We start from the raw sequence: 144,179 nt of genomic DNA on the forward strand, positions 1-144,179 counted from the left end.
AGTCACGGAGCTGTGGTCGTTCCTGGGACTCCTCAACTATTTTGGTAACTTCCTACTGGGGTTAAGCACCCTCTTAGAGCCCCTACATGTGTTATTGCGTAAAGGTGAGAACTGGGTATGGGGAAAAAAACAAGTCATTGCTTTGGAGAAAACCAGAACCATTTTATGCTTGTATTGTACAACCCGTGTAAAAGACTTGTGCTAGCATGTGATGCGTCGTCGTACGGAGTCGGGTGTATATTACAACAAGCTAACGTTGCGGGGAAGTTGCAACCTGTTGCCTATGCCTCCAGGAGCTTGTCTAAGGCTGAGAGGGCCTACAGCATGATTGAGAAAGAGGCATTAGCGTGTATGTTCCGGGTAAAGAAAATGCATCAGTACCTGTTTGGCCACAAATTTGAGATGGAAACCGATCACAAACTCCTTATATCCCTGCTCGCTGAAAACAAGGGGATAAATACTAATGCCTCAGCCCGCATACAAAGGTGGGCACTCGCACTATCAATGTATAACTATACCATCTGCCACAGGCCAGGCACGGAGAACTGTGCGGATGCTCTCAGTCAGCTACCATTGCCCACCACGGGGGTGGAAATGGCGCAGCCTGCAAACTTGTTGATAGTGGCACAGCCCGCGGACTTGTTGATGGTCATGGAAGCGTTTGAAAATGATAAATCACCTGTTACGGCCCGCCAGATTAGGACTTGGACCAGCCAAGATCCTCTGCTGTCTCTAGTAAAAAACTGTGTACTGCATGGGAGCTGGGCCAGCATCAACGTTGAAATGCAAGAGCCTAATCAAGCCGTTCCAGCAGCGAAAGGACGAGCTGTCCATTCAGGCAGACTGCCTGTTGTGGGGTAACCACGTAGTGCTACACAAAAAGGGCAGGGAGACGTTCATCTTGGATCTCCATTGCACACACCTGGGTATAGTAATAATGAAAGCGATAGCCAGATCCCACGTGTGGTGGCCCGGTATCGACCCTGACTTAGAGACCTGTGTACGGCAATGCAGCGTGTGTGCTCAGTTGAGCAACGCGCCCAGAGAGGCACCACTAAGTTTGTGGTCCTGGCCTTCCAGACCATGGTCGGGGATCCATGTCGACTATGCGGGCCCGTTTCTCGGTAAAATGTTCCTGGTGGTGGTGGATGCTTTTTCTAAATGGATTGAATGTGAAATAATGTCGGGAAGCACCACCACCGCCACCATTGAAAGCCTGAGGGCCATGTTTGCCACCCACGGCCTGCCTGACATACTGGTCAGTGACAACGGGCCATGTTTCACCAGTGCCGAATTTAAAGAATTCATGACCCGCAATGGGATCAAACATGTCACCTCGGCCTCGTTTAAACCAACCTCCAATGGGCAGGCAGAGCGGGCAGTACTAACAATCAAACAGAGCTTTAAACAAGTCACAGAAGGCTCACTCCAAACCCGCCTGTCCTGAATACTGCTCAGCTACTGCACGAGACCCCACTCGCTCACAGGTGTGCCCCCGGCTGAGCTACTCATGAAAAGTACACTTAAAACTAGACTCTGGCTGGTTCACCCCAACCTGCATGATCAGGTAGAGAGCAGGCGGCAGCAACAAAATGTAAACAATGGTCGCGCCACTGTGTCACAGGAAATTGATCTGAATGACCCTGTGTCTGTGCTAAACTATGGACATGGTTCCAAGTGGATCGCGGACACGGTGATAGCTAAAGAAGGGAGTAGGGTGTTTGTAGTCAAACTGGACAATGGACAAATTTGCAGAAAGCACGTGGACCAAACGGGGCTGTGGTTCACAGACTGCCCTGAACAACCCCCAGCAGACACCACCTTTTTCGAGCCCACAACACACACTCAAAGGATCAGCGACACCACCCCGGACCTGGAAATCGAACCCATCACGCCCAACAGCCTAGCAAGGCCAGGCTCACTCAGCAGCCCTGCAGAGCCAACAACACCCCAGCGCAGCGAGGGCACAGCCAACACACCAGAACAGACATTTGTACCGAGGCTGTCCACCAGGGAAAGAAAGGCTCCCGACCGCCTCACCTTGTAAATAGTTTTCACTTTGACTTTGGGGGGGAGTGATGTTGTGTATCTGTAAAGCATGCACTCCCATGTTCCACCACCAGGGAGCGCATCCCCTGAAGTCCCAAGGGATCCCAGCATCCCTTGGGAGCACTGTATATAAGCCGGCCCCTAAGGCCTGTTCCTCACTCTGGAGTGTCTTAATAAAGACTGAGGTCACTGTTACTTTAACCTCCCTGTGTGCAGTCTCATCTGTGTTAGGAACACAATAGGAATATTGGCCCCAAGTTTCCACACGCGGCAAAACAGGCGCCCCTCCGAGCTGGGCGCCCGTTTTTCGCGCCAAAAACGGCGCCTGAAAAGAAAACGCGCTGTTCTCGAGCGCTTTGCAGCTCGATGTCTTCTTGGCGCGGCGCCCAGGGGGCGGAGCCTACCATCGTGCCGATTTTGTAAGTAGGAGGGGGGTGGGTACAAATTAAATGAGTTTTTGTCGTGCCGGCAACCCTGCGCGTGCGCGTTGGAGCGTTCGCCCACGCGCAGTCTGAAGTAAACATTCGCACTCGGCCATTTTAAAAAGTGCTGCAGAAAAAGTGAAAATTTGTTTATTGAACCCTTGCAAAGGCTTGCATTTTAATTTTCTTGATATTTCTGTGTGTGAGGGTGAGGGAGTGCATTCTGTAATTAAAGATAGACTGTGATAAACGGGACACATGCACTTGTTTGAGACTATTCAAATTCTTTGTAGCTGTTCAATGTTTAACATTTTTTAATAAAACCACATTGCCCTTCCATGATCAGCACTGAGGCTTCTTCCAGCTTTCTCCCCCTGCCGTCTGTCAGGCCTGACGGCAAACGGCTGCCTCAAGTACTGAGGCTTCCTGCAGCTTTCTCCCTCCCTCCCTCCCTCCCCCTGCCATCGGTCGGTCCCGACGGCAAACCGCTGCCTGAGATGCCTGCCTGAAGCACTTTCACACAGGTAGGAACATGGTTTATTTAATCTTTTCTTTGCTTATAAATTTTTATTCAGGTTGGATTTATTTGTATAATATTTGTATATGTATAACTAAGGATTTATTGTAGAATTTAATGACATCCCTTCCCCCCCTCCCCCCTACCTCGTTCCCGACGCCTAATTTGTAACCTGCGCCTGATTTTTTAATGTGTAGAGAAGGTTTTTTCAAGCCTACAAAAATCTTCACTTGCTCCATTCTAAGTTAGTTTGGAGTACGTTTTCACTGTGGAAACTTTGAAATCAGGCGTCAAAGGCCGGACACGCCCCCTTTTGAAAACAAAATTCTGTTTACACTGTACATTAATGATTTAGATGAGGGGATTAAATGTAGTATCTCCAAATTTGCGGATGACACTAAGTTGGGTGGCAGTGTGAGCTGCGAGGAGGATGCTGTGAGGCTGCAGAGCGACTTGGATAGGTTAGGTGAGTGGGCAAATGCATGGCAGATGAAGTATAATGTGGATAAATGTGAGGTTATCCACTTTGGTGGTAAAAACAGAGAGACAGACTATTATCTGAATGGTGACAGATTAGGAAAAGGGGAGGTGCAAAGAGACCTGGGTGTCATGGTACATCAGTCATTGAAGGTTGGCATGCAGGTGCAGCAGGCGGTTAAGAAAGCAAATGGCATGTTGGCCTTCATAGCAAGGGGATTTGAGTACAGGGGCAGGGAGGTGTTGCTACAGTTGTACAGGGCATTGGTGAGGCCACACCTGGAGTATTGTGTACAGTTTTGGTCACCTAACCTGAGGAAGGACATTCTTGCTATTGAGGGAGTGCAGCGAAGGTTCACCAGACTGATTCCCGGGATGGCGGGACTGACCTATCAAGAAAGACTGGATCAACTGGGCTTGTATTCACTGGAGTTCAGAAGAATGAGAGGGGACCTCATAGAAACATTTAAAATTCTGACGGGGTTAGACAGGTTAGATGCAGGAAGAATGTTCCCAATGTTGGGGAAGTCCAGAACCAGAGGTCACAGTCTAAGGATAAGGGGTAAGCCATTTAGGACCGAGATGCGGAGGAACTTCTTCACCCAGAGAGTGGTGAACCTGTGGAATTCTCTACCACAGAAAGTTGTTGAGGCCAATTCACTAAATATATTCAAAAAGGAGTTAGATGAGGTCCTTACTACTAGGGGGATCAAGGGGTATGGCGAGAAAGCAGGAATGGGTTACTGAAGTTGAATGTTCAGCCATGAACTCATTGAATGGCGGTGCAGGCTAGAAGGGCCGAATGGCCTACTCCTGCACATATTTTCTATGTTTCTATGTTTCTATGTTTCAAAAGTGAAACTGTTCTACCTGACTAGAACTGCAGAAAACTTAACTGTGGAGAATTCCGATTTCTAACATACTCCGTTCTCCACCAGTTGCTCCTAAAAATCAGGAGCAAATCATGTGGAAACTTGGGGCCATTATGTCCAATTCTGGGCACCACACTTTAGGAAGGATGTGAAGGCCTTAGAGAGGGTGCAGAAAAGATTTACAACAATGGTTCCTAGATTAGTGACTTCAGTTACGTGGCAAGACTAGAGAAGCTGGGGTTGGTGTCCTGAGAGCAGAGGTAAGTTGAGAGGGGATTTGACAAAGGTGTTCAAAAAATCATGAGGGGTGTAGACAGAGTATTGAGAAACCATTCCCAATCGTGGAAGAACCAAAGGCGACATGAGGAAAAATGTTTTGACGCAGCCAGTGGTTAGGATCTCGAATGCACGGCCTGAAAGGGTGGTGGAGGCAGACTCAATCATCGCTTTCAAAAGGGAATTGGATAAGTACCTGAATGAAAAAAAATTGCAGGGCTATGGGGAAAGGGTGGGAGAGTGAGACTAGCTGAAGTACTCTTGCAGGGAGCCAGCATGGACTCGACAAACTGAATGGCCTCCTTCTGTGATTCTATGAATCAGCAGGAGAGGGCTGTCGGTTTAGCTGTCACAACAGGTTTGCCCTAAATGAAGGTAGTTATTGATTGCATCCATGTAGCAATTAATAAGTCAGTAGCCTGTCGGAACTCGAAAGGCTAAGGTCAGAGAATGTACTGCACCTTCACATTCTGAGGGCAACACTGTGGGAGATTGACTGCATTGGAAAATTCCAATAAGTAACAAGATATTTCTTTAAAGGTATCAGGCAAATCTATTTGCCCTTTCACCAACATGTACACATGGATAAATTCGATTGGGATTTCCCTTTTAGGCCCAGCATTTAATATCCAATGTCTAAATTAGCTGCATACAAACGGTCCTACATAAGTGAGTCTGATTGTTAACAAAGTCAGCACTTTACACAGCAGGATTCCAGCACTTCAGTGAGTAAAGCACAATACAACCTTGACTTGACAGATACAGGAAAGAATGAGTCAAACACAGAAGTGTATTATTAACACTACTTTATTTAACAACCCATATGATAATACAATGCATTGATGATTAGGTATTGAAGATTACAGTAAAAACAAACTTATTCATAATATTAATCCACAAAATCGCAATCTTCATGAATGCAAAATTTAATTGCATTACATCTCAGAAGTAATCACATTTCATTTGTTAACAGTATTATAGGCTTATCATATGGACTTGCTATGATTATACACAGTCTTCATTGATTGATTTCTAGCACTAAGACTGTCCTTTGATGACCGAAGCATCTTTACTGCTCTCTGAGAAACTCTGATTTCAGCTCCAAGGGGGAGAAATTTGGCATGTTAGTGCCCCCATTTAGCGCCTGGCAGGGATGTTATGGGGCATTCAGGGAGTAGCACTGCAGTGGGATACATCCCACGCCACACGGCAAATTCTCTGGTCCTATAGCGCCGATAACAGTCAACGTCTCAGCACCTTTCGTCACACAGATCATGATGTCGCTGAGTGCCTGATCTGCAAATTTCAGATGCAACCCCTGCCTTTCCGCGTCGTGCCGACAGGGTGTGGAGGCGTGATCCAGCCGGCGCCCCCTGCATTTAGCGCTCCCCTGCATTCTTTGAGCGCTGAGATTGAATTTAGCGGGCAGCGAGATTGATTAGCGTCTGGCGCTAAACTTTCAACTTCTCAAAAGTTTACGCCCCAACTGAATTTCTAGCCCTTCAAGAGTCACCAAAATAAACCCAGAATATGATATCACAGATCTGCTTCTTGTTCTTATTTTTTACACTCTTACACAACTCAACATAGAACACCATTGGTGTTAAAGCTGTGGTGATTCAATTACCTTGTATTAAAATTAAAGGGGTCCGGAGAGGATAATTGCAGGAGAAACCTTAACAAGATATGCAACACACGTCTTACTGTAATATCCAAACCTTCTAACTTTCACACAATTGTTGCGTGTTAATTTTATTTAATAATAAGACGGAAAATTGGAATGTTGGACTTCTTTTCTCGTTTGAATAGTTTCAGTGGTTGGATCATCCTGTTTTGAAATGCTTTCATGTTCATTATGCACAGGAGGAAAATGAAAACACCCTAAAAATACAAACCATATCAAGATATTAGGATTGTACAAACGGAAGATAGCAGTTTCTTGTTATTATTAATAAATTATTAAGTAATGCATATTCTCTTCCAATGCAATGACGAATGACTATTTTAATAAATATAAATTCAAATGTTCATATCCATGTAACCTAAGCAAGACAAGTTCAAGCTTGCTACAATTGTGAAGTATAATCAATGACAGAAAGCATTATATTTCTTTTTCCCATTTTGGCGAACCTTCAATGATGAGCCTGGAGCATTACGGAAGCAGATTATCTTCCATTTAAGGTTTTCTTAATGAGAAAAAGGTTAGTATTGGACCGAGAAGATGAATTGGCCCTAAACTTACTCGCTGCTTGTGGCATATCCTTGGCGATGGAATAGCATAACATTTTCAGGCCTTCAAATTGGAGCGGGAACTTTTTCTGTCGGGTTTCTGTCCCAGAATCAATGTACTGCAGGTTATGATGCTTGTTTGGGTCTCCCTGTTATCCACTCACCGAATCCCAGAGAGCAAATTTAAACATATTTAAATGAAGGCCAATGGTGTTAACATGGCAAAATCCCAGACAATATGCTCACATTGCACCAGGGGTAACTTGTTGCCAATAAGACTGGCATAAACGAGGCACTTGGAGCCTGAAGAAACTTTGACAAGTTGTTGCTGGAGTTGGGAAAGAGATTTTACGGAGTGTTTATTTGTTTAGCTTTTAATTTATCTTATTATGAAGATGACTTTTTACAACACAGACCATACTCTACCATAATCTGTTCCTTCCCCTTACCTGTAGAGAATTTAGTATACAAAACAGGGTGCTGAATATACTGTATGCTTCATCAATAAGCATGAAATATCCAATGATCCAGCACATGCCCAACATTACCGTGTTAGTAAAGATTAGAGCAAATTGCCTCTGAAGAATTTTCTTGAAGTCCCTGTAGTAGAAAATAAATATAAATAACTTCCCGTTTATAATTTATAATTAAATATGAAAGACAAACAGAAAGATTTGCATCATTTAAGTTCATGTCGTAATATCATATCTCTCAGAAATGTCTCAAGGGTTTAGAAATTCGTTATAGCCAAAAAATAGGCAGTGTTTAGACTAAAAAAGGTAAAGCTGCGCACCTGAAAGTTACTTTGGATTCACACAAAATTCATGCTCACTCCTCATTAAAATGATTCTATTCTAAAAACTCAAGCTCATTGGCATTACACTGAAACGCTAGACCAATATCTGGGGCAATCTAATTGCAAGTCATGATTTCTATAGGCTTTTTCCACAGATTTAAAGGGGAGGTTTGTTGATGCTGCAGGATCTCATTGTCAGGCTTGTTGGGTCTGCAGCTGCCCCAACAGCAAAGCAAACAACAGTCAGAAGACATCCATAGCAACCAGAACTGAACAGAGACGGAGGGAGAGAGCCCATAGGTTCTCTGTTGAAGCTCTTCAGCCATTGGTGTTCATGGTGGAGAGGAGGCAGCAGTCCTATACCCACTAACTGGCAGGAAGTGCCATGTTTGTAACCACAATGTAACACCACTGTATTACTGTATACACTCAATCTAGATGCACACCTTGACCACAAGGGGTGAACTTGTGGGAGACACTCCTTACCTGATCACACAGGTATAAAAAGGGAGGACTCACACAGGGTCATCACTTCTGGAGTCCTGAAATAAAGAGTCAAGGTCACAGAGTGACCTTGTCCCCAGAATGTGCCTCGTGTGGTTTCATGTTGTAGAGTAAGGACTTTACAGGAAGCATTTGCCACAAGTCTGCCACACTAAGTGGAGGGAGCCATGTCCTGGGCAGCATTGAGGTCCCGCAAGGACCTACACCCAGTGCTGCTGGAAGAAGTTTAACAACCTCGCATGAGTGGTCAGGGGAAGTGAAGGCTTCAGCAAAAGCTACATGCCACCACCTGTACCACAAGCTTCACACACTGCTCAATGCACCACACCCCCAGCGCTCAACCATCAAGAAGCTATACCTATCAACACCCACATCTCACACCTAGCACACAATGACAGTTATTAAACTATAACATGCACATCACCCAAACATGTTACACCATACTCATTGACACAATAGCCTTGCTCTTGTGGCTAAGGTCACTCACAATCATCAGGAGCCAGAGGAGATTCCTTCTCCTCTTCCTCCTCCTCCTTGTCCTCCTGCTGAGGTGGTCCCACAATCCCTGGTGGCAAGGACTGCGCCTTCATGATGGCCAAGTTGTGGAGAAAACAGCAGACCACCATGAAATGGGACACCCGGTCAGTTGCACCAGTAGTAGAGAAAATGCTCGCATCTATTATTAAGGACATGATAACAGGGCATTTGGAAAATAAATAATTGGATTGGGCAGAGTGAACACAGATTTATAAAGGGAAATCATGTTTGACGAATCTTTTAGAGTTTTTTGAGGTTGTAACTAGCAGAATAGATAAGGGGAACGAGTGAATGTGGAATATTGGAATTTTCAGAAGGCATTCAATAGGTGCCACATCAGAGGTTATTAAACAAAATTACGGCTCATGGAATTGAGGGTAATATACCAGCATGTATTGAGGATTGGTTAACGGACAGAAAACAGAGAGTAGGAATAAACGGGTTATTTTCGGGTTGGAAGACTGTAACTAGTGGGGTACCCCAAGGATCAGTGCTTGGGGCCTAGCTATTCACAATATATATCAATGATTTGGATGAGGGGACCAAATGTAATATATCCAAGTTTGCTGATGATACAAAGCTAGGTAGGAATGTACATTGTGAGGAGGATGCAAAGATGCTTGAAGAGGATGTAGACAGGCTAAGTGAGTGGGCAAGAATGTGGCAAATGGAATATAATGTGGAGAAATCTGAAGTTATCCACTTTGGTAAGAAAAATAGAAAAACAGAGTATTTCCTAAATGGTGAGAGATTGGGAAATGTTGGTGTTGAGAGGGACCTGGGTGACCTTGTACACCAATCACTGAAAGTTAACCTGCAGGTACAGCTAGTGATTAAAAAAGCAAATGGTATGTTGGCCTTTATTACAAGAGGATTTGAGTATGAGTAAAGATACTGCAATTATCTAGGGCCCTGGTGAGACTGCATCTGGAATATTGTGTACAGTTTTGGTCTCCTTACCTAAGGAAGGATATACTTGCCATAGAAGGAGTACAACAAAGGTTCACCAGACTAATTCCTGGAATGTGGGGATTGTCCTATGAGGAGAGATTGAGTAGACTAGGCCGATATTCTCTAGAGTTTAGAAGAATGAGAGATAATCTCCTTGAAACATACAACATTCTTACAGGGCTTGACAGGGTAGATACAGGGAGGATGTTTCCCCCTGGCTGGGGAGTCTAGAACCAGGGGTCACAGTCTCTGAATAAGGGGTCAGCCATTTAGGACTGAGATGAGGAGAAATTTCTTCAATCAGAGGGTGGTGAATCTTTGGAATTCTCTACCCCTGAGAGCTGTGGAGGCTCAGTCTTTGAGTATATTCAAGGCAGAGATTGATAGATTTTTGGATATGAAGGGAGTCAAGGGACATGGGGATAGTGCAGGCAAGTGGAGTTGAGGTAGAAGATCAGCCGTGATCTTATTGAATGGCGGAGCAAACTCGAGGTGCCGAAAGGCCTACTCCTGATCCTATTTTTTTATGTTCTTATGTACTGGAGAACTCCTCCCGAGCAGTCAAGGCAATGAAACTATTGCTACAGCAGGCCGATGGTCTGCTTGATGATGTTCCTGGTGACAGCATGGCTCTCACTTTATGAGTGCTGGGCACAAGTATTGGAGTTGCAGAGGGGTATCATGAGCCATGTAGAGAGCATAGAGGAACAATTTTTCCTCTTTCTGGCTTAAGTATCACAGCAAATTCCTATAAAGTATTTCAGCTCTTGTTAAATTCAGATTTTGAAACTTGAATCAGATCAGTTGAAGATATGAATAAAGTTACATTTTATAAGGTTTTCTTAAATATTATTGCTATGTTATGATGCTAAAAAAAAATTATCACAATGTATTTATTAAATAATACATGCAACATATATAATTTCCCTTTATCAGTGTAAAAATCAGTGTTTTTAATAACTGCCCCTTCCTATCACATAGATATGATATAGCTATGGACATTAACTTTGTTCTATAACTCTCTTCTGTCATGTAAGTCTAACAGTTACAATTGATGATATTAAAAGAACACATTTGTACAACATTCCACATTTTGCGATTTTAACTCTTTGATTTTAAATGTCATACCAACTCATTAATGTCCATGCACTAATATCATTACAATGTCAAACCTGTTAGGCTCTTCATCAAATCATTAAACTCAGTCTCCATTGTGTTGGGACGCCTTGTTAAGGAAACTTGCATTGTTGCAAGCATTATTTAGTTAGATTCCACTGAATTTTAAACAACAACACAAACTCAGGATTCCAAGTAACATATATCAAAACCTCACCCTTTGTAAGATTTCAGATTTTTCTTGTTACAAACCATCTTGGACATGATCAGTCCAAAGATCATCATATTCAGAAGCAGCATCAAAGAGACTGGCAGCAAGAATGCCCATAAAAGTACATTTTTCCCACTAAAAAACTTATCATTTGTTGGAACAGCAAGCCAGCAGCTGAAAGAAAAACATTCACACATTACAGTAAACAATATTGTAATCATATGTACAACATCTTGATTTATGGTAACAAACTATTAAAGAAGCTTAAGAAAGAGTTTGGGTTGATTCACCTATTGATTTTCCCTCCATTCCATGCAGAAGCATCCAGCCTTCCCTCACTCGCAGAGATTTTCTCAAAACAGGTTTTTTTTTAAGAGAGAAACCCCAGGAAAGTATCTGTTGTGGGGAAATTATTGGAATCAATAATTAAGGACAGAGTGACTGAGCACTTAGAGAAATTTGAGTTGACTAGAGAGAGCCAACATGGATTTGTAATGGATCGGTCAAATGAACCTAATTGAATTGTTTGAGGAAGTAGATAAAGAGAAACTTTCTCCGCTAGTGGCGTACTCTAGGACCAGGGGACATAACCTTAAAATCAGAGCCAGGCCATTCAGGTAGTAGAAATGTGACACTCTCTCCCATAGAAAGCAGTAGATGCTAGCTCAATTAATAACTTTAAACCTGAGATCGATAGATATTTGCTAGCCAAAGGGTATTAAGCGATAGGGAGCCAATTCAGGTGGATGGAGTTAGGATACAGATCAGCCATAATCTCATTGAATTGTGGAACAGGCTCGAGCAACTAAATGGCCGACTCCTGTTCCTATGTTCCCAATAGCAGTAAATATTGCATTCATCTACTAAGTATTGTTAACTTATCATCTTGCTAAAAAAAATTAGAAAATACTGCACAGCTAAATTCTTTATTATTTAAACAAAGCAAGAAGAAAATAGCGCCAACAAAAATAAATTTGTGTCATAAAATAATTTTGTTTTTCTATACTGAATCTAGATAGTCCCAGTAAAGCTATTTAGATTTTGTATAAAAGTGGTTTGCAGAGATTTTACATTTGCCCTATATTCATAAAGAAGGCCAGCCAAGATAATCAGTTTGAATACTTTATTTGTTGTTGCAATGCCACACCTATGGAGATATGGGGATTGTGCTTTTGGGACAATCAGCCAACTGGCACAGTCTGAGATAATTCATTCCTGCTTTTCCTTGGGTGAACTGCTGTATTTATTGTTCTGCCGATTGCATCTTTAATAGTGAAGTAACTGATGTTCTAGATGGCATTGACAGTTTCACCCTTCACTTATATGTTTCAACTTTCTACAGTTTGCATGCCCTTATAGTGCTGTCACTGAAAACAGTTACGGTAAACAGCCATAAGGGCCCTAGTCCCCACAAAAAATCCTTTCCTGCATCTGTTGGGAAAACAAAACTTACCTGTTTTGGACATCCAGAACTTTGTTCCCAACCCTATCTCAGATCAGTGGATGTGTGTGGTGGGCTGGGTGGACAGTATAAGGCCCACTATCTGAGGGAAATGGTTCATTCAAGCAGAAACCTATGTAAATAAGGTCAGAGTCATGGTGACATCACGACCACCTGAATACCAGGGGAGTGGTATGTTTACAGCTGCTCTAGGCACAGGTGCTCCACCTCAGAGAAAAACCTGAAAATCCCCAAGCAATGCAAACAAAACAATATAAAGAAAGAAAGACTTGGATTTATATGGATTTCACGACCATTGGACCTCTCAAAATGCTTTACAGCCTATGAATTACTTTTGGAGTGTAGTCATTGTTGTAATGTGGCAAATGCAGCAGACAATTTGTGCACAAGCAAGCTCCCACAAACAGCAATGTGATAATGACCAGATAATCTGTTTTTTTGTTATGTCGACTGAGGGATAAATATTGGCCAGGACACCCAGGATAACTCCCCTGCTCTTCTTCAAAATAGTGCCATGGGATCTTTTACCTGAGAGAGCAGACGGAGCCCTGGTTTAACGTCTCATCTGAAAGACGGCACCTCCAACAGTGCAGTGTTCCCTCAGCACTGCACACGAGTGTCAGCCTAGATTTATGTGTTCAAGTCCCTGGAGTGGGACTTGAACCCACAACCTTCTGACTCAGAGGCGAAAGTGCTGCCCACTGAGCCACAGCTGAGGCGAAATATAGGTCTTTGACTCTTTTTCCTCTGCTTTGCACTTGCTCTATCAAAATCCCTCATAATTTTGAATACCTCTTTTAGGTCTCCCTTCTCTGCTGTGTGGAGAACAATCCCACCTTTTCCAATCTCGCCACATAATTCAAGTCCCTCATCACTCATATCATCCTGATAAACCTCCTCTGTACTGTCACAAAAACCTTGATATGCTTCCTAAAGTGTGAAGCCTAGAATTGTACACAATACCCCAGCTGAGTGCGAACCAGTGATTTGGAAAGCTTTAGCATGACCTCCTTGTTTTTGTATTCAATGCCTCTATTTACAAAGCAAAGTATCCCATTCGCTTTCTTAACCCGTGCCAAAGAAATGCAACATGAGAAGGAACACCCACTATGAGGTTTGAATGTGCATGTGGACAAATTGCAGCTACTGGGAAGACACACAGGAGAGGCAGTGGGAGATGGGGAAGCAGAAGGTGAACTAACAAGAACAGGAAAAAGAAACAGCATTGCAGGTTTCAGCAGTAGAATTTGAACGTGTATAGACAAACTGAGACTTAACTGCATTTTCTTTAAGATGTGTGAGTGTCAACTGGCATTTTGCTGAGGAAAATTTAGATGGCCACTTTTTGAAATGGAATTGGTGAGATAAGCTGAAACATCTCTTACTTGTTTTAACCTTTGGTGAGATCGGAAATTCTGCCAAAATAACTGAGAAACAACTTTCCTTTCAGACCCTGGCACTGGAGTAATTTACATTTAGATTTAGTAACCTTAAGTGAAGGACTGGCATTCATCCACAGTTCAAGAGATTGTGACTGGCTTTTCCTTAGCTAACCACCATTATATGGTATAATCAGTCAAAAAGGTACTTTTTATTGCACTCACATCTTTTCTTGTCTGTAAGTATGCGTCGGTTCTGTCGCAGAAATTGTTATAATTGCAGTAAGAGCTGGTGCACCTAAATAATAGAAGTAAAATGTGAGTGGAGCAAGGCTTTTTTATCATTTTGCGCTATTCCTGGAGACCATCAACTCTTTATTTTTCTCCCTAGTTATTTCTTTCAAGAAGGTGGCAAATTATACTAGTTCCTCCAGTATTGTTACCCAAATGGCATTCTTTATCGGTGAATCTGGAGTGTCAACTAGCTAGTCAACATGAGAGCAATCTAACCCTGCCCTCAGCTAATGCACACACACATACAGTTCTAGCAGGAATTGTTGGATAGAGATTTGTACCACACTAGCCTGGAGTTACTAAGATCACAATCCTAGAATCATAGAATGGTTACAGCACTGAAGGAGGCCATTCAGCCCGTCGAGCCTGTGCTGGCTCTCTGCAACAGCGCCTCAGCTAGTCCCACTCCCTCGCCCTTTCCCCGTAGTCCTGCAATTTTTTTCCTTCAGATACTTATCCAATTCCCCATGCCTTCACTTCCCTTTCAGGCCATGAATTCCAGATCCTAACCACTCACTGCATAAAAAAAGTTTTTCCTCATATCGCCTTTGGTTTTTCTGCCAATCACCTTAAATCTGTGTCCTCTGGTTCTCGACCCTTCTGCCAATGAGAACAGTTTCTCCCTATTTACTCTATCCAGACCCCTCATGATTTTGAACACCTCGATCAAATCTCCTCTCAACTTTCTCTGCTCTAAGGAGAACAACCCCAGCTTCTCCAGTCTATCCACATAGCTGAAGTCCCTCATCCCTGGAACCATTCTTGTAAATCTTTTCTGCACCCTCTCTAAGGCCTTCACATCCTTCCTAAAGTACGGTGCCCAGAATTGAACACAATACTCCAGTTGAGGTCGAACCAATGTTTTATACAGGTTCATCATAATTTCCTTGCTTTTCTACTCTATGCCTCTATTTATGAAGCCCAGGATCCCGTAAGCGTTTTTAACTGCTTTCTCAACCTGTCCTGCCACCTTCAATGATTTGTGAACATATACCCCGAGGTCTCTCTGTTCCTGCACCCGCTTTAGAATTGTACCCTTTAGTTTATATTACTTCTCCTTGTTCTTCCTACCAAAATGTATCATTTCGCACTTTTCTGCGTTAAATTTCATCTGCCACATGTTCGCGCATTCCACCAGCCTGTCTATGTCTTCCTGAAGTCTATCACTATCCTCCTCACTGTTCACTATACTTCCAAGTATTGTGTCATCTGCAAGTTTTGAAATTGTGCCCTGTACACCCAAGTCTAAGACCCCGGTATTGGTGGCCTTACTGCCCACTGCCGTCGAGTTTTGCCTCCGGTCTCCGCTCTGTGCCAGTTTCCTCTTGGGAGGGGAGTATCGCACGTAACGGCCTGCTGGCGGCCAAGTAGTGGAAATGCCTTTCGGCAGGCCGAGCTACCAGATTGGTGCGGGCGGGAGTTGGCACCAGCAGGGGGAAAGACCTCCGCGTGGAGCCAGGTCTAATCCCAATTGTAAATATGAAGACCTGCAAAAAAAGTTTAGTGAACATATTTAAAATTCTTTTTTTACAGCGACTTACCTGGATGGGGTCCCCTGAAGGTGTTCTGGTGGGGTTTTATTTGTAATGATTTTTATTTTCAGGTCTTCCACTCTCCCTGGGTCCGACTCCATCCTCAGCGGCACTTGGGCTGCAAGCTCTTTTGCCGCCGAGATTGAGAGTTCTCGCCCAGATTGACGGCGTAAGCCGTTATTTTGCTGCCGGGCGGTACTGCCCTCACTTTTAGAGGAATTTTCCTGGCAAAGTACCGCCCGGTCTCTCAACGGCCATCGGCGGTCCTTTGGACATGCTTGGGCGGGCCTTGGCCTGTATCAATTTCCGGCCCAATATCATTAATATATATTAAATATGATAACTAGTCAGCCTTAATTTCCATCTCTCTGATGCAAACAATCCTTCTACGTGTCTCCTAGTGCACTGGCTCAGCAACACCAATGATGGTATCACTAAAGGTGGCTGTAGAATGAACCATCTTACTTCATTGGCCAAGGAGAACAGTGAATTCAAAGACTAAAGTAAAATGGGGGAAAAAACACTGCATAACACTTACTGAAGATTAAAAGTCTCAATGAAATTACCAAGTAAAGCTTTCAGCTAACAATGGAACACCTGCTGAATAAGAGTTTGAAATCACAGAATCACAAGAAACGGTGGGATGAAGATTCCTTTGGCCCATTTAATCTCTTGTTCCAGAATACCAACCCGTCAGCATCCAGCATTACAGCATCCAGCTGTTTCTTGCTTGAGTTTAGAGTCTTGACCTCAATCCCGTTCCAACAGTCTGTGACAGCACATCCTCACCAATGTAGAGACATCACTTTAACCCTCCCCCCCTTCACCACTTTTCTCTTTTAATATTTAATTATTTTCTGGACTTATTTTACTATATTTTTAGTTTTCTTTCTGCCTCTCCTGACTTCTTGCTGTGTCTCAGTTCCACAGGTACTGGCAGCTTTCCAAAATTCTCCTAAGTGTCCATTCATCATGTGTGAGGCTCGATAGTGAGAGCTGGAAGGCTGTTCAAATCAGCCCAAAAAATGACTTCACTCAATATCCATTTACATTCATGTTTCAGCTGCAATCACGAATAGTGATCATGAGTGATAAAACTCTGGCTGATTGTTGCTCTCCCTGGCACAGCCCAGAGGCACCGAGGCCAGTGTAGTGCAAACTCCCCCCTCCACCTCTGATCCTCCCGCCAATGGTTGCCACGGTTGGGATGAACTGACTGCATACCAGGGACCTTCTAATCTGTTTTAATACTGAAGGTGCCTTTACTATTAGGTCTTTTGGAGGAAGCTCTTATTATTAACCCAATGGTTCATCATCGGAGGCGGAGCGGGGAGATCAAGGAGGCCTACAAGAGGCCCAGCTGGTGCAGCTGCAGCAGGGAGAGAAGGCAAAAAAGTAGAAAGAAATCGAAAGGTGACGTCACAGCCAATGGGGTAAGTGATTGGCTGGTGATTGGTGGGTAGTTTTTCTTTTTCTTTTCTTTATCAATAAGTAACCTTTTAGCCTTGTTGGCAAATTAAGTTAATCTAAGGGTGAAGTCATGGTAGGAGAGCTCGGACACGTGTTATGCTCCTCCTGTACTATGTGGGAAGTCAGGGATGCTTCCAGTGTCCCTGATGACTACATGTGCAGGAAGTGTATCCGCCTCCAGCTCCTGACAAACTGCATTGCGGAACTGGAGCTGCGGGTGGATTCACTCTGGAGCATGCACGATGCTGAGAATGACGTGAGTAGCATGTTTAGCGATTGGTCACACCGCAGGTAAAGGGTACACAGCAAGATAATAAATGGGTGACCAGCAGGAAGAGCAGTGCAAGGAAGGTAGTGCAGGGATCCCCTGCGGTTATCCCCCTGCAAAACAGATACACCGCTTTGGGTATTGTTTGGGGGGATGACTAATCAGGGGAGGGCAGCAGCAGCCAAGTTCATGGCACCGTGGCTGGCTCTGCTGCACAGGAGGGCAGGAAAAAGAGTGGGAGAGCGATAGTGATAGGAGATTCAATTGTAAGGGGAATAGATAGGCGTTTCTGCGGCTGCAATTGAGACTCCAAGATGGTATGTTGCCTCCCTGGTGTAAGGGTCAAGGATGTCTCGGAGCGGGTGCAGGGTATTCTGAAAATGGAGGGTGAACAGCCAGTTGTCATGATGTATATAGATACCAACGATATAGGTAAAAAATGGAATGCGGTCCTACAAGACGAATTTAGGGAGCTAGGAGCTAAATTAAAAAGTTGGACCTCGAAAGTAGTAATTTCAGGATTGCTACCAGTGCCACGTGCTAGTTAGAGTAGGAATCGCAGGATAGCTCAGATGAATATGTGGCTTGAGGAGTGGTGCAGAAGGGAGGAATTCAAATTCCTGGGACATTGGAACCGGTTCTGGGGGAGGTGGGACCAGTACAAACCGGACGGTCTGCACCTGGGCTGGACCGGATCCAATGTCCTAGGGGGAGTGTTTACTAGTGCTGTTGGGGAGGAGTTAAACTAATATGGCAGGGGGATGGGAACCTATGCAGGGAGACAGAGGGAAGTAGAATGGGGGCAGAATCAAAAGATCGAAAGAAGAAAAGTAAAAGTGGAGGGCAGAGAAACCTAAGGCAAAAAGCAAAAAGGGCCACATTAAAGCAAAATTCTAAAGGGGCAAAGTCCGTTCGAAAGACAAGCCTAAAGGCTCTGTGCCTCAATGCGAGGAGTATTCGGAATAAGGTGGACGAATTAACTGCGTAGATAACAGTTAACGGCTATGATGCAATTGGCATCACGGATACATGGCTCCAGGGTGACCAAGGCTGGGAACTCAACATCCAGGGATATTCAACATTTAGGAAGGATAGACAGAAAGGAAAAGGAGGCGGGGTGGCATTGTTGGTTAAAGAGGAAATTAATGCAATAGTAAGAAAGGACATTAGCTTGGATGATGTGGAATCGGTATGGGTGGAGCTACGGAATACCAAGGGGCAGAAAATGCTAGTGGGAGTTGTGTACAGACCACCAAACAGTAGTAGTAAGGTTGGGAACAACATCATACAAGAAATTAAGGATGCATGCAATAAAGGTACAGCAGTTATCATGGGTGACTTTAATCTAGATCATGATTGGGCTAACCAAACTGGTAGCAATGTGGTTGAGGAGGATTTCCTGGAGTGTATTAGGGATGGTTTTACAGACCAATATGTCGAGGAACCAACTCGGGAGCTGGCCATCCTAGACTGGGTGATGTGTAATGAGAAAGGACTAATTAGCAATCTTGTTGTGCGAGGCCCCTTGGGGAAGAGTGACCATAACATGGTAGTATTCTTTATTAAGATGGAGAGTGACACAGTTAATTTAGAAACTAGGGTCCTAAACTTAAGGAAAGGTAACTTCAATGGTTTGAGGCGTGAATTGGCTAGATTAGACTGGCAAATGATATTTAAAGGGTTAACGGTGGACAGGCAATGGCAAACATTTAAAGATCACATGGATGAACTTCAGCAATTGTACATCCCTGTCTGGAGTAAAAATAAAACAGAAAGGTGGCTCAACCGTGGCTAACAAAGGAAATGAAGGATAGTGTTAAATCCAAGGAAGAGGCAGACAAATTGGCCAGAAAAAGCAGCAAACCTGAGGACTGGGAGAAATTTAGAATTCAGCAGAGAGGGGCAAAGGGTTTAATTAAGAGGGGGAAAATAAAGTATGAGAAGAAGTTTGCTGGGAACATAAAAACTGACTGCGAAAGCTTCTATAGATACGTGAAGAGAAAAAGATTAGTGAAGACAAATGTAGGTCCCTTGCAGTCAGATTCAGGTGAATTTATAATGGGGAACAAAGAAATGGCAGACCAATTGAACAAATACTTTGGTTCTGCCTTCACGAAGGAAGACACAAATAACCTTCCGGAAATACTAGGGGACCGAGGGTCTAGTGAGAAGGAGGAACTGAATGATATCCTTATTAGGCGGGAAATTGTGTAAGGGAAATTGATGGGATTAAAGGCCGATAAATCCCTGGGGCCTGATAGTCTGCATCCAAGAGTACTTAAGGAAGGTGCCCTAGAAATAGTGGATGCATTGGTGATCATTTTCCAACAATCTATCGACTCTGGATCAGTTCCTATGGACTGGAGGGTAGCTAATGTACCACTACTTTTTAAAAAGGGAGAGAGAGAGAAAGCGGGTAATTATAGACCGGTTAGCCTGACATCAGAAGTGGGAAAAATGTTGGAATCAATTATTAAGGATAAAATAGCAGCGCACTTGGAAAGCAGAGACAGGATCGGTCCAAGTCAGCATGGATTTATGAAGGGGAAATCATGCTTGACAAATCTTCTGGAATTTTTGAGGATGTAACTAGAAGAGTGGACAAGGGAGAACCAATGGATGTGGTGTATTTAGACTTTCAAAAGGCTTTTGACAAGGTCCCACACAAAATCATAGCACATGGTATTGGGGGTAATGTACTGATGTGGATAGATAACTGGTTGGCAGACAGGAAGCAGAGAGTCGGGATAAATGGTTCCTTTTCAGAATGGCAGGCAGTGACTAGTGGAGTGCCGCAGGGCTCAGTGCTGGGACCTCAGCTCTTTACAATATACATCAATGATTTGGATGAAGGAATTGAGTATAATATCTCCAAGTTTGCAGATGACACTAAACTGGGTGGCAGTGTGAGCTGTGAGGAGGACGCTAAGAGGCTGCAGGGTGACTTGGACACGTTTGGTGAGTGGGCAAATGCATGGCAGATGCAGTATAATGTGGATAAATGTGAGGTTATCCTCTTTGGGGGCAAAAACGCAAAGTCAGAATATTATCTGAATGGCGGCAGATTAGGAAAAGGGGAGGTGCAACGAGACCTGGCTGTCATGGTTCATCAGTCATTGAAAGTTGGCATACAGGTACAGCAGGCGGTGAAGAAGGCAAATGGTATGTTGGCATTCATAGCTAGGGGATTTGAGTATAGGAGCAGGGATGTCTTACTGCAGTTGTACGGGTCCTTGGTGAGGCCTCACCTGGAATATTGTGTTCAGTTTTGGTCTCCTAATCTGAAGAAGGACATTCTTGCTATTGAGAGAGTGCAGGGAAAGTTCACCAGACTGATTCTAGGGATGGCTGGACTGACATATGAGGAGAGACTGGATCAACTGGGCCTTTATACACTGGAGTTTAGAAGGATGAGAGGGGATCTCATAGAAACATACAAGATTCGAACGGGACGGGACAGGTTAGATGCGGGTAGAATGTTCCCGATGTTGGGGAAGTCCAGAACCAGGGGACACAGTCTTAGGATAAGGGGTAGGCCATTTAGGACTGAGATGAGGAGAAATTTCTTCACTCAGAGAGTTGTTAACCTGTAGAATTCCCTGCCGCAGAGAGTTGTTGATGCCAGTTCATTGGATATATTCAAGAGGGAGTTAGATATGGCCCTTATGGTTAATGGGATCAAGGGGTCTGGAGAAAAAGCAGGAAAGGGGTACTGAGGGAATGATCAGCCATGATCTTATTGAATGGTGGTACAGGCTCGAAGGGCCGAATGGCCTACTCCTGCACCTATTTTCTATGTTTTCTAAATAAACGGTTTTCTAAATAAACACATGTTATACACCAACTACTAAATTGTAAGAACCTTTGGCTTAGAGTTGTTGCCTCTGAGTTAGAACGTGCAGGGTTAAAACTGGTGCAATCACAATCACATTGCTGATTATTTACATACTGAGCAATTGTGGAAAGCCATTAATTCTCTCTGAGTAAGCAGCAAAATTACTCAGAGCATGTTATAACAAAAGCAATGTGTGTTAATGCATAATTAATTGTAATTCCCACATTACAGCATTACTTCAAAAGTACTTCATTGGCTGTAAAGCATTTTGAGATCTCTGGTGGTTGTGAAAGGTGCTATATAAATGCAAGTCTTTCTTTCATTAATTGTAAGAGAGAAGGTTAGGGATCAGTTCATTGGTGCAGCATTACTAACTCACCAGATATATAATAATGAATTTTATTATATATATATTAATCACCTGGACTTGGGTATACTGGGCATAATTTCAAAGTTTACAGATGATATGGCAAATGAAATTTAACAGAGAAGTGTGAAGCGATATATTTTCGTAGGAAGAATGAAGAGAGCCAATATTACCAAAATGGTACAATTTTAAAGGAGGTGCTGGAACAGAGAGACCTGGGGGTGTAAGTACACAGATCTTTGAAGGTCGCAGGATAAGTTGAGAAGGCTGTTAAAAAAGTATATGGGATCCTTAGCTTTCTGAATAGTGGCATAATGTACAACAGATGTTATGCTAAACCTTTACAAAATACTGGTTAGGCCCCAGTTGGAGTATTGTGTCCAATTCTGGGCACCACACTTTACGAAGAATGTGAAGGTCTTGGAGCGGATGCAGAGGAGATTTACTAGAATGGGATCAGGGATGGGGGACATCAGTAATGTGGAGTGTTGGAGTTGTTCGCTTCAGAACAGCGAAGGTTAAGAGGAGATTTGATAGAGGTGTTCAAAATCATGAATGGTTTTATTAGAGTAAATGAGAAGAAACTGTTTCCAGTGGCAGAAGGGTCAGTTATCAGAGGACAGAGGTTTAAGGTAAAAGAGTCAGAAGTGACATGAGGAAACATTTCCTTACACAGCGAGTTGTTGTGAGCTGGAATGCACTGCTGGAAAGTGTGGTTGAAGCAGATTTAAAAGAGAATTGGATAAAAACTTGGAGGAAAAACATTTACAGCGCTGTAGCTCTATCAAAGAGCAAGCACAAGCACGATGGATCGGATGCTCTCCTTCTGTGCTGTATCATTCTGTAAATCATTATATCCTGATTCAGAAACAGAGACTTTGCTGAGAATCACTCAGGTCCCAGTTGCCTTGTTTCCCTTGCTACACCTTTATCAGCTCGCACTTTCAGCAACTTTGTGGGCAAAAATATTTTGAGCTGAAGGGTACAGGGCAAGCTCACAGTCCGTGATTTTCGGTCCATTCATTTTGATCATTTATCTTAGTACCTCGATCCAACTGTCAATGATAGAGAAACTTTAGAAGTTAACTCTTTATTCAAATTTAAACCAGATTCCATTGCCAAACATTTTGGATCCTTCAAATCTGAAGTCTAATTACATCTAAATGCTCATTTTTAGCTGTTATATAATTAACATGAAAGTGGTGCATCAGCTACTTACCCCATGCTACACCTGCTGACACTGCAGCGAAATAGCTTCTCTCCATTTGTTGAATAAGACGATTATACGAACTATACAATGCAATTCCCTGCACACACATCCATGCAAAGGAAGCCAGAAGGAAGAAATGTAAAAACCATGTTGATGCCGTACAGAAGGGATTTGTACTTGAGGTGGTCTTCGAATTTGGTGTATTACTCTTTTCAGGTGGAGCATTTGCCCAGCTACTGCTTATTGCACCAGATAAAAAGGTGATGTATACCCCGAGAAGTGCAACTGATAGATTTATTTGAAGTTTTCCATTCACAGAGGTACGATACTCCCTTGATTTAAAATGAAATGAATTAGTTTGTGCTCAAGAAATTGTCTTGTTAGGCATTTTTCTATTTTTCTGATTTCAAAATGTTTGGCAAAAAGGTAGAAAAAGTTTAATGTCATCTTTCTCTGTCATACTGGATCCCTGCACCTTTTATGTTGTCCTGGAATTTCCTGGGAATCCGGGAGGGTGAATAGGGCGAAGCGCACATGTGCCATGCAAGTGAGACAAAAGAGGACATATGAGATTTAGACCATGCTGCCAGTTCCTTTCAGATCAGAGAATCTGAAAGGGGTAGGCAATATGAAGGAGGTACCTTCCTTTACAAATGCCTGTTCTTTACAGGTGCTGGAAATCATGATTGCCCTCAAGGTCTTCTGGCTGCTGTTTTCAGACAGCATGGCAAAGGAACAGCAACCATTACCTGTAAGGATTTCTGCCTCTGCTTCCAGGCACAAAGGGCAGGGGAACATCTGGCTTAGGCTAATGACCTGAACCCGGAAATCCAGGTGTGTTCAGGTAATGTCAGTCAGAGCACATTTTGGGTGTGCTCCACCTGACTAATGTCCAGTCACGAGGGAAGGAAAGTTGGCCCCTTCATCTTCATTTGATTTCAGTTAGCTGGGAAGGCAGAAGGATCCATGAGGGTCCCCTTCCATGAAATAATAGAAGACATACCCACAAAAATTTAAATTAAGGTTATTTTTAACTCTTCGTCATGCCATTTTTATACATTACAAGCTGGCATACCCAAGAACAGCTGAGACTGCTCGTTACAGTGGTACATTTACTAAAGTGATATGTTACACTGAGGTCCAGCTCCACTTGTGTATTGTGGAACCAGTGTTATAATTCCTAATGGGGGCGATTTTCACGTCACTTAGAGCCCTATTCCCACTGACATCCAGCTCACTACCAATTTGGTAGGAGCCTTGAAATGGGCAGGTCAGGCTCCTACCAGAAACAGGCAGAACATCCAAAAGTCCATCCAAATCGGGGTTCTATAATGTTAATAGGATTGCAATTGAATTTTCAAGTACCAATGGGCTGAGTGTCCACCAAACATGCCCCACCCATTCAATGGTCTAACAAGTGGTCCATAAAGACTATTGCAAGCTGCACAGTAAACAGTAAGAAGATGGTTTTTAAATGATTATTGTGGGATCAGGAGGGGCAACAAAAATCCACCCACCCCCAATGAGCAAATCTTGATCACATCCACTTTATTTACCTAGCCTGGCTGGGCTCTGAGGAGGAGTCACCGGATTTCCCGCCATTCTCAATTGGCAAGTGGCACCAAAAATTGAGCAGTTTTCCGATGGAATTCACGAGGCCCAACTATGAAAATGGTTCATGCCTCTCCCCATCACCCATCCCACCCGATGAAGCGGTCACTTCAAAATTGACCACAATAATTCTAGTGAGCTGGTTATGCTGCTCATATATTGTTTATTACAAATTTCTCTATCGACGACAATCCATATTTCACGTGAATAATAAAAATTATTTAAAGTTCCTTACTTCATCCATATTGGTGCAATAATTGTTGCCAGTAATCCCAGAATGGATAATGCACATCCAATATATGAAATTGTGTCTAAATATTGTAAAGTATTAGCCTTAACAGTCTGGAAGGAAAATTAAATAAAATTAAATAAAATTAATTCTTATCCTCAAACTAGCAGTTCATTACTAACTATCATAACAGTCAAAGCAATCGATACGTGAGACCAAATTAAATTTTCTTTTATTCATTCCTGGGATGTGGGCGTCGCTGGCAAGGCCAGCATTTATTGCCCATCCCTAATTGCCCTTGAGAAGATGGTGGTTAGCTGCCTTCTTGAACCGCTGCAGTCCATCTTGTGAAGGTACTCCAAAGTGCTGTTAGGGAGGGAGTTCCAGGATTTTGATCCAGGAATGATGAAGGAACAGCAATATACTTCTAAGTCAGGATGGTGTGTGACTTGGAGGGGCACTTGCAGGTGATGGTGTTCCAATGCGTTTGCTACCCTTGTCCTTCTAGGTGGTAGATGTCACAGGTTTGAGAGGTGCTGTAGAAGCCTTGGAGAGTTGCTGCAGTGCATCTTCTAGCTGATACACACTGCAGCCACGGTGTGCCGGTGGTGGAGGGAGTGAACGTTTAAGATGGTGGATGGGGTTCCAATCAAGCGGGCTAATTTGTCCTGGATGGTGTCAAGCTTCTTGAGTGTTGTTGGAGCTGCACTCATCCAGGTAAGTGGAGAGTATGGCTTCACACTCCTGACTTTATAGATGGTGGAAAGGCTTTGGGAAGTAGGAGGTGAGACACTCGCCGCAGAATACCCAGACTCTGGCCTGCTCTTGTCGCCACAGTATTTATGTGGCTGGTCCAGTTAAGTTTCTGGCCAATGGTGATCCCCAGGATATTGATGGTGGGGGGATTCGGCGATGGTAATGAATGTCAATGGCCGGTGCTTAGATGCTCTCTTGTTGGAGTTGGTCATTGCCTGCCACTTGTGTGTCACAAAGGTTACTTGGCACTTATCAGCCCAAGCCTGAATGTTATCTAGGTCTTGCTGCATGTGGGCACTGACTGCTGCATTATCTGAGGAGTTGCAAATGGAACTGGGCACTGTGCAATCATCAGTGAACATCCCCACTTCTGACCTTATGATGGTGGGAAAGTCATTGATGAAGCAGCTGAAGATTGTTGGGCCTCGATCACTGCCCTGAGGAACACCTGCAGCGATGTTCTGGGGCTGAGATGATTGACCTCCAACAACCACAATCATTTTCCTTTGTGCCAGATATGACTCCAGCCAGTGGAAAGTTCTCCCCTGATTCCCATTAACTTCAACTAGGGCTTCTTGATGTCACACTCGGTTAAATGCTGCCTTAATGTTCAGGGCAGTCACTCTCAACTCACCACTAGAATTCAGCTCTTTTGTCCATGTTTAGACCTAGACTGTAATGAGGTCTGGAGCAAGTGTGCCTGGCAGAACCCAAACTGAGCAGCAGTAAGCAGGTTTTTTGTGAGTAGAGCGTTGGCGCAATGACGCCGGTCTGGACGTGGATTGGGTCTGTGGTGGATCCGTTTGTCAGGATCATGGCTTGAATGTCGTTGTGGAGCAGGCGGAGGATGGTGACAAACTTTTGGGGGCAGCCAAAATGGAGTCCCTTGAGGTTGACTGTGTCAAAGGCCTTTATGAGGTCAAAGAAGGCCATGTACAAGGGTTGGTGCTGTTCCCTGCATTTCTCTTGTAGTTGTCGCGTGGTGAAGATCATGTCCGTTGTACTCCTCAGTAGACGGAATCCAAATTGCGACTCTGGAAGGAGCTCTTCAGCCACAGGGAGAAAACGATTGAGGAGGATTCTAGCGAAGACTTTCCTAAAGCACTGGAGAATTACCACCAATGCTGTCTCCGCAAGATCCTGAAAATCCACTGGGAGGATCGACGCACCAACGTCAGTGTTCTCAATCAGGCCAACATCCCCAACATCAAAGCACTGACCACACTCAACCAGCTCTGCTGGGCGGGCCACAGCATCTGCATGCCTGACACGATACTTCCAAAGCAAGCGCTCTATTCAAAATTCCTACACGGCAAGCAAGCCCCAGGTGGGCAGAGGAAACATTTCAAGGACACCCACAAAGCCTCCTTGATATACAGCATCCTGACTGGCACCTGGGAATCCTTGGCCCAAGACCGCCCTCAGTGAAGGAACAGCATCCGTTAGGGCGCTGAACACCTCGAGTCTCGCCGCTGACAGCATGCAGAAAACAAGCATTGACAACAGAAGGAGTGAGCGGCAAACGAGACTGCCCACCCACCCTTTCTTTCAATGACTGTCTGTCCCACCTGTGACAAAGACTGTAATTCCCGTATTGGACTGTACAGTCACCTGAGAACTCATTTTTAGAGTGGAAGAAAGTCTTCCTCGATTTCGAGGGACTGCCTATGATTGTGAGTAAGTGCTGCTTGACAGCACTGTACACAACATCTTCCATCACTTAGCTGATGGTTGAGAGCAGACTGATTGGGTTGTAATTGGCTGGATTGGATTTGTCCTGCTTTTTGTGGACAGGACATACCTGGGCAGTTTTCCATATTGTTGGCTGGATGCCAGTGTTGTAGCTGTACTGGAACAGCTTGGCTAGAGACGAGGCTAGTTCTGGAGCATAAATCTTCAGCAAAATAGCAGAATTTAGTCGGGCCCCATAGCCTTTGCTGTATCCGGTGTGTTCAGCTGCTTCTTGATATCACATGGAGTGTATCGAATTGGCTAAAGTCTTGTTTTTGTGTTGGGGACCTCAGGAGGAGGCACCTCTGGCTGAAGATTGGCTTTTGCACTCATTATGGGGATGTTCATGGAGCCTCCTCCTCCTGTTAAATGTTTAATTGTCCACTGCCATTCATGACTGGGTGTGGCAGGACTACAGGGAGTTGATCTGATCCCACTGGTTGTGGGATCACCTAACTCTAGTCTATAGCTTGCTGCTTCCGTTGTTTAGCATGCATGTGTTGCAGCTTCCCATAATTGCACCTCATTTTTAGGTACACCTGCTGCAGCTCTTGGCGAGCTCTTCTGTATTTCTCATTGAACCAGGGTTGGTCCCCTGGCATAAAGGTAATGGTAGAGTGAGGGATATGCTGGGCCATGAGGTTACCGATTGTAGCGGAAGACAATTCTTCTGCTGCTGATGGCCCACAGCACCTCATGGATGCCCAGTTTTGAGCTGCTAGATCTGTTCTGAATCTATGCCATTTAGCACAGTGGTAGTGCCACACATGATGGAGGGTGTCCTCAGTGTGAAGATGGGACTTGATCTCCACAATGACTGTGTGGTGGTCACTCCTACCAATACGGTCATGGACAGATGCATCTGTGACAGGTAGATTGGTGAGGACGAGGTCAAATAGGTTTTCCCCCTAGTGGGTTCTCTCACCACCTGCCGCAGACCCAGTCTGGCAGTTATATCCTTCAGGACTCGCCAGCTCGGTCAGTTGTGGTGCTACCGAGCCATTTTTGGTCCCCCACCCTGAGTAAATTCTGTGCCCTTGCTACCCTCAGTGCTTCTTCCAAGTGGTGTTCAGCATGGAGGAGTCCTGATTCATTAGCTGAGGGAGGCCTGATCAGGATGGTAATCATCAGGCAGTTTCCTTGCCCATATTTGACCTGATGCCATGAGACTTTATGGGGTCTAGAGACAATGTTGAGGACTCACAGGGCACTCCCTCCCGACTGTATACCACTGTGCCGCTACCTCTGGTGATGGTGATGTCTGGGATATTGGCTGAAAGATAAGATTCTGTGAGTTTGATTATGGCAGGCTGTTGCTTTACTCGTCTGTGGGACAGCTCTCCCAATTTTGACAAGTCCCTTGATGTTAATGAGGAGAACCTTGAAAGGTCGACTGGGCTGGGTGTGCCGTTGGTATGTCCGAAGCCGGTGCCTAGTTCGATGCTGGGTGGTCTGTCCAGTTTTGTTCTTATTATTGTTTTTCACAGCGGTTTTTGCTAGAGCAGTTAGGAGTCAGCCACATTGCTGTGAACCAAATGGGCTTTTCAACAGTAGTTTCACGATCACCATTACTAATACTAGCTTTCTATTCCAGATTTATTTAATTAACTGAATTTAAATTCCCCAGCTGGCGTGGTGGGATTTAAATCCAAGTACTCTGGACCATTAATCTAGGCCTCTGTATTACAAGACCAGTAACATAACCATGGTGCTACTGGACAATTGAGAATTGCTAGATTGAACAACTGTTTTATACTAATTTCCAACTCCTTCAGAACTGTATGGAGAAATACCCTAACTTGTGATTATTAAGATCTGAAAGACCTTTATATGAGAAAAAAATTATTAATTTATTGACCAAATAGGAATGTTGCTACATCTAATAAAGAGCAGTTTAACGTGGTAAACAATTAACTGTCAACTAAACTGTTGGTGTATAGAGCAGTCGTTCACTCATCTCTCCTTTATGGATGTGAGACCTGGACACCCTACAGGCATCACATCAAAAAGTTGGAAGCTTTCCATATGCGCAGTCTCGGATCTATACACCACATACGCTGGCAAGACCGGGTGTCAAACTTTGAGGTTCTGGAGAGAGTACAATCAACTAGCATCGAGGTGATGATCAGGTGAGCCCAGTTCCGGTGGGCTGGACATGTCATCCGCATGGATGAGTCAAGGATCCCTCGTCAGCTTCTACACGGCGAGCTCTGTGAAGGCCGAAGACACCAGGGGCGCCCCCGCAAGCGCTACAAAGATTGTATCGAGGCTAACCTCCAGTACTGTGGCATCCGACCAAAGGACTTCAAGAATACAGCAGCTAATAAAATCCAGTGGCGAACCGTCACGAGGATTGCCTGCCAGACCTTCGAAGAAAGCCGATGTCAATGCCTGCGGGACACTAGAGATAGACGACATCAGGTGGCAGTACTGTCAGCATCAGGCACATCGAACTTCCCTTGTCTGGTGTGCAAGAGACTATCTGCAACCAGAATTGGCCTATACAGCCACTTGAAGACTCATGCCATTGATGATTAGCACATCAACATCTTTGTTGGATATGACGGACTACCAAGAATTAAGATACCTCATCATCATCATCATCATCATCATCATTATCATAGGCAATCCCTTGGAATCGAGGCAGACTTGCTTCCACTCTAAAAGTGAGTTCTAAGGCGACTGAACAGTCCAATACGGGAATTATAGTCTCTGTCACAGGTGGGACAGACAATCGTTGAATGAAAGGGTGGGTGGGGAGTCTGGTTTGCCACACGCTCCCTCCGCTGCCTGCACTTGCTTTCTACATGCTTTTGGCGACGAGAATCGAGCTGCTCAGCACCCTCCTGGATGCTCTTCCTCCACTTAGGGTGGGCTTTGGCCAGGGACTCGCAGGTGTCGGTGGGGATGTTGCATTTTAGCAAGGAGGTTTTGAGGGTGTCCTTGAAATGTTTCCTCTACCCATCTGGGGCTCGCTTGTGTTTAAGAGTTCCGAGTAGCGTGCTTGCTTTGGGAGTCTTGTGTCAGGCATGCGAACAATGTGGGCTGCCCAACAGAGCTGGTCGAGTGTGGTCAGTGCTTCGATGCTGGGGATGTTGACCTGATCGAGGACACAATCAGCACATAGCCACAATAATGGTTCAGTACCTTAACAAACAGGAAATGGGATACTTGTTACCTAGAAGACCCCAGGCAGGCACCTGAACTAACTGTAATGATCTCATAATCCAGAACTATGCTATAAAATGGCAGACATAGCTTGTTGACCACTAGAAGAAGTTATGCTGAGAGTGAAATATTTGGCACACAGTTCCATGCTCTGATTTTACTCAATGGGGTAGATTTTCATTTTCAGCAGTGATGGTAAACGGTTGTTGTGGATCAGCCATCTGTTATGCCCACATTTCCTTTCCGTGGACTTCAAAGCTTGCAGTTGGTTATTGTAATAGCTGCATATCTGAGAAAGATACATTCTGCTGACTGACACTTTAATCATTCAAATTCTTATTTTAAACAGTGCCATTGTGCTGCTGATTAAAATTGAAAAATATAATGTGGGAAAATGAGAGGATATCCACTTTGTCAGAAAAAATAGAAAAGCAAATTATAATTTAAATGGCAAAGTGCTGCAGTACAGAGGGACCTGAGGGTCCTTGTGCATGAAACACAAAAAGTTAGTATGCAGGTACAGCAAGTAATCAGGAAGGCAAGTGGAATGTTGGCCTTTATTGCAAGGGGGATAGAGTATAAAAGCAGAGAAGTCCTGCTACAACTGTACAGGGTATTGGCGAGGCCACACCTGGAGTACTGCGTACAGTTTTGGTTTCCATATTTAAGGAAGGATATACTTGCATTGGAGGCTGTTCAGAGAAGGTTCACTCGGTTGATTCCTGAGATGGGGGCGTTGACTTATGAAGATAAGTTGAGTTGATTGGGCCTATTGGAGTTCAGAAGAATGAATGATGATCTTATCGAAACATATAAGATAATGAGGGGGCTCGACAAGGTGGATGCAGAGAGGATATTTCCACTCATAAGGGAAACTAAAACTAGGGGCATAGGGCCCAATTTTGGCCATGACTTGCATCAATTTTTTTGGAGTAAGTTGTTTTTTCTGGCCTAAGTTAAAAAATGCCATTTTTCCCAAAAAATTTGCTCCAGAGTAAGTCAGTTAAGTACGATTATTTTTAGTTCAGTTATTTTTTCAAAAGGGGGCATTCCCAGATACTTACGCCAGTTTTGGCAATTTATGCCACTTTGGCTAGCTAAAATTTACTCCAAATCGACTTAGGTCAGCGTATGCGGTCAGCTCTGAAAATCATTACGGGCAGTTAAGAAATCGGCGCAGGTTAGTACATTTAAAGCACCAAGACTTACAAAGCACTAAACAAAGCACAAAAATAAACATTCAATAACAAATAAAAAATAGAAGGAAGCTGAGGACCTGCACCAAGTCTGTAAAGCACTAAACAAACCACAAAAAGTAATAAGCAATCAATCAATAACAAATAAAAAATAAAAGTCCTACCTTTATGACAGAATCAAGTTTTTTTTTAAAGTCCCCCCCCCACCCCCCATCAAAACACTCTTTCTCCCCCCCAAAACTCTCCTCCTCCCCCCGCAATCAAAACGCTCAAGCGCAACCATCAATAAATAAAAAATAAAACTGGATTCCGACCTCAGCCCAGGAAGTCAGCGGGCTGGCCGGCTGGTGCGGGAGGCCACTCGGCCAGGGATAGGGTGCGGCGAAGATTGGGGCATCCCTTCGGCCGGGGATAGGGGCTGTGAACATCGGGTCCTGCTCACAGCCCACAGGACACGCTGGGAGTGCGGAGCATGCGCGCAGACTTCACTGCGCATGCGCGCAGTTGCCGGCAGTACTTTCTGCGCTGGCCTGTTGCTCCGCCCGCCACTTCACTAGCTAACGCCATGCTGGGACACTGGAGACTCGGCAGAGCGGGCAGGATGGTGCCACTTTTTCTGGCGCCGTTTCCAGCGCGCAAAGTCGCCGCATTTATGGTAAGTGTGCCAAAAAAAGGGATTGGAGAAAATTGTGCCCATAGTCTCAGAATAAGGGGGCGCCCATTTAAAACTGAAATGAGGAGGAATTTCTTCTCTCAGGGGATTGTAAATCTGTGGAATTAAATGGTGGAGCAGGCTCGAGGGGCTAAATGGTACACTCCTGCTCCTATTTCTTATGTTCTTATGTTCTTAAGTGATGGTGAGGGGAAACATTAATTGGAACTGCAATGAAAGCATCCCTCACAATCGCCTGTGATTTTACTAATTTCCCCCGTAACTGTCTTGCAATTTGTGGAGCACCAAATGACTAGCCCTAATCATCAAAGTGCCAGTGAGCAGCACCCCCCACACCCCCCCCACCCCTGTTAGGTCGTGTTAAAAGTCCACAGCGGATGTGCTACCTTCCACTAGCAGTACTGCTGCCACAGCGAGAGGACCAAAGGCACTTCCATACTAGAGTGAACTTGAATTATTTTCATGGAATAGCAAGCACACAAAGTACTTACGCATAATATAGCTACAATTGAAATGATGGCAATCACTGTCTGTGGCACTGACCCTCTGATGCATGTATTATTGGCTTCACATAAGGAGCACACATAGCTCAGATAATGAAAATATATGCAGTTGGGACCTAAGAACAAAGGAAACGTATCCCATGCTCAGTTCTTGACATGATGCAAAATGACCATATGTGTCTATGTGTAATCTTTCAGGTAAGTGGATGAGCATGTGTTACTTGCGATCTGCATGGCCCCACCTTAGCACAGTACTATTATTACTACTCGGTTCTTATTAGTTACAAAATAAAGTTGAAGATAATGACTTCTCACCATGAGAACTGCAAAGCTAGTCAGATGTTGACAGGAGCATGAAAAATATGTTTCATTTTTAGATTCGTTCACGGGATCACATCCATCTGTCAGCCATTGTGAAACGGAATAATTCCAGTAGGCACATTTATAACTTTCTAAGAAAAATCCATCATTTAGGGCCTGCAATTAAAGAAAAACTGGTATTCAGATCTAGAGACAGCTTTTCTGCAGTCTTCCTGGAATACAAACTCTCTTTATTTTATTTATATTGTTAATTTCATCCAGGGAATTAATGTCAATATTGAGAAAGGAATTCTTTTACACTCCAAGGGTCAACGTGAAGCATTATCAAGTTTGGATGAGCAAACAGGATGCAGATTTAGAGTCAAATCCTATCTGCATTGCCTCAACAATGAGAGAGTTTCTCTGTGAGCTAGGTAGAGCAAAACACCAAATGTGTTTACAGGGACTGTGGGTTTACAATTTCACCACAACCAGCTCACAGAGAAAAACTTTGCCAAATGTACCTGAAACACAAATGAAAACAGAAACTGCTGGAAATACTCGATAGGTCAAGCAACATCTGTGGAGAGAGAAACACAGTTAAAGTTTCAGGTCGATGATGATCACTGACCTGAAACATTAACTCTGTTTCTCGCTCCACAGATGCTGCCTGACATGCTGACCATTTCCAGCATTTTCTGTTTTTATTTTGATTTCCATCTTGCGCAGTATTTTGTTTTTGTACCTGAAATCCAACATTACAAGGATACTGCCTATGGTGCCATTGTGAATTTTGGTACAACTAGGAGCAGCAGAGAAACAAAGGAATTTTAAAAGAAAAATTGCTACTTCATTTTCATAAACCCAAGTTGAGGGAAAAGTCATCATCATAGGCAGTTCCTCGGAGTCGAGGAAGACTTGCTTCCACTCCTGAAGTGAGTTCTTAGGTGACTGAACTGTCCAATACGAGAACCACAGTCCCTGTCACAGGTGAGAAAGCAGGAATGGGGTACTGAAGTTGCATGTTCAGCCATGAACTCATTGAATGGCGGTGCAGGCTCGAAGGGCCGAATGGCCTACTCCTGCACCTATTTTCTATGTCTATGTTTCTATGTTAGTCGTTGAGGGAAGGGGTGGGTAGAACTGGTTTGCCGCACGCTCTTTCCGCTGCCTGTGTTTGGTTTCTGCATGCTCTCGGCATTGAGACTCGAGGTGCTCAGCGCCCTCCCGGATGCACTGCCTCCACTTAGGGCGATCTTGGGCCAGGGACTCCCAGGTGTCTGGGGATGCCGCACTTTATCAGGGAGGCTTTGAGGGTGTCCTTGTAACATTTCCTCTGCCCACCTTTGGCTCATTTGCCGTGAAGGAGCTCCGAGTAGAGCGCTTGCTTTGGGAGTCTCGTGTCTGGCATGTGGACAATGTGGCCCTGCCCAGCGGAGCTGATCAAGTGTGGTCAGTGCTTCAATGCTGGGGATGTTGGCCTGGACAAGGACGCTGATGTTTGTGCGTCTGAACCACAGAAAGTAGTTGAGGCCAATTCACTAAATATATTCAAAAGGGAGTTAGATGAAGTCCTTACTACTCGGGGGATCAAGGGTTATGGCGAGAAAGCAGGAAGGGGTACTGAAGTTTCATGTTCAGCCATGAACTCATTGAATGGTGGTGCAGGCTAGAAGGGCTGAATGGCTTGCTCCTGCACCTATTTTCTATGTTTCTATGTTTCTATGTTTCTATGTACTCCCAGGAGATTTGTAGGATCTTGCGAAGACATTGTTGGTAATATTTCTCCAGCGACTTGAGGTGTCTACTGTACATGGTCCATGTCTCTGAGCCATACAGGAAGGCGGGTATTACTACAGCCCTGTAGACCATGAGCTTGGTGGCAGTTTTGAGGGCCTGGTCTTTAAACACTCTTTTCCTCAAGCGGCCGAAGGCTGCACTGGCGCGCTGGAGGCGGTGTTGGATCTCGTCGTCGATGCCTGCTCTTGTTGATAGGAGGCTCCCGAGATATGGGAAGTGGTCCACGTTGTCCAGGGCTGGGCCGTGGATCTTGATGACTGGGGGTCAGTGCTGTGCAGCGAGGACAGGCTGGTGGAGGACCTTTGTCTTACTGATGTTTAGCGTAAGGCCCTTGCTTTTGTACGCCTCAGTAAATACGTCGACTATGTCCTGGAGTTCAGCCTCTGTATGTGCACAGACACAGGCATCATCCGCATACTGTAGCTCGACGACAGAGGTTGGGGTGGTCTTGGACCTGATCTGGAGACGGCGCAGGTTGAACAGGTTCCCACTGCTTCTGTAGTTTAGTTCCACTCCAGCGGCGAGCTTGTTGACTGTGAGGTGGAGCATGGCAGCGAGGAAGATTGAGAAGATGGTTGGGGCGATGACGCAGCCCTGTTTGACCCCTGTCCGGATGGGAATTGGGTCTGTGATGGATCCGTTGGTAAGAATCACGGCCTGCATGTCGTTGTGGAGCAGGCGGATGATGGTGACGAACTTTTGGGGACATCCGAAACGGAGGAGGACGCTCCATAGACCCTCGCGGTTGCCAGTGTCAAAGGCCTTTGTAAGGTCGAAGAAGGCCATATATAAGGGCTGGCTCTGTTCCCTGCATTTTTCCTGCAGCTGTCGCGCTGCAAAAATCATGTCTGTTGTGCCCCAGAGGGGACGAAATCCGCACTGTGACTCCGGGAGGAACTCCTCGGCCACAGGGAGAAGACGGTTGAGGAGGACTCTAGAGATGGCTTTCCCAGTGGCTGATAGCAGGGAGATTCCTCTGTAGTTGCCGCAGTTGGACTTGTCCCCTTTTTTAAAGATGGTCACGATCACTGCATCTCTCAGATCTCCCGGCATCCTTTCCTCCCTCCAGATGAGAGCGATGAGGTCATGTATTCACACCAGCAGTGCCTCTCTGCCATACCTCAGTGCCTCAGCAGGTATTCTGTCCGCACCCATAGCGTTGTTGTTTTTAAGCTGTTTTATGACTTTTTCTACCTCGTGCAGTGTTGGGGTTTCACTGAGGTGGTGGCGGGTAGCATGCTGCGGGATGCAGTCGAGAACACTCGAGTCAAAGGCAGAGTCTCAATTGAGGAGATCTTCGAAGTGCTCCTTCCAGCGGGTCCTGACTGCCTCGGTGTCCTTGATGAGTGTTTCACTGTTCTTGGCCAGCAGAAGGAAAAGTTTGCTATGCATCAAAAGCCTCCTTTCAAATGAAATCCTATAATGCATGTTTATCTACACAGCATCAGTGACTGTACTTAAAAGTACTTTGTTGCATGTGAAGTGTTATCCTGAGAGACGTGATAAGGTATTAAGTAAATTCATTGGAACAGGAATTCAGACCCTTATGCCTGCTCCGCCATTTAACGAGATCATGGCTGATCTGTACCTTAGCCCCATTTACCCACCTTAGCTCCATATCCCTACATATATTTACCTCACAACAATCTACCAACCTCAATCCTGATAGCTCCAAATGTCCCAGCAACCACAGACTTTTGTGGGAAAGAATTCCAGGCTGGTTCCAGTAGAGTGGACAAGGGAGAACCAGTTGATGTGGTATATTTGGACTTTCAGAAGGCTTTCGATAAGGTCCCACACAAGAGATTAATGTGTAAAGTTAAAGCACATGGGATTGGGGGTAGTGTGCTGACATGGATTGAGAACTGGTTGTCAGACAGGAAGCAAAGAGTAGGAGTAAATGGGTACTTTTCAGAATGGCAGGCAGTGACTAGTGGGGTACCGCAAGGTTCTGTGCTGGGGCCCCAGCTGTTTACACTGTATATTAATGATTTAGACGAGGGGATTAAATGTAGTATCTCCAAATTTGCGGATGACACTAAGTTGGGTGGCAGTGTGAGCTGCGAGGAGGATGCTATGAGGCTGCAGAGTGACTTGGATAGGTTAGGTGAGTGGGCAAATGCATGGCAGATGAAGTATAATGTGGATAAATGTGAGGTTATCCACTTTGGTGGTAAAAACAGAGAGACAGACTATTATCTGAATGGTGACAGATTAGGAAAAGGGGAGGTGCAACGAGACCTGGGTGTCATGGTACATCAGTCATTGAAGGTTGGCATGCAGGTACAGCAGGCGGTTAAGAAAGCAAATGGCATTTTGGCCTTCATAGCGAGGGGATTTGAGTACAGGGGCAGGGAGGTGTTGCTACAGTTGTACAGGGCCTTGGTGAGGCCACACCTGGAGTATTGTGTACAGTTTTGGTCTCCTAACCTGAGGAAGGACATTCTTGCTATTGAGGGAGTGCAGCGAAGGTTCACCAGACTGATTCCCGGGATGGCGGGACTGACATATCAAGAAAGACTGGATCAACTGGGCTTGTATTCACTGGAGTTCAGAAGAATGAGAGGGGACCTCATAGAAACGTTTAAAATTCTGACGGGGTTAGACAGGTTAGATGCAGGAAGAATGTTCCCAATGTTGGGGAAGTCCAGAACCAGGGGACACAGTCTAAGGATAAGGGGTAAGCCATTTAGGACCGAGATGAGGAGGAATTTCTTCACCCAGAGAGTGGTGAACCTGTGGAATTCTCTACCACAGAACGTTGTTGAGGCCAATTCACTAAATATATTCAAAAAGGAGTTAGATGAAGTCCTTACTACTAGGGGAATCAAGGGGTATGATGAGAAAGCAGGAATGGGGTACTGAAGTTGCATGTTCAGCCATGAACTCATTGAATGGCGGTGCAGGCTAGAAGGGCCGAATGGCCTACTCCTGCACCTATTTTCTATGTTTCTATGTTTCTATGCTTATACTACCCAAAGTGCTTCCTGATTTCCCTCCTAAATGGCTCAGCTCTAACTGTAGGATTCCAACCCCTTGTTCTTGATTCCCCCACCAGAGGAAATAGTTTCTCTGTACCTACCCTATCGAATCCTTTTAACATTTTAAACACCTTGATCAGATCACTCCTCAATCTTCTTACTCAAGGAAATACAAGCCTAGATTTCTAAAATGAAGGCTACATAAAGCTAATAGTCACTGAGAAGAAAAAGAAATTTAATGCAAAGTATTAGTTTATAAATTAAATAACATAACACCCTGGAGATATCTCTGTAAAATACTGTTTTACTTTAGCCAATTTATTAATGTCATTAAAAAAAGGATACACAAGCCAACATTTCCCACGTTCCTTGCTGAACTGGGACTGACAGCAAAAAGTGGGTTCGAGGCACATTCTGCCACAATCTCCAACCACGTTTACTGATTTCCTGCAGGAAGAAATGGCTAGAATACCATATATTCAACCACATATGGGTAGCTGTATTGTTAGACAATAAATGCCAGGGTCAAGCAGTTGATTAAAATTCTAATCAAGTTATTTTGATAAAGTATAAGAAAGAGTTTGCATTTCTCATCATTATCATGGGCAGTCCCTCGGAATCGAGGAAGACTTGTTTCCACTCCTGAAGTGAGTTCTTTGGTGGCTGAACAGTCCAATACAAGAGCCACAGACTATGTCACAGTTGGGACAGATAGTCATTAAGGGAAGGGGTGGGTGGGACTGGTTTGCCGCACGCTCTTTCCGCTGTCTGCGCTTAATTTCTGCATGCTCTCGGCGATGAGACTCAAGTTGCTCAGCATCCTCTCGGATGCACTTATTCCACTTAGGGCAGTCTTGGGCCAGGGACTCCCAGGTGTCTGGAGGTGTCCTTGTAGTGTTTCCGCTGCCCACCTTTGGCTCATTTTCCGTGAAGGAGATCCAAGTAGGGCACTTGCTTTGGGAATCTCGTGTCTGGCATGCGAACTATGTGCCCTGCCCAGCGGAGCTGATCAAGTGTGGTCAGTGCTTCAATGCTGGAGATGTTAGCCTGGACAAGGATGCTGATGTTGGTGTGTCTGTCCTCCCAGGGTATTTGTCGGATCTTGCGGAGGCATCGTTGGTGATATTTCTCCAGCAACTTGAGATGTCTGCTGTACATGGTCCCTGTCTCTGAGCCATACAGGAGGGCGGGAATTACTACAGCCCTGTAGACCATGAGCTTGATGGCAGTTTTAAGGGCATGGTTTTCAAACACTCTTTTCCTCAGGCGGCCGAAGGCTGCACTGGCGCACTGGAGGCGGTGTTGGATTTCGTCGTCGATGCCTGCTCTTGTTGATAGGAGGCTCCCAAGATATGGGAAGTGGTCCACGTTGTCCAGGGCCACGCCATGGATCTTGATGACTGGGGGGCAGTGCTGTGCAGTGAGGACAGGATGGTGGAAGACCTTTGTCTTGTGGATTTTTAGAGTAAGACCCATGCTTTCGTACGCCTCAGTAAATACCTTGACTATGTCCTGGAGTTCAGCCTCTGTATGGGCGCAGACGCAGGCGTCGTCCGCGTACTGTAGCTCGACGACAGAGGTTGGGGTGGTCTTGGACCTGGCCTGGAGATGGCGCAGGTTGAACAGGTTCCCACTGGTTCTATAGTTTCGTTCCACTCCAGCGGGGAGCTTGTTGACTGTGAGGTGGAGCATAGTCGCGAGAAAGATTGAGAAGAGGGTTGGGGCGATGACGCAGCCCTGTTTGACCCTCTAGCTCATTTCACACCTGTCCCAAAGTGATAAACAACAAATGAATTACTTTTGACCTGCAGTCACAGTTATATTTCAGACAAAACACAACAGCCAATCTGCGCATTGGAAGGTCATACAATGAGTAATGAGATGAATGACCATTTAACCTATTTTGATGGTTGAGGGATGAATATTGGTTAGAACACCAGAATCTTTTGCATCCACCTGAACAGGTAGATGGGGCCTCGGTTTAAAGTCTCAACTGAAAGATTGCAACCCTGGAACTACAGCACACCCTCAATACTGAGATTAAAATCTAGATTATGTGCTTCAATCCTGGAGTGGGATTTGAACTCAGGTGAGAGTGTTACCACTGACCTAAATTGACATTTGACACAAAAGTATTTTGGCAATTCTTGTGACAAAACACAGCGTTGGAATGATTTCCTAACAGCAAAAACTGATGAATATCTGTGAAAATGTTGTTTCACAGCACAATTGTCATATATTTTGTGAATATTCAGTTAGAAACATGAGTATCATCAGCACTCGAAACTGGGAAAGCCAAATCCAGTGGCAAATCCAGTGGCAAATCTAGTGGATATGCATACACACACAAAAGGAGTCACAAATTTTCAACAACCAGTGACAATAAGGGAACACTCCACTATCACTGTCTGAGTCAGAAGGTTGTGGATTCAAGTCCCACTCCAGAGACTGGAGTACAAAAATCTAGGCTGATACTCCAGTGCAATACTGAGGGAGTGCTGTTCTGTTAGAGGTTCCGTGTTTCAGATGAGACATTAAACAGCTGCATGCTCTCTCAAGTGGATGTAAAAGATCCCATGGCATGATTTCAAAGAAGAGCAGGAGAGTTATCCCTGGTGTCCTGACCAATATGTATCCCTCAATCAACATCACGAAAAGATTATCTGGCCAATATCACATTGCTGTTTGTGGGAGCTAACTGTTTGCAAATGAGTGCTGTGTTCCCCTACATTGCAACAGTAACTGCACTTCAAAACTACTTCATTGCTGTAAAATGCTTTGGAACATCCTGAGGTCATGAAAGGCGCTAAATAAATGCAAATCTTTGAATAAAATATAACATTTGACGACCAGTGAAGAATTCTGTTTAATGTCAACGAGGGCGAAATTGGGTGCCTTCGCAAATGGCGCAGCATTGACATCGACTCTCGCCATATCTAGCGGGAGCTTTGCGTCGTCGCTTCGGCGTTGTGCCCCGATCTCCTTCACCTGGAGATCATGATATCATCGGTGTGCACGTCGCCCCAGTAGCACCCCAGACCTGAAATTGGGCAAAAACACCAGCAGCTGCGGGAGGTGTGCATCAGGCGGCAGTCGCTTCAAGGGCGATGCTTAAAGGCGAGGTGGCAGAGGGAAGCTTTTAAAACAAACATTTTTCTTCCAGTTTCCTTCCCGAGTTCCTGCCTTGGTGGTCCAGGTAGGTACTCTTTATTTTGCAGAGCCTGCAGTGATGACCCGAACACGGCAGCACTGTATGCCTCACCTGCTGCCGATTGGGCTGCAAGAAGGAAGTGGAGTGCTTAACTTAGCGTTCAATTTCCTTCTTGGAACACAAAGGCAAATTTTTAAAGTTTGAAATCGTTAGCGCTTGACACTAGCTTTTCAAACTTTTAAAAATTAGGACCACAAACGGGGTGAGAGTGAATTTCTCCCCCAACTCGTTTACTCCACTTCTGTGCAAAAAGCTCACTTCTAAGCCAGATGAAAAGCACTCTAATTTGCACTGTTATTTGTGCCACTACTTTTTTTTTGCATTCCCTGCCATGGTAGTTTATAATTATCTTACCTTTTTTCTTAATCTTATTGTTACTGGTTTTTTAAGTTTACCAGTGTGTCCAGAGACAGTACCAGATATTACTTGAGTCTTCAACACAGTACTGGCTTTCTTTTTAAGAGTTGGAAAGAATGAGGCATCCTTATAGAGCACAAATCCAAAGTAAGCATCATCCTCTAAATGTAGGATAAGAAACAAAACAGAAAGCTATAATTGAATCAAGAAATAATAATGAGCAACCGGGATTAAACAGACTATTTTTCAAATTAATCATCAAAGGTCTCCTTTCAACACTTGATATTGCTTAACGTGTGCAATTTGAATAATGTCAATTCAAAATATGCCAAAATAAGTCACTTTGCAGACTTTTATGGGTAACATACATTATTGAGTTTTCAAGAACTTTCTGGATTTCACTCCCTGTTTATATTTCCATTGAAGTCAAACTGTAAATTTGATGGGAATCTGATGGAACCTTTGCAAAGGTATGCCAGGTCCCAACCTAAAACCACAGTTTCTAAGATGGCCTTTTGTGGACTGTAATGTATGCACATGTGATTATGCTCACAAGTTTGTAGAGCTGTTGCGCTCCTGATCTTTGGGCACCTGGTGCGGAGGGGAGCGGGCAGATTGGAGGGCCTCCTCGTAGGACTGCTCCTGGACCTGGTCATGGTGGCCATTAACTGGTCCAGGCAGCGGGCAGTCGAGGGGGTTGTTCGGCTCAACTGCCTGTCTCTCTTCCGTGGCTACGTTTGTGTCAGGGCGTCCCTGGAGATGGAACAATTGGTGTCCACCGGTACGCTCGTGCTGGGCACCAGAGGGATTGGAGTGCATCATCACCCCCGGGAACAGAATTTTAATTTGATTGGCAAAGTTCCCAGTTAATTTCAAAATTTGTGGGTTCTAGTGCCCTTACCAAAAGGGGACACTTGATTTAAAGTTATGTTTTAAAATAGTTGTAGAACTGTTGCATTGTGAGTAGCTTAGCCAGTCAGATGATGTTCACAAGACCCAATAAAACCCCAGTCAGTTGGTTCTAGGTCATCCACGATGAGGTATGCAGTTGTGAGCCGAGTTGATGAATTGGTAATGTGTAGTGTGCTTGTTAAATCTTTATGAATAAACCAACTAATTCTTAATAGCAAAGTGTTGCTATAAATTCTTAAGCAAAAAACCCATGAAGCAAATACATTACAAATGAGGATGGGATTTTCTTCATGAAGAAATTTTGGTTCAATTTCCTTTTGAAGACAAATGCAAGTGGGGATTACGAGGGTAAACTTGTGCAAAACATAAAAACAGATAGTAAAAGCTTTTACCGATATATAAAATGGAAAAGAGTGATTAAAGTAATGTTGGTCCCTTAGAAGATGAGAAGGGGGATTTAATAATGGGAAATGTGGAAATGGCTGAGACCTTAAATAATTATTTTGCTTCGGTCTTCACAGTGGAAGACACAAAAACCATGCCAAAAAGTGCTGGTCACAGGAATGTGAGAAGGGAGGACCTTGAGACAATCACTATCACTAGGGGGATAGTGCTGGACAGGCTAATGGGACTCAAGGTAGACAAGTCCCCTGGTCCTGATGAAATGCATCCCAGGGTATTAAAAGAGATGGCGGAAGTTATAGCAGATGCATTCGTTATAATCTACCAAAATTCTCTGGACTCTGGGGAAGTACCAGCGGATTGGAAAGCAGCTAATGAACACCTCTGTTTAAAAAAGGGGGCAGACAAAAGGCAGGTAACTATAGGCCGGTTAGTTTAACATCTGTAGTGGGGAAAATGCTTGAAACTATCATTAAGGAAGAAATAGCGGGACATATAGATAGCAATAGTGCAATCAAGCAGACGCAACATGGATTCATGAAGGGGAAATCATGTTTAACTAATTTACTGGAATTCTTTGAGGATATAACGAGCATGGTGGATAGAGGTGTACCGATGGATGTGGTATATTTAGATTTCCAAAAGGCATTCAATAAGGTACCACACAAAAGGTTACTGCAGAAGATAAAGGTACGCGGAGTGAGAGGAAATGTATTAGCATGGATAGAGAATTGGCTGGCTAACAGAAAGCAGAGAGTCAGGATAAATGGGTCCTTTTCAGGTTGGAAATCAGTGGTTCGTGGTGTGCCACAGGGATCGGTGCTGGGACCACAACTGTTTACAATATACATAGATGACCTGGAAGAGGGGACAGAGTGTAGTGTAACAAAATTTGCAGATGACACAAAGATTAGTGGGAAAGCGGGTTGTGTAGAGGACACAGAGAGGCTGCAAAGAGATTTGGATAGGTTAAGCGAATGGGCTAAGGTTTGGCAGATGGAATACAATGTCGGAAAGTGTGAGGTCATCCACCTTGGGAAAAAAAATTAAAAAAGGGAATACTATTTGAATGGGGAGAAATTACAACATGCTGCGGTGCAGAGGGACCTGGGGGTCCTTGTGCATGAATCCCAAAAAGTTAGTTTGCAGGTGCAGCAGGTAATCGGGAAGTCGAATGGAATGTTGGCCTTCATTGCGAGAGGGATGGAGTACAAAAGCAGGGAGGTCCTGCTGCAACTGTACAGGGTATTGGTGAGGCCGCACCTGGAGTACTGCGTGCAGTTTTGGTCACCTTACTTCAGGAAGGATATACTAGCTTTGGAGGGGGTACAGAGACGATTCACTAGGCTGATTCTGGAGATGAGGGGGTTACCTTATGATGATAGATTGAGTAGACTGGGTCTTTACTCGTTGGAGTTCAGAAGGATGAGGGGTGATCTTATAGAAACATTTAAAATAATGAAAGGGATAGACAAGAGAGGCAGAGAGGTTGTTTCCACTGGTAGGGAAGACTAGAACTAGGGGGCACAGCCTCAAAATACAGGGGAGCCAATTTAAAACCGAGTTGAGAAGGAATTTCTTCTCCCAGAGGGTTGTGAATCTGTGGAATTCCCTGCCCAAGGAAGCAGTTGAGGTGAGCTCATTGAATGAATTCAAGTCACAGATAGATAGATTTTTAACCAATGAGGGAATTAAGAGTTACGGTGAGCAGGCGGGTAAGTGGAGCTGAGTCCACGGCCAGACCAGCCATGATCTTATTGAATGGCGGAGCAGGCTCGAGGGGCTAGATGGCCTACTCCTGTTCCTAATTCTTATGTTCTTATGTTCTTATGGGATATTCCCACTCAGCAAGAAGATATTCCCGAATTATAGTCTGGCTGTACCATTTTTGGCGTGAGTAGTGAACAGTGTAGAACTAACAAAAAGAGCTTGTGGAAAGCCATTTTGAGTCATTGAAAATCAATTCAAGATTATTGGGAATGATTCATGGCTATGAAGCTAAGACGGCAACATGGATGTGACAATGAGTTAAGTCAGTAATTTGGGAGCTTTTGACAAGAATAAGGAATTGTTTAGATCCTACAGTGAAAGATTGCAAAAATCTATATATATTCTTTGGAATGGTCTCGTTGGCCAAGTCCATGTTTGCAGTGGTGTTTTAGCTGGCATGGCCCTGCAGTGTTGACAGATAATACACTTACCTACTAATACTTCTAAATCTTTATCTAACCCAGGCCAATAAACAAAACTTTGGGCCACCACTTTTTGTTTATGATGTATATTCATACGAATTATCAGACCGGTGGTCAGGCACCGGGCAGACGATTTGGGGGTGAGAGAGGACTGCAGATCAGGCTGGGGAAAGGACCGGGGAGTAGGGGGTCGGCCAGTGATCGGGGATCGGGCCATGCTGTTGGGCAGAGATGGGGGTGAGGGCGAGAGGATTGAGCCGGGGAAGGATTGGGAGGGTCGAGCAGACGATTGGTGGAGGGGGAGAGAGGTTCAGGATGATCAGGCTGAGTGAAGAGAAGATCGGGGCTGGCCACCAGAGGATCATGGCCAGCCTCAGCAATATCAATGTGGTGGGGGACGGCTGGGGGTGGTGATCCGTGGCGGGGGGGGGGGGGGCCTCCGATCCCGGGGGATGGGTATTATAGTGTCCCTGCACCTTACTACAAACTCACACGAGGCATGGATATATCAGACATGGTCACCCTGTGACCTTCACCTTTATTGCCAGGACCAAGGAGTATGGACCCAGGTTGGGACCTCCCCTTTTATACCTGGAAACCCAGGTGAGGAGTGTCTCCCGCAAGTTCACCCCCTGTGGTCAGGATGTGCATTTCTAGAGTACAGGTACAGTGCACAGGAGTTACAGTTACATGACTATGTCATTGCAAGATCGTTAAATACATGACAGGTATGGCAGGGAGCCTGGATCCAGGAGGTAGGTAGAAAGGCACTTGCCTCCTGGAGCCATCAACTCGTCTTGCTTTAATTGCTAGGTTTCACGAATTGTGTGAAACATGGCCATTTGCAGTTAAAAATAAAATGGAGGTCAAAAAAAGGATTCCAGCTTCATTATAATATTTCAATTGACATCCCACCTCCTGGGCTGCCCGCCCTCCCCCCACACACCCCCACCCCACCCCCACCCCAACCCCACACACCCCCACCCCACCCCCACCACCCCCCACCCCACCCCACCCCCACCACCCCCCACCCCACCCCCACACACCACCACCCCACCCCCACCCCAACACCACACACCCTCCACCCCACCCCCACACACCCCCACCCCACCCCCACCCCACACACCCCCACCCCACCCCACCCCCCACCCCACCCCCACCACCCCCCACCCCACCCCCACACACCCCCACCCCACCCCCACCCCGCCCCCACATACCCCCCACCCCACCCCCCACACCCCATCCCTACCCCACCTCCAACCCCCATCCCACCCCCACCCCCCACACACCCCCACCCCCACCCCCACCCCCCACACACCCCCACCCCCACCCCCCACACACCCCCACCCAACCCCCACCACCCCCCACCCCACCCCCACCCCGCCCCCACACACCCCCACCCCACCCCCACCCCGCCCCCACATACCCCCCACCCCACCCCCCACACCCCATCCCTACCCCACCTCCAACCCCCATCCCACCCCCACCCCCCACACACCCCCACCCCCACCCCCACCCCCCACACACCCCCACCCCCACCCCCCACAGACCCCCACCCCACCCCCACCCCCCACACACCCTCACCCCATCCCCAACCCCCACACACCCCCACCCCCACCCCCACCCCCCACACACCCCCACCCCCACCCCCCACAGACCCCCACCCCACCCCCAACCCCCACACACCCTCACCCCACCCCCAACCCCCACACACCCTCACCCCACCCCCACCCCCCACACACCCCCACCCCACCCCCCACACACCACCACCCCCACACACCCCACACCCCGCACACCCCCACCCCACACCCACACACCCCCACAAATCCCCACCCCCACAAACTCCCACCCCACCCCCACCCTACCCCCCCACACACCCCCACCTCACCCCTGCCATTCTGCCTCTGTTAAAACCAGAACTGGATGGGTTGGAGAAGGGATCAGATTGGGAATCCCATTTTTAACAATTTAACTGCCCCCAGACTCCAAACCCACCCGTTCTTTAGGTTAGAATTCCGGCCCATATCTCAGCTTGCAGTACCAAGTCAATGCACTTCTACTGATTATGGTAAATTCTGATTGCAAGTCTTTTTTTTCCACTTATTTTACACACATGAACTAAAACTGTTTCGTATAATGAGAAATATCCTTACTGAAAGCATTGTTAGGTATGAAGATGTATGCTTCCATCTTGTCATTGTTGATGTCACCTTCCGCGATTACAGATTTAATTGCATCTTTCTCCAAGATGTTAGCCGAATCTATGAAAATGCAACAGAAAAGTAATCACTTAAAGAAATTGGGCTAGACTTTCGGCACATCATCACCCAATTAGCATCCATTTAGCGCCCAATAAAGTGCTGAGATTCAGGCTTTTGCCCATTTTTGATGAAAAATGGAAACTAGCACCTGATTATCGCCGGCACAACTTTAGGCAGAGAGGAATGAGCTGCATCGCTCGGACTACTTAAAAAAAATATGACGTCAATCTTGTGCAAGGCCGAGAATACTGGTTATAATGGAAACTAATGCCCGATTATCGCCCAGATTATCACCGAACGCTACTTTCGGCATTTCGCCCGTAATTCGCCCAAATAATCATTGGCCCAAAAAGAAGCTGAAGAAAAGCTGCAATCAACTGACCTTAACTCGACAAAACGGATACCATTTTGTAACTCGGAGGATCTTTAATAAGAGGCTGCTTGAATTGTTTGCCAGGAGAATCAATCTGTGAGTGATTTTAAGGGCCTTTTTGACTCTTGCCAATCATCTAATCACATTTGTATTTGTTGAGGACAAATTAAGGGCATTTATAGTGATTTATAGTGATGTGGCCTGTAATTTCTCAACCAGGATTGATGACTAATCACATGCTGCAAAATAGAGATGGGAGAATGTTTATTGAAGAGCATTATGTGCTCAATCAAAGAGGTGGCAGACTGCTCACGAGGAGGAGAGGTTACACCCAACGCATTTACAGGGATAAGTAATCATACCTGGACTTGTCCGATAATACAGGCGTGAGAAGGCTGCGATTCCGAGAGGAGGTCATCAGTGAGAGATGCCAGCTAATTAAGGGAGATCTGCAGCTACCAGCACCATCAGCACCGCACTGCCCGTTGAGGTTATGGTTACTGCGTCACTTTCCTTCTACGCATTGGGCTCCTTTCAGGCCTCAGCTGGCGACATTTGCGGTATCTCTCAGCACGCCACACATTGCTGTATTTGACAGGTGACTGAAGCCCTTTACGCATGCAGGATTGACTTTATAAATGACTCCATGACCAGGGAGGCACAGAGTGAGAGGGCTTTGGGTTTCTCGAGAATAGCAAACTTCCCCAAGGTGCAGGGAGCAATAGACTGTACACAAATCGCCCTGCGAGCATCTTTACAGGATGCAGAGGTGTTTCGGAACCAAAAGGGATTCCACTCCCTGAATGTGCAGCTCGTTGTCGACCACAAGCAAATAATCATGGCAGTAAATGCAAATTTTCCAGGGAGCATCCATAATGCGCATATCTTGTGTGAGAGCATTATCTCTGACCTGTTTAAGAGTCAGCCACAAGGTCACGGTTGGATGCTGGGAGATAAAGGATATGGCCTTTGTTGTAGAGAGTCGAAAGATATATATAGACTTAGGCATTAGGCACCTGCTGGATATTTAGAACTCACATAAGCTTAAATGGACACACACATAAAATGGCTGCCCAGGCATTATGGGAAATCAGGTAGTCAAACTGTGAACTGTTGAACGTTCACTGACCGAGCAATAACCCTGTGAGGCCCACTGTAGGAATGCCTGGGAAGGCAGAGATAAGAAGGAAGCCATCTCCTGTGAACAAGGCCATAAACCAATTAATTCCCCAGGAAGAAAGATAAGAGGGAAACCATTTGCTGTAAACAAGGCTACAAACCAATTATTTCTCCCAGATGAAAGAACTAGGGAGAGAACATATAAAGTCATCGATCAACCCAAATTGACAATGGTTCCCTGGTTACTAGGAGAATTCTATTGGATTAAAAAACCTATATGTAATCTATAATCGTTATGATTGGCTTGTGTCCAGCCGTGATGAGCTGTGTAACTGCAGTAAGCTGTTTTTTAACTGTTGTAAAACATATAAAGGTACATGTAACTCTTTGTTCTGTGAAGAGAAACCTGGATACGGTCCTGAGTTTTTCCTTCCCGCTGAGCGTAATAAAGCTGCTTCAGCATTGGAACCGACCCTGAGTGTTGAGTGATTCTTCAGAGAAAACACTAACGCTAACAATGGCGTAGTCGGCAGGATTTCCCGGAGTCGCTGGACGCCCTTGGAAAAAAAACCCGGGTGAGTATAAAAAACAATTTTTAAGTATAAAGGGTGCGGAAGGTGGAAGCTGGTTGATCGACATGAGGAGACGGTCTAATATCTCAAACGCCTAGCCTGAGCCTGAATTAGGAGGACTTTTGTCCCACGTGACGGCCAGGAACCAAGTAGGCGTAGGGAACACACTTAGACCGTGGGATCGTGATACCGAGAGACATCTTCCGGACCCAGTAGTGTAATTTGAAATACCCCGGGATAGAACCAAGCGGTGTACAGCGGCTAACGGAATCCAAACCTGTGAACAGGGTCGGACCAACGGGCTGAGCGGTGGTAGGTAGTCGTTAAGGATACGTAGAGCACTGCGGGAATTGCTTAAACGCGTTTTTAAGAATTGTATAAGTTTGTGTAACAGCAGAACTTGTGACCTGACAGTAGCCAAGAGACAGTTTACTACAAGTCGCGCTAGAAAGAAAGCGGACCGCTGAGAGTAGATTCCTAACGATACCAGTCCTACCCAGGAATGGCCATGAAAACAAGTAAACTCGAGTGGGGACCAGAAGGGTCGCTTACCCGCCACCTGGCGGAAAAACAAAAGAAGCTAATTGAAAAAATGATTAAAGCAGGGTGGAATCCTCAGGAATTAGTTATGTGAGGAATTATTTAGATAAAACTACGAATTCCCTGAAAGGTCATGGATCCAAAAATAGAGCCGGCCAAAACAAGAAGAGAGACTGTTGTAAATGTCTGATCGTTGAGTGAGAAGTGTCTGTGTGATTTTTGACTGCAGAATGAATTTTTGTTTTATGTTTTCATGTTCCGAAAGCCTGGTTGGAAGAGGAATGCAAGTGTCTGTTTATTTTAGAAACAGAGTGAAAGTCTTTTTTTTTTTAAACCCTTTGTAATGTTGTCCTGTATGTGGGAAGTTTTAAGACATTTAAGTTAGAAACGCAGGTGTGGATTTATTCGGATGATAAGTTACGGAGCTAGGAGAATAAACAAATAAAGAATAGGTTTGTTGAGCAAAATATTTATTTGACATGCTCACTTACTTGCCGAAAGAAAACATGCAATGATTGATTGGGTTGAAAGACATAAATTTAGTCTCGGAATGAGATAAAGAATGCTTTAAAAAAAAAGAGCTTCTAAAAAAAAAAGTTTCAAATAAAGATTGAAATTACAAAGTTTGAATTGGGATTTTGAGATATTCAGAGAAGGCACAGGAAATACTGAGGTGGATTTAAAAAAAAAAGATTAAATTAAATCTGATCAGGTCAAACTCCTGGGCAAGTGGCGAGCTATCTGCGAAGGTGTAAAAGGAACTTTTGGAAAATGTTAAAAAACAGCAAGCTTTAGTAACGGCTTTGAAACTGGAGCATTTTGAGATAACGAAAGGCAGCACTCAAACTCTCAAAGCTGGTCTCCATTCCAGTTATGGAGAAAAAGAAAAAGATAAAGACGCCACTTTGAAAGTAAACAAATTAACAACTTTATGGAGTTACGAACCCTCCGTGTAAAATACAAAACCTAATTTGAAGAAAGAAAAAAAAAAAGATGTAACGGACTAAATGGAAAAAGACATAACTTACTAAATACTAGTTGATGTTTGCTGTGAAAAAGATATTGGTTTAATTAGAAGAGGAAAAAAAAAAAAAATTGGAATAAGTAAAAAACACTCTACATGGATTCGAATTTTCAATTATGAAAAAGTTTCAATGCAGTTTGAAAAGATTTCCAAAATGTCCCGAACAGTCTAAACAAGCAGGAGGGTTTTGAAGATAACGAGGAGAAAGAGAGAAATAAAAAAAAAAACAGAATTGAATTTCAGTAAACAAAATTGCTATTGTATGTGTGGTCTTGTTTTAAAACAATTTAAAAAAAAAAAAATTCTTTGGCAAGTACTTGAATTAGAAGTTAAGAAAACATTGGAGTTTACTCTAATGATTTATGCTGTTTAACGGATTCCTAATTTCGAAGCCAGTTTTGAAGGCACAAAGACTTTTTTTTCAGATGATTACGTGAAGTCACGTAATGACATCAGGTCTTCTTACAAACCTGGAAAGGAGTTAACCCTTTCCATTGACAGCCGTTTTATACTGAACATTATTAATTTGGATTTCTTAATAGGGAAAAAAAGGACTCACCTAACAGAGGAAACAAAAATAAAAACAGAACTAGCTTATGTAATAATACTTGCCTGATACAATAAAGAAATAGATATTCAATAAAACAAATTGAAGAGTTAAAAGCTAAGATAAACAGGCTGGAAGAGATAACGGGACTAGACGGATAGTGCAGTGCGCAGCCATAGCACCATCACCTCTGGCAATAGAGCCAATGTACCCCACGGTGGGTAGGTGTAGTCCACAAACCCAACCTAACGGTAAAGCAGACAGCGATGTTTGGAGGAATAGCTTTGGCCTTGGTCATAATAGGAGTTTGGGTAATATTTAAGTGGGTAAAGACACGGGCGCACGCCTTACAGATTCAGCTCGAAATGGTTCGATTATAACCTTGTCCTTCTGATTTTGCAGGGTGACAGGGACACTCGTAGAGCAAAAAAACTTAACCCCTGGTGACGACCAGGCCGTCTGTTTAAAATTACAGATAATACTTACCGGAATGGGAATACGAAAGGCGCTACTCGTAATATGGATAGCCCTGCGACATGCACGTACCCTGGGCAACACCGACGGACAGCAGAGCACGCTGGAAATAAACAACTATATGAACTATGGAGTCTTGTTTAATTTAACGGACGGAATGTGCATCCCAGCAACCAAGGACTGGAGCAAGGACAGGACTTATTTTAATGCATGGTTACAAGTGAATCCTAATAAGAATCCTAATAAGAATAAGAGTATGTGTACAGTGCTCCACGGGTATAAGGAGCAGATGCATTAAACGGAGGGATGTCAAAGGGCCTGATGAATGTACTTTCGGCATAATTTGCGCGCCTCCGGGACAATCCCAGCAATCAGTCATCCGCAAGAAGGGAATGGGGCTGTGTGGGTATTACGAGGAGGCGGGGGCGGCTGCAATATAATTGTATGTATGTTTCTCACCCCCTCCGACACCGCGCCCCATAAGAATCACTACATTGCCCGAAGAACTGCCTTGTCCCATAACTACTAAGGGACCAGAAAATGGGATTGCAATGTACAACGAAGGGGAATTATTGTATGATAATGTTAAACATGAAATTGTGCCTGTTCTGATCAATATTTCAGGCATCCAGATGCCGGAATATTGTACCGAACAGTCAAGGAAGATGTACAATGTATTAAGTAAAGTCGTAATGCAGCAGGCTGCCGATGCCATGGGTGCCAGTAAGTTCCGGGGACAGGGGTTAGCACCCAGGGTGAAGAGGGAAATAGTAAATGATGTTGCTACCGTTTTCAATACAGGAACCTCCGTAGTGAACTCGATAGACATACAAGGGCTAAATGAGAGGGTAGAACAGCTTAAAGGGGTGATGAAGGGGTTATTGGAGAGGGTGGAGCAAAACCAGGAAGACCAGGCCAACCTAGGAAAGGAGGGGGCCGAAATCCAGTTGGATGGCATCTCAGTCCTGGAAGCTCACGCTAAAACCATCAATCACCTCATTGATAGAGAACAAGAAGATACAATAAAGCAAAGACAGGGGCAACTCTGTCATGCTTATGGTCTGTGGATGGTGGGACAGATCCGCCACAACCTCAACCAGATCCAACGCGGGGAGGTACCCGATTGGATAGACAGTTCACATTTAGCTCAGTTGGCGAACCAAAGGGGGACACTGGATAATTGTACTCTGAAGGGACTGACCCGAGTATACCCCGCAATTCCAGATTGCCAGATGGGTAGGACTACCGGGATAGGGATAGTCCTGTTGATCCCCATAGCAACGCCGGACTCAGGGCCGTTCCCCTTATACCAACTAGAGAATATCGAAGTAATACGGGAAAATGTCTCCATACGCTACTACCTGACCACCACCTCTGCCGTTCGTCGAAACAACATACTTACCGGGATTTCCCTAGCAGATTGCAAGCAAAGGGGGGAAATCACAGTATGCCCTCACCCGGTGGGCCGAGGCGAACTAGACGAGTGCGGGTTTAACCGAACCAATGGGTGTGTACTAGAAATAGTGCCCGCACACATGCACTTCGCGAGGGCAGGCTACGGAGGGAGGGGAAGATACTGCGTCTCTACTACTGAGCGTTCATACCAGTATAATGACCTGCAGTGCCCTATACCGCAGCCAAACTTTTGCTTTACACCACTACGACCTGTCGCGATCGGGCAAGCGCATATCACCCAGGTTAGGCGCCGGAAGTCCGAAGTTATTGAAGTAACTGATCAGCTCCATGATCATTTGCAGGATTATGACGAGCCAGAGCAGGTCCCTATCCCACATCTAACCGAAGTATTACGGGAGTTGAGGCTCAGAGTGGGTCAATCTGTAAAACTCTATCACCAGCTACAAACTAAAATCAAAGAAGATACCGAGGTAGACTTACAAAGTCAGAGTTGGTGGAGAAAGGTCTGGGACTGGGGAATAAATGTGAACATCCACCCATGGATTCGAATTATTTCACACACACTGGTCGGAATACAATTAATCTTAGCAATAACATGGGGCGTGATGGCCTGCCAGGTATGCAGGCGCCACAAACGGCAGAAACGGACCAATCACCGTTCCCTGGATATTAAACAAGTCTGTTTGATAAGGGGACGGGAGGAGCTAGCCTTTGTTAATTTGATTTGAGCAACCGGAACTCCTGAAACCGCGTGACTGGCCAGCACGTTGAGGCAAGGAATACCGGGCCGTGCACAAATATCAGATAAAGGCAGTATTTCGGTTAAAAGGGGACTAGGGCTAGTCCCTTTACCGAAAGGGGGAATTGTTGTAGAGAGTCGAAAGATATATATAGACTTAGGCATTAGGCACCTGCTGGATATTTAGAACTCACATAAGCTTAAATGGACACACACATAAAATGGCTGCCCAGGCATTATGGGAAATCAGGTAGTCAAACTGTGAACTGTTGAACGTTCACTGACCGAGCAATAACCCTGTGAGGCCCACTGTAGGAATGCCTGGGAAGGCAGAGATAAGAAGGAAGCCATCTCCTGTGAACAAGGCCATAAACCAATTAATTCCCCAGGAAGAAAGATAAGAGGGAAACCATTTGCTGTAAACAAGGCTACAAACCAATTATTTCTCCCAGATGAAAGAACTAGGGAGAGAACATATAAAGTCATCGATCAACCCAAATTGACAATGGTTCCCTGGTTACTAGGAGAATTCTATTGGATTAAAAAACCTATATGTAATCTATAATCGTTATGATTGGCTTGTGTCCAGCCGTGATGAGCTGTGTAACTGCAGTAAGCTGTTTTTTAACTGTTGTAAAACATATAAAGGTACATGTAACTCTTTGTTCTGTGAAGAGAAACCTGGATACGGTCCTGAGTTTTTCCTTCCCGCTGAGCGTAATAAAGCTGCTTCAGCATTGGAACCGACCCTGAGTGTTGAGTGATTCTTCAGAGAAAACACTAACGCTAACAGCCTTGCCAGCTGGCTCATGACCCTCTTGCATAAGCCTCAGACGGAAGCCGAGAAGCGCTACAACGAAAGCCATGTAGCTACATGCAGTATTGTCAAAAAGACAATTGCAGTTCTGAAGCAGTGCTTCAGATGTCTGGACCACTCAGGAGGCAGACTACAATACCACCCTGAGCAGGTCGCTGAGTTCATTGTGGTGTGCTGCATGTTGCATAACCTCGCTATGAGGAGAGGACAACAATTGCCAGATGGGACCGCTGGTCCACCTCAGGAGAGAGGGGAGGTGGAAGAGGAGGACGAGGAGGAGGACGAGGACCTCGGGGAGGACAATCAGCCTGGCGATGAACCCATGCCCCCTGCCCCCCCGCCCCCCCCTCCCCCGACACCACTGGAAAAGCCCGTGGTAGTTACGTCAGCAGCTCATGAATGAAGTTACCTTGGTGACAGTTACAGTTGCATTACGTTTCATCCTTGCCTGGCCTGGCCTGGCCATTGTTTGCAACCATTGTATTAATTAGATTACATTATTAGAAGACACTTCACAACAATTGTAAACTTAAATGAAACATTTTAATAATTTAACAGGTATTTTTTAAATTGTTTTAACAAACATATATAACACCCCGCCCTCAACCCCCAACAGTGAACAACATTTTTAACACAATATAACAACAACCCCCTCCCACCATCCCCAACAGTCAACATTCAACAATTTTTTTTAATAACAACAATAATATACGCCCCTCCTCCCTACCTGCGGCCATGCTTCCCTCCTGTAACTTGACGGCCCTTTGTTGTAAACCCCGTTTCCCATGTAATCCCTGAGTAACAGGGCCAAGATGTCTTGCAGCAGAGCGCCTTGGGGCAGGGGGGGTAGGGGGGGCTGACATCGGCAGAATGACCTCAGTGGATGGAGGATGCGAAGGAAGTTCTTCCTCCTGTCTCGCATTTGTCGTGTTGGTTGGTGGTACGACACCTCGGGGTGCAGTGCCGTATCCTGAAACTGTCGCGTGCCACAAGGCATCGACAGAGTCGGTCGTACGCCCCATTGCCGCAATTATCTGCTCCATGCCCTCCGCTATTCTCGCAGACAGTGTGGCAATTTTGTCGGTCAATTCACCAAGTGCCTGGAGGAGCTCTCGACATATGTCAACGCTCGCCCTCGACAGTGACACCATGTCCTCATTTGCATCTGCCCGTCGCAGTGCGTGCCTACCTCACCGACTCAACCTCCGCGGGGTCAGCGTGGGCACTGGACGACTAGGAGTGGCCTGCTGCAAGCAGTTTGGCCCCGCCACTTCATCCGTTGAGGATGACGTGGCCGCAGGTACCACAGATGAGACATCAGGCTCGGATTCGACCTCCTCCTCACTCACTTTGCTGTTTGTCACCCATGGTGATCACGGCCTCCAGTGGTACAGGTGTTGCTGCAGGGGCCTCCTGTGGTGAGTGGGGAGACTGGGGAGCTGGAAAACATAATTGAGGTTATTAGAAGAGAAGGGGAGACATGAGAATGCTTGCGCTGCACAGATATATGTACGAGGAGCAACACTACTGCAATAAATGTGAACGAGAGATGTTACATATGATTAACATGAGAGTACAGTAAAGAAACTGCATTCATAACATTACATCATTCATATATTATATGGCAACTCTCCCCCTGTCCAGGTTGGGTCACTGTGTGAATGACAGCAGCCGGAGAGACTCACACAGTCTGGGTAAAGGTGAGCGGCCCCGTCAGTGCTCAGTCGTGCCCCATCCACCAACGTAACCAAAAAGGAGACGGTGTCCAAATTAAAGACTTGCTCACAGCACACAAGAATTCTCCTTCTAAACTAAAGTGGTAGAAATGCCGAATGTTTGCGGTCTGTCTGTTTCCAATCATTCCTTTGGCCCCAATTTTTGATCAAACCCTTTAAATAATAATTAATACTGTTGATTAAATGTATGGCATCTGAGCAAAATTAGACTTAAAGTGCTCAGGTTCTGACCCCAGTCCAAATCTTAGCAGGGAAGCTACCCAAGATTACCCAGCTTAATTACAATCCGGCAGATGTACATTCTAATTAATGAGTCAGTGCATCATTACAATATAAAATGTAACAATTGAATACTTACTCTTGCCGATGCAACGAGACTCTTCCACTGCTTGCGGCACTGGTCTGCCTCATGCCTATCGTGGGCCGCCGATGAGACCAGGGCGGCGATATCACCCCATATTTTTTGATATATGCGGTGGGGAGGTTTCCCACGCCCACCTAGGCGCTGCCGATTTTCCACTTCATTCACCAGGGCCTCATTAGTCACAGCAGAGAAGGCTTTCGCCCTCTTTCTTCCTGAAAGCTCCTGCTGCATACTATTATCGGTAGATTCGTCGTTTGACATTTTACACACAGCACACACTTCTTTCCACCTTCCTTCCCTCTCTCCCTCTATTTCAGTCTTCTGAACATGCGCAGATGACCCCTGACCTCTCGAATCGTGGGAAAGCTTCTTTGCTGAAAAAAAAACGCGCATGCGCAGAAGGGCTGTTGCTATGGACACCAGCTTTGCACGACTGAATACATCGCTAAGGCCCAAATTAAAAAGGTGAAACTAGTGGTTTTTAAAATGGGTGATATTCCAGCAACCCTGAAAAATAAAAAAACACTCAGGCCAAAAATATCGCCCAAATAGTGGAAAGTCTAGCTAAATGATAGGGTAGATAGAGAGAAACTACTTCCTCTGGTGGGATAATCCAGAACAAGAGGGCGTAACCTTTAAATTAGAGCTAGGTCGTTCAGGGTGATGTCGGGAAGCACTTCTTCACACAAAGATTGGTGGAAATCAGGAACTCCCTCCCCCAAAACGTTGCTAAGGCCGGGGGTCAATTGAAAATTTCAAAACTGAAATTGATAGATCTTTGTTAAGTAAGGTTTATGGGACGAAGGCAGGTAAATAGAGTTAAGATACGGATCAGCCATGATCTAATCGAACCGTGGAACATGCTCCAGGAGCTGAATGGCCTACTCCTGTTCCTATGTTGACTCAACACCAGGGAATATTAATCTAGCAAACGTTTAAAACCAAAAAATAAACTACAATATGAATGCAGAAAGGATTCAATAAACTGATTAATAGGGACACTAATTTGGATGGGTCACGATTGTGGCCGTTATGCCAGGAGGATGCCACTATTGCCTTCCAGTGCTGAGCCCACCAAAGTATGCAGTGTCAGTGGGCAGCCACCGAATTAGCATGGGGCCAATGGGCAGCCACCGAATTAGCATGGGGCCAATGGGCAGCCACCAAATTAGCATGGGGCCCATGGGCAGCCACCAAATTAGCATGGGGCCAATGGGCATGCACGTCACTGGGAGCATCCATCAGCCCATACAGGTTGGAAACTGAAATATCCACTGCTGTCGGGGAGACAGGGTACCCAGTGATCCCCTTCTCCAAGAAATGATTTGTTGCCCCTTTGTAAGGGAGGGCCAATGAAAACATTCACAAAAATATAAATGTTACCTCGTCTGAAGGGATCGAAGCCACTTTCCTCCCTTGGACCCCTCATCATCATAGGCAGTCCCTCAAATCGAGGATGACTTACTTTACATCAAAAAGTTCACAGATATTTCAATGAAGGACCTAAAATTCAGGTCCCGAACTAAATCTTGAAGGGCGGAAGATCCCTGTGTGTGGATTATTTTAACGTGTGGTGGCCATTGCACACCAGCCACCACACGGGCTTGACAGAGCTCGGTCTTGGTCCAGTGGCAAGGGTTAACCAAGACGACTGGAGACCTTCTCTGCTGCACGGACCTAGTGCACACAAACATTGCAGTGTGGGCTGGCCCGTGCTACCCCTCGCCTCTTCTGGTCCCCGATCACATCGCTCTGCAATCTCTCGCCGCTCCTTCGCCCCGACCTCACCGCTCCTGCTGTACCTGCCCACACTCCAATCACCGACCTGGATCTTGGTGACGTCACTCTTCACTGTCATTGCTCTCCTGCTCCAGCACATAGAAACAGCGAAACATAGAAAATAGACGCAGGAGTAGGCCATTTGGCCCTTCGAGCCTGCACCGCCATTCAATGAGTTCATGGCTGAACATGTAACTTCAGTACCCCATTCCTGCTTTCTCGCCATACCTCTGGAGTGGTGTGCCGCCTATGAACCCCTATGGTGGTATTCACTTACATGCTTAAGGAGGCTGATACAACTCATCTCCCCATAGCCGTGCAAACTTAGATCAGGTTCCATTGAAACTGGAGAACAAGGAACTCCCAGCTTATAGAAACCTCACCCTCGCTGATGCAGGCACCTTGTTTGTAGTGTACAGAGGTCCCACCCGAGCCAAGGCTTCCCTTGCAGCAAAGTTTGGGACTTTTTATATCCAGGTTGCGATCAATGACCCGCGCTTTTAGCTGAACAGTTGCTGGAGTTAAAGTAGCAGTTCATTTTCACAGTTTGTATTTCTTCAAAACTAAATAAATATGTTGTAGTCTGCTGCATAATACAGATACTAGTTTCCACAAGTCACCAAAGCATCTGTGCGTGCATGTATAAATGAGTATATGTGTGGATATGCCTGTGAATGGGTCTCTATGGATTTTATTAATTTTATGTGATTAATGCAGATAATGGGATTTGCTGCCTGTTGAAGAAAATACTGGGTCCACTAACTGGATCAAGTTTTTCTGATCAATCAGACCAGTAATTGATGTTCAATACATACAAGCTCATAGACATCCTGTGTTACATTCATAATAGATGGTCAGACTGAGTACTCTGTGTAATGAGCAAGTGTGACCTTAGCTCCTTTAATAAGATTCCAGAGTGCAGGTACCTCGTGGGTGGCCTGCTTATATACTGTACTCCCAAGGGATGCTGGGATCCCTTGGGACTCCAACAGGTAGGCCCTCTGGTGGTCAGGTGTGATGCAGGTTACAAGGGGTGAAATGCATAACATCCTGTTAATGGGTTCTTAACAATACATGTGATTAAATATCAACTTATTGAACAGACAGCATAAGTAGGTAATCACAAAGCAGTTGTAAGGCCTTGACTTTTTGAGTTATATCTACCTTACTGGATGATGAAGAATAGAGACATGCAGGGAAGAAATAATTATAAATTTAAACAGCTATGATCATGCTGTAATTTTTCAAAGTGAAAGCATGCTGGGTGTTATATCTATAAACAATGTATAAACATGACAATTAATTGATCAGTACTTCGCTGATAACTATAATGTAGTAGAAATCATGGTATCCCATGTAAGTCAGCTGTTCCTAACTAATTCAGCATCCATCTAGAAGCTATAAGGGCAGAGCATAGAATGATATGCCCCCAAATTCTGAGTGGGGCCAAAGTGGAACCCCAACAGATCTCCAGATCAGATGACGAAAAATAAGGTGGAACCAGGATTCACCGTGTTTTTCATTCCACCATTTTCCTGAGGGGGTGATCATGGGCGGATCTTTCACCCTACATCAAGAGGGCACGACTGGAGAATTTCCCTGGCTGCTCCAGGATTTCCATCCTTTACAACCTCCATGTCTTAACAAAACTCGTGTCAGCTACATGTGAAACCCGCTGATGCCTGCTAAAAGGCTCCAAACATTTACTAGAGAAAAGTAATTGATTCGCGGAGGGATCAATGAGCGTCCCAAAGATGTGCCATTGGGAGCAGAAGCACAGAAGAGGAGCAGTTTCTTCAAGACCACAATTAGGAAGCATTAGCCTGCTGCGGCGTTCAGTGCAGTGGTTTCGGGTGGGCACCGTTGGTACACCCTTGCAAGCATAATACACCTTCCCCAGTCGTGCAAATGACCACCTCCCTGGGATTTGGGACAGGAATGTCTATGGTGAGTAAGATTTCGGTTCTGCTGCATTAGCACTGGTGGAGTGGACCCCTGATCTTTCAAGGTCATGTAGAAGGACACAACACAGAAGGAGGCCATTTGGCCCATTGTGCATTTGAAAGGGCCATCTAATTAGTCCCATTCCCTTACCCTTTCCCCATAGCCCTATAATTTTCCCCCTACATGGTACATCCTTCTTGTAGCTTCCCCTTTCATGAGGATGTCATAGGAGAAGCTCTCAAAATCTAAATCAGCTTTGGCATTAATCCAGATGGGGAATCCAGCATTGAACTGAAAGCTGGTTAGTGCAAGGAAAGGAGGAAATAAGGCTGTTTGAATTCTAAATGCATTCAAATAAGAATTTTACTGCAGAATTTATTTTCTAATCCCATGATAATAAGTCCATTTAGATGAATGTGAAGAACTCTATTTTTTTTAAGTCACAGCAACAGTGGAGCTGTTTTAAGGCGATGAAAGGAAAAAGCTGCTGCAATCCTCAGATAGTTAAACTGAACTGAATCAATGACCGAAAAAATAATTCCCTTCCTTTGCAGTCTTTCCATAATAAATCAAGCCCTATCTGAGAGGTGGCAAGGGGAAAGGATTTCGCTTGACAAAGGAGCAAAGTTTCACAAGTTATTTTTATGCTACCGTGGAAAGAATCAAAATGTTTTTTAAAGAGATAGTAGCTCCCGAAATTCCTGAGCCTGTCAGGCACATCAGAGGTGCAGTAGGATGAGTGAGGGTGGAGTTTGGGACATGACCCAGATCCACCAGGACTCGATCATGTTTTACAACAACAACTTGTATTTCTGTAGTGCCCCCAACACAGCAAAACATCCATCACCTCACAGGAGCATTGTCAAACAAAATTTGACAACGAGCCACATAAGGAGATGGGGCAGAAATTCTGGCCTCCTCGGGTCGGTCTGTATGGAGTGTGTAAGGACCTGGGAAGGCATCGCAAAAGCTGGTTTTCAGCGCACAATGCGCATGTGCTGAAAACCGGCTTTTCCAATTTGTCAAGCTAGAGCTTGACAGAGCTTCTGTATCTCGGGAGCGAGAACATTCACAAGGGCAAGATTGCGATATTTACCCATATCTAACCCAGCAAATGTCCTCAAAACTTTTGCCAACTTTTACTGGCATAAGAATTTTAAAATACACAAACACATTTTAAAATAAAATGACAAAAACACATTTTATTGTTTAAAAACCCTCCCCACTATGGTAAGTTTATTTTAAACCATAATTTAAAAGACATTTTTAAAAATCGAAAAAACGTACATTTTTTAAATACATAAATAACTTTAATTTAAATTAATAAAAATATGTGGTGTATTTTTTCTATTTTTTATTATTGGTTGTGTGTGTTTGGGGGCTATTTCGCATTCATAATAATGGGAACTCCAACTTAGGGAATTCCCGTTATGATGAATGAGAACATACTTTACCTGATTGGCTGCCCAGAGCCATGTGACTGCAGCTCCAGGCCTGCACTGCGATGCGCAGTCAGAGGAGGCCTCAGGACCGGGAACTCACGTGGCTGCAGCAGGATAAAGTAACTGCGCAGTTTTTTTAAAGTTCTTTACCCGATCGCTCGCGGGAAGCAGCCCACTGGGATTTCTGGGCCATTAGAGCAGAGGTAGGTTGTAATGTAATGTTATTGAAGCTGGAGAAGAGGCCAGGCCACCAGTCGGGAAGGAGAGTTCCAGTTGTCGCTGAAGGAGGAGGGGAGGACAGTCGCCGATGTGAGAGAGGGGGACCCGGTCGTCAGTGAGGGGGAGGTCGTCTGTCGCAGAAGGTGTTCCGATCGTCGCTGGAGGGTGGGAGCAGAGGCCCAATGTCCAGGTCCAGGTGCGGGGGACGTCAGAGGTCAGCGATGGGAGGCCTGCAGTTGGCCCGGATGGTCCGAATTCGTGGGACTCATTGCGGGTCGTCGGAGGTCGCTGGGGGACGTCGGACGTCATCGGAGGTTGCTGGGGGATGTCGGGGTTCATCGGAGGTCGCCGGGGGATGTCGGGGTTCGTCGGAGGTTGTCGGGGGACGTCGGAGGTTGTCGGAGGTTGCCGGGGGTTGCCGGGAGACGTCGGAGGTCGGCGGCAGACATCGGAGGTCGCTGGGGGATGTCGGGGGTCGTCGGAGGTCGCTGGGGGACATCGGAGGTTGTCGGAGGTTGCCGGGGGTTGCCGGGAGACGTCGGAGGTCGGCGGCAGACATCGGAGGTCGCTGGGGGACGTCGGAAGTTGTCGGAGGTTGCCGGGGGTTGCCGGGAGACGTCGGAGGTCGGCGGCAGACATCGGAGGTCGCTGGGGGATGTCGGGGGTCGTCGGAGGTCGCTGGGGGACATCGGAGGTTGTCGGAGGTTGCCGGGGGTTGCCGGGAGACGTCGGAGATCAGCGGAGATTGGCGGGAGACATCGGAGGTTGCTGTAAGGCAAAGGTCCACCACCAGCCTCTCCTCACCACACAGCACTGCCCCCCAATCATCAAGATCCACGGCACGGCTCTGGATACCGTAGACCACTTCCCATATATCAACAAGAGCAGGCATCGACGACGAGATCCAACACCGCCTCCAGTGCAGCCTTTGGTCACCTGAGGAAAAGAATGTTTGAAGACCAGGACCTCAAAACTGCCACCAAGCTCATGATCTACAGGGCTGTAGCAATACCCACCCTCCTGTGTGGCTCAGAGACATGGACCATGTACAGTAGACACCTCAAGTTGCTGGAGAAATATCACCAACGATGTCTCCGCAAGATCCTACAAATCCCCTGGGAGGACAGGTGCACCAACATCAACGTCCTCATCCAGGCTAACATCCCCAGCATCGAAGCACTGACCACACTCGATCAGCTCCACTGGGCAGGCCACATAGTCCGCATGCCAGACACAAGACTCCCAAAGCAAGTGCTCTACTCGGAGCTCCTTCATGGCAAACGAGCCAAAGGTGGGCAGCGGAAACGTTACAAGGACACCCTCAAAGCCTGATAAAGTGTAACATCCCCATTGACACCTGGGAGTCCCTGGCCCAAGACCGCCCTAAGTGGAGGAAGTGCATCCGGGAGGGCGCTGAGCACCTCGAGTCTCATCGCCGCGAGCATGCAGAGATCAAGCGCAGACAGCGGAAAGAGCGTGCGGCAAACCTGTCCCACCCTTCCCTTCCCTCAACAACTATCTGTCCCACCTGTGACAGAGTCTGTGGCTCTCATATTGGACTGTTCAGCCACCAAAGAACTCACTTCAGGAGTGGAAGCATGTCTTTCTCGATTCCAAGGGATTGCCTATGATGATGATGAATGTAATGTTATAGCACACCATTCAGCCCATTGCCACTGTAATGCCTCTCCGAAAGAGTTCTCCACCAAGTGCATTACCCTCTTCTTTGCCCGTACTCATAAAATTTTGTTTTCAACTATTTAGCTACATCCTTTATAAACATTTTTATGGATTTTGCTTCTGGTAGGCCATTCCGTGTTGTGACAACCCTCTAAACAAAAACTATTCTAAATTCTCCCTTCGCTCTTTTGGTGATAAATCTCAAATTTATGCCTTCTAGTTACCGGCCCACCAACGAACGGAAATACTTTCTCCTTGGTTTACTTTACTTATTCATAATTTTGAATATCTCTACTAGAGTGCAGGAAACTATAGACCAGTTAGCCTAATATCTGCCGTTGGGAAAATGCTGGAATCCATTATTAAGGAAGCAGTAGCAGGACATTTGGAAAAGCATAATTCAATCAAGCAGAGTCATTGAAAGCACACATGCAGGTGCAGCAAGCAGTTAGGAAGGCAAATGGATATGTTGGCCTTCATTGCAAGAGGATTTGAGCACAGGAGCAAGGATGTTTTACTACAATTATACAGGGCCTTGGTAGGACCACACCTGGAGTATTGTGTGCAGTTTTGGTCTACTTACCTAAGAAAGGATATACTTGCCATAGAGGGAGTGCAGCGAAAAATCATCAGACGGATTCCTGGGATGGCAGAACTGTCGTATGAGGAGAGATTGGGTCGACTAGGCCTATATTCACTGGAGTTTAGAAGAATGAGGGGATCTCATTGAAACGTATAAAATTCTGACGGGTCTAGACAGACTGGATGCGGGGAGGATGTTTCCCCGGAACTGGGAAGTCTAGAACAAGGGGTCACAGTCTCAGGATAAGAGGTAGGAAATTTAGGACTGAGATGAGGAGAAATGTTTTCACTCAGAGGGTGGTGAACCTGTGGAATTCTCTCTCACATATTTAAGAGGGTGATAGATAGATTTCTAGACACAAAAGGCATCAAGGGGTATGGGGAGAAAGCGGGAATATGGTGTTGAGATAGAGGATCAGCCATGATCATATTGAATGGCGGTGCAGGCTCGAAGGGACGAATGGCCTACTCATGCTCCTATTTTCTACAACGGTACATCATCATCATTCTAGGCAGTCCCTTGGAGTCGAGAATGGCTTGCTTCCACACAAGAAATGAGTTCTCAGGTAACTGAAGAGTCCAATGCGGGACCTACGGTCTCTGTCACAGGTGGTTGAAGGAACGGGTGGTGGGGGAGTGCTTGGGTTGCCACACGCTCCTTCTGCTGTCAACGCTTGGCTTCAGCTTGCTCTTGGCAAAGAAACTCGAGGTGTTCAGCATTTTCCCGGATGCTTTTCCTCCACTTTGGGTGGTCTTGGGCCAAGGATTCCCAGGTGTCGGTGGGGATGTTACATTTTTTCAAGGAGGCTTTGAGGGTGTCCTTGAATTGTTTCCTCTGCCCATCTGGGGCTCGCTTGCCATATCAGAGCTCCGATTAGAGCGCTTGTTTTGGGAATCTCGTGTCAGGCATGCGGGCAATGTGGCCCATCCAGCGGAGCTGATCGAACGTGGTCAGTGCTTCGATGCTGGGAATATTGCCTGAGTGAGGACACTGATGTTGGTACGCCTATCCTGCCAATGGATTTGCAGGATCTTGCAGAGGCAGCGTTGGTGGTCCTTCTCCAGTGTTTTAAGGTGCCTACTGTACATAGTCCATGTCCCTGAGCCATATAGGAGGGCAGGTATCACCACTGCTCTGTAGACCATGATCTTGGTGCAGGGTTTGAGGTCCTGCTCTTCAAACATTCTCTTCCTCAGGCAACTGAAGGCTGCACTGGCACACTAAAGGCAGTGTTGGACCTCGTCATCGATGTCTGCGCTTTTTGACATTAGGCTCCTGAGGTATGGAAAGTGGTCCACATTGTCCAAGGCCTCGTCGTGGATTTCGATAACTGGCGGGGGGGCAATGCTGTGTGGTGGGGGCAGGTTGGTCGAGGACCTTTGTCTTACGGATGTTTAGTGTAAGGCTCATGCTCTTGCACGCCTCGGTGAAAGTATTGCCGAAGGCTTGGAGTTCGGCCTCCGAGTGCACGCAGTTCGATGATGGAGGATGGGACATCCTTGGACCTTACAACTATACAGGGTATTGGTGAGGCCACACCTTGAATACTGCGTACAGTTTTGGTCTCCGTATTTAAGGAAGGATACACTTGCATTGGAGGCTATTCAGAGAAGGTTCACTAGGTTGATTCCGGAGATGAGGGGGTTGACTTATGAAGATCGGTTGAGGATGTTGGGCCTATACTCATTGGAGTTCAGAAGAATGAGAGGTGATCTTAGAAACATAGAAACATAGAAATTTACAGCGCATGAGGAGGCCAATCTGGCCAATCATCTCCGCTCCGGCCGACAAAGAGCCATACGGCCCTTGGTCAGCAGCCCTAAAGGTTACATGTAAATCTATGAACAATGATGGGAAGGCAAAGAGCACCCAGGCTAATCAATCCGCCTCACCACAACTGCGACACCTCTTATACTGAAACATTCTACACTCCACCCCAACCAGAGCCATGGGATCTCCTGGGAGAGGCAAATACCAGATAAAAACCCAGGCCAATTTAGGAAAAGAAAATCTGGGAAAATTCCTCTCCGACCCACCGAGGTGATCGAAATTAGTCCAGGAGATCACCCTGGCCGTATTCTATTTCCTGCTCCATTATATCTGCTCTGTCCAACAAAAGGTCATCCAGTCTAATCCCAATTACCTGCTCTCGGTCCGTAACCCTCCAGGTCACTGCACTTCAAGTGCCCATCCAACCATCCCTTAAAAGTGGTGAGGGTTTCTGCATCCACCACTCTTCCAGGCAACGAGTTCCAGATCCCCAAAACCCTCTGCGTAAAGAAGCCCCCCCCTCAAATCACCTCTAAACCTTCCACCAACCACCTTAAAATTATGCCCTCTCATTACAGACCCTTCCACCAATGGAAATAGACCCTTACTATCCACTATGTCCAGGCCCCTCAATATTTTGTCCACCTCAATGAGGTCTTCTCTCAACCTCCTCTGTTCTAATGAGAACAAACCCAGCCTATCAAATCTGTCCTCATAACTAAGATTCTCCATTCCAGGCAGCATCCTAGTAAATCTCCTCTGCACCCTCTCTAGTGCAATCACGTCCTTCCTAAAATACGGCGACCAGAACTGCACGCAATACTCCAGCTGTGGCCTAACCAAAGTATTATACAATTTAAGCATAACCTCCCTGCTCTTACATTCTGTGCCTCGGCCAATAAAGGCAAGCATTCCGTATGCCTTCTTAACCACCTTACCCACCTGGCCTGCTACTTTCAGGGATCTGTGGACAAGCACTCCAAGGTCCCTTTGTTCATCTACACTATTACGTGGCCTACCGCTTAATGTGTATACCCTTTCCTTATTAGCCCTCCCAAAGTGCATTACCTCACACTTCTCTGAATTAAATTCCATTTGCCACTGCTCTGCCCACCTGACCAGTAGATTGATATCCTCCTGCAGCCCATGACTTTCCTCTTCATTATCAACCACACAGCCAATTTTAGTGTCGTCTGCAAACTTCTTAATCATAGTCCCTATATTCAAATCTAAATCGTTGATAAATACCACAAAAGCAAGGGTCCCAGTACTGAGCCCTGCGGAACCCCACTGGAAACATATCAGATAATGAGGGGGCTCGACAAGATAGATGCAGAGAGGATATTTCCACTCATAGGGGAAACTAAAACTAGGGGGCATAGTCTCAGACTAAGGGGCCGCCCATTTAAAACTGAGATGAGGAGGAATTTCTTCCCTCAGAGGGTTGTAAATCTGTGGAATTCTCTGCCCAAGAGAACTGTAGAGGCTGGGTCACTGAATATATTTAAGGCGGAGATAGACAGATTTTTGAGCGATAAGGGAATAAAGGGTTATGGGGAGCGGGCGGGGAAGTGGAGCTACATCCATGATCAGATCAGCCATGATCTTATTAAATGGCGGAGCAGGCTCGAGGGGTCAAATGGCCTACTCCTGCTCCTATTGCTTATAGAAACATAGAAACATAGAAAATAGGTGCAGGAGCAGGCCATTCAGCCCTTCTAGCCTGCACCGCCATTCAACGAGTTCATGGCTGAACATGAAACTTCAGTACCCACTTCCTGCTTTCACGCCATACCCCTTGATCCCCCGAGTACTAAGGACTTCATCTAACTCCCTTTTGAATATATTTAGTGAATTGGCCTCAACTACTTCCTGTGGTAGAGAATTCCACAGGTTCACCACTCTCTGGGTGAAGAAGTTTCTCCTTATCTCGGTCCTAAATGGCTTACCCCTTATCCTTAGACTGTGACCCCTGGTTCTGGACTTCCCCAACATTGGGAACATTCTTCCTGCATCCAACCTGTCCAAACCCGTCAGAATTTTAAACGTTTCTATGAGGTCCCCTCTCACTCTTCTGAACTCCAGTGAATACAAGCCCAGTTGATTCAGTCTTTCTTGATAGGTCAGTCCCACCATCCCGGGAATCAGTCTGGTGAATCTTCGCTGCACTCCCTCAACAGCAAGTATGTCCTTCCTCAAGTTAGGAGACCAAAACTGTACACAATACTCCAGGTGTGGCCTCACCAAGGCCCTGTACAACTGTAGCAACACCTCCCTGCCCCTGTACTCAAATCCCCTCGCTATGAAGGCCAACATGCCATTTGCTTTCTTAACCGCCTGCTGTACCTGCATGCCAACCTTCAATGACTGATGTACCATGACACCCAGGTCTCGTTGCACCTTCCCTTTTCCTAATCTGTCACCATTCAGATAATAGTCTGTCTCTCTGTTTTTACCACCAAAGTGGATAACCTCACATTTATCCACATTATACCTCATCTGCCACGCATTTGCCCACTCACCTAACCTATCCAAGTCACTCTGTAGCCTCATAGCATCCTCCTCGCAGCTCACACTGCCACCCAACTTAGTGTCATCCGCAAATTTGGAGATACTACATTTAATCCCTTCGTCTAAATCATTAATGTATAATGTAAACAGCTGGGGCCCCAGCACAGAACCCTGCGGTACCCCACTAGTCACTGCCTGCCATTCCGAAAAGTACCCATTTACTCCTACTCTTTGCTTCCTGTCTGACAACCAGTTCTCAATCCACGTCAGCACACTACCCCCAATCCCATGTGCTTTAACTTTGCACATTAATCTCCTGTGTGGGACCTTGTCGAAAGCCTTCTGAAAGTCCAAATATACCACATCAACTGGTACTCCTTTGTCCACTTTATTGGAAACATCCTCAAAAAATTCCAGAAGATTTGTCAAGCATGATCTCCCTTTTACAAATCCATGCTGACTTGGACCTATCATGTCACCATTTTCCAAATGCGCTGCTATGACATCCTTAATAATTGATTCCATCATTTTACCCACTACTGAGGTCAGGCTGACCGGTCTATAATTCCCTGCTTTCTCTCTCCCTCCTTTTTTAAAAAGTGGGGTTACATTGGCTACCCTCCACTCGATAGGAACTGATCCAGAGTCAATGGAATGTTGGAAAATGACTGTCAATGCATCCGCTATTTCCAAGGCCACCTCCTTAAGTACTCTGGGATGCAGTCCATCAGGCCCTGGGGATTTATCGGCCTTCAATCCCATCAATTTCCCCAACACAATTTCCCGACTAATAAAGATTTCCCTCAGTTCCTCCTCTTTAATAGACCCTCTGACCACTTTTATATCCGGAAGGTTGTTTGTGTCCTCCTTAGTGAATACTGAACCAAAGTACTTGTTCAATTGGTCTGCCATTTCTTTGTTCCCCGTTATGACTTCCCCTGATTCTGACTGCAGGGGACCTACGTTTGTTTTTACTAACCTCTTTCTCTTTACATACCTATAGAAACTTTTGCAATCCGCCTTAATGTTCCCTGCAAGCTTCTTCTCGTACTCCATTTTCCCTGCCCTAATCAAACCCTTTGTCCTCCTCTGCTGAGTTCTAAATTTCTCCCAGTCCTCAGGTTCGCTGCTATTTCTGGCCAATTTGTATGCCACTTCCTTGGCTTTAATACTATCCCTGATTTCCCTAGATAGCCACGGTTGAGCCACCTTCCCTTTTTTATTTTTACGCCAGACAGGAATGTACAATTGTTGTAATTCATCCATGCGTTCTCTAAATGTCTGCCATTGCCCATCCACAGTCAACCCCTTAAGTATCATTAGCCAATCTATCTTAGCCAATTCATGCCTCATACCTTCAAAGTTACCCTTCTTTAAGTTCTGGACCATGGTCTCTGAATTAACTGTTTCATTCTCCATCCTAATGCAGAATTCCACCATATTATGGTCACTCTTCCCCAAGGGGCCTCGCACAATGAGATTGCTAATTAATCCTCTCTCATTACACAACACCCAGTCTAAGATGGCCTCCCCCCTAGTTGGTTCCTCGACATATTGGTCTAGAAAACCATCCCTTATGCATTCCAGGAAATCCTCCTCCACCGTATTGCTTCCAGTTTGGCTAGCCCAATCTATGTGCATATTAAAGTCACCCATTATAACTGCTGCACCTTTATTGCATGCACTCCTAATTTCCTGTTTGATGCCCTCCCCAACATCACTACTACTGTTTGGAGGTCTGTACACAACTCCCACTAACGATTTTTGCCCTTTAGTGTTCTGCAGCTCCACCCATATAGATTCCACATCATCCAAGCTAATGTCTTTCCTAACTATTGCATTAATCTCCTCTTTAACCAGTAATGCTACCCCACCTCCTTTTCCTTTTATTCTATCCTTCCTGAATGTTGAATACCCCTGGATGTTGAGTTCCCAGCCCTGATCATCCTGGAGCCACGTCTCCGTAATCCCAATCACATCATATTTGTTAACATCTATTTGCACAATTAATTCATCCACCTTATTGCGGATGCTCCTTGCATTAAGACACAAAGCCTTCAGGCTTGTTTTTTTAACACCCTTTGTCCTTTTAGAATTTTGCTGTACAGTGGCCCTTTTTGTTCTTTGCCTTGGGTTTCTCTGCCCTCCACTTTTCCTCATCTCCTTTCTGTCTTTTGCTTTTGCTTCCTTTTTGTCTCCCTCTGTCTCCCTGTATAGGTTCCCATCCCCCTGCAATATTAGTTTAACTCCTCCCCAACAGCACTAGCAAACACTCCCCCTAGGACATTGGTTCCGGACCTGCCCAGGTGCAGACCGTCCGGTTTGTACTGGTCCCACCTCCCCCAGAACCGGTTCCAATGCCCCAAGAATTTGAATCCCTCCCTGCTGCACCACTGCTCAAGCCATGTATTCATCTGCGCTATCCTGCGATTCCTACTCTGACTAGCACGTGGCACTGGTAGCAATCCCGAGATTACTACTTTTGAGGTCCTACTTTTTAATTTAGCTCCTAGCTCCTTAAATTCTTTTCGTAGGACCTCATCCCTTTTTTTACCTATGTCGTTGGTACCAATGTGCACCACGACAACTGGCTGTTCTCCCTCCCATTTCAGAATGTCTTGCACCCGCTCCGAGACATCCTTATGTTCTTATGTAATGCACGTACAAATTATGTAACCATCACACAATGATGGATACAATATGAGAAATGTTTCTGGATATTTTATAGATATGTAGAGTTAGGATTGGGAGTATTGTTATATTTGAGGATTTTCAAAAAAGTTTCAATCAAATTGATGCTTCTGCAGTGATTACTGTTCATTGGATTTGTTAATGCAACAAGAAGAAGAAAACTCGCGTGCTTTATATAATACCAGCAGGTCGCCAGTGGCCTTATTCACAGTGAATCTGAGGCTGATACAAAATACAACAATTTATTACCAAATCAAATGTAATTCATATATTTGACAAGAAATAAACAATTTCAAGTTTGTTTCAAGAAACATCAAAAATGTTCTCTCTGATTTCATATGTGCAAATTTTATATTATTTTGCACATTTTATTATTGAGTGATTTATTCATATAATGTCTTACTTTGATATGAAACTAGTCCCCATCCAGTACGACTGTCAGTAGAATTGATTTGATTTGATTTCACTGCAACTTGTGGACACACTTGATCCAGGTTTTGAGAAATTGTCATGTTTTCAAGGTCTTTAGTCAAGCTAAAACGAGAAAGCAATATATTAAATAAAATCACCATTCACTTTAAGTGCAAAGATTGTGAATCTTTTATTATAGTTTGTCTCATTTTGGGCTATGAATATTTGGAAACATTGCCCTGAAAACCCATGTGCCTTCTCACTAAGGCAGTACGGATGAAGGCACTTACGCCAAATTTCGGAGGATTTTCCGTGGATTTTCGGAGCCAACGTATTTGTACATAATACACCACCACCCCTGGACCCGCCCTGCTGCCCCCACAGCCCCCCCCTTACATACACACACACACAGGGGGTGAAATTGCCCTGTGGCCCAATTGGGGGCGGTAACCTTCTGGGGCCGGGACTTTCCGTGCCTGATGCAGAGGTCCTGCCCCCGCCGCTGAATTCAGCTTACATTCTCACGCGCTCCACTTCCTTTGGGAGCAGTTACCAGGGCGCTACTGTGGCGGTGAGGGAAGAGCGACGCGGATGCTCCACATTGTGCTGACGTGCTTCAACGCCCCTCCCCTTGGCTTAAAGGGGAGGGCTGCTGTGCACTCTATAAGGCCTCTAATGGCCGCCACTACAGAATGCCAGGCTACAGGATGGTGGCCTGGACGACGCGAGGGCCACCCATCGTAGCGCCAACCCGAGAGTCAGAAATCAAAAAAAGATGGTGGCCCAGGATATTAGCACCCTCCCCTTTAAGGCGCGCCCCGAGAGCAGATGTTGGCCAGCTTGCGAAACTGGTGTTGACATCCACTCATACCAGCCTCACGGCCATGGAACAATTTTCCCTGCGGGGCTTTAAAGGGTTGGTGCGAGGCGGCAAGGGGCCGGTTGCACAGCAGCCCAGGGTGTTAACCGCATGGCAACCCCTCCGCAAATTCTTGGCCAATTTCACGGGAGGTGGTAGCACCCCGCTTCCCCGGGCAAATAGCCTTCCCCCGGAGGCGCTAACTTCGCTTTAAAAAGGGACAATTTCACCCCCACGCACTTTTGGCTTTGAAAAGTGTTAGCATAAATTATTTAGACACGTGCCCTTACAAGTGCTACAGTTTAGGACAGAAGCTTACGATAGTTGAGTATGCTGAGGTGAATGCCCAGACAAAAATAAATAATAGCTTGCATTTATATGCTAATTTTCATATCCACAGGCTGTTCCAAAGCATTTGACAGCCAATGAATTGCTTTTAAATTGTAATCACTGTTAGTTTGTAGGCAAATGTGGTAGCCATTGTGCACACAAGATCCCACGAACAGCAATGATATAAATGACCAATTAATTTGTTTTGGTGGTGTTGATTGAGGGATAAATATTGGCCAGGACACTGGGAGAACTTCACTGCTCTTCTTCAAATAATGTCATGGGATCTTTTACGTCCACCTGAGAGGGCTGATGTAAAAGATCCTATGGTTTAATGTCTCATCTAAAAGACAGAAATACCAACAATGCAGCATCCCTACATTACTGCACTGAAGTGTTAGCCTCGATTATGTACTCAAGTCTGAGACTGGGGCTTGAAGTGACATTGTTACAATTGAAACAAAGCACAAATAAAGCTAACATGTCTTTGTGAAGGTTACAAAAAGATTGGAGGGCATTTTGTGAAGAAATCACTATAGTCAGCTTTTCCAGAACTGGGGGAAAGCTTTCTGGTGTGATTCAATAAGATGCATCGATGAAATATCCATTACGAACTGAAGTAATTATAACAGAACTGTGTTAAAGCTAAATATCTGGCTAAAACCATCATTACCATCATTTAATCCCCCACCATCAACATCCTTGGGGTCACTATTGACCAGAAACTTAACTGGTCCAGCAACATAGAGCATGTCAGAGGCTGGGTATTTTGCGGCCAGTGTCTCACCTCCTGACTCCCCAAAGCCTTTCCACCATCTACACGGCACAAGTCAGGAGTGTGATGGAATACTCTCCACTTACCTGGATGAATGTAGCTCCAACAACACTCAAGGAGTTCGACACCATCCAGAACAATGCAGCCCATTGATTGGCACTCCATCCACCACCTTAAACATTCGCTCCTTCTACCACCGTGACTGCAGTGCAAGATGCATTGCAGAAATTCGCCAAGGCTTCTTCGACATTACCTCCCTAATCCATGACCTCTACTACTGAGAAGGACAAGGGCAAGATGTGCATGGGAACACCACCATCTCCAAGTTCCCCTACAAGTCACACACCAACCTGACTTGGAAATATATTGTCGTCCATCGTCGCTGGGTCAAAATCCTGGAACTCATTACTTAGCAGCTCTGTGGGAACACCTTCACCACACGGACTGCAGGGGTTCAAGCAGCTCTGTGGGAACACCTTCACCACACGGACTGCAGGGGTTCAAGCAGCTCTGTGGGAACACCTTCACCACACGGACTGCAGGGGTTCAAGCAGGTGGCTCACCACCACCTCTTCAAGGGCAATTATGGATTAGCAATAAATGCGGCATTGCCAATGATGCCTACATCCTATGAATAAATTGTAAAAAATGATTCTTACTTGCAAAAAGATCACATAAATGGTCAAAACTGAAATTGGGAGATTATGGGCTCAATTTTCCCAGTATTTGCACATTTTTTTTGGAGTGGGCTGCTTTTTCTGGCCGAACTTAAAAATCCCCAGTTTCCCCAATCAATTTGCACCAGCATAACTCAGTTAGTTACGTTTTTTTTTCCTCAAAAGGGGTCATTACCAGCCACCTAAGCCAATTCTGGCCATTTAGGCAACTTTGGCCAGTTAATAGTTAATCCATTTCTACTTAGGCCAGCGTATGTGGCCCCTCGAGAAAACCCTTGCGGAGAGTTAAAGAAATCGGCGCAGGTAAGTACATCAGAGGCGTTTGACCTGGGCTAGGAGAGCGGGAAGTGGAGCAGACCTGGACCGGCACGAGATCGGGGGCCACAGAGCGGCGGGAAGGCACCAGAGAGGCTCGGCGGGGGGGGGGGGGAGGGAGTGAACTGGTCGGCACGAAATCGGGGGCCACAGAGCGGCGGGAAGGCACCAGAGAGGCTCGGGGGGGGGGGAGGGAGTGAACTGGTCGGCACGAAATCGGGGGCCACAGAGCGGCGGGAAGGCACCAGAGAGGCTCGGGGGGGGGGGAGGGAGTGAACTGGTCGGCACGAAATCGGGGGCCACAGAGCGGCGGGAAGGCACCAGAGAGGCTCGGCGGGGGAGGGCGCTCATCGCAGCTGACCAGGAAGGCACCTCACTTGGAGCTCTACTGCGCATGTGCGGCCATTTCAGCGACGTCAAGAACGTCAGTTTTTTTCACCGCGCATGCGCAGAAGGCCCAGCTCCTTTTTCTAGCGCAAAACACAGGCTCCACCCCCCGAGGCGACTGGCCACGCTGCGCGGTTGCAGATTAGAGGCCAAACATTGGGGAAACTTCGGAGATTTTTTTCTGGAGCATCTATTTACCTAATTAAGCGGCGCAACTCAGGCAATATGCCAGAAAACAGGCTCAGGGAAATTTGAGCCCTATGTTTGGGAGGATCCGAGTTAAAGAGTGATAATGGGCAGACAGGTGACAGCGGCAGAAAATAATGGCAAAGTCTTGCAATGTCTGCTGCTAGCCTGGTTATGATGACTGATAGACTAACTTCATTGTGAAGCTTGACAGATCAGAAAAGCTGGTTTTCGGCGCATCGCGCCCCAAATACCGGCTTTTGCGAGGCCTCGTTAGGTCTGTCCAGACTTCATACGGACCCGGTGAGGCCAGAATTTTAGCCCCATTATCTGATCATTATCACATTTCAGTTTGTGGGCGCTTGCTGTGCACAAATTATCTGCCGCGTTTCCTACATTACAACAGTGACTACACTCCAAAAATACTTCATTGGCTGTAAAGCGTTTTGAGACATGAAAGGCGCTATATAATTCCAAGTATTTCTTTCTTTCTTTCTGAATATCATAGTTCAAGCTTCCAAATAGTTACCTTAAAATTGGCTTATGTATTTTCAATAAACACAGATGCAGCACACTGAGCAAATTCCGTAACAATAATTACATTTTTCATAATGATCTTAGTACCTTGACAGTGCTTTCCACAGTTCACTAATGATGTCAGGCTTCACTTCCAGCATATTACAGAATGTTATTATTGCATTTATGCAAGTCTATAGGGAAACACAAAAGTTAGAAAGACGCATGAACTTCAGACAAAACTCTCAATTTCATACTAAATCTGTGAGATAAGTATGCACAATAGATAGTGTAAAATTAAACTGTATTAATTCAAAAACAATGTTTATAGGACTAATCTAATAAACAGGTGATGAAAAGGGTATTTTCTCTAATGTGCACAATATTATGAACACAGGTGAAATGTTGGATTCTTTTATTTTAATTGTTTCATTAATCCTAGTAGTTTAAATGAACATTGATGTTTAAGTTGGTACTTTATCTAAATTGCTATGTTGGCTGCTATGATCTCCAATCAGAGAAAGCAATTTGCTATAATCATTTGACTTCACCCTTTTCATTTTTAAAATGATGCTGTTTGATTTCCCATTTTCAGTGAGCTCCTGTGCATACAGAGAGACTCCTAGCTCACAGTTACATAATAGGAACATGAATTAAATTAATTTTAAACAAAGCATCATTTTCAGTACCATGCAGACAACTGAAAGCAAAAACCCCGAACTTTTGTATCTAAAAGAACTAACTTGAGGGCTGCGATCCTGCCGCCGCTCAGTGGACCCGTTGGTGACGAGTCTGCTGTGAAATTTAAAATGATTGACAACGGCGATTTGTACAGAGCAGCATTAACGGAGTGCACTTAAACAGAGTATTTGATTTGGATATTTGGAAAGATTGGGAATTCAGAGAAGAGGGGAAGGAGTTGTTGCTTTTTGCCTACACTACTTGTAGTGCTTTGTGTTACAGGTAGATAGTTAATTTCATTACCCATAACTCAATCGAGATCAATTAAGTAGTCAAGAAATGAAACTGTAAACTAAGTTACTTAAATACATATTTAATTAAATGTAATTAAATAGAACAAGGTGATATAGGGATGGCAGTGCAGGTGGTGTGCCGCAACTACAGCATGTGGGAGTTTATGGAGAGCATTGTGATCCCACATGACCATGTCTGCAATGAGTGTCTGCACTTCAAGGAACTTCAGCTGAAAGTTGTTGAGCTGGAGTCTGAGGTGCAGACATTGCAGGATATTGGGCGGTGGGGGAGTGGAGTGTTACCTGGAGAGTTTGATCCAGGAGGCAGTCACTACCTTAGGTTAGGTACAGGTCTGGTCAGGGACAGGAAGGTGTGACTGCAACTTAGGTAAGTAAGGGGACGCCGATGCAGTGCAGGAGGAGCCTCAGCATTTTCCCTTATCCAACAGGTATGAGGTTTTTGCTGCCTGTGTGGATGAGGGAAAACCTGTAAGATGGATGAGCAAGCTAACCATGGCACCATGGTGCAGGAAGCCATTCAAGTGGTGAAAGTGAAAGAAAATGTATTTGTGGTAGGGAACAGTATAGTCAGAGGGATAGATACTGTTCTCTACAGCTGCATCTGGGAGTTCCAAATGTTGTGTTGCCTGCCCGGTGCCAGGGTTAAAGACATCTCCTCACGGTTAGAGAACATAGAAACATAGAAAGTAGGTGCAGGAGTTGGCCATTCAGCCCTTCGAGCCTGCACCACAATTCAATATGATCATGACTGATCATGCAACTTTAGTACCCCATTCCAGCTTTCTCTCCATACTCTTTGATCCCTTTAGCCGTAAGGGCCACATCTAACTCCCTTTTGAATATATCTAAATGAACTGGCCTCAACAACTTTCTGTGGTAGAGAATTCTACAGGTTCACAATTCTCTGAGTGAAGAAGTTTTGCCTCATCTCGGTCCTAAATGGCTTACCCCTTATCCTTAGATTGTGACCCCTGGTTCTGGACTTTCCCAACATCGGGAACATTCTTCCTGCATCTAACCTGTCTAAACCCGTCAGAATTTTATATGTTTCTATGAGATCCCCTCTCATTCTTCTAAATTCCAGTGAATATAAGCCTAGCCGATCCAGTCTTTCTTCATATGTCAGTCCTGCCATCCCGGAATCAGTCTGATGAACCTTTGCTGCACTCCCTCAATAGCAAGAATGTCCTTCCTCAGATTAGGAGACCAAAACTATACACAATATTCAAGGTGTGGCCTCACCAAGGTCCTGTACAACTGCAGTAAGACCTCTCTGCTCCTTTACTCAAATCCCCTAGCTATGAAGGCCAACATACCATTTGCCTTCTTCACCGCCTGTTGTACCTGCATGCCAACTTTCAATGACTGATGTACCATGACACCCAGGTCTCGTTGCACCTCCCCTTTTCCTAATCTGTCACCATTCAGATAATATTCTGCCTTCCTGCTTTTGCCACCAAAGTGGATAACCTCACATTTATCTACATTATACTGCATCTGCCATGCATTTGCCCACTCATCTAACATGTCCAAGTCACCCTGTAGCCTCTTGACATCCTCCTCACAGCTCACACCTCCACCCAGCTTAGTGTCATCTGCAAACTTGGAGATATTACATTCAATTCCTTTGTCTAAATCATTCATGTATATTGTAAATTGCTGGGGTCCCAGCACTGAACCTTGCGGTACCCTACTAGTCACTGCCTGCCATTCTGAAAAGGTCCCGTTTATTCCTACTCTTTGTTTCCTGTCTGCCAACCAGTTCTTTAACTACGTCAATACATTACCCGCAATACCATGTGCTTTAATTCTGCACACTAATCTCTTATGTGGGACCTTGTCAAAAGCCTTTTGAAAGTCCAAATACACCACATCCACTGGTTCTCCCTTTTCCACTCTACTAGTTCCATCCTCAAAACATTCTAGAAGATTTGTCAAGCATGTCAGAAATCTTGGAACAATCCTGTCACTGCTTTCCAAATGCGCTGCTATTACATCTTTAATAATTGATTCCAACATTTTCCCCACTACCGATGTCAGGCTAACTGGTCTATAATTCCCTGTTTTCTCTCTCCATCCTTTTTTAAAAAGTGGGGTTACATTAGCTACCCTCCAATCCATAGGAACTGATCCAGAGTCTATAGAATGTTGGAAAATGACCACCAATGCATTCACTATTTCTAGGGTCACTTCCTTAAGTATCTGGGATGCAGACTATCAGGCCCTGGGGATTATCAGCCTTCAATCCCATCAATTGCCTTTACACAATTTCCTAATAAGGATTTCCTTCAGTTCCTCCTTCTCGCTAAACCCTCGCTCCCCTAATATATCCAGAAGGTTATTTGTGTCTTCCTTAGTGAAGACAGAACCAAAGTATTTGTTCAATTGGTCTGCCATTTCTTTGTTCCCCATTATAAATTCACCTGAATCTGACTGCAAGGGCCCTACATTTGTCTTCACAAATCATTTTCTCTTCACGTATCTATAGAAGCTTTTACAGTCAGTTTTTATGTTCCCTGCAAGCTTCCTCTCATACTCTATTTTCCCTCTCCTAATTAAACCCTTTGTCCTCCTCTGCTGAATTCTAAATTTCTCCCAGTCCTCAGGTTTGCTGCTTTTTCTGGCCAATTTATATGCCTCTTCCTTGGATTTAACACTATCCCTAATTTCCCTTGGTAGCCACGGTTGAGCCACCTTCCCCGTTTTATTTTTACGCCAGACGGGGAGTAAAAATAAAACAGGGAAGGTGGCTCAACCGTGGCTTACAATTGTTGAAGTTCATCCATGTGGAGTGGGAAGGGGAGTATCTACTTGCCGTGGTCCATGTCGGAACATATAAAAACATAAGAGTATAAGAAATAGGAGCAGGAATAGGACATTTGACCCCTCGAGCCTGCTCCGCCATTTAATAAGATCATGGACTCAGCTCCACTTCCCTGCCTGCTCCCCATAACCCTTTACTCCCTTATCTCTCAAAAATCTGTCTATCTCTGCCTTAAATATATTCAATGACCCAGCCTCCACAGCTCTCCGGGGAAGAGAATGCCACAGATTTACAACCCTCTGAGAGAAGTAATTCCTCCTCATTTCAGTTTTAAACGGGCGACCCCTTATAGTGAAACTATGGCCCCTAGTTCTAGATTCCCCCACGAGGGGAAATGTCCTCTCTGCGTCCACCTTGTCGAGCCCCTTCATTATCTTATATGTTTCGATAAGATCACCTCTCATTCTTCTGAACTCCAATGAGTAGAGGCCCAACCTCCTCAACCTGTCTTCATAAGTCAACCTCCTCATCTCCAGAATCACCCTAGTGAACCTTCTCTGAATCAAAGCAAATTTCCTTAAATCAGAGACAAAAACTGCACGCAGTACTCTAGGTGTGGCTCACCAATACCCTGTACAGTTGTAGCAGGACTTATCTGCTTTTATACTCTATCCCCCTTGCAATAAAGGCCAACATTCCATTTGCCTTCCTGATTACTTGCTGTACCTGCATACTAACTTTTTGTGTTTCATGCACAAGGATCCCCAGGTCCCTCTGTGCTGTAGCACTTTGCAATTTTTCTCCATTTAAATTATAATCTGCTTTTCTATTTTTTCTGCCAAAGTGGATAACCTCACATTGTCCCACATTGTACACCATCTGCCAAATTTTTGCCCACTTGCTTAGCCTGTCTATATCTCTTTGCAGATTTCTTGTGTCCTCCTCACAATTTGCTTTCCCACCCATTTATCTATCATCAGCAAACTTGGCTACATTTCACTCGGTCCCTTCATTCAAATCATTGACAGAGAATGTAATAGTTGAGGCCCCAGCACCAATCCCTGCAGCACCCCACTAGTTACTGTTTGCCAACCAGAATATGACCCGTTTATCCCAACTCTTTGGTTTCTGTTCGTTAGCTAATCCTCTATCCATGCTAATATATTACCCCCAATCCCGTGAACTTTTATCTTGTGCAGTAACCTTTTCTGTGGCACCTTACCGAATGCCTTCTGGAAATCCAAATCCACCACATACCCTGGTTCCCCCTTATCCACACTGCTTGTTACATCCTCAAAGAACTCTAGCAAATTTGTCAACCACGATGTGCCTTTCATTAAACCATGCTGACTCTGCTTGATTGAATTATGCTTTTCCAAATGTCCTGCTACTGCTTCATTAATAATGGACTCCAGCATTTTCTCAATGCCAGATGTTAAACTAACCCTTCTATAGTTTGCTGCTTTCTGTCTGCCTCCTTTTTTTAATAGGGGTGTTACATTTGCGGTTTTCCAATCCCCTGGGACCTCCCCAGAATCCAGGGAATTTTGGTAGATTGCAACCAATGCATCCACTATCTCTGCAGCCACTTCTTTTAAAGACCCTAGGATGTAAGTCATCAGGTCCAGGGGACTTGTCCGCCTTTAGTCTCATTCTTTTACCAAGTAATACATTAGTGATAGACATTGTGTTAAGTTCCTTCCTCCCTATCATCATCATCATCATAGGCAGTCCCTCGGAATCGAGGAAAACTTGCTTCCACTCCTGAAGTGAGTTCTTTGATGGCTGAACAGTCCAATACGAGAGCCACAGACTCTGTCACAGGTGGGACAGATAGTCGCTGAGGGAAGGGGTGGGTGGGACTGGTTTGCTGCATGCTCTTTCCGCTGTCTGCACTTGATTTCTGCATGCTCTCGGCGTTGAGACTCGAGGTGCTCAGTGCCCTCTCGGATACACTTCCTCCACTTAGGGCGGTCTTTGGCCAGGGACTCCCAGGTGTCAGTGAGGTTGTCGCACTTTATCAGGGAGGCTTTGAGGGTGTCCCTGTAATGTTTCCGCTGCCCACATTTGGCTCATTTGCCATGAAGGAGCTCCGAGTAGAGCACTTGCTTTAGGAGTCTCGTGTCTGGGGCATGCAGACAATGTGGCCTGCCCAGCCGAGCTGATCGAGTGTGGTCAGTTCTTCAATGCTGGGGATGTTAGCCTGGATGAGGACGCTGATGTTGATGCGCCTGTCCTCCTTGGGGATTTGTAGGATCTTGCGGAGACATCGTTGGTAATATTTCTCCAGCAACTTGAGGTGTCTGCTGTACATGGTCCACATCTCTGAGCCATACAGGAAGGCGGGTATTACTACAGCCCTGTAGACCATGAGCTTTGTGACAGTTTTGAGGGCCTGGTCTTCAAACACTCTTTTCCGAAGGCGGCCGAAGGCTGCACTGGTGCACTGGAGGCGGTGTTGGATCTTGTCGTCGATGCCTGCTCTTGTTGATAGGAGATTCCCGAGATATGGGAAGTGGTCCACGGTGTCCAGGGCCGGGCCGTGGATCTTGATGACTGGGGGGTCAGTGCTGTGCAGTGAGAACAGGCTGGTGGAGGTCCTTTGTCTTATGGATGTTTAGCGTAAGGCCCATGCTTTCGTACGCCTCAGTAAATACGTCGACTATGTCCTGGAGTTCAGCCTCTGTATGTGCACAGACACAGGCGTCGTCCGCGTACTGTAGCTCGACGACAGAGGTTGGGATGGTCTTGGACCTGGCCTGGAGACGGCGCAGGTTGAACAGGTTCCCACTGGTTCTGTAGTTTAGTTCCACTCCAGCGGGGAGCTTGTTGACTGTGAGGTGGAGCATGGCGGCGAGGAAGATTGAGAAGAGGGTTGGGGCGATGACACAGCCCTATTTGACCCCGGTCCGGATGTGGATTGGGTCTGTGATGGATCCACTGGTAAGGATCACGGCCTGCATGTCGTCGTGGAGCAGGCGGAGGATGGTGACGAACTTTTGTGGGCATCCGAAACGGAGGAGGACACTCCATAGACCCTCGCGGTTGACAGTGTCAAAGGCCTTTGTAAGGTCGAAGACGGCCATGTATAAGGGCTGGTGCTGTTCCCTGTATTTTTCCTGTAGCTGTCACGCTGCAAAAATCATGTCCGTTGTGCCCCGGAGGGGACGAAATCCGCACTGTGACTCCGGGAGGAGGTCCTCAGACACGGGAAGAAGACGGTTGAGGAGGACTCTGGCGACGACTTTCCCAGTGGCTGATAGCCGGGAGATTCCCCTGTAGTTGCCATAGTCGGACTCGTCCCCTTTTTTAAAGATGGTCACGGTTATTGCATCTCTGTGATCTCCCGGCATGCTCTCCTCCCTCCAGATGAGAGAGATGAGGTCGTGTATTCGCGCCAGCAGTGCCTCTCTGCCATACTTCAATGCCTCAGCAGGGATTCCGTCCGCACCCGTAGCCTTGTTGTTTTTAAGCTGTCTTATGACTTTTTCAAACCAGTCCTGGTGTTTCCTGGTTGGGTAACCGAGTGTCTCTTCGCAGGCACTGGTTATGAAGGCCTGGATGGCAGACCAAGTGCTGTGGGCATTCTGCGTCTCGGGATCGACAAGGCACACCAGGTTAGCTGTGAGGCTCTGACTGTATAGGGCTCTCTTAGCTGGGTCCTTAAGTGCTCCGGCATTGACTTTTTTGCGACACTGCTTCTGCTGCCCCCTCCGCTTTGGGGCTATGTTGATGTAGATGATGGATCGGATTAGGCGGTGGTCTGTCCAGCAGTCGTCGGCCTGTCATGGCGCGGGTGATGCACACATCCTTGCGATCCCTGGCTCGGATGATGATATAGTCGAGCAGGTGCCAGTGTTTGGAGCGAGGGTCTTGCCACGATGCCTTGTATTTGTCTCTCTGGCGGAACAGGGTGTTGGTGATAACAATTTCCTGTTCTAGACATTTTGTCAGGAGTAGGGTACCGCTGGAGTTGGCTTTCCCTACCCCCTCTCTGCCAATCACGCCCCCCCCCCAGAGGTCCTTGCTAACCCTGGCGTTGAAGTCACCGAGGAGGATCAGTTTGCCGCCCGCGAGGATGCAGGACAGGGGTTTTTTGAGGTTGGTGTAAAAACCCTCTTTGGCCTCATCAGTTGCATCGAGTGTTGGGGCACACGCACTGATGACTGTGGCGCACTGGTTCCGGGATAGGGTGAGTCGAAGAGTCATGAGGCATTCGTTCGCTCCACAAGGGGAGTCTTTAAGGCGGTCGACCAGCTCGTTTTTGATGGTGAAGCCGGCTCCATGGAAGCGGCGTTCTTCCTCTGGTTTCCCTTTCCAGAAGAAGGTGTAACCTCCACCTTGTTCCTTGAGCTGACCTTCCCCTGCCCGCCGGGTCTCGTTTAGGGCAGCGATGTCAATATCAAAGCGTCTAAGATCCCGGGCAACTATGGCGGTGCGGCGTTCCGGCCTGTCACTGTTGGGTTTGTTTATGAGGGTCCTGACGTTCCAGGTCCCGAACTTCATGTTAACGGAGTGGGAGATGCCTGTGTGTGAGTTCTTTTAACGTGTGGTGGTCGTTGCACACCGGTTACCACATGGGCTTAGCTGAGCAAGGTCTTGATCCAGTGGCAAGGGGTCCAAGACGACTGGAGACCAGGCATTGCTATATGGGCCTAGTTGCCTACGGCGAGATGTTGGCAGTAGACTCGGCAGCCGAGGTGGTAGGTCCCTAGTGAGCTCCCCCGCTCCAAACAACTCCCACCAGCTCTCAGCAACTTTCCACCAACCTCCCCAACCTCCTCCCTCCCGCTGTCTAAACCTCTCCTAACCAAATAGACCCTAATAGGGGGGTCTAAGCACGTAAACCCAAACCCTTACCCCTTACCTTAATCCCAACCCAGCGAGACCCACGAGCTCGGGCCATTCGGGCCTACCTCAGGCTTTCCACCACATCACTCATCGACGTCCTCGACGACCTCCGGCGACCTCCGGCAATCACCGACGACCTCTGGCGCGTCTCACGAGTTCGGGCCATCTGGGCCTACCTCAGGCTTCCCACCACATTACCCATCGGCGACCTCCAACGACCTTCGGCAACCTCCAGCAACCAACGACGTTCCCCGATGACCTCCGGCAAACTCCGGAGGCGGCGCCCTTGACCTGGACCTGGCTATCAGGCCTCCACCCCCACTCCAGCGATGATCAGAACACCTCCAGTGACGGTGGATGGGCCTCTCCTTCCTCCCTATAGCCCTTTGATTATCCACTATTGGGATGTTTTTAGTGTCTTCTACCTTGAAGAACAATACAAAATATTTGTTCAAAGTCTCTGCCATTTCCCTGTTCCCCATTATTAATTCCACAGTCTCATCCTCTAGTGGACCAACAGTTACTTTTGCCACTCTTTTCCTGTTTATGTATCTGCAGAAACTCTTGCTATCTGTTTTTATATTTTGTGCTGGTTTACTTTCATAATTTATCTTTCCTCTCCATTTTTTTTTGTCATTCTTTGCTGGCTTTTAAAAGTTTCCCAATCCTCTGGCCTCTCACTAGTCTTGGCCATATTGTATACCCTTGTTTTCAATTTGATATCATCCTTTATTTCCTTAGTTAGCCACGGATAGTTATCCCTTCTCTTATAGTCTTTCCTTCTCATTGGGATATATTTTTGTTGAGAGTTATGAAATATCTCTTTAAATGTCTGCCACTCTTCATCGACCGTCCCACACTTTAATCTATTTTCCCAGCCCACTTTAGCCAACTCTGCCCTCACACCTTTGTAGTCTCCTTTGTTTAGGACACCAGTTTGAGATCCAACTTTCTCACTCTCCAACTGAATTTGAAATTCAACCATGTTATAGTCACTCTTTCCTAGAGGATCCTTTACTTGGAGATTGTTTATTAATCCTGTCTCATTACACAGTACCAGATCTAAGATAGCCTGCTCCCTGGTTGGTTCCGCAACGTACTGTTCGAGGAAACTATCCCGGATACACTCTATGAACTCTTCCTCAAGGCTACCCTTGTCCAATCAATATGAAGGTTAAAATCGTCCATGATTATTGCCGTTCCTTTTTTACAAACTTCCATTATTTCTTGATTAATATGCTGTCCAACAGTGTAGCTACTTTTAGGGGGCCTATAGATTACTATCGATAACTCCACCAGCGACTCTTCCCCAAAAGCCAACAACATAGGTAGAACTAGGAATGATGTTCTGCTGAGAGAGTTTGAGAAGTTAGAGTCAAAATTAAAAAGCAGAACCTCAAAGGTAATAATCTCTCGATTGTTAAGTGAGCCACGTGCCAATTGGCATAGGGATGAACAGATTAGAGGGTTAAATGCATGGCGCAAAAAGTGGTGTGGGAGGCAGGGGTTTTTGCTTCGTGTGACACTGGCACCAGTACTGGGGAAAGAGGCAGCTGTTCCTTTGGGTTGGGCTCCACTTGAAACAGGCTGCGACCAGTGTCCTAGCAAATCGAATAACCAGGGCAGTAGACGGGGCTTTGAACTAATGAAGGGGGGGTGGGAGGATTCAGGAAAGAGTGAATTTAAAAGCAGTGAGAGAAATGTCAAGGCTCTGGAGCAAAGCAGAGTTTTGGGTAAAAATCAACAGAGTGGGTCAGGAAGGGACAGAGAAAGTAACAAAGGTAATCGGGCATTAGTGACTAAGGTGACATCAGGAAAAAAATAGAAAAAAGTCAAAGCTGAAGGCACTATATCTGATTGTGTGAAGCATTCGCAACAAAATAGATGAATGAATAGCACAAATAGAAATTAATAGGTTTGATCTAATAGCCATTACAGAGACGTGGTTGCAAAGTGACCAAGGTTGGGAACAAAATATTACAGGATACTTAACTTTTAGAAGAGATGGGCAAAATAGAAAAAGAGGGCTAGCCCCGATAATAAAGGATGGGACAAAGATAGTCGAGAGAAAGGACCTTAGCTCCTAAAATCAAGAAGCAGAATCAGTTTGGGTGGAGCTAAGAAAAACAAGGGGCAGAAAATATTGATGGGAGTTGTTTATTGGCCCCCAAACAGTGGTTGTAATGTAGGGTAGGGTTTAAATCAGGAGATTAGAAGCGCATGTAGTAAGGGTAATATAGTAATCATGGACGACTTTAATCTATATATAGATTGGGCAAACCAGATTTGCAGTACAGGTGCAGCGCCTAAAATCCGGAACCCTCGGGACTGAGGCCATTCCGGATTCTGGGCTTTTCCGGACTTTTGATTTGCTTTCTGATGTCACGGGTATTTCCAAGTTTTGGAACATCAGAAAGGTGGGGGGGGTCCCGCCGAGGAGCTGTTCAGGCCGTCCGGCCCCATCGAGGCGGTAATCGGGCAGGGTCCCATTGAGGAGGTTGTCAGGCGGGCCGGCGTGAAAGCCCCGATGTAAGGGCAGTGGCGGTGAGGAGAGCGGGGTGAGGAGAGCGGGGTGAGGAGAGCGGGGTGAGGAGAGCGGGATGAGGGGGTGAGGAGAGCGGGGTGAGGGGGTGAGGGGGTGAGGAGAGCGGGGTGAGGAGAGCGGGGTGAGGAGAGCGGGGTGAGGAGAGCGGGGTGAGGTGAGGAGGGTGAGGTGAGGGGGTGAGGAGAGCGGGATGAGGGGGTGAGGAGAGCGGTGTGAGGGGGTGAGGAGAGTGGGGTGAGGTGAGGGGGGTGAGGAGAGCGGGGTGAGGAGAGCGGGGTGAGGAGAGCGGGGTGAGGTGAGGGGGGTGAGGTGAGGGGGTGAGGAGAGTGGGATGAGGGGGTGAGGAGAGCGGGGTGAGGGGGTGAGGAGAGCGGGGTGAGAGGGTGAGGAGAGCGGGGTGAGGGGGTGAGGAGAGCGGGGTGAGGAGAGCGGGGTGAGGTGAGGCCCGAGGTCGGGCAGCGGTGGGGCCCCGTGGTCGTCAGGGTCAGTAGGTCCAAATACCGGAAAATCTGTCGGATTCTGGATGACCCTGCCACCGATCGTCCCGGAGTCCAGATTCCGGAACATTCTCACCTGTAATAGTGTGGCGGATGAATTCATGGAATGTATAAAAGACAGTTTTCTAGATCAGTATGTTGAGGAACCAACTAGGGAACAAGTTATTTTAGAACAAGTATTGTGCAATGAGAAAGGGTTAACTAATAACCTTATTGTAAATGGATCCTTAATATGATAGCATTTTATATTAAGTTTGAAAGTGATTTAGTTAAATCCAAAACTAGGATCTTAAATCTAAACAAAGCAAACTACACAGGTATGAGGGGCGAGTGGGCTCAGGTAGATTGGGAAACTACATTAAAAGGTATGACAGTAAATAAGCAATGACTAGCATTTAAAGAAATAATAATAATTTACAACAAATATACATTCCTTTAAGGCACAACCCCCTTCCACCAGGAAAAATGGTCCAACCATGGCTAACAAGAGAAGTTAAATATAGTATTAAATCAAGGGAAGGGGCTTATAATTTTGCCAAAAAGAGCAATAAGTCTGAGGATTGGGAGGATTTTAGAATTCAGCAAAGGAGAACAATGAAATTCATAAAGAAAGGGAAAATAGAATATGAGAGTGAACTAGCGAGAGACATAAAAACAGACGGTAAAATCTTCTAGAGGTATGTAACAAGGAAAAGATTAGCGAAAAAAAATATGGGTCCCTCACAGGCTGAGAGGGGAGAAATTATAATGGAGAATAAGGAAATGGCAGAAAAATTAAACTGATACTTTCTGTCTGTCTTTACGGAAGAAGACACAAAAAATAGAGGAGAACCAAAGATCTAGCGAGAATGAGGAACTGAAAGAAATTAGTATTAGGAAAAAAATAATACTGGAGAAATTAATGGGACTGAAAGCCAATAAATCCCCTGGACCTGATGGCCTACATCCTAGGGATTTGGAAGAGGTGGCTATAAAAATAGTGTAAGCATTGGTTGTCATCTTCCAAAATTCCGCAGATTCTCAGAACGATTCCCATGGATTGGAAGGTAGCAAATGTAACCACACTATTTAAAACTACAGACCAGTTAGTCTGACATCAGTAGTAGGGAAAATGCTAGAATCTATTATTAAGGACGTGGTAACAGGGCACTTAGAAAATAATAATAGGATTGGGCAGAGTCAACACGGACTTATGAAAGGGAAATCATGTTTGATAAACCTGTTAGAGTTTTTTGAGGTTCTAACCAGCAGAATGGATAAGGGGGAACCAGTGGATGTGGTGTATTTGGATTTGCAGAAGGCATTCGACCAAATGTCATATATACAAGTTTGCTGATGACACAAATCTAGGTGGGAATGCGAGGAGAACGAAAAGAGACTTCAGGCTAAGTGAGTGGGCAGGTCCATGGCAAATGGAATATAATGTGGAGAAATGTGAAGTTACCCACTTTGGTCGGAAAAATAGAAACACAGTATTTTTAAATGGTGAGAGATTTGGAAATGTTGGTGTTCAGAGGGACCTGGGCGCCCTTGTACACAAATCACTGAAAGTTAACATGCAGGTACAGTAGGCAATTAAGAAAGCAAATGGTATGTTGGCCTTTATTACAAGAGGATTTGAGTATGAGCAAAGGGGGCCGAAATTATTCCTTCCCTTAAGACCTGTTATCGCCGGAAATCGGCAGCCACACTGCGGAGTGCCGCTCCTGTGGTATCCTGGCGGTGACCTGCTCCCCCCACTACTGCTCCGCTGCCGCCAATCCATCCGAAGCGCATCATCAGACTGCGCACTGCCGATGATCCCTCCCCCAATCACAAATAACCGCCGAGAAAATCTTGCTGCCGCCGCTCGGTACCACCAACAGCTTTTTCTGCCGGTGCACTGAGCTTGGAGTGCTTCTAAAATGGCGGTGCCGCTGTCATTAAAGGGGAGGACCTACTGCCTTGGGCTTTTTTGTCAGCCAACTGCCATGTCGGGCCAACAATTATGCCCCCAGGTTCAGGGTGCCAGGCTGCCTTTTAGCGGCCCGGCCGAAACCCTCTGTGGTGACCCAGTGGACCAAACTTAAAGAATGGCAATGATCTCCCCTTTAAGTGAAGGGGAGAGGCATGGTGACATGGCACCGTGATGATGTCATCAGCACTATGCTGATGACTGACAGCGACGGACATTCCATCCGCCCCCAACTTCCACTCCTTCAGTGTGCGAACTTATGCTCACCACCACATATCTGCACCCATTATGACCAACTTCCAGTTGCTGGAAAAAAAAGCGAAAGAGCGGAACTTCGCTCAAGAGGCCATCGTATCATCCGCGCTGGTAAAAATAGACGAAACACGGTCGGCAATTTCGGCAATTTCGGCACCAAGATATCTTATTGAAATTATATAGGGCCCTGGTGAGATCACACTTGTGTGTAGTTTGGTCTCCTTACCAAAGGAAGGATATTCTTGCCATAGAGGGAGTGCAACGAAGATTCACCAGACTAATCCCTGGGATGGGGGATTGTCCTACGAGGAGAGATTGAGTAGACGACGCCTATATTCTCCAGAGTTTAGAACAATGAGAGGTGACCTCATTGAAATATACAGAATTCTTACAGGTCTTGACAGGGTAGATGCAGGGAGGATGTTTTCCCGGGCTGGGGAATATAGAACCAGGGGTCACAGTCTCAAAATAAGGGGTCAGCCATTTAGGACTGAGATGAGGAGAAAGTTCTTCATTTAGGTAATGAGTCTTTGGAATTCTCTACCTCAGAGAGCTGTGTAAGCTCAGTCGTTGAGTATATTCAAGACAGAGATCGCTAGATCTCTTTGGATATTAATGGAATGAAGGAATATGTGGATAGTGCAGGACAGTGGAGTTAGAATCATAGAATCATAGAAATTTACAGCATGGAAGGAGGTCATTACGGCCCATTATGTCCGTGCCAGCCAACTAAGAGCTATCCAGCCTAATCCCACTTTCCAGCTCTTGGTCCATAGTCCTGTAGGTTACGGCACTTTGTGCACATCCAAGTATTTTTTAAATGTGGTGAGGGTTTCTGCCTCTACCACTCTTTCAGGCAGTGAGTTCCAGATCCCCGCCACCCTCTGGATGAAGAAATTAACTTCATAACTCCTCTAAACCTCCCTCCAATTACTTTCAATCTATGTCCCCTGGTTGTTGACTGCTCTACCAAGGGAAACAGGTCCTTCCTATCCACTCTATCCAGACCCCTCAGAATTTTATACACCTCAATCAGTTCTCCCCTCAGCCTCCTCTGTTCCAAAGAAAACAGACCCAGCATCTCCAATCTTTCCTCATAGCCAAAATTCGCCAGTCCAGACAACATTATTGTAAATCTCCTCTGCACCCTTTCTAGTGCAATCACATCCTTCCTGTAATGTGGTGACCAGAACTGCATGCAGTACTCCAGCTGTGGCCTAACCAGTGTTTTATACAGTTCAAGCATAACCTCCTTGCTCTTGTATTCCATGCCTCAACTTATAAAGGTAAATATTCCATATGCCTTCTTAACCACCTTATCGACCTGGCCTGCTACCTTCAGGGATCTCGACCTGCACTCCAAGGTCCCTCTACACTTTTCAGTGTCATACCATTTAATGTGTATTCCATTGCCTTGTTAGATCTCCCCAGATGCATTACCTCACACTTATCTGGATTGAATCCGGAGTTAAGGTAGAAGATCAACCATGACCTTATTGAATGGCGGAGCAGGCTCGAGGGGTCAAATAGCCTACTCCTGCTCTTATTTTCTTATGTTCTTATGTTAACCCGCTGTCAAAACGCACACACCTGCATTTCCCAGTGTCGGGTCTGCCAGCACTGTAGGCTCAACAGGCAGTAGAGGGGAAACCAATTCAAATCACTAATGGCTTGTTTACAGCCATTTAATAACGCTTTTTTTCCCAGCTTTTTAATTTTCACAGGTCTCCCACAGGTTTACATAACAACATAAGAACATAAGAAATAGGAACAGGAGTAGGCCATACGGCCCCTCGAGCCTGCTCTGCCATTTAATACGATCATGGCTGATCCGATCATGGACTCAGCTCCACTTCCCTGCCCGTTCTCCATAACCCCTTAATCCCTTATCGTTTAAAAAGCTGTCTATTTCTGTCTTAAATTTATTCAATGTCCCAGCTTCCACAGCTCTCTGAGGCAGCGAATTCCACAGATCCACACCCTCTGAGAAAATAAATTTCACCTCATCTCAGTTTTAAATAGGCGGCCCCTTATTCTAAGATCATCCCTCTAGTTCGAGTCTCTTCTACCAGTGGAAGCATCCTCTCTGCATCCACCGTGTCTAGCCCCCTCATAATCTTATATGTTTCGATAAGATCAACTCTCATTCTTCTGAATTCCAATGAGTAGAGACTCAACCTACTCAAACTTTCCTCATAAATCAACCTTCTCATCTCCGGAATCAATCTAGTGAACCTTCTCTGAACTGCCTCCAAAGCAAGTATATCCTTTCGTAATTATGGAAACCAAAACTGCACGCAGTATTCCAGGTGTGGCCTCATCAATACCCTGTACAACTGTAGCAAGACTTCCCTGCTTTTATACTCAATCCCCTTTGCAATAAAGGCCAAGATTCCATTGGCCTTCCTGATCACTTGCTGTACCTGCACACTAACCTTTTGTGTTTCATGCACAAGTACCCCCAGGTCCCGCTGTATTGCAGCACTTTGCAATCTTTCTCCATTTAAATAATAACCTGCTCTTTGATTTTTTTTCTGCCAAAGTGCATGACCTCACACAGTCTAACATTATACTCCATCTGCCAAATTTTCACCCATTCACTTAGCCTGTCTATGTCCTTTTGCAGATTTTTTGTGTCCTCCTCACACATTGCTTTTCCTCCCACCTTTGTATCATCAGCAAACTTGGTTACGTTACACTCGGTCACTTCCTCCAAGTCGTTAATATAGATTGTAAATAGTTGGGGTCCCAGCACTGATCCCTGTGGCACCGCACTGGTTACTGATTGCCAACCCGAGAATGAATCATTTATCCCGACGCTTTGTTTTCTGTTAATTAGCCAATCCTCTATCCAGGCTAATATATTACCCCCAACCCCGTGAACTTTTATCTTGTGCAGTAACCTTTTATGTGGCACCTTGTCAAATTCCTACTGTATCTCAACCTTGTCTGTGAATCTGGGGCAGAAGGTCAATGGCCATTGAATCAGCTGATGAGTTGACAGCTTCAAATGTCAATTATCACTAGAGAAAAAGTACTAAGCAAACTAATGGGACTAAAGGTAGACAAGTCCCCTGGACCTGATGGCCTGCATCCTCAGGTCTTAAAAGAGCTGGCTGCAGAGATAGTGGATGCATTGGTTGTAATCATCCAAAATTCCTTGGCTTCTGGAGAGATCCCAGCAGACTGTAAAACTGCAAGTGTAACGGTCCTATTTAAGAAAGGAGGGAGACAGAAAACAGGAAACTATAGACCAGTTAATTTATTATCTGTCATTGGGAAAATTCCAGAGTCCATCATTAAGGAAGTAGTAGCAGGACATTTAGAAAATTATAATGCAGTCAATCAGAGTCAGCATAGTTTTATGAAAGGGAAATCATGTTTAACAAATTTGCTGCAGTTCTCTGAGGATGTGACGAGCAGGGTGGATAAGGGGGAACTAGTAGCTATTGTCTACTTGGATTTCCAGAAAGCATTTGATAAGGTGCCACGTAAAAGGGTACTGCACAAGATAAGAGCTCACGGGGTTGGGGGTAATATATTAGCGTGGATAGAGGATTGGCTAACTAACAAAAAAAGAAAGTTGGGATAAATGGGTCATTTTCAGGTTGGCAAACTGTAATTAATGGAGTGCCACAGGGATCAGTGCTGGGGCTTCAACTATTTATAATTAATATTAATGACTTGGATGAAGGGACCTAGTGTAATGCAGCCAAGTTTGCTGATGATACAAAGATGGGTGGGAAAGCAAATTGTGAGGAGGACACAAAAAATCTGCAAAAGGACATAGACAGGCTAAGTGAGTGAGCAAAAATTTGCCAGATGGAGTATAATGTGGGAAAATGTGAGGTTATCTACTTTGGTAGGAAAAATAAAAAAGCAAATTATTATTTAAATGGGGAGAGATTACAAAATGCTGCGGTACAGAGGGATCTGGGGGTCCTTGTACATGAAACACAAAAAGTTAGCATGCAGGTACAGCAAGTAATTAGGAAGGCAAATGGAATGTTGGCCTTTATTGCAAGGGGGATGGAGTATAAAAATAGGGAAGTCCTGCTACAACTGTACAGGGCATTGGTAACACCACACCTGGAGTACTGCATACAGTTTTGGTCTCCTTATTTAAGGAAGGATATACTTGCATTGAAGGCAGTTCAGAGAAGGTTCAGAAGGTTGATTCCTGAGATGAGGGGGTTGTCATATGAAGGACAGTTGAGCAGGTTGGGCCGATACTCATTGGAGTTTAGAAGACTGAGAGGTGATCTTATTGAAATGTATAAGATTCTGAGGGAGCTCAACACGGTAGATGCAGAGAGGTTGTTTCCCCTCGTGCGGGAATCTAGAACTAGGGGGCATAGTTACAGAATAAGGGATCGCCCATTTAAACGGAATTGCGGAAGAATTTCTTCTCTCAGAGAGTCGTGAATCTTTGAAATTCTCTACCAAGAGAGCTGTGGAGGCTGGGTCATTTAAGGTGGAGATAGACAGATATTTGAATGATAAGGGAGTCAAGAGTTATGGGGAATGGGTGGGGAAGTGGAGTTGAGGCCAGGATCAGATCAGCCATGATCTTATTGAATGACGGAGCAGGCTCAAGGTGGCCAAATGGCCTATTCCTGCTCCTATTACTTATGTTCTTATGTTCAAAGTTCCCAGCTGATTCAGATATCTTCCCTTAACCAATAGCTTCTCTAAACTGCATTTCCACTACAGATTCACCAGGCTGCAAGTCTTTACACATGTCTCCATGGACTCTGACCTCATTACCTCTCTCATCATTGACAGATCGCTTCTGTCATTTCTACTTGACCTGCCATCTATTCCATCAGCATGGGTGCAATTTATAGCATCTCACCTTGGCCCTCAGAATCTGACCATGATCATCCCCAACACCAGTATCACCAGGCACACCAGCAGCACCAACAACAACACCAACCTTGTATGCAATCACCTGATGCTGCACAGGACAGAGGGTTTCAGCACCCGACCACAGTACGGCCCGAGACACCATGGCCACATTTACTTCACTTGATGCTCTGCAACCTGGTTGCCACATGATATGCCAGGTTGGCACCACCCCACAGCCACAACATAATGCAACCCTACAGTGCCCATCCATTTCTTTTACACTCATCAGCATTGCGGTGTGTATAGTTATGTCTCGCCATTCACTACAACTCACTAAGCCACTTCCAAAGGTGCACACAAATCTGTCCAAGAGGGCAATGTGTTGAACATGAAGTTTTCAATGTTTGACAACACATTAACAGAAACTTCACATGAACATTGGATAAAACAGACAAATGTTGTTAGTTGGTATGATTGGAGTAGGATGAGGGTGAGTGTGAGGGGTCGCTAATGAGATGGGAAGTGATAATTTAGATAGAGAGAGAGGGATGGGTGGAGGTGCAAGCTAAGTTGGTGTGAGAAAGGATGCGCAGGGGTAGAGTAGGGAAGGCAGAGTGATGGGGATGTGATGAGTGGCACAGCAGGATGAGGTTGAGTGTGGCTTTGCAGTAATGTTTCGTGATCTACTCAGATCATTGAAAGGTTTGTGCCACTGCAACCTGGTTCTCCTGACAACATCCCTGCTTGTGCCCTCCTGTGCAATGTGCAACTAAACTGCGTTGGTGTCCTAGGGAGGTCTTTTCTGCCCATTGGAGTCTGGTTGCAGCCGTGCACCTCTATGCAGTGCTTGTCACTGTTTGCAGCACCTCAATGCTGTAGAACACTGACAGCACAAATGTCAAAGTAAATTTGCACATGGTCCCTTTAAGGAAACTGCTTGATGATGCGTCATAAATGATGTCATCAGACCCGCTTCCTTCAATTGGCCGGGAAACGCGCTGGGCGGGTTTAACAAGCCCAATCAGGGGAAAATGATATCGGCGGCCAGGATGGAGATACAGTGGGGCTGCAACCTTCCACCGACGTGCCCGCCACGGACCCACCGAGGCAGGGAAAAGCACGGCCGAGGTTTCTCCTATTACATTCGGTGCACCTCCTATCACTTGTGCAAACAGTTGTCTTCATAGTTTGTTGTTGAACCATCAAATCACTTTATTTTTTCACTATATTTTTCAGTAACTGAAATTTCCAATATCCAAAATAATGGGGGAGGAATTGCCCTTTTTTATAGCCCCATTAGCGCCTCTGGGGAGCACTAATGGGGCAGAGGAGACATATTGCCCAGCGGAGGGGGTCGCTACTGGAAATTGCCCGGGAGTTTGCGGAGATGTTGCAACTGCAACGCGCCCTGCCTCGCAACACAGTTCACGCCCCCAAGCCACTGCACAACCACTGATGACTACTCAGCCCCCTCCCCCTGCGCTAATCTCTTAACGCCCCATGGGGGAAATTGCCCCACATTCCGCGGTCGCGAAGCAGGCTAATATCTGCTCTCGGGGCGCTCCTAAAAGGGGAGGACACCAGTGCCCCAGGCTGCCATCTTTTTTTTATTGCCGACTCTCGGGTTGGCTCAATGGTGGTGGCCCTAGCGTGGTCTGAGCCACCATTGTGCAGCCCGGCACTGCTGTTTGGGAGCCGGGCTGCAGGTCCGGTCGCATGCTGTCCTAATGGCCTGGTGGAGGCCATCAGAGGGCGAGCAGAGTGCACAGCAGCCGTCCCCTTTAATCGAAGGGGATGGGCATTGAAGTGCATCAATGCTACATGGAGCACCCATGTAGCCCTAACCTCAGCACCCCAGTAGCGCCCTGGTTACCGCCCCAAAGGAAGTGGAGCATGTGAGATTGTGCTCCGCTTCCTTTGAGGAGCGGTAATGACAATTCCGCGGCAGGGGCGGGTCCCAGCTGCAGAATGTTACTGCCCCCGAACGGAGTGCAGGGCAATTTCGCCCCCAATGTTTTTAATAAAGTAAAACATTTTTAAAATTACATTTCTCACAATAATAAGTTTAAATTTGTCTGTTGAATTGTTACCTTTAGTACCTCCATTAAAATCTTTACAGGAAACTTTTACCCGCCCCCAAAAGCCTCGGCTGGAATATTGTGGAGAAAAGCATGTTGGGGGCAGGAGGGGCTACAAGGGACTGATTTGCATGTGAGGCCTTGGTTTCCCGCCAGCCAGGTAGGGTAGGCCTTCGGCTGAACAGAGGAGAGAGGGAGGGTTCGCGTGAGGGCCGGGCCACTAAATGGATCGGGGTTGAGGAGGGAGAGAGGATCAGGGTTCTGGCAGACGATTGGGGTGCCAGGCTGATGATTGGTGGGGTATACAACCGAGGATCGGGAGCCGGACAAACAATTGGTGGAGCGTAGACGACCGGGGATCAGGGTCAGGGAGAGGATGAGGGTGGAGGGGAGAGAGGATGAGATTATCGGGCTCGGCAGATGATCAGGGTGGGGGGTGGGGAGAGAGGATCAGGGATTGGGCCAGGGAAAGTATTGGGGGGGTGGGGGGTTGACCAACAATCAGGGGTCGGGCCATGCCATTAAAAGGATGGGGGTTCGGGCAGAAATCGGGGCTGGATGATTGGGGTGGGTGAAGAGAAGATCGGGCCTGGCCACCAGAAGATCGTGGCCAACCTCAGCATTATCGTTGGGGTGGGGGAGGGCTGGGGGGATAGGTCTTCGATTCCAGAGGGAAGATTAGGTAAAGGCCTGGATTCAGGATGTCGGTATAAAGCCATTTACCTTCTGGATGCAGCAGTCCCCATCTTGCTTTAACTGCCGCGGTTTCACAAATTGTGTGAAACCCGCCCGCATTTAAAAACAAGATTAAAAAAAAGGCTCCCAGCCTCATTATAATATTTACATTGACATTCCGCCCCCTGGAAGTAGATTGGTCGCCCACACCCATCCAGTCTCCATCAAAACCAGAAGTGGGCGGGAATCCCATTTTTAACAATTTAACTACCCCCATGCTCCAAACCCACCCATTTTGTTAGGTTAAAATTCCCAATACCCACCCCACACCAAGCTTGGACTTGATAACCGAGAAATTCAATCGGGTCAGCTGATTTTATAGGCATGAAACAGGTGCCCAAGATTCCAATTTTGTGGCCAGCACCTGCCAAAGAAATAAGGGATGTGTGCAGCAGTTATCATGGGCGACTTTAATCTACATATTGATTGGGCTAACCTAACTGGTGGCAATGCGGTGGAGGAGGATTTCCTGGAGTGTATTAGGGATAGTTTTCTAGACCAATATGTCGAGGAACCAACTAGAGGGCTGGCCATCCTAGACTGGGTGATGTGTAATGAGAAGGGACTAATTAGCAATCTTGTTGTGCGAGGCCCCTTGGGGAAGAGTGACCATAATATGGTAGAATTCTTTATTAAGATGGAGAGTGACACAATTAATTCGGAAACTAGGGTCCTGAACTTCAGAAAAGGTAACTTTGATGGTATGAGATGTGAATTGGCTAGATTAGATTGGCAAATGATACTTAAAGGGTTGACGGTGGATAGGCAATGGCAAACCTTTAAAGATCATATGGATGAACTTCAACAATTGTACATCCCTGTCTGGAGTAAAAATAAAACGGGGTAGGTGGCTCAACCATGGCTAACAAGGGACATTAAGGATAGTGTTAAATCCAAGGAACAGGCATACAAATTAGCCAGAAAAAGCAGCAAGCCGGAGGACTGGGAGAAATTTAGAATACAGCAGAGGAGGACAAAGGGTTTAATTAAGAGGGGGAAAATAGAGTACGAGAGGAAGCTTGCCAGAAACATAAAAAATGACTGCAAAAGCTTCTATAGATATGTGAAGAGAAAAAGATTAGTGAAGACAAACGTAGGATCCTTGCAGTCAGATTTGGGTGAATTTATAATGGGGAACAAAGAAATGGCAGACCTATTTAACAAGTACTTTGGTTCTGTCTTCACAAAGGAAGACACAAATAACCTTCCGGATGTACTAGGGGACCGAAGGTCTAGTGAAGAGGAGGAGGAACTGAAGGATATCCTTATAAGGCGGGAAATTGTATTGGGGAAATAGACGGGATTGAAGGCCGATAAATCCCCAGAGCCTGATAGTCTACATCCCAGAGTACTTAAGGAAGTGGCCCTAGAAATAGTGGATGCATTGGTGATAATTTTCCAACAGTCTATCGACTCTGGATCAGTTCCTATGGACTTGAGGGTTGCTAATGTAACACCACTTTTTTAAAAAGGAGGGAGAGAGAAAACGGGTAATTATATACCAGTTAGCCTGACATCAGTAGTGGGGAAAATGTTGGAATCAATCATTAAGGATGAAATAGCAGCGCATTTGAAAAGCAGTGATAGGATTGGTCCAAGTCAGCATGGATTTATGAAAGGCAAATCATGCTTGACAAATCTTCTGGAATTTTTTGAGGATGTAACTAGTAGAGTGGACAAGGGAGAACCAGTGGATGTGGTGTATTTGGTCTTTCAAAATGCTTTTGACAAGGTCCCACACAAGAGATTGGTGTGCAAATTGAAAGCGCATGGTATTGGGGGCAATGTACTGACATGGATAGAGAACTGGTTGGCAGACAGGAAGCAGAGAGTCGGGATAAACGGGTCCTTTTCAGAATGGCAGGCAGTGACTAGTGGAGTGCCACATGGCTCAGTGCTGGGACCCCAGCTATTTACAATATACATCAATGATTTAGATGATGGAATTGAGTGTAATATCACCAAGTTTGTAGATGACACTAAACTGGGTGGCGGTGTGAGCTGTGAGGAGGATGCTAAGAGGCTGCATGGTGACTTGGACAGGTTAGGCGAGTGGGCAAATGCATGGCAGATGCAGTATAATGTGGATAAATGTGAGGTTATCCACTTTGGGGGCAAAAACACGAAGGCAGAAGATTATCTGAATGGTGGCAGACTAGGAAAAGGGGAGGTGCAGCGAGACCTGGGTGTCATGGTTCATCAGTCATTGAAAGTGGGCATGCAGGTACAGCAGGCGGTGAAGAAGGCAAATGGTATCTTGGCCTTCATAGCTAGGAGATTTGAGTATAGGAGCAGGGAGGTCTTATTGCAGTTGTACAGGGCTTTGGTGAGGCCTCACCTGGAATATTGTGTTCAGTTTTGGTCTCCTAATCTGAGGAAGGACGTTCTTGCTATTAAGGGAATGTAGCGAAGGTTCACCAGACTGATTCCAGGGATAGCTGGACTGACATATGAGAAGAGACTGGATCAACTGGGCCTTTATACACTGGAGTTTAGAAGGATGAGCGTGGATCTCATAGAAACATATAAGATTCTGACTGGACTGGACAGGTTATGTCATGTATCTTACATTATTATATATAACTGTATCCTAACATGCTATACATGACTGTAATAAGATATGACCTGTAACCACCAGCATACCTTACCACCAGGGGTGCACTTGCAAGAGACAGGTATATAAGGACAGGTCTCAGGCAAGTGCAGCATGCCAGAGCTGTGAAATAAAGATGCAGGTCCAGAGTGACCTTGACTTCACTACATGCCTCGTGTGAATCTGTACTGAGGGGACAGGACTTTACAGTGGCGATGAGTTACGGGATTACAGAATCCAAACAACGGATCAGATGAAAAGTACAATGCGGGAGACAATTGGGATGACTTTATAGAAAGGCTCCAGCAAAGCTTTGTAACCAAAGACTGGTTAGGCGATGATAAGGCAGACAAGAGAAGAGCCCATCTCTTGACCAGCTGTGGCTCGAAAACATACGCTTTAATGAAGGATTTGTTGGCACCCGAGAAACCAGCAAGCAAGTCGTTTGAAGAATTGAGCACACTGGTAAGAGCCCACCTGAAGCCAGCGAGCAGCCTACACATGGCCAGACACAGGTTCTACAACTACAGACGCTGTGTGGGCCAGAGCATACCTGACTTCGTGGCGGTACTTCGGAGGTTGGCTAGTTTATGTGAGTTCTCCGATGAACTGAGGAGAGAAATGCTGAGAGACTTTTTCTTTGAAGGAATAGGCCACGCAGGCATATTCCGAAAGCTCATAGAGACCAAGAACCTGATCTTAGAGGCAGCAGCACTGGTTGCACAGACATTCTTGGTAGGGGAAGAAGAAACGAGATTGATTTACAATGCAGGTACGACAACTAACGAAATATCGGAACAAGAAGTTCACAGCACTAAACAAGCTGCTACCCCCACACACAGACAAAACTGGGAGAACAGGCTCTCGACAGCAGGCAGAAGCCATCAAGGGCCATAGGAATGGCCGTTCACACCTCATCAACCCACAATGCGATCAATCAACTACAAACTGAGAGAAGCTCAAGAGAGATCAGCCAGACGCAGCTCACTCTTTGGGAACACTTTAAACAATGGAACAGGTCTGTGCTGGAGGTGTGGGGGTGGGCACTCGTCATGGGGATGTCAATTTCAGCAGGCTGTTTGCAGAAATTGTGAATATACAGGGCATTTGGCCCGCATGTGCAAAAAAACGGCAGTTCGGCTGGTATACGAATCGGATGGGTCGGAAAGCGGACCAGAAGATGGTGGGGACAGTACCCGGGACACCGATGTACAGCGGGTCAACACGATCAATGACCGCTGCTCCTACAACAGGACGCCTCCTATAATGATGAGGAGCCTACTCAACGGGATATCTGTCAACATGGAGCTGGATACAGGAGCGAGTCAATCTCTCATGGGCGCTCAACAATTTGAACAACTGTGGCCACATAAAAGAGACAGACCAAAACTCACAAGGCTCGACACCACACTAAGGACCTATACCAAAGAAATCATACTAGTCCTCGGCAGCGCCATGCTCTCTGTCACACACAAAGGGACAGTGAACCGACTTCCCCTGTGGATTGTCCCCGGAGACCCTCCAGCACTGCTCGGGAGGAGCTGGCTGGCAAAACTAAACTGGAAATGGGATGATGTCCATGCCATGTCATGAGAGGAACGGACCTCCTGCTCATCAGTTATAAAGCGATTTGAACATCTCTTTCAGCCAGGTGTGGGCACTTTCAAAGGGGCCAAAGTCAAAATCTTTATCACACAGGATGCTAGACCGGTCCATCACAAGGCCAGAGCTGTACCCTATGTGATGAGGGAAAAGATTGAACATGAACTAGACAGGCTTCTGCGGGAAGGCATTACATCAACTGTGGAATTTAGCGACTAGGCATGTCCCATCGTCCCAGTCATGAAGCCTGATGGATCCGTACAAATCTGTGGGGACTACAAATCTACCATAAACAGAGTCTCCCTACAGGACCAGTACCCGCTGCCCAGAGCGGAAGACTTATTTGCCACATTGGCTGGAGGTAAACTTTTCTCAAAATTAGACCTCACATCTGCGTATATGACGCAAGAATTGACCGAGGAATCGAAGCTACTCACCACCATCAACACACATCGAGGCCTTTTCATGTACAATCGATGCCCATTCGGCATCAGGTCGGCAGCTGCCATATTCCAGCGCAACATGGAGAGTCTGCTCAAGTCCATCCCGGGGACGGTTGTATTTCAAGACGACATACTTATCACGGGCAGGGACACCGACTCCCATCTCCGTAATTTGGAGGAAGTACTAAAGCGGTTGGATCGGGTAGGCCTATGAGTCAAGAAATCCAAGAGCCTGTTTCTCGCACCCAAGGTTGAATTTTTGGGCAGAAGGATTGCCGCTGATGGAATCCGCCCAACAGAGTCCAAAACAGAAGCAATTCACCTAGCACCCAAGCCCCGGAATGTCTCAGAACTGCGCGCCTTTCTCGGGCTACTCAATTACTTTGGGAACTTTATGCAGAACTTAAGCACGCTGCTGGAGCCTCTCCACGTGCTACTCAGGAAGGGGTGCAATTGGTTTTGGGGGGAAGCCCAGGAACGCGCCTTCAATAAGGCACGCAACCTTCTGTGTTCTAACAGTGTTTTGACTTTCTTTGACCCAGGTAAAAAGCTAGTTCTCACATGCGATGCGTCAGCGTATAGGGTCGGGTGCGTTTTACAACATGTCAATAGTGCGGGAAAATTACAACCCATAGCTTATGTCTCCAGGTCACTTTCGTGGGCGGAGCACGGGTACGGAATGGTAGAGAAGGAGGCGCTCGCATGCGTGTATGGTGTCAAAAAGATACACCAATGCCTTTTCGGGGCCAAGTTCGCATTAGAAACCAACCACAAGTCCCTCACGTCCCTCCTATTCGAGAGCAAGGCAATAAACGCCAATGCCTCAGTGCGAATTCAACGGTGGGCACTCATGCTGGCGTCCTACGACTACACAATAAGGCACAGAAGAGGCACAGATAACTGTGCCGACGCGCTCAGCAGGCTACCCCTGGCGACCACGGAAGGGTCTGACGAACAGGACTGTGAGATAGTCATGACAATCAATGCTTTTGAGTCCACAGGTTCGCCCATGACGGCTCGCCAAATCAGAGCCTGGACGGCCAGCGACCCCACGTTATCCTTAGTAAAAAGATGTGTCCTAACCGGTGACTGGGCAGAGGCTCGCGATGCCTGCCCCGAGGAATTAAAACCCTTTCACAGGCGCATGCATGAGCTATCACTACAAGCAGACTGCCTGATGTGGGGCAGCCGAGTAGTCATGCCTCTGCGAGGCAGAGAGGCATTTGTCCGGGAGCTCCACCGCGAGCATCCGGGGATCGTTCTCATGAAGGCCTTAGCCAGATCCCACGTCTGGTGGCCTGGTATTGACGCGGACTTGGAGCTCTGTGTCCGAAGGTGCACCATTTGTACCCAACTCAGCAATGCCCTCAGGGAGGCTCCACTGAGCCCCTGGCCCTGGCTTTCCAAACCGTGGTCGCGGGCGCACGTAGACTATGCGGGCCCATTCATGGGCAAAATGTTCCTCGTAGTTGGAGATGCATTTTCAAAGTGGATCGAATGCACCATTTTAAACTCGAGCGCAACCTCCACCACTATGGAGAGCCTCGCAACTATGTTTGCAATGCACGGAATCCCTGACATATTGGTCAGTGACAATGGTCCGTGCTTCACCATTGCAGAATTCCAAGACTTTTTTATTGATCACGGCATAAATCACGTCAAGACGGCACCGTTCAAGCCAGCCTCCAACGGCCAAGCGGAGAGAGCAGTGTAAAACATTAAACAAGGCATGCTTAAAATCCAAGCTCCCACGCTGCAGGGTCGCCTGTCGCGACTGCTGCTGGCATACAGATCTCGTCCGCACTCACTGACTGGGATCCCCCCGCGCAACTGTTGATGAAAAGGACTTTAAAAACAAGGCTCTCATTAATCCTGCCAGACATGCACGAAATCGTTGAGGCAAAGCGCCGTAAGCTGACTGAGTACCATGACAGAAATTCGAGGGGGAGATGGAATGATATAGGGGACAAAGTGTTTGTACTAAACTATGGCAGGGGTCCCAAATGGCTTGCAGGGACAGTAACGGGCAAGGAAAGAAACAGGCTACTGGTAGTATAAATGGACATATGGCAAAATCTGCCGGAGGCATGTAGACCAAGTCAAAAGCAGATTTACCAACAACACTGCGGAACCAGAGGCAGACTACAATGTGGAACTCATGCCACACCTGGTGGACAGACAGAGGGAACAACCTGAGGAAAGGGCAATCCCAACAGACAACCCAGGCGAGTCAACAACAATCACACCAATCGAAACAGACAGCCCAGGCGAGATACCAGCAACCACACCCAAAGAAAAACAGACACCAAGGCAAACAACTGAACCACAACTCAGACGCTCCACGCGAGAGCGTAGACCACCTGAGAGACTGAACCTATAAAGACAATAAGACCTTGGGGGAGGGTGATGTCATGTATCTTACATTATTATATATAACTGTATCCTAACATGCTATACATGACTATAATAAGATATGACCTGTAACCACCAGCATACCTTACCACCAGGGGTGCACTTGCAAGAGACAGGTATATAAGGACAGGTCTCAGGCAAGTGCAGCATTCCAGAGCTGTGAAAAAAAGGTGCAGGTCCAGAGTGACCTTGACTTCACTACATGCCTCGTGTGAATCTGTACTGAGGGGACAAGACTTTACAGGTTAGATGCGGGAAGAACCAGAGGACACAGTCTTAGGATAAGGGGTAGGCCATTTAGGAGAAACTTCTTCACTCAGAGAGTTGTTAACCTATGGAATTCCCTGCCGCAGAGAGTTGTTGATGCCAATTCATTGGATATATTCAAGAGGGAGTTAGATATGGTCCTTATGGCTAAAGGGATCAATGGGTATGGAGAGAAAGCAGGAACGGGGTACTGAAGGAATGATCAGCCATGATCTTATTGAATGGTAGTGCAGGATCGAAGGGCCGGGTGGCCTACTCCTGCACCTATTTTCTATGTTTCTATGTTTCTGTATTGGATCGGGCTCCTCCATAGACATGCAGAGCATGTGCCAGAACTATTCAGGCAGCTCATTATAAAATTAAAATAAAAGTCCTACACTTGCTGTCGGACCCTTTTGTGAAATTGGTCTTCCCCTGCACTGCAATGCATGGCTCGAACAGTCAAGAATGACTCTGCAGGTGAGCTATTTAAACAGCTCATCTCCTCCATAAAGGTTGGTAGCTGGTTTGTTCTATAAGGCTGCTGATCAACTTCTGAGCTTTTTTTGTCTGTTCTCTTCAGTTCCACCAGACTTTGAGCAAATGGTATGTTAGCCTTTATTGCTAGAGTTTTGGGGTACAAGAGTAAGGAAGTCTTGCTGCAATTGTACGGGCCCTGGTGAGACCACACCTGGAGTACTGTGCACAGTTTTGGTCTCCATTCATAAGGAAGGATATACTTGCCTTAGAGGAGGTGCAACAAAATTTCGATGGATTGATTCTGGAATGAGTGGGTTTTCTTATGAGGAGAGATTGAGTAGGATGGGCCGACACTCTCTGCAGTTTAGAAGTTTAGAAGAACGAGAGGTGATCTCATTGAAACATAAGATTCTGAGAAGAACTGGCAGAGTAAATGCTGAGAGGCTATTTCCCCTGATTGAAGATTCTCGAACTAGGGGTCATAGTGTCAGAATAAGGAGTCGGCCAGTTAGGACTGAGATGAGGAGAGGTTTCCTCACTCGGAGGTTTGTGAATCTTTGGAATTCTCTACCTGGGAGGGCTGTGCATACTCAGTCATTGAGTATATTCAAGGCTGAGATCAATAGATTTTTGGACTCTAAGGGATATGGCGATCGGACGGGAAAATAGAGTTGAGGGCGAAGATCAGCCATGATTGATGCTCGAGGGGCCATGTGGCCTATTCCTGCTCCTATTTCTAATGTTGTTATATTGTTAAAAAGTTTCTGACCTGTATTGTGCTGAAAATTACGACATCAAGCTGATCATTCATCTTTCAATAAACAAGCAATTGAACCTCATTGGCTTCTTTTTCATTTTAAAAATATCTAACTGACCTCTTTATTTAACTCTGTAGGATTCCTCATTATGTTAGTGAGAATATTCGTCGTTAAGTTAACTTCTTTCACAGTTAATTTTTCCGGCTGTGACGTCAGTGCCATAGTTTGACTTGCAGCTATCATCACATTGACGTTTGCACTACTCAAATTACCCTGTGTAAAAAATAACAGAAAATAGAAATAAACTTAAAATTCTGGAAATACAAAACAAGTTTGACAGCAAATGAAAATACAACAGATGTTAATATTTTAGGTGCAATCTCCATCAGAACTGAAATAAGATGGGAAAACTAGCCCTTTATAGGACTAACCAAAATAAAGTGCGAATGGAAAAATAGGTAACATCAAAAGTACAGACACACGAACTACTACTACAAAAGGGCAGATAGTAGACTTAATAGCTCAGATATTGTGGTAGGAATAACAGTGAGGCTATCAGCGGTCACTGCTATTATGGAGTAAATCAAACAGCAACTTCCGGCACCCACACATGTGCAGTTGAACATGAAAATCAGGAAGTTGCTGTCCGAGTTGCCCTGCTCCTCCACAAGCTTTACTACACCAGTACCTCATCGAGAGACTCGCCATTAAAACACAGGAAGGGCATGAAGTTGCAGTACTTACCCACGAGATACCCACTAAGCACACCAGAAAATGTTAGGGCTTGTTCATTCAAGTGTAATTGAAATTTTTACAGCATGATAAGTCTTAATTACTGCCAAACAACCTCTCTGGCACTGAAAATTTATTTTTACAAGTATGGAGTCTCATTCCTTCAGATTTTAATTAATGTTGGAGATTTAAAGTAATTAAAAGCTAAAATGAAAAAATGGAAACATAGATACATAGAAATTAGGTGCAGGTGCAGGCCATTTGACCCTTCGAGCCTGCACCGCTATTCAATAAGATCATGGTTGATCATTCAACCTAGGTACCCCTTTCCTGCTTTCTCTCCATACCCCTTGATCCCTTTGGCCGTAAGAGCCATATCTAACTCCCTTTTGAATATATCTAACGAACTGGCTTCAACAACTTTCTGCGGCAGAGAATTCCACAGGTTAACCACTCTCTGAGTGAAGAAGTTTCTCCTCATTTCAGTCCTAAATGGCTTACCCCTTATTCTTAGACTGTGACCCCTGGTTCTGGACTTCCCCAGCAACGGCAACATTCTTCCTGCCTCTAACCTGTCCAATCCCGTCAGAATTTTATATGTTTCTATGAGATCCCCTCTCATTCTTCTAGACACCAGTGGATACAAGCCCAGTTGATCCAGTCTCTACTCATATGTCAGTTCTGCCATCCTGGGAATCAGTCTGGTGAACCTTCGCTGTACTCCCTCAATAGTAAGAACGTCCTTCCTCAGATTAGGAGACCAAAATTGAACACAATATTCCAGGTGTGGCTTCACCAAGGCCTTGTACAACTGCAGTAAGATCTCCGCGCTCCTATACTCAATTACTCTAACTATGAAGGCCAACATGTCATTTGCCTTCTTCACCGCCTGCTGTACCTGCATGACAACCTTCAATGACTGATGTATCATGACACCAGGTCTTGTTGCACCTTCCCGTTTCCTAATCTGTCACCATTCAGATAATATTCTGCCTTCTTGTTTTTGCCACCAAAGTGGATAAGCTCACATTTATCCACATTATACTGCATCTGCCATGCGTTTGCCCACTCACCTAACCTGTCCAAGTCATCCTGCAGCCTCTTGACATCCTCCTCGCAGCTCACACCACCACCCAGCTTAGTGTCATCTGCCAACTTGGAGATATTTATTCAATTGCTTCATCTAAATCATTGATGTATATTATAAATAGCTGGGGTCCCAGCACTGAGCCCTGCGGCACCCCACTGGTCACTGCCTGCCATTCCAAAAAGTACCCATTTATTCCGACTCTCTGCTTCCTGTCTGCCAACCAGTTCTCTATCCACGTCAATACATTACCCCCAATACCATGTGCTTTAACTTTGCACACTAATCTCTTGTGTGGGACTTTGTCAAAAGCCTTTTGAAAGTCCAAATACACCACATCCACTGGTTCTACCTTGTCCATTCTACTAGTTACCATCCTCAAAAAGTTCCAGAAGATTTATCAAGCATGATTTCCCTTTCATAAATCCATGCTGACTTGGACCGATCCTGTCACTGCTTTCCAAATGCGCTGCTATTTCATCTTTAATAATTGATTCCAATATTTTCCCCACCACCGATGTCAGACTAACCAGTCTATAATTCCCTGTTTTCTCTCTCCCTCCATTTTTAAAAAGTGGTGTTACATTAGCTACCCTCCAGTCCATACGAAATGATCCAGAATCAATAGAATGTTGGAAAATGATCACCAATGCATCCACTATTTCTAGGGTCACTTCCTTAAGTACTCTGGGATACAGCCTATCAGGCCCTGGGAATTTATCGGCCTTCAATCCCATCAATTTCCCTAACACAATTTCCTGACTAATAAGGATTTCCTTCAGTTCCTCCTTTTCGCTAGATCTTCGAACTCCTAGTATTTCCAGAAGGTTATTTGTGTCTTCCTTAAGACAGATCCAAAGTATTAGTTCAATTGATCTGCCATTTCTCAGTGAGTTTGACTGCAAAGGACCTATGTTTGTCTTCACTAATCTTTTTCTCTTCACATATCTATAGAAGCTTTTGCAGTCAGTTTTTATGTTCCCTGCAAGTTTCCTTTCATACTCTATTTTCCTTCTCATAATTAGACCCTTTGTCCTCCTCTGCTGAATTCTAAATTTATCTCAGTCCTCAGGTTTGCTGCTTTTTCTGGCCAATTTATATGCCTCTTCCTTGGATTTAACATTATCCCTAATTTTTCTTGTTAGCCACGGTTGAGCTACCTTCCCCGTTTTATTTTTACGCCACACAGGGATGTACAATTGTTGAAGTTCATCCACGTGATCTTTTAATGTCTGCCATTGCCGATCCACTGTCAACCCTTTAAGTATCATTCGCCAGTCTATTCTAGCCAATTCACGTCTCATTCCATCGAAGTTACCTTTCCTTAAGTTCAGACATTTTCATTTTCTTTCTGTCTCTTTTATCTCTCTCTCTTAATCCCATTTTTCTTCCCTTCTCTTTATTTTGCTTTCTGATCATGATTTTACAATGAATTAATTATTCTAACTTACACTTCCTGGTTCAGACTCTGCGTGACTCAGTAAGGATTCTTCAATCTGATTGGTTGAAGAGACACGCCGTTGCTTGTCCTGTTCTGGGCCATATCTGTGGAGCAGGCGAGTGAAAGTTCGACTCTACCTCAGATTTGCCCCTGCAGGCCCTCCAGAGATATTTAAAGTGAAACTGATGATCTACTTTGTTGTAAAAAGTTGCATAGAATTTACAACACAGAAACAGGCCATTGGCCCAACTGGTATATGCCAGAGTTTATGCTCCACAGAAGCCTCCTTCCACCCTTAATAATGGCTAGTGAGTCATTCATATTACATGCATATAACAATATTGTATTTAATCATGTTCATATTAATTATTGTTTATTTGCACTTACCAAGACGTTTTCCAGATTCATACCACAATCAATCAGAGTTGGCCCTGTCAGATCCAAGCTTCCATTATCTAAACGAATGCATTGTCTTGTCGCAAGTTTTAATCCAGCTTATCCAAATGAAGAATAATAAATAGGCTGTTTTTATAATTGTATTAATTAAATGTGATACAACCATTTGAAATTGTGGCCATAACAATTCACGAAGATAGGGAGACATGTATCTTTGCCTTTTGTCTATTTTAAAAGGCAGTAAATACCAATAAAGATTGACACAACAATTTGAGGCATTTTCTCTCATTTTCTGCAAATAAATTGTGGGCTACTGAGGATATGTATTGGTACTCTGATGCTGAAAAATGATCATAAAGTTGTTTTAAATTGTTTACATGCTTGTGATAGGCCCTGAAGGCATTCTTCTCCCAATTCATGCTAGCACTGTTCACCCATCCTCCCTTCACCTATTCCTCAAATTCACCGACGCACTTTTTCTTACACCTCCTTATTTCGAAATGCTCGCATTTCTCATGTCCCCCTTCCTAGTTCATCCTGGCACTCTTCGACTGCCCCTTCTCTCCCCAATTCATCCTGACACTCTCCTTCTCCCTATTTGCCAGTTTGAGGTGGCACTCTTCTCCCCCTATATTCCAGTCCATGCTGGTGTTTTTCTGTTGCCTACCCCATCAGAGTGCCACTTTTCTGATTCTCACTCCCATTCCTCAACCCCTCCGAGTTCATGAGGGTACACTGTTGGACATCGTGAAAGCTAAAAGTTTAACAGTCAAATTTATTTGTAAGGGAATAAGTGGTACTAATGACGACACCAATGAGTCGTTTAGTTTTAGGGTAATAAACATGGGTAAGAGGGATCCATTAGATATAGATAGCAGTTGGTAAAGCTTTTACTTCAAAGATGCTGGAAAATGTTAGGTCAGGAAGTCTCGTGTAGGGGAAGTGGATCTGAGGTAAACAATTGTAAAGTGTTTACATGAATAGTCTATTTTCAAAGGATTTGGGGAATACAGCCTTATCTATGACATTTTCCTTTGATGTAGTCAAAACGTAGTGTATAAAGGAGCATAGAAACATAGAAAATAGGTGCAGGAGTAGGCCAATCGACTCTTCGAGCCTGCACCACCATTCAATAAGATCATGTCTGATCATTCCCTCAGTACCCCTTTCCTGCTTTCTCTCCCTTGATCCCTTTAGCCGTAAGGACCATATCTAACTCCCTCTTGAATATATCCAATGAACTGGCATCAACAAATCTCTGAGTTTCTCCTCATCTCAGTCCTAAATGGCTTACACATTATCCTTAGACTATGTCCCCTGGTTCTGGACTTCCCCAACATAGGGAACATTCTTCCTGCATCTAACCTGTCCAGACCCATCAGAATTTTATATGTTTCTATGAGATCCCTCTCATCCTTCTAAGCTCCAGTGAATACAGGTCCAGTCGATCCAGTCACTCCTCATATGTCAGTCCTGCCATCCCAGGAATCAGTCTGGTGAACCTTCGCTGCATTCCATCATTAGCAAGAATGTCCTTCCTCAGATTAGGAGACTAAAATTGAACACAATATTCCAGGTGAGGCCTCACTAAGGCCCTGTACAACTGCAGTAAGACCTCCCTGCTCCTGTACTCAAATTCCCTAGCTATGAAAGCCAACATACCATTTGCCTTCTTCATCGCCTGCTGTACCCGAATGCCAACTTTCAATGACTGATGTACCATGACATCCAGGTCTCATTGCACCTCCCCTTTTCCTAATCTGCCACCATTCAGATAATCTTCTGCCTTCCTGTTTTTGCCCCCAAAGTGGATAACCTCACATTTATCCACATTATACTGCATCTGCCATGCATTTGCCCACTCACCTAACCTGTCCAAGTCACCCTGCAGCCTCTTAGCGTCTTTCTCACAGCTCACACCACCACCCAGCTTAGTGTCATCTGAAAACTTGGAGATATTACACTCAATTCCTTCGTCTAAATCATTAATGTATATTGTAAATAGCTGGGGTCCCAGCACTGAGCCCTGCGGCACCCCACTAGTCACTGCCTGCCATTCTGAAAAGAATCAGTTTATCCTGACTCTCTGCTTCCTGTCTGCCAACCAGTTCTCTATCCACATCAGTACATTACCTCCAATACCATATGCTTTAATTTTGCACACCAATCTCTTGTATGGGACCTTGTCAAAAGTCCAAAAACACCACATCCACTGGTTCTACCTTGACCACTCTACCAATTACATCCTCAAAAAATTCTAGAAGATTTGTCAAGCATGATTTCCCTTTCATAAATCCATGCTGACTTGGACCGATCCTGTCACTGCTTTCCAAATGCGCTGCTATTTCATCTTTAATAATTGATTCCAACATTTTCCCCACTACTGATGTCAGGTTAACTTGTCTATAATTACCCTCTTTCTCTCTCCCTCCTTTCTTAAAAAGTGGTGTTACATTAACTACCCTCCAGTCATAGGAACTGATCCAGAGTCGATAGACTGTTAGAAAATGATCACCAATGCATCCACTATTTCTAGGGCCACTTCCTTAAGTACTCTGGCATGCAGACTATCAGGCACTGGGGATCCCATCAATTTCCCTAACACAATTTCCCACCTGATATGGATTTCCTTCAGTTCCTCCTTCTCACTAGACCCTTGGTCCCTTCGTATTTCCGGAAGGTTATTTGTTTCTTCCTTCGTGAAGACAGAACCAAAGTATTTTTCAACTGGTCTGCAATTTCTTTGTTCCCCATTATAAATTCACCTGAATCTGACTGCAAGGGACCTACGTTTGTCTTCACTAATCTTTTTCTCTTCACGTATCTATAGAAGCTTTTGCAGTCAGTTTTTATGTTCCCAGCAAGCTTCCTCTCAAACTCACTCTATTTTCCCCCTCCTAATTAAACCCTTTGTCCTCCTCTGCTGAAGAATAAATTTCTCCCAGTCCTCAGGTTTGTGCTTTTTCTGGCCAATTTTTATGCCTCTTCCTTGGATTTAACACGATCCTTAATTTCTCTTGTTAGCCACGGTTGAGCCACCTTCCCCGTTTTATTTTTACTCCAGACAGGGCTGTATAATTGTTGAAGCTAATCCATGTGATCTTTAAATGTTTGCCATTGCCTATCCACCATCAACCCTTTAAGTATCATTTGCCAGTCTATTCTAGCCAATTCACGTCATATACCATCGAAGTTACCTTTCCTTAAGTTCAGGACCTTAGTCTCTGAAGTAACTGTGTCACTCTCCATCTTAATAAAGAATTCTACCACATTATGGTCACTCTTCCCCAAGGGGCCTCACACAACAAGATTGCTAATTAGTCTCTTCTCATTACACCTCACCCAGTCTAGGATGGCCAGCCCTCTAGTTGGTTCCTCGACATATTGACCTCGAAAACTATCCCTAGATGGTTTTCAACAGTTTGTTAGAGGGCTCAAAAGATAGAACTTGTATCCAAAAAGCTACTCTCTGTATACAGCTAAAGGCCGATCACCCTTTACTGTGTATCAATAATGTCTGTTCCATATACTCCACTCCAAAATCTCGTGTTTACTCGAAACATGTTGTTGTGAACCAGATTTGAAAGAAGGTTGACTGCTAACATACACCTCCAATTCTCTCTAACCCCTCCAGTTCACGCTGATGCAGGCTTTCAATTATTTTTCCTTCATTCCTCACTTGTCCATGCAAGAAATTAATGATCTCACATAACTATCACAGATCGGAAATTCTCTCTTACATCATGAAGCAGAATTTTGATCCCCAGAGCAGTACCTTTAGTTAGTGATGGGCAGTAATCAAGGAACAGGCTAAATTTAATCCAAAAATGTGGACAAGGATGCTAAGTCAGAAATCCTGATTGTTCACATAAAACGAGGACTGTTGGCAGGTCGATATATAGGGGTAAAAATTGCGGTCGGAGGTTTCCTGCGGGAGGACGCCTCCACCCGAAAAAATGTTAATGTAAGTACCTGGTTGTCCCAAAGGAACGTATACTTGCAGTCCTGCGAATGGATCACACATCTGAGGAATGTAAGTGCAATCTGGGATCACGTGGGCCTGGACCACCAATGAACATGGAGTATTCGCAATGATAATAGTGGTGAGCTCCCATTACAATCAATGGGGATACCCCCCAAAACATAGATACACAACATAATAAATAAAAAAAACACCTCACATATTTAAAATTAATTGAAGTTGAATTTAATTAAATGTTTGAGACAAGAAATTATTTTTTTGAATTTTTTTAAATATGTTTTAATTGGAGTAAATATAAATTGACCTTAATGGACAGGAATTTCAATATAAAAATTAGTGATAACATTTAATTTTTCTATCTTTTAAAACTCTTATACTGGCAAAAATAGGCTATATGCCTGCTTTCACCAGGCATAAGAATTTGAAGGACATTTGCTGGGCAGGAGTTGAGCAAATAGCCCAAATCTCTGCGCGTTAGTGTCCTTCCTGCAGGGATTGCACGGCGAAAACTGGCATTTGCGAGGCCTCTTCGGGTGCATGTGCACATTGTCTGGTGAGGCCACAGTTTACGGCCCATAGTTATCAAGTAAATAATTCTTCTTCTTAGGCAGTCCCCTGGAGTCGAGGATGATGTGCTTCCACACTAACACCAGTTCTAAGGTGATTGATGAGACCAAGGCAGGATCTACAATCTCTATCACAGGTGGGGCAGATGGTGGTTGGTGGACTGCTTGATTTGTCGTATGCTCCCTCCGCTGTTTGTACTTGGCTTCCACATGATCCCAGCGAATAGACTCGAAGTGATCAGCGCCTTCTCGGATGCTTCTCCTCCATTTTGAGCAGTCTTGGGCCAGGGATTCCCAATAGTTTGTGGGGTGCTACATTTTTTCAAGGAGAGTCTGGGCCTTACAATAAACATTAGTAAGTAAAGGTTCTCTACCAACCTGCCCCCACCATACAGTACTGCTCCCAGATTATCAAGATCCATGATGAGACTTTGGACAATGTGGACCACTTCCCATACCTTGGGAGCCTACTATCAGCAAGGACAGACATCAATGACACAGTCCAACACAGAGTGTTCGAAGACCAGGGTCTCTCACCCAGCACCAAACTCATGGCCTACAGAATAGTAGTGATACCCACCCTCCTATATGTGTCAGAGACATGGACTATGTACAGTAGGCACCTCACAGCATAGAGAAGTACCATCAAATAACTAATTGCACATTGTGTAGAAGAAAGTTATAAATATAGGATAAATGTTACACAGATCACACATTAAAATTCAATGTACGTACCATTTTCAGTTGTACTCTCACAGGTCTCTTTTGAAAAGCCAAGGGTTCCCATCTTAATTTTGCCAAATGTCAATTTGCGATTATTTAAAAGGTCTTCAGATTCATTGCAGATCGCCGCTGGAGGGGGGAAAAAAAACTTCCTCAGACAGATTCTAGATAATTTCCAACCTGTACCCTCTATCATGTCTGATGGGAATTATGTCAGCATTCTCCCTGCTCCCCTTTGCTTCCTTCTCCTGAAGCTACTGATTCATGCTGGGGTACATCACAGAAGCGCTCCCATTTTCTGCAACTTTTACTGCCGACCTGCCTTCAAACCCGCACACATGGCAGCGGGAAAATTCCGGCCTGTGTGTGGGGCATCCCAAGAGAGGTGGCAAAAAGAATGGAAGAAAGAACAAATTGGAGAGCAAAAAAGAATTAGAGAGAAATTTACAGGAAGACACATTTTGTTATTTCCATAAGCAACTATTAACATGGAAAAGTGCAATTAAATTTCTTGTAAAAGGTGCGGATAATGGTTATAGATTTAATAGTGAAATTGTTAGGAAGACATTTATTAATTGAACTCAATTTTAGATAAAAAGAGCAAAACAATTTATAATAAAGTTAATCACAAAACATCACCTCTTGTAAAACAGTATATACTTACTTTCATTGCAATTTATTCCTGTCCAATTTGTAAGGCAAATACAAACATAATTGTTTGTCACAATGCAGCTGCCATTATTCTTACATGGATTAGGGTCACATGGTTTACTTGGAGTTGGAGTTGTTGAGGTGGTTGTAGCTGGAGTTGAGATTGTTGTAGCTGAAGCTGAGGTTGCTGTTGTAGCTGGAGCTGAGGTTGGTGTTGTAGCTGGAGCTGAGGTTGCTGTTGTAGCTGGAGCTGAGGTTGTTGTTGTCGCTGGAGCTGAGGTGCTTGTAGCTGGAGTTAAGGTTGTTGCAGCTGGAGTTGAGGTTGCTGTTGTAGCTGGAGCTGTTGACTTTGGAGTTGACATTATTGTTGGAGTTTGTGTCAATGTAATCCCTAGAAGAAAAAAATGTAAGCATTACTGAGCTTACTGAAAAACTGCGTCCACTCCACTTTGGCTGGTTTGAGGGGGAGTTGTTAAAATCTACTCTCAATTTTGCTACTCAACCCACTGTCTAAGTAGTTCTGTCTCCCTCCCACAACCTGCAAGCTTACATTTCTGCAGCTGTTTTAAAGTTGATGCGGCTACTCCTAAAACCGCCCTGTGTTTTCTTCAGCTGCTTTACTTGAAGCAACTGAGATTCTTTCAATAACTAACTGTACTTGACAACAGTTTTCCTATTATTGTTAGGCTAAACTTTAAAAGTATTTCCATAATAGGCCTGTGATAATTGGGATATGTATTATCTTTATGAATACTCACATTATTTACTCAAAACCTAGGGGGAAAAAGGAAAACATTCATTCTTATCGAATACCTTCTGAAAATCCACAAACACTATACCCTACTGCATTCAGTATATCTATCCAAGCAGTCACCCCTTCAAAAAGGCAAGTTGATAATCTATCCCATACTGTCATCAAATTCTGTTTACCATCAATGATATATGTGTGGAATGAATTAAGTCAAGATGGGACAATGTATGCGAGAAAGATAAGCAGATTGTTTTCAAAAAGGCAACCTGGTACTTTTGGAGGAGAACTACCTGTCAACAATTTGATTTATAGCCAAAGGGAGAACATGATGGGAGGATAGATTGTTGAGTGGGCAAGGAGCTTTCCTTGGTGAAGCTGTTCCTCATAGCTGCTTATGCAATTGCCTGGCAGTTGCCAGCAGGTTCTCCTGGTTGACTTCTATCTGAGGAAGGGTCTCTGGTGGCTCCTTAACCTGCTGCTTTTCTTCACCTTCCTCTTCTTCTTCCTCCTCCAGTGCATCAGTAGTGAGTCCCTTGCAAAATACAAAACTGTGCAACATGCAGCAAATGACAATTATTCGTAAGACCCTGCTGTTTTCACTACAGCACTCTCTCTCAGCTGTTATAGTGACTGAAGTGAGACTTCAAAATTCTAATGGTCCATTCAATGGTAATGCAAGTGGCACCAAGACTTACTCATATCGGTTCTCAGCAGCGAAAGTAAAGAAGTGAACTCGGATAATAATGCAGAGAGTAACCTTGATCTTCAATCAGCCATTGACGTTCTCCATTGGGAGCCTGTCTCTGTTTGAAGGGAAATCTGGTCGTGCTATTTGAATCTGTGATGAGCAGAGAGATAGAGGGCTGGATTTTCCTCCAATTGCCAAGGTAACAGCAGACGGGACTTCCAACCACCCATGTGACTCCACAGCTAAACTCCAGTTTATTTGCCAGGTGCCCCAATTATATATGTGCGATAGCTTAGAAGCAATAATGAAGAGCTTCTTAACAATTTACTGCTCCTAGGAAAATTTCATTTTTGAGAACAGGAACCACAGTGGAAGAAGGTCTGAGGAAGCAGCAGCCTTGGAGTCTCTGCCGCATAAAGGGCTTCCAGATTCTCAGATGCATCTGTGGATGTTTATTGGGCTGTAAAAGAACGACAACTGGCAATGGAGAGCAAAAAGCCCCATAAGAGGGTGGTTTGGGCGTATGAAGATATGTTCCGCTAGCAGTCCATACGATCTCCACCATCCCAAGAACTGTCACACATTGCAGAGTGACCAAAGAACATCCAGGCACTGATCCAGGTGCATATCCTGTACCAATGATATGGCTTCATTCATCTCCTTAATTCTCATGCTTTATTTGTGTCATTACATAAGTTTCAGGAAAACTGCAATTGAGAATCTCTGGAAATAGTGAAGCACTATGTTAACTCACTCACACTCTGTGAACTCACATTCCCTGCTATAAATGCTTCAGGTAGTCTTGAAAAAAGTTTATTTAAAGAGACAATGCACCTATAGATCTTATCATCATGGGATGCACGCAGTCATATAGGGAAAAAGGAGTGTCCATTCCACGGAAATTCCTTTAACATTGTAATCTATCCCTGTAAACGAAAAGGTAATGCATAAAAGTACTAGAGAAATGCAACTGAGGGAAGAACATTAATACTGAAAACCCTGAGTCTGCATGAAGTCTGAAGATATTGGGGCTGAAATTGCAGTCGGAGGCTTCCCACGGGCAATTGCCTCTGACCTGAAACATTTCTACGAAAGTACCCGGTAGTCCGGGAGGAGCGTGGGATTCCGGTGGGGAGGCCTTTTCTTCCCGCGCTGTGAAGCGCGCTCCCATCCTCGAGATTCCTACGCAGAAGGTGCAGTCACGTGTGACTGCTCAGCCAATCAGGTAAAATATTCCACAGCTTTCTCATTAATAACAATGAGAATTCCATATCTACAAGTTCTCATTGCTATTAATGAGAAAAAAAACACACTAAACACATACAATAAAAAATAAAAAACACACCTCACATAATTAAAGTTAAAGTTAATAAATATCTTAGAGAAAAAAAAGTTCTGAGTTTTTAAAAAGTTTTTTTAATTCTGGTTAAAAATAAATGTAACGGAGTGAGCAGGGTTTTTAAAAATAATGTGTTTTTTAAATTTAATTTTATTATATTTTTGTATGTTTTTAAACTCTTGCGCCTGTACGAGTAGGCTATTTGCCTGCTTTTATCAGGTGCATGAATTTTGAGGACATTTGCTGGGCAGGATATGCGTAAATCCTCCTCGCACGATATGCGCGAGATCTGTCAAGCTACAGCTTGACAGATCAGAAAAGCCAGTTTTCAGCACATGCACAAACCAGCTTTTGTTATGCATTCCCGGGTCCGTAGACACTCAGTATGGACATGGGCAGGCTGGGATTTCCACACCATTAAAACAGATAGGAGAGGTTGTGGGAGATGACGAGGTTGGAGACAGGTTTGGTAACAGCTGGCTATGACTCACCATAGGTTGATCCAACTTTTTCAGTTATCGGAAGGTACTTCAATGTCCTTACATTCAGCCACTATTTCTTTAAGAGAAAATGTCTCTGGGTAAGCAGTTAAGCAAGCTCTTCTGTGTTTCATATTGGAAGGAGTACATTGGGGGAAGAGGCCAACCACTCCGATATACCATCTGAACACTTCCAAATTCACAAATCCAGCCATACCCATATCCACAAATCCTGCTATGTCCTCACCAACTCTGTAATGGCATCTCACTTGCTCCAGTAACAGCCTGGAGACACCTTTTTAAAATTTGTTCATGGGATGTGGGCGTCACTGGCAAGGCTAGCATTTATCCCTAATTGCCCTTGAGAAGATGGTGGTGAGCCACTTTCTTGAATCGCTGCAGTCCGTGTGGTGAAGGTATTCCCACAGTGCTGTTACAGAGGGAGTTCCAGGATTTTGACCCAGCAACGATGAGGGAACACCAATACATTTCCAAGTCAGGATGGTGTGTAACTTGTAGGGGAACTTGGAGGTAATGGTATTCCCATGCGCCCACTGCCCTTGCATTTCTAGCTGGTAGAGGTTGCAGGTTTGGGAGGTGCTGCCGAAGAAGCCTTGGTGAGTTGCTGCAGTGCATCTTGTAGATGGTACTCAGGAAGAAGTAGTCTAAGGAACGATTTTCACTGGATGAAGCATCAAGCACTAATAAACTTGAGGACACGGAGGGTGAAAATGAGCACCTTTGGCTTGAGGGGCTAAATGGCTTACTGCTATTCCTAGATCTTATGTTCTTATAATCTCATGTTCAGGCAGTGAAGATAGTTTCCATGGATATGTTTGCGATGACATTGGTGAACAGTCTTGTTCCCTGGTGTAATGTATGCAATTGTGAGCATGCTCACAGGTTTGTGGAGCTGTTGAGTTGTTAGTGGCTGAGCCAGTCATGTGATGTTCACAAGACTCAATAAAACCCTAGCCAGTTGGGTTTGGGGGATCCACGATGAGGCAGGAAGTTGTGAGTCTGGTGGATGAACTAGTAATGTGTAGTGTGATTGTTAAACCTTTGCTAATAAGCCAACTAGTTCTGAATAGCAATGTGTTGCTATGAACTCTTAAGCAAAGGACCCATGGAGCAAAAACACTACATCTGGGAGCTCTCTCCACGGGTAAGAGTCTCACTGTGGGTGGGGGGGGGGGGCCGGGGGGCAGAACAGAAAAGAGGACAAAGCAAAGAAACTCATCCACTCCCCCCAAAAAAGGGGAGAGAAGGCTCCATCCAGTCCTAGCACAGCAAACAGATGCCTTATTACTAGTTGGGTAATGATGAGACAAAAGCAGATCAATCTACATACATAAATATATTATTATGACTTGATTGAGCAAAACGAGATGCCCAAAATCATTTTGGTGTGGAGACACAAAGAACTCGACTGGAAAGTCAAGCTGCAGATAAACCCCAAGCCAAAACTCAGAAACGTTATGATTTAATGCCATGAAATGTCTTGCCGAAAGGAAAAGTCAGCTTCCATGTAATGCCTCAAAGTGAAAAAGGTAATGGCAAACACAGTACATGGGTTGTCAAGTCTGTCAAAAAAATAAATTACTCTCAAATAATAATAAAAACATAAGTAAGAAAATTAAAATGTAATAATTAACCTTAATGCAATTCTAAAACATTTCCCCAACTCCCCCTGCCCAGCATCCTGGGCCTGGAACCAGCTCCATACCCGAACCTACCCTCAAATTGGCTTTGGGCTTGATAAAAGATATCATCAGATTGAATCAAACAGCACGGAAGGAGGCCATTCGTCCCATCGTGCCTGTACTGGCTCTTTGGTCGAGCTATCCAGTTAGTCCTGCTCCCCTGTTCTTTTGCCACAACCCTGAAAATCTTTCCTTTTCAAATATTTATCAAATTCTCTTGTGAAAGTTATTGAATCTGCTTCCGCTGTCCTTTTAGGCAGTGCATTCCAGATCATAACAACTCACTGTGTTAAAAAAAAATTCTCCTCATCTCACCTCTGGTTCTTTTGCCAAACACCTTAAACTGTGTCCTCTGGTTATTGATCCTCTTGCCAGTAGAAACAGTTTTTCCTTATTTATTCTATCAAAACCCCTCAAAATTTTGAACACCTCTATTAAATCTCCTCTTGACCTTAAGTGCCTTAATAAAGACTGAGGTCACTGTTGCTTTAACCTCCCTGTGTGCAGTTTCATCTGTGTTAGGAACACAATAACTGGTGACGAGTATACGAATCCAACGCAAAGATGCAGCAAACTGTGGGCATCCTGAAGAAGTTCTTGGAGGGTGAGGATGGGAAGCCGATGTCGAAAGGCTAGACCAGTACTTTGTAGCCAACAAGCGGAACGGAGAAGGAAGCGCTGCAAAAAGGAGAACGGTTCTCCTCACGGTCTGCGGGGCACCGAGCTACAGCCTCATGAAGAATTTTCTGGCTCCAGTGAAACCCACAGATAAGTCGTATGAGGAGCTGTGTACACCTGGTTCGGGAGCATCTTAACCCGAGGGAGAGCGTGCTGATGGCAAGGTATCGGTTCTACACGTGCCAGCGATCTGAAGGTCAGGAAGTGGCGAGCTACGTCGCCGAGCTAAGGCGACTTGCAGGACAGTGCGAGTTTGATGGCTACCTGGAGCAGATGCTCAGAGACTTTTTTGTACTGGGCATTGGCCACGAGGCCATAGAGACACCGACCCTCAGTAAGGCCATTGTGATAGCACAAGCGTTTATGACCACCAGTGATAATACCAAACAAATCTCTCAGCACACAAGTGCTAGCAATGTTAATAAATTAACTGGAACTGTGTTTGTGAGCAGAAATATACAGGGCAGAAATCATGAGTCTGCAACTGCCAGCAGGCCTCAGTTGACCCAGATGACAGATTCCACAACAAAGGATGAATGGAAGGCAATGGGTTCATGAAGGGGAAATCATGTTTAACTAATTTACAGAAATTCTTTGAGGATATAACGAGCATGGTGGATAGAGGTGTACCGATGGATGTGGTGTATTTAGATTTCCAAAAGCATTCGATAAGGTGCCACACAAAAGGTTACTGCAGAAGATAAAGGTACGTGGAGTCAGAGGAAATGTATTCACATGGATAGAAAATTGGCTGGCGAACAGAAAGCAGAGAGTCGGGATAAATGGGTCCTTTTCGGGTTGGAAATCGGTGGCTAGTGGTGTGCCACAGGGATCGGTGCTGGGACCACAACTGTTTACAATATACATAGATGACCTGAAAGAGGGGACAGAGTGTAGTGTAACAAAATTTGCAGATGACACAAAGATTAGTGGGAAAGCGGGTTGTGTAGAGGACACAGAAAGGCTGCAAAGAGATTTGGATAGGTTAAGCGAATGGGCGAAGGTTTGGCAAATGGAATACAATGTCGGAAAGTGTGAAGTCATCCACCTTGGAAAAAAAAACAGTAAAAGGGAATATTATTTGACTGGGGAGAAATTACAACATGCTGTGGTGCAGAGGGACCTGGGGGTCCTTGTGCATGAATCCCAAAAAGTTAGTTTGCAGGTTCAGCAGGTAATCAGGAAGGCGAATGGAATGTTGGCCTTCATTGCAAGAGGGATGGAGTACAAAAGCAGGGAGGTCCTTCTGCAACTGTATAGGGTATTGGTGAGGCCGCACCTGGAGTACTGCGTGCAGTTTTGGTCACCTTACTTCAGGAAGGATATACAAGCTTTGGAGGGGGTACAGAGACGATTCACGAGGCTGATTCCGGAGATGAGGGGGTTACCTTATGATGATAGATTGAGTAAACTGGGTCTTTACTCGTTGGAGTTCAGAAGGATGGGGGTGATCTTATAGAAACATTTAAATTAATGAAAGGGATAGACAAGATAGAGGCAGAGAGGTTGTTTCCACTGGTCGGGGAGACTAGAACTAGGGGGCACAGCCTCAAAATACGGGGGAGCCAATTTAAAACCGAGTTGAGAAGGAATTTCTTCTCCCAGAGGGTTATGAATCTGTGGAATTCTCTCCCCAAGGAAGCAGTTGAGGCTAGCTCATTGAATATATTCAAGTCACAGATAGATAGATTTTTAACCAATAAGGGAATTAAGGGTTACAGCGGGTAAGTGGAGCTGAGTCCACGACCAGATCAGCCATGATCTTGTTAAATGGCAGAGCAGGCTCGAGAGGCTAGATGGCCTACTCCTGTTCCTAATTCTTATGTTCTTATGTTCTTATGTTCAATTCACACCTTGTTGGCGTTGTGGAGGCTTCCATTCAGCCGATTCATGCCGCTTTAAAGGGTATGTTTGCAAGAGCTGCGGAACAATGGGGCACCTCCAACGAGCTTGCAGACGAGCTGCAAGCTCTGCAAAACATGCTAACCACTAAGTGGCAGAGGAAGATCGGTCCATGGTGTATCAAAGCAATTTCGAGCCTCAGAGAGAGGAGGCAGATGCTGAAGTACACGGGGTGCACACATTTTCGGCGAAATGTCCACCTATAATGCTAAATGTAAAATTGAATGGCTTACCCATAGCCATGGAACTGGACACTGGCGCTAGCCAATCCATCATGAGTAAAGAGATGTTTGAGAGACTGTGGTGCAACAAGGCACTCAGACCAGCCCTGAGCCCCATCCACACGAAACTGAGAACGTACACCAAAGAGCTTATCACTGTCCTGGGCAGCGCCCTGGTCAAGGTCATCTACGAGGGCACGGTGCATGAACTGCCACTCTGGATTGTCTGCGAGGAGAATGCTGTGAGGTTGCAGAGTGACTTGGATAGGTTAGGTGAGTGGGCAAATGCATGGCAGATGAAGTACAATGTGGATAAATGTGAGGTTATCCACTTTGGTGGTAAAAACAAAGAGACAGACTATTATCTGAATGGTGACAGATTAGGAAAAGGGGAGGTGCAACGAGACCTGGTACATCAGTCATTGAAGGTTGGCATGCAGGTACAGCAGGCGGTTAAGAAAGCAAATGGCATGTTGGCCTTCATAGCGAGGGGATTTGAGTACAGGGGCAGGGAGGTGTTGCTACAGTTGTACAGGGCCTTGGTGATACCACATCTGGAGTATTGTGTACAGTTTTGGTCTCCTAACTTGAGGAAGGACATTCTTGCTATTGAGGGAGTGCAGCGAAGGTTCACCAGACTGATTCCCGGGATGGCGGGACTGACATATCAAGAAAGACTGGATCAACTGGGCTTGTATTCACTGGAGTTCAGAAGAATGAGAGGGGACCTCATAGAAACGTTTAAAATTCTGACGGGGTTAGACAGGTTAGATGCAGGAAGAATGTTCCCAATGTTGGGGAAGTCCAGAACCAGGGGTCACAGTCTAAGGATAAGGGGTAAGCCATTTAGGAGCGAGATGAGGAGAAACTTCTTCACCCAGAGAGTGGTGAACCTGTGGAATTCTCTGCCACAGAAAGTTGTTGAGGCCAATTCACTAAATATATTCAAAAAGGAGTTAGATGAAGTCCTTACTACTAGGGGGATCAAGGGTATGGCGATAAAGCAGGAATGGGGTACTGAAGTTGTATGTTCAGCCATGAACTCATTGAATGGTGGTGCAGGCTCAAAGGGCCGAATGGCCTACTCCTGCACCTATTTTCTATGTTTCTATGTTTCTATGTCCCGGGCGATGGCCCCACACTGCTTGGAAGGAGCTGGCTCGACAAAATCCGCTGGAACTGGGATGACATCTGAGCACATGTCGATGAGGCCTCATGTACCCAGGTTCTTAACAAATTTCTTCCCTTTTTGAGCCAGGCATTGGAAACTTTTCCGGGGCAAAGGTGCGGATCCACTTGGTCCCAGAGGCACGACCCATTCACCACAAGGCGTGAGCGGTACCTCACATGATGAGGGAGAGAGTGGAAATCGAGCTGGACAGGCTGCAACGCGAGGGCATCATCTCCCCAGTGCAATTCAACGAGTGGGGCACCCCGATTGTTCCAGTACTCAAAAGTACATAACATAAGAACATAAGAATTAGGAACAGGAGTAGGCCATCTAGCCCCTCGAGCCTGCTCCGCCATTCAACAAGATCATGGCTGATCTGGCCGTGGACTCAGCTCCACTTACCCGCCCGCTCCCCGTAACCCTTAATTCTCTTATTGGTTAAAAATCTATCAATCTGTGATTTGAATACGTTCGATGAGCTAGCCTCAACTGCTTCCTTGGGCAGAGAATTCTACAGATTCACAACCCTCTGGGAGAAGAAATTCCTTCTCAACTCGGTTTTAAATTGGCTCCCCCGTATTTTGAGGCTGCGCCCCCTAGTTCTAGTCTCGCCGACCAGTAGAAACAACCTCTCTGCCTCTATCTTGTCTATCCCTTTCATTATTTTAAATCAGCCATTTCCACATTTCCCATTATTAAATCCCCCTTCTCATCTTCTAAGGGACCAACATTTACTTTAGTCACTCTTTTCCATTTTATATATCTGTAAAGGCTTTTACTATCTGTTTTTATGTTTTGCGCAAGTTTACCTTCGTAATCTATCTTTTCTTTATTTATTGCTTTTTTAGTCATTCTTTGCTGTTGTTTCAAATTTTCCCAATCTTCTAGTTTCCTACTAACCTTGGCCACCTTATACGCATTAGTCTTTAATTTGATACTCTCCTTTATTTCCTTGGTTATCCACGGCTCGTTATCCCTTCTCTTACCAGCCTTCTTTTTCACTGGAATATATTTTTCTTGCGCACTATGAAAGAGCTCCTTAAAAGTCCTCCACTGTTCCTCAATTGTGCCACCGTTTAGTCTGTGTTTCCAGTCTACTTTAGCCAACTCTGCCCTCATCCCACTGTAGTCCCCTTTGTTTAAGCATAGTATGCTCGTTTCTGACACAACTTCCTCACCCTCAATCTGTATTACAAATTCAACCATACTGTGATCACTCATTCTGAGAGGATCTTTTACTAGGAGATTGTTTATTTTTCCTGTCTCATTACACAGGACCAGATCTAAGATCGCTTGCTCCCTTGTAGGTTCTGTAACATACTGTTCGAAGAAACAATCCCGTATGCATTCTATGAATTCCTCCTCCAGGCTACCCCGTGCGATTTGATTTGACCAATCGCTATGTAGGTTAAAATCCCCCATGATTACTGCCATTCTTTTTTCACTCCATTATTCCCTTGATTATTGCCCGCCCCACCGTGAAGTTATTATTTGGGGGCCTATAAACTACGCCCACCAGTGACTTTTTCCCCTTCCTATCTCTAATCTCCACCCACAATGATTCAACATTTTGTTCATTTGAGCCAATATCATCTCTCACAACTGCCCTGATATCATCCTTTATTAACAGAGCTACCCCACCTCCTTTCTCTTCTTGTCTATCTTTCCGAATCGTCAGATACCCCTGTATGTTTAATTCCCAGTCTTGGCCACCCTGCAACCATGTTTCTGTAATGGCCACCAAATCATACCCATTTGTAATGATTTGTGCCATCAACTCATTTACTTTATTTCGAATGCTACGTGCGTTTAGTAGAGTGTTTTAATCCTAGTTTTTAAACCATGATTTTTAGTTTTGACCCCTCCTGCAGCCCCTTTATATTCACAGTCACGATTTGTGGCGATTACAAAGTAACTATTAATCATTTCTCGCTACAGGACCAATACTCGCTATCTAAGGCAGACGACCTATTTGCGACGCTGGCAGGAGGCATGACATTCACCAAGCTCGACCTGACTTTGGCCTATATGACGCAGGAGCTGGAGGAGTCTTCGAAGGGCCTCACCTGCATCAACAAGCACAAGGGACTGTTCATCTACAACAGATGTCCGTTTGGAATTCGGTCGGCTGCAGCGATCTTCCAGAGAAACATGGAGAGCCTACACAAGTCGGTACCACGCACGGTGGTTTTTCAGGACGACATATTGGTCACAGGTCGGGACACCATCAAGCACCGACAAAATCTGGAGCAGGTCCTCCAGCGACTGGATCGGGTAGGGCTGCGGCTGAAGAGGCCGAAATGCATCTTCATGGCAACAGAAGTGGAGTTTTTGGGGAGAAAGATCGCAGCGTATGGCATTCAGCCCACAGACGCCAAGACAGAGGCTATCAGGAACGCGCCCAGGCCACAGAACATCACGGACCTGTGGTCATTCCTGGGACTGCTCAACTATTTTGGTAACTTCCTACCGGGGTTAAGCACACTCTTATAGCCCCTACATGTGTTATTGCATAAAGGTGAGAACTGGGTATGGGGAACAAACCAAGTAATTGCTTTTGAGAAAGTCAGAAACATTTTATGCTCCAACAAGCTGCTTGTGTTGTATAACCCGTGTAAAAGACTTGTGCTAGCATGTGACGTGTCGCCGTACGGAGTCGGGTGTGTATTACAACAAGCTAACATTGCGGGGAAGTTGCAACCTGTCGCCTGTGCCTCCAGGAGCTTGTCTAAGGCCGAGAGGGCCTACAGCATGATTGAGAAAGAGGCATTAGCGTGTGTGTTCGGGGTAAAGAAAATGCATCAGTACCTGTTTGGCCTCAAATTTGAGCTGGAAACCGATCACAAGCCCCTCATATCCCTGTTCGCTGAAAACAAGGGAATAAATACTAATGCTTCAGCCTGCATACAAAGTTGGGCACTTCTGCTATCAGCTTATAACTTTACCATCCGCCACAGGCCAGGCACCGAGAACTGTGCGGATGCTCTCAGTCGGCTACCATTGCCCACCACGGGGGTGGAAATGGCACAGCCTGCAAACTTGTTGATAGTGGCGCAGCCCGCAGACTTGTTGATGGTCATGGAAGCGTTTGAAAATGATAAATCACCCGTCACAGCCCGCCAGATTAAGACTTGGACCAGCCAAGATCCTCTGCTGTCTCTAGTAAAAAACTGTGTACTGCATGGGAGCTGGGCCAGCATGCCCATTAAAAAATGCAAGAGCTAATCAAGCCATCCCAGCGGTGAAAGGACAAGCTGTCCATTCAGGCAGACTGCCTGTTGTGGGGTAACCACTTGGTGCTACCAAAAAAGGGCAGGGAAATGTTCATCGCGGATCTCCACAGCGCACACCCGGGTATAGTAATGATGAAAGCGATAGCCAGATTCCACGTGTGGTGGCCCGGTATCGACTCTGACTTAGAGTCCTGTGTACGGCAATGCCGCGTGTGTGCTCAGTTGAGCAACGCACCCAGAGAGCCACCACTAAGTTTGTGGTCCTGGCCCTCCAGACAATTGTCGAGGATCCATGTCGACTATGCAGGCCCGTTTCTTGGTAAAATGTTCCTGGTGGTGGTGGATGCTTTTTCTAAATGGATTGAATGTGAAATAATGTCGGGAAGCACTGCCACCGCCACCATTGAAAGCCTGAGGGCCATGTTTGCCACCCACGGCCTGCCTGACATACTGGTCAGTGACAACGGGCCATGTTTCACCAGTGCCGAATTTAAAGAATTCATGACCCGCAATGGGATCAAACATGTCACCTCGGCCTCATTTAAACCAGCCTCCAATGGGCAGGCAGAGCGGGTAGTACAAACCATCAAACAGAGCCTTAAACGAGTCACAGATGGCTCACTCCAAACCCGCCTGTCCCGAGTACTGCACAGCGACCGCACGAAACCCCACTCGCTCACAGGAGTGCCCCCGGCTGAGCTACTCATGAAAAGGACACTTAAATCCAGACTCTCACTAGTTCACCCCAACCTGCATGATCAGGTAGAGAGCAGGCGGCAGCAACAAAATGTAAACGATTGGTCGCGCCACTGTGTCATGGGAAATTGATCTGAATGACCCTGTGTATGTGCTAAACTATGGACATGGTCCCAAGTGGATCACGGGCACGGTGATAGCTAAAGAAGGGAGTAGGGTGTTTGTAGTCAAACTAGACAATGGACAAATTTGCACAAAGCACCTGGACCAAACGAGGCTGCGGTTCACAGACTGCCCTGAACAACCCACAGCTGACACCACCTTTTTCGAGCCCACAACACACACCCAAAGGATCAACGACACCACCCCGGACCAGGAAATAGAACCCATCACGCCCAACAACCCAGCAAGGCCAGGCTCACCCAGCAGCCCTGCAGGGACAACAACACGGCAGCCCAGTAAGGGCACAGCCAACACACCAGAACAGACATTTGTACCGAGGCTGTCCACCAGGGAAAGAGAGGCTCCCAACCGCCTCACCTTGTAAATAGTTTTCACTTTGACTTTGTTGGGGGAGTGATGTTGTGTATCTGTAAAGCATGCACTCCCATGTTCCGCTACCAGTGAACTCATCCCCTGAAGTCCCAAGGGATCCCAGCATCCCTTGGGAGCACTGTATATAAGCCGGCCCCTAAGGCCTGTTCGTAACTCTAGAGTGTCTTAATAAAGACTGAGGTCACTGTTACTTTAACCTCCCTGTGTGCAGCCTCATCTGTGTTAGGAACACAATAGGAACATTCGTAATAAAGTAGATGAAGTGGATTTACAAAAGACCTTCAATAAGGTACCATATTACAGAATGAGTGTGTAAATGGCAAATTAATTTCAACATAGAGAAGTGTGAGGTGGTGCATTCTAGTCGGGGGAATAATGAGGCCACCTACTCCTTAGATAATAAGAGCCTAAATAGAGTAGATCAGCAAAGGGATCGAGGGATACAGATTCAGAAATAATTAAAAGTAGTAACGCGGGTAAACAAGGCCATAAAATGCAAACAAAGCACTGGGCTTCATTTCTGGAGGAACAGAATTGGAAAGCAGAGAAGTTGTGTTAAACTTATTAAGAATCTTGGTAGACCACACATATCTGGTCTTGATATTACAAAAATCAACATCGAGCACTAGAGAAGGTACAAAAAAGATTTTCTCAGGATGATAGCAGAACTGAAAGGAAAGACCAAACAGGTTGGGGCACTTTCTCCAGAAAAGAGAAGGCTGAAGAGTTAACTAAGAGAGATATTTAAATTTATGAAGGGGTTCGATAGGGTAGACATAGAGAAGATATTTTCACTTATGTACAGGACATAAATATAAGATAGTCACTGATAAATCAAATAAGTAATTCAGGAGAAACTTCTTTACCCCGAGAGCAATTAGAATGTGGAATTTGCTACCACATGGAGTAGTTGAGCCAAATAGCATAGATGCCTTTAAGGGAAGCTAGATAAGTACATGAGAGTAAAACGAATAGAAGGATATGCCGATAGGGTTAGATGAAATAGAGTGGGAGGAGGCTCGTATGTGGAACAAATGGCTCGTTTCTGTGCAGAAAGTTCTAAGTAATTCTGTGTAGCCACCTAAGGGATACAGTTCTGCTGCTCATGCTTGTAGAGTGACAATTTTAATTTCGGTTGAGTTTGACGTGGAATCACCATTTAACTACAGCAGGGAAGGCTCCAGGCAGGCTATCAAAATGAATGGCTTTTTATTAGAATTTTAATGCAATTTTTTGGAACAGATTTGAGGTGGTTTGGACAATGTGCCGCGAGTGTTAGGAAAATGGTATGTGATTCATTGAAATACCAGGATGATATGGGGATAGATTGTCTGATTGATGAGTTGTCCAGCATCTAACAGGATAGTAAAGTATTTAGCATTAGCATCAGTCAGATCCGTAGAAGTGAAATGGAGGCATTGCTGATGACACAATTGAAGTTGCCAAGGGTGGTGATTTCAGTAGAGGGGGTGTTAAAGTTGATTAATTTGATCTTAACAAAAGGTTGAAACATTCTACAGAGTTATTAAGATAAAGGAATGTGAAAGCGATTTTAGCTACATGAGATGGAAGTTGAGTGATTCAATGGGGCTAAAATGAGAAGCAGAGACATTAGAATGAAAAACACATATGCACTTTTATTATATTTGCTGATGTCTGGTGCTAAGTTAAACAAAATCCAAACATCATGCTAAATTTTTTTCCCTCTAAAATAGATCTTCAGAGATTTCCAGCAAGAACACATGAAATGTCATTCTCTTGGAAAAAGAAAATATATAGAATAGGAGAGATAACACAGAAAGTGCATATCCTTGAGAAAACCTCTTGTTGAGTTTGAGATTCATTACTTTACCTGTTGGTAGTCCTGATGTTACAGGGTCTGTTGTATTTGGTAGTGTCTCGGTCTGCTTCTGGGTAGTAGTGGAAGATAGTGTCGGCAGAGATGATGATGATGTCTGGTTATCACTCTGTAAAGTTGTTGGTGTTGTTGGAAAAATTGTATTCACTGATGTGTAGTTTTCACTCTGTGTAGTTGTTGGTGTTGTTGGTGGGAAAGTTGTACTCACTGATGTATAATTTTCGCTCAGTGTAGTTGAATTTGTTGTTGGAAAAGTTATATTCACTGATGTCTGGTTTTCACTCTGTGTAGTTGTTCGTGTTGTTGAGAAAGTTGGATTCACCGATGTATAGTTTTCACTCGGTGTAGTTGAATTTGTTGTTGGTGGGAAAGTTGTACCCACTGATGTCGTTTCGCTCGTTGTAGTTGTTGGTGTTATTGTTGGGAAAGGTGTATTTACTGATGTCTGGTTTTCACTCTGTGTAGTTAGTGTTGTTGAGAAAGTTGGATTCACCGATGTATAGTTTTCACTCGGTGTAGTTGAATTTGTCGTTGGTGGGAAAGTTGTACCCTCTGATGTCGTTTCGCTCGGTGTAGTTGTTGGTGTTATTGTTGGGAAAGGTGTATTTACTGATGTCTGGTTTTCACTCTGTGTAGTTAGTGTTGTTGAGAAAGTTGGATTCTCTGATGTATAGTTTTCACTCGGTGTAGTTGAATTTGTCGTTGGTGGGAAAGTTGTACCCACTGATGTCGTTTCGCTCAGTGTAGTTGTTGGTGGTGTTGTTGTTGGGAAAGGTGTATTTACTGATGTCTGGTTTTCACTCTGTGTAGTTAGTGTTGTTGAGAAAGTTGGATTCTCTGATGTATAGTTTTCACTCGGTGTAGTTGAATTTGTTGTTGGTGGGAAAGTTTTACCCACTGATGTCGTTTCGCTCGTTGTAGTTGTTGGTGGTGTTGTTGGGAAAGGTGTATTTATTGATGTCTGGTTTTCACTCTGTGTAGTTAGTGCTGTTGAGAAAGTTGGATTCTCTGATGTATAGTTTTCACTCGGTGTAGTTGAATTTGTCGTTGGTGGGAAAGTTGTACCCACTGATGTCGTTTCGCTCAGTGTAGTTGTTGGTGGTGTTGTTGTTGGGAAAGTTGTATTTACTGATGTCGTTTCTCTTGGCGTAGTTATTGTTGTTGAGAAAGTTGGATTCTCTGATGCATAGTTTTCGCTCGGTGTAGTTGTTAGTGTTGTTGAGAAAGTTGGATTCACCGATGTATAGTTTTCACTCGGTGTAGTTGTTAGTGTTGTTGGTGGGAAAGTTGTATTCACTGATATCTGGTTTTCACTCGATGTTGTTGAATTTGTTGTTGAGAAAGTTATATTCACTGATATATAGTTTACGCTCGGTGTAGTTGTTAGTGCTGTTGGTGGGAAAAGTGTATTCACTGATGTCTGGGTTTCACTTGGTGCTTTTATTTTTCTCTTTGTTGCTGTATAGACTGGGTTTTGTGACGACGTTGATGGAAAGGATGATGAAGGTTTCACAGAGTAAGACACATTAACATATTCTGTAGTTGTGTCCATGTAAGCAACTGTATTAGTGGTGACTTGAACAGTTTCACTTGTTGGTATTGCTACCCAGATCTGTAAAAGGAAACGGGTATATTTTAAGTATATGCATAGAGTAGCTCTGAAATTCGGCAGAACCTTGAATTGAAAGGAAGTGCCTGGTGGTGTCCCACAAGATTCTGTGCTGGGGCCTCAAATATGCACTATGTGTATTAATGACTTCGATAACATAATAGAAAGCTACATATCCAAGTTTACCGATGAGACAAAGATTAGTGGCATAGTAAGTAAGTGTAGACAGGAACATAAAATTACAAAGAGATATTGATAAATTATATGAGGGGGTAAAACTGTGGCAGATGGATTTAAACGCAGGTAAGTGTAACGTCATCCATTTAGGACCAAAAAAGGATAGATCTGAGTATTCTTTAAATGGTGAAAAGCTAGGACAAGTGGAGGTCCAAAGATATTTAGTGGTTTATGTACACAAATTACTAAAATGTAGTAGTCAGGTACAAAAAATTAACAAAATGGCTAATGGAATGTTAGCCTTTATAACTAGAGGAATAGAATATAAAGGGAGAAGGTTTTGCTCCAGCAATACAAGGCCCTGGTTAGACGACATCCAGAGTACTGTGTACAGTTCTGGGCATCATGGGAAGGATATGTTGACCTTTGAAGGAGGGCAGCAAAGTTTTGCCAGAATGTTACCAGGGCACCAAAGGTTAAATTATGAGACGAGATTACATAAACTAGGCTAGTATTCCCTGGAATATAGATGGCTAAGGGATGATCTGATTGAGGATTTTAGTATTTAGAAATTGATTGATGGGGTAGATGGAGAGAAACTTTTTCTGCTGGTGGGAGAATCTAAGACAAGGAGACATAAACCTAAAAGCAGAGCCAGGCCATTCAGGAGAGAAGTTAGAAAATACTTCTTCAAGTAAAGGATCGTAGAAGTGTGGAGCTCTCTTCTATAAAAAGCAGTAGATGCTAGCTCAATTAACAATTTAAAATCTGAGATCAATTCATTTTTGAAAGCCAAGGGTATTAAGGGATATGGAGGCAAGGTGGGTAAATGGATTTAGGATACAAATCAGCCATGATCTCATTCAATGGGAGAACAGGCTTGAGGAGCTGAATGGCCTTGACTGGGTCAGGACTGATGATCAGGTCTCGGAGAGGAATATACCAGGTTATAAGGTCTACAGCAAAGATAGGGAAAATAATAGTGGGGGGTGGGGGGGAAGAGGGGAGGGGTAGCCTTAGTGCTTCAGGATCAGATTACTTCAATGATGAGAGAGGTAAACAGCCAGTGGAGACTTTATGGGTAGAATTGAGGAATAAAAAAGCATTTAAGACTGTAGTGGGAGTTGTGTACAGGCCACCTGGTAGCAGCTGTGAAGCGGTAGAATATATAAATGCAGAGATTAGACAAGTATGTAGCAAAAGGCAGAGTGGTTTTAATAGGGGATTTTAATGTTCATATAGATTGGGATAAGCAGAGTAGCTCATGTCAGAAAGGTAGTGAATTACTTGAGCGTGTTCAGGATAGTTTTCTGCAACAATATATGTCATAGAACCAACAAGGGGACATACCATATTAGATTAAGTAATGAGTAATAAGCCAGACGTAGTTAACAGCTTAACAATGCGTGAGCATTTATTTAATAGCGATCATAATATAATTGAGTTCAACGTAGTGTTTGAAAAGGAAAAACGCAAAACAGCTACTAAGATTCTAGATTTAAGTAAAGCTGACTTCAATGCGATGAGACAGAGACTGGCTACAATAATCAGGGCAAATCTGTTAATGAGTAAAATGACAGATGATCAGTGCGAGTTGTTCAAAAAAGAATTTGATGTGATACAGAACCAGTTTATACCCCCAAGGGGCAAGAGCTCTACCTGCCAAACAGCACAGCCATGGATGACTAAAGAAATAAAAGACAACATAAAACTGAAAGGAAAAGGATACAAAAATGCAAAAACTAGCACAGATCCTGACAACTGGGAGAGATACAAAAACAACAAAAGGTGACAAAATAGATAGTAAGAGGCTACAAAAGGGGAGTATGAAAAGAAACTGGGAAGGGATATCAAAATCAACACTTTTTTTACAATTATATTAGGAAAAAGTGGGTGGTCGGGCGTAATGTGAGCCCCTTGAAAACTGATAACGGTGATAATGATAATAAGGAAATGGTGGACATGATAAATAATTACTTTGCATCAATATTTACATGCCTGTAATGCCAAGGAAACTAATATTGAATCAGGGACAGGGATTCTCAACAAAATTAATGTAAGCAAAATAACAATAATGAAGAAAATAATGGGACTAAAGAGCGACAAATCCCCAGAGCCAGATGGTTTCTATCCCAGGGGTTTAAAAGAAGTAGGTGAGAACATTCTAGATGCCCTAACTATAACCTTCCAAAGTTCTCTCAATTCGTGACCCATTCCTTTAGATTGAAAAATTGTGCATAGCACTCCACTATTTAAAGAAGGTGAGGGAGGGAAACCAGGGAATTATAGACCAGTTAGCCGAATGTCTATTGTTGGGAAATTATTAGCCTTTATAATTATGGATAGAGTGGTTGAACATCTTGAACATTTTCAGCTGATCAAACAGAGCCAGCATGGATTTGTAAAGGATAGGTCATTTTTGAAGAGGTGACTAAAGTAGCGGACAGGGGAATAGAAACATAGAAACATAAAAAATAGGTGCAGGAGTAGGCCATTTGGCCCTTCGAGCCTGCACTGCCATTCAATAAGATCATGACTGATCATTCCCTCAGTATCCCTTTCTATGGATGTTATTTATATGGACTTACAGAAGTCATTCGTTAAAGTCCCTCATAAGAGACTAAGCTAAATTTGAAGCTCATGGAATTGAAGGCAAATTATTGACCTGGTTATGAAATTGACTGAGCGGCAGGTGACAGAGAGTAGGGATAATGGACAGGTACTCAAATTGTCAGGATGTGACTAGTAGTGTCCCACAGGGATCTGTGTTGGGGCCTCAACTATTCACAGTATTTATTAATGACTTAGATGATGGGAGAGAAAGCTACATATCCAAGTTTGCTGATGATGTAAAGATAGGCGGCATTGTAAGTAGATGGAAGATAAAATTACAAAGAGATTTAAACAAATGGGCATAACTGTGGCAAGTGGGGGGAAATGTGAGGTTTGGACGGAAAATGGATCGAACAGAGTACTTTCTAAATAGTGAAAAGCTAGAAACAGTGAGGGCCCAAAGAGATTGGGGGTCAATGTACATAGATCATTAAAATGTCAGGGACAGGTACAGAAAATAATCAAAAAGGCTAATGGAATGCTGGACTTTATATCTAGAGGACGAGAATTCAAGGGGATAGAAGTTATGCTCCAGTTATACAAAGCCCTGGTTAGACCACAGCTGGAGTACTGTGAGCAGTTCTGGGCACATCTTCAGAAGGTTATATTGGCCTTAGAGAGAGTGTAACGTAGATTTAGCAGAATGATACCTGGACACAAAGGGTTAAAATATGAGGAGAGATTACACAAACTAGGGTTGTAGTTGGTATATATGTAAACTGGTATTTACTCTGTACAGCCACCAGAGGGCTCAACTCCTGGAGTCCCAAGGGATCCCATAATCCCTTGGGAGCACAGGTATTTAAGGAGGCCTCAAAGTTTGGAGACACACTCTGAAGACCTGTAATAAAAGACTAAGGTCACACTTTACTTTGAGCTCACAGTGTTCAGTCTGACTCTTTCTCCATACATAACAACTAGCGACGAGATAAATATAGCAAACCCAAAGATGCAGAGAACAGTGGACATACTGGAAAAATTCTCAGAGGGAGAATGATTGGGAAACTTTTGTGGAGCGACTCGACCAATACTTTGTGGCTAATGAGCTAGACGGGGAAGAGAGCGCTGCCAAATGAAGGGTGGTCCTCCTCACCGTCTGTGGGGCACCAATGTATGCCTCATGAAGAATCTGTTCACTCCAGCGAAACCCACGGAGAAATCATACGATGATTTGTGCACACTGGTCCAAGAGCATTTGAACCCAAAGGAAAGTGTTCTGATGGCGTGGTACGGGTTCTACACCTACAAAAGGTCTGAAGGCCAGGAAGTGGCAAGTTATGTCGCTGAGCTAAGACACCTTGCAGGACATTGTGAATTTGAAGAACATTTGGAGCACATGCTCAGAGACTTTTTCGTACTTGGCATTGGCCACGAAACCATACTTCGCAAACTTTTGACTGTAGAGACCCCAACCTTGAGTAAGGCTATAGCGATAGCCCAGGCATTCATTGCTACCTGTGAGAATATAAAGCAAATCTCTCAGCACAAAAGAGCTGCTACAAGTACTGTGAACAATTGTTTTTGAATTGTAACGTACAGGGCAGGTCACACATACCTGCAGCTGCATGTCCGCAGATGTCTCAGAGTCCACCATCAAGGGTGATGAATGCAAGGCCATTAATACCTTGTTGGTGCTGCGGGGGTGATCATCGTTTCCATCCATGCCGATTCAAAGGGTACGTTTGCAAGGGCTGTGGAACAATGGGATACCTCCAATGAGCGTGCAGGTGAGCTGCAAATTCTGTTAAACCTGCAAACCGCCATGTTGCAGAGGAGGACAGATCGACGGAGGATCACGACGAACCAGAGCCTCAGATTGAGGAGGCAGAGGTACATGGGGTGCACATATTCACCACGAATTGTTCCCCGATAATGCTGAATGCTGAACTAAATGGGCTCCCGGTGTCAATGGAGCTGGACATGGGCACGAGCCAGTCCCTCATGGGCAAAAAGACTTTCAAAAGATTGTGGTGCAACAAGGCCTCAAGGCCAGTCTTAACTCCAGTTCATATGAAACTAAGAACTTACACAAAAGAACTGATTCCTGTAATTGGCAGTGCTACCATAAAGGTCTCCTACGATGGAGCGGTGCACAAGCTACCACTTTGGATGGTACCGGACGATGGTCCCACGCTGCTCGGCAGGAACTGGCTGGGAAAGATACGCTGGAACTGGGACAATGTCCGACACTATCGCCCGCTGACGACACTTCGTGTGCCCAGGTCTTAAACAAATTTCCTTCGCTGTTCAAACCAGGCATCGGGAAATTCCAAGGAGCAAAAGTGCAGATCCATCTAATTCCGGGGGCGCGACCACCCATCACAAGGCGAGAGCAGTACCGTACATGATGAGAGAAAGGATAGAGATCGAGCTGGACCGACTGCAAAGAGAGGACATCATTTCACCGATCGAGTTCAATGAGTGGGCCAGTCCTATCATCCCAGTCCTCAAGGGAGATGGCACTGTCAGAATCTGTGACGAATACAAAGTAACTATCAATCGTTTCTCCCTGCAGGACCAATACCCACTACCAAAGGCCGATGACCTCTTTGCAACGCTGGCGGGAGGGAAGACATTCACGAAGCTGGATCTGACCTCAGCCTACATGACGCAGGAACTGGAGGAATCATCGAAGGACCTCAACTGCATCAACACGCACAAAGGTCTTTTTGTTTATAACAGATGCCCATTTGGAATCCGAGCAGCGGTGGCGATATTCCAGAGAAACATGGAAAGCTTACTGAAGTTGGTCCCGCACACCGTGGTCTTCCAGGCCGACATCTTGATCACAGGTCAGAACACAGTCGAGCATCTGCAGAACATGGAGGAGGTTCTTATTCGACTCAAACGCGTGGGGCTCAGATTAAAATGCTTGAAGTGCGTTTTCCTGGTGCCTGAAGTGGAGTTCTTGGGAAGGAGGATGCTGCAGACGGCATCAGGCCCACCAACGCGAAGACGGAGGCAATCGAAAATGTACCGAGGCCACAGAATGTGACGGAGCTGCGGTCGTTTCTGGGACTCCTGAACTACTTTGGTAACTTCTTACCGGGTCTCAGCACACTGTTAGCACCAGTGCATGTCTTACTATTAAAAGAGGATGAAGGGTTTAAGGCAAAAGCCAAGAAAATGCCTTTGTAAAAGCGAGAAAATTGTTGTGCTCAAACAAATTGCTTGTGTTGTATGATCCATGTAAGCGTTTGGTACTAGCATGTGATGCTTCGTCATATGGTGTCGGTTGTGTATTGCAACAAGCTAATGATTTCGGAAAACTGCAACCGGTTGCTTATGCATCCAGGAGTCTGTCTAAGGCTGAGAGAGCCTATAGCATGATTGAAAAAGAAGCGTTAGCGTGTGTCGATGGGATAAAGAAAATTTATCAATACCTGTTTGGGCTAAAATTCGAATTGCAAACTGACCATAAGCCACATATCCCTGTTTCCGAGAGTAAAGGGATAAATACCAACGCATTGGCCCACATCCAGAGATGAGCATTCACGTTGTCCGCATACAACTATGCCATCCGCCAAAGGCCAGGCACAGAAAACTGCGCCAATGCTCTCAGTAGGCTGCCATTGCCCACCACGGGGGTGGAAATGGTGCAGACCGCAGATCTAGCCATGATTATGGAAGCATTTGAGAGTGAGCAATCACCTGTCACTGCCTGGCAAAGCAAAATCTGGACAAGCCAGGACCCCTTATTATCTCTAGTCAAAAGCTGTGTGCTTCATGAGAGCTGGTCCAGTGTCCCAGTGGAAATGCAGGAAGAGACAAAGCCATTCTAGTGGCGCAAAGATGAAATGTCCATACAAGCAGACTGCCTTCTTTGGGGCAATCGAGTAGTGGTCCCCAAGAATGACCTACACAGAACCCACCCAGGCATCGTAATGATGAAAGCGATAGCCATATCCCACATGTGGTGGCCCGGTATCGATGCGGACTTAGAGTCCTGCGGTCACAGATGTAATACATGCTCGCAGTTAAGCAATGTACCCAGGGAGGCGCCGCTAAGTTTATGGTCTTGGCCCTCCAAACCGTGGTCTAGGGTACACATCGACTATACAGGCCCCTTCTTGGGTAAAATGTTCCTTGTGGTTGTAGACGCGTACTCCAAGTGGATTGAATGTGAGATAATATCGGCTAGCACGTCTGCTGCCACTAGTGAAAGTCTGCGGGCCATGTTTGCCACTCACGGCTTACCCGATGTCCTGGTGAGTGACAGCGGGCCATGTTTTACCAGTGCTGAGTTCAAAGAATTCATGACCTGTAATGGAATCAAACGTGTCACATCTGTCCCGTTTAAACCAGCGTCCAATGTTCAGGCAGAGAGAGCAGTGCAAACCATCAAGCAAGGCTTGAAGTGGGTAACTGAAGGCTCACTGCAGACTCGCCTATCCCGAGTCCTGCTTAGCTACCGCACGAGACCCTACTCGCTCACTGGGATCCCACCTGCTGAACTGCTCATGAAAAGAGCATTTAAGACAAGGCTCTCGTTAGTTCACCCTGATCTACATGAACAGGTAGAAAGCAGGCGGCTTCAACAAAGTGCATACCATAATAGCGCAACTGTGTCACTCGAGATTGAAATCAATGATCCTGTATATGTATTGAATTATGGACAAGGTCCCAAGTGGCTTCCCAGCACTGTCGTGGCCAAAGAGGGGAGCAGGGTGTTTCAGGTCAAACTTTCAAATAGCCTCATTCACCGGAAACACTTGGACCAAATCAAACTCAGATTCACGGACTATCCTGAGCAACCCACCTTGAACCCTACCTTTTTTGATCCCCCAACATACACACCAGTGGCAACTGGCACCATGGTTGACCACAAGGCAGAACACATCAGCCACAGCATCCCAGCAGGGCCCAAAACACCAGGCAGTCCAGCAAGGCCAGCTGCACAGCAGCCCAGCGAGGGCCCAACAAATGATTCAACAATACCAGCTTTCACACCAAGACGATCAACCAGGGCAAGAAGGGCCCCAGATTGACTCACATTGTAAATAGTTACACTGTTGACTTTGGCGGGGGAGGAGGGTGGAGTGCGGGGAGTGTTGTTATATATATAAACTTGTATTTACTATGTCAGTCACCAGAGTGCTCATCCCCCGGAGTCCCAAGGGATCCCATAATCCCTTGGGAGCACAGGTATTTAAGGAGGCCTCACAGGTTGGAGATGCACTCTGGAGATCTGCAATAAAAGACTAAGGTCACACTTTACTTTGAGCTCACAATGTTTTCAGTCTGACGCTTTCTCCATACGTAACAGTAGTCCCTTGAATTTAGAAGGTTAAGGGGTGATTTGATCGAAGTTTTCAAGATATTAAGAGGAATTAATAGGATAGATAGAGAGAATCAATTTCCACAGGTTGGGGAGTCTAGAACTAGGTGGCATAGTCTAAAAATTAGAGCCAGGCCTTTCAGGAGTGAAGTTTAGAAACACTTCTACATGCAAAGTATGGTAAAAGTTTGGAACTCTCTGCTGCAAATGTCAATTGATGCTAGGTCAATTGTTAATTTAAATCTGAGATTGATAGCTTTTTGTTAACCAAAGATATTAAGGGATACTGCTGCAGAGAGTGAGCTAGCCTTAGATTTATTCACCTGGCTATACAGATGTTGGAAGTGCATTTAAATATTTGAAGCATTTAACTTAGTTTTGGTTCCAAGAACTGAAGTGGCCAGAACAAAAAGGGTTCCTATCCAGCTAACCACTTCCTAGAGGGAAAAAGCAAGTCACCAACAGTAAACCATCTGAAGCCTTAAAAAGAAACTTAATTTTAAAACCCAATTGCAAAGCAGATTAAAGTAAACATTAAAATATACTTGAACAATGCTTGGAGTTTAGAGCATTAGTGAACGCAAAAATACTCGAGTAGTTAAGAATTTTAACTGAAAAAAAATTAATAATCTTACCAGAAACAGCAGGATAAACACACAACAAAGTGTAGGATTTCTCCTGTTCGTTGCCATTGCAGTGCTAAACAGTGAGATCTTCCTGAAAAAGTATTTCCCAAACTGTTACTGTTAGAGCGGAAAGAGTCATGCAATGTTTTAAGCAAGTGGGACAATGAATGTAGTATTTCAAATGCTAAATTTTTTTTTATTATGTCCTTTAAATAGCTACAGAATTATCTTCCATAACTGTGTTTATTTATTTACATTTCCATGAGGACTTTCCCCTGTAATATATTTGTTCAATCTGATTGCAGATCAGCTGATACACTGTATAATTTCATTTGGAGAGGTTTTTTGCCACTGTTTTTATAGTTTCTACTTTTCCACTATCTATGCATGTTATTTTTTTTAAGGTTTCAGAAGTGCTCAGCAAAATTGGAAATATAAAGGCCATAAAATTATACTGTGTAATATTGACGTTCATTAAATGGATTAACTCCCCTGTTAACAGCAGTAGACAAATAGATCATCATCATAGGCACTCGAAATCGAGGAAGACTTGCTTCCACTCTAAAACTGAGTTCTCAGGTGGCTGTACAGTCCAGTACAGGAATTACAGTCTCTGTCACAGGTGGGACAGACAGTTGTTGAAGGAAGGGGTGGGTGGGACTGGTTTGTTGCACGCTCCTTCCGCTGTCTGCGCTTGGTTTCTGCATGCTCTCGGGGACGAGACTCGAGGTGCTCAGCGCCTTCCCGGATGCTCTTCCTCCACTTAGGGCGGTCTTGGGCCAGGAATCCCCAGGTTCCGGTGCGGATGCTGCACTTTAACAAGGAGGTTTTGAGGGTGTCCTTGAAACGTTTCCTCTATCCACCTGGGGATCGCCTGCCATATAGGAGTTCCGAGTAGAGCACTTGCATTGGGAGTCTTGTGTCAGGCATGCGGACAATGTGGCCCACCCAATGGAGCTGGTCGAGTGTGGTCAGTGCTTCGATGCTGGGAATATTGGCCTGATCGAGAACACTGATGTTGATGCGTCTATTCTCCCAAGGGATTTGCAGGAGCTTGCAGAAATATCGTTGGTGATATTTCTACAGTGATTTGTGGTGTCTACTGTATATGGTCCATGTCTCTGAGCCATACAGGAGGGCGGGTATCACTACAGCCCTGTAGACCATGAGCTTGGTGCCAGATTTGAGGGCCTGATCTTCGAACACTCTCTTCCTCAGGCAGCCGAAGGCAGCCCTTCGAGTCTGCACCGCCATTCAATATGGCCATGGCTGATCCTCTATCGCAACACCATATTCTCGCTTTTTCCCCACACCCCTTGATGCACTTTGTTTCTAGAAATCTATCTATCTCCCTCTTGAATATATTCAGTGATTTGGCCTCCACAGCCTTCTGTGGTAGAGAATTCCACAGGTTCACCACCCTCTGAGTGAAAACATTTCTTTTTATCACGGTCCTAAATTTCCTACCCTGTATCTGAAACTGTGACCCCTTGTTCTAGACTTCCCAGCTAGTGGTAACATCCTTCCCGCATCCAGTCTATCCAACCCCGTCAGAATTTTATACGTTTCAATGAGATCCCCTCTCATTCTTCTAAACTCTAGTGAATACAGGCCTAGTCAACCCAATCTCTCTCATGTGACAGTCCTACCATCCCAGGAATCAGTCTGATGAACCTTCGCTGCACCCCCTCTATGGCAAGTATATCCCTTGTTTGGTAAGGAGACCAAAACTGCACACAATACTCCAGGTGTGGTCTCACCAAGGCCCTGTATAACTGTAGTAAGACACCTTTGCTCCTGTATGCAAATCCTCTTGCAATGAAGGCCAACATACCATTTGCCTCCCTAACTGCTTGCTGCACCGGCATGTTTGCATTCAATGACTAGTGTACAAGGACACCCAGGTCCCTCTGTACATCGACACTTCCCAATCCATCGCCATTTAAATACTACTTTGTCCTTATGTTTTTCCTACCAAAGTGGATAACTTCACATTTATCCACGTTATACTGCATCTTCTATGTGTTTTCCCATTCACTCAACCTATCTAAATCGCCTTGCAGTGTCTTTGCATCCTCCTCACAACTCACAATCCCACCTAGTTTTGTGTCGTCAGCAAACTTGGAAATATTACATTTGGTTCCCTCATCCAAATCATTTATATATATTGTGAATAGCTGGGGCCCCAGCACTGATCCCTGTGGTACCCCACTAGTCACTGCCCGCCACCCCGAAAAAGACCCGTTTATTCCTACTCTCTGTTTCCTGTCAGTTAACCAATTTTCAATCCATGCCAATACATTACCCCCAATCCTATGTGCTTTAATTTTGCACACTAACCTTTTATGTGGAACTTTATCAAAGGCCTTCTGAAAATCCAAATACACTACATCCACTGGTTCTCCCTTATCTATTCTATCAGTTATATACTCAAAAAACTCCAGTAGATTTGTCAAAGATGATTTTCCTTTCATAATCCATGTTGACTTTGTTTAATCCCGTTAATATTATCTAAGTGTGGAGTCGAGGACTACATTACAACAGTGACTACACTTCAAAAGTACTTCAAGTGCTTTAGAACGTCCGGTGGTCATGAAAAGCAGTATATAAATGCAAGTCTTTCTTTTTTTATTTGTTTTTTTCTATACTGTACCACTGAAGAAACAAAGAAGGCTGGCAAAGAAGGTACCCTAAAAGAGTGATGCAATAAATTGGCGCACACAATGGACGAAACTGATCCATCCGACATGGCACTTGGAATTCGCATGGTCATTGACACTTTTCCAGTAAATCATTCTTCAACGCGACAACAGCCCTTTATCTTAACATCTTTATTGCATTCAGATTTTGTTGATGGTGCTTTTAGAAGTTGAATCAGGCGAAAGAATTGATAATGAACCATTTAATGTCGACTATGTCCCAAAAGCATCTAAATCGGCGAGCAGAGATCTCGATTGAACTTTAGATTTGCCAGAAGCTTGACTACTGCAGAGAGCAAAATTCACAAGAAACCCCCCTGTGTTTGGGCTCATTCGAAAGGAAATTTAATTTGGGACTATCTACCGAAAAGTTTGGAACGCTAAAGTGTTTATGGAAGAAACTATGAACTTTAATA

General features: G+C 45.2%; 1 protein-coding gene across 1 annotated transcript; it reads right to left on the reverse strand.

The window, feature by feature from the left end:
• Positions 1 to 6,365: 6,365 nt before the first annotated feature.
• Positions 6,366 to 114,900, reverse strand: LOC139266315 (adhesion G-protein coupled receptor G7-like). The gene is made up of 15 exons (XM_070884136.1): positions 114,849 to 114,900; positions 109,557 to 109,663; positions 106,027 to 106,182; positions 75,962 to 76,047; positions 71,801 to 71,931; positions 66,361 to 66,380; positions 46,950 to 47,037; positions 41,288 to 41,451; positions 32,957 to 33,118; positions 24,621 to 24,727; positions 22,784 to 23,106; positions 14,024 to 14,096; positions 10,964 to 11,131; positions 7,292 to 7,442; positions 6,366 to 6,494 (listed from the first exon to the last, which is right to left on the reverse strand). The coding sequence occupies exons 1-15, from the start codon at positions 114,898 to 114,900 to the stop codon at positions 6,366 to 6,368; spliced, it is 1,917 nt and encodes a 638-aa protein (XP_070740237.1).
• Positions 114,901 to 144,179: the final 29,279 nt, after the last annotated feature.

Source organism: Pristiophorus japonicus, chromosome 6 (genome assembly GCF_044704955.1).
Source record: "Pristiophorus japonicus isolate sPriJap1 chromosome 6, sPriJap1.hap1, whole genome shotgun sequence".
NCBI classification, from domain to species: Eukaryota; Metazoa; Chordata; class Chondrichthyes; family Pristiophoridae; genus Pristiophorus; species Pristiophorus japonicus.

Bases quoted from the DNA above. Each gene is read 5' to 3' on its own strand.
- LOC139266315 (XM_070884136.1), bottom strand. From the start codon at position 114,900: ATGGGAACCCTTGGCTTTTCAAAAGAGACCTGTGAGAGTACAACTGAA. The intron at 24,728-32,956 runs GTGAGAAGTCAT...TTTTCCTTCCAG, and splicing joins CTAGCTTTGCAGTTCTCATG to ACTGTTAAGGCTAATACTTT. The intron at 11,132-14,023 runs GTGAGTGCAATA...TTTTTCTTTCAG, and splicing joins ACTTACAGACAAGAAAAGAT to CTGCTGGCTTGCTGTTCCAA.